The following is a 131408-nucleotide window of genomic DNA, read 5'->3' on the forward strand; positions in this document are numbered from 1 at the left end:
TTATAAAATATTATAAAATAATTTTCTAATTTCTTTTATATAATAATTTTATAATTATGATAATAATTCTAACATATTAATTTAAAATTAATATTATACAAATAAAAATTCTAAATTTACTTTATATTCTTAAAATTTAATTCAAATTTTATGGTTTTATATTTATATAAAATCAAGAAATATAATATCCATTTTTGTAATATTCATTACATTTTGTAATATTCATTACTTTAAAAAAAAAATAAAAATGTGTTGAATTACATCTGTATACGCGCATGTACTTATACACCAAGATTAAAGATAGACAAGGAAAGCAAATAGTGGGAAAAAGACAGAAATAGAGTAAAAATTCAGCAATCAGCGCCATCTTCAGAGTGCCGCAAATGAAACACATAAAAAAGGATAACAAATAATGAGACAAGGATAGACAGAGAGTCGGAATTGACAACTAACGCCATCTCTCGACAAAAAATATTTTTTCAAAGAATAATCTTTCCGAATATATGCAAAAGATGGCGCTGTTCTTTAATTCTTAATCTACTTTATCCTGCTTTTGAAGAAATACCTTTAATATTCAAAAGATGGCGTTAATAGTTAATTCTTGCTCTATCTCTATCTTTTTCTTATTGTTTACTATCCTTTTTTATGTGTTTCATTTGCGGCACTCTAGAGATGGCGCTGATTCTCCAATTTTTATTCTATCTCTATCCTTCTTCCACTATTTGCTCTCTTTGTCTATACTTGTTCTGCAAAATTAATGCGTTTAAGAAACAGCTTCGATATTTGATCAAATTTTTATTGTCTCTTTGCTTAACTTATTAATTAAAAATCATAACACAGTCTATACGATTCAATTTTTATATGTCGTAAGTATATATACTTTATCTACGTTTATTTTTTTATATTTATATTTATATATTTATATGGTTATATATACGTATATTATTATATCTAATGATTATTCGTAAACGATATTTTATAATTATATATTTTTTTTTATATGTTGCAGAAGATGTATATATTTTATATATGTTATTTTATATACATTTATATATTTTTTATATACATACTAAATTCATATTAATTTTAAATTTTGCAATAAATCTATATATTTTCATATATGTATATTTTATATATTAAACAGAATTCATTGCAGTAATATATTGTAATACTAAAAAAAATTTTTATATGAATATTTCAAAAATTAAGATTTGTTTATTATATATAAACGAAAAAAATTGTTGAAAATATTTAAAATTGCTTAAAATTCCTTCAATATGTTTAAGAATCATCGAAATCAATGAGAGCACACTTTTTGTAAATTATTCGTAAAAATTATTTTAATTTAAATCTCTCGAATATGAAAAAAAAGCTGAAAAATACAAAAACAACATTCTAACTCTTTTTTTAATAAAAACGCTTTATTTGCTCACTTATTCTTCGCTTGCTTATCAATGATACTTCCACATCACATTCGTTTAATTCTCCTTTTCATTTAATTATCTCACTCATAATCTTTTAACATATGATGTTATGTATTCGAAATTTTCATGTGTATTTTTAGAATCGCTTCTTAATTGAATCGATAATTATAATAATTTATCATATTCATTTCATTTGATTCGCACACAAATGTCAATCACGTTTTTATTAACACAAAGGACGTATTTCTATTAGAAGAAATTTTACAATTTATTTTTAATTATTATAGATTCATTTTTTTTTTTCTTGAGACAAATTTCTTCAAAAAACTTAAAATCTTGCTTCTTTCAATTCGGAATCCTGAATCATGACATGTGCACACCAATCAAATATTTATTTTACAATTGACTAATGATTAAATAAAACATTTAAAAAAAAATATGTGTCACTGATTGATTGCCTCTAAATTTCTTTAAATTTTATAATTCTTAATATTATTTATTTATTTTGTTAATTTAATATGTAATATAATATATAATTTTAATATATAAAATTATTTTTTATTATTATATAATAATATATTATTATTTATTAATTTAATATAATTATATAATATTTTATTAATTTAGTATAATTATTTTCAAATATATCAAGTATATTTTTACATTTTTTCAATATATCAAATATATTATATTTATTATTTTTAAAAATGATTATTGTTCTAATAAATATATTTTTAATTCTGAAGCTTTTAATTATAAGCTTTAATTATAAATTAATGTTACTCTTCTATAACTACAATTGTTATTCACTTTCTATAATATAATTGAAAAAATCGAATAGATTAAAATTTAAAATATTATATATAATATTATATATAAATTATGAAATACTTTTTAATAGAGCAAATATTTAAATTATTTCAATAAATTTTATATAATTATATGTTATAAATTTTCGTTTGTACTTTAAATCGTATTTTCCAATATAATATATATTTGCATCTTTTAAATACTTTTTACAATAAATTAAAATTCTTGAATTTACTTTAAAATATAAAAAAAAATACTTAATATTGAAAAAATTTTAAATTACAAAATATTTAGAAATACAATGATGATTTAATTATTAATAAATAAAGAATATTTATTAAATACATAAATTAATCAATCAATTAATAAATGAATGTATAAATAAACGAATAAAAATTATTACAATAATATAATTTATGATAAATTTTTTAAGAATAAATAATTAAATTTTTTTCTCTATATTATTAGAGAATAATTAATTAATGTAACATTTTATTATAATATTATAGTTCCAATTTATTTACTACGAAAAGTTTAATAAGAAATAACCTCCATTCGAAATCTATCCTATATAAAAACATTAAAGTTCATTACTATTGCGAAGTTTGGCGAAAATGCACGATCTTTACCGATGGTATAAAAAAATTTTCGAATATAATAATAAAAATTCAAGAATTTTTAGATTTTTTACTCTTTTATGATTCTAATCATTTATTACAATATATTTTTATAAATTAAAATTAAATGTAAATTTTTACGATGTTAATTTACAACTCATAACTGCCTTCAAATAAATGACATTTAATGAGAAGAATATGTAGTATATATATATGTGTAAGTAGATATAAAATAATCACATGTTAAAATGATCATTTTCATAATTATCAAAAATAATTATATATATAAATTATAAAATAATTATAATAATTATATATATGAAATAAAAGTTTTTTAATTTATGTTAATAATTTTAATTTATGCTAAATTAAAAACACATAAGATCAGAAAAAATTCCAGTATTATTTCAATTTACATATTTTATAGATTTATATGATATCTTATTATAAATTAAAAATTTCTATTTTTCATAATATTTTATAATAATTAATTTTTATAACTCTAAAAGTTATTTCATACGTATTATTCTAATAAAAACATTGTGATTTTTTCCAAATTTTTATTCTTATAATAGAATTCCTAATTTAAATTAATATTTCATACAAATTTAAATAATAAAATATTATATAAAATTATAATATAAAATTAATACAAAAATAATATTAAATACTCTGTCATATATGACCATTTTATTTTTATTTTTTATTAATGATTTCATTAAGATTTAATTTGAATTTCAATTTTATTATGCTGAATCGATAATGTTGAAAATTAGGTCTATGAAAATAACATTAAAATAGTAAGGGAGCTCTGAAGCCCCTAAGACATAGAACAAGAAAATGCGTTGAATGTTAAATCTATTCTTTATTTTATCTGTGGTTGTAGCTTTCCTTATTTTGTAAAGCTATTCTTAAAGTTCACTATTAATGAAGATGTTATTATTCGAATTGGGTATTCAAAAATTAAACAAAAATATATCTTAAAAAGAACTACATTTCTTTTATTATACAAAAAATCAATAATTTGTACAAAAAGGTGTACTTATGTTCTAAACTGTTTGTAATAATACGAACATTTATAAACAATCATTCTCTACAACTCAATAAGCAAATATCGAATTCGTAACTTTAATCGAAACACGAAATTTGTTACGAATTTCAAACATACTGCATTCATAACGTACACCAACCAGTACTTAATTCTTTTCTAATCACACACATCGTTCGCAAAACTATAATAATTATAAACACACATTCCTTTATAATCCATACGTTACGTACAGAATCTATATAACAATTATATATTATGCATATCATTATTTTATTATTTAAAAACTAAGAATCATAAAGTGGCACATCTCCTGAGATACAAATGATCACAAAAATATTCGAACTCTTGATTTCTATGCTCTATATCTAAAATAAATGTAAATAAACCAGCAATGTTTTGCAGTTTATATAGCATAATATGTAGATATTAGAACATAAAATATTTTTGTCTTAATACAATTGTTATTTAAAAAAATTATATGAATTTTTATATTGCAAAAATATTTGGACACTTACAAAATTAAGTTAAAATAACTAAAATATTTGATTATCTATAAAATAACATTATAAAAGAATTATAATACTACATATAATATTATAATAAAGTATATAAATACAGAAAACAAAAGTTTGGTAATTTATTTTGTACAAAAAAAGAAAAAATTTATTAGTTTATTGTTTGAATACTACTAAGATAAATCAAAGTCTATTTTTATTAATTTATGAAAATATTTGAATATATTGCAAATTATATGACAATTCTGTAAGAAATTAGATCATAAATAAAGATAAGAATAAGAAAATAAATAAAGTGAATACACAGTCGAGAAAAATGATAAATTCTAAAATAGGAATAAGATATAAAATATATTATTAACAAAAAATAATTTTTAACACATTAAACTGATTAAAATGTGTCATAAAATCAAAAGGATATCAAATCCAATATTTAACTTCTATAAAAAATTGTTATTTTATTTATTTTAACTTTGTTAAATATTCGATTATTTCTATATTCGAAAATTCATTTTAAATATCTAGTAACAATTTGTACTAATAGAAAATTTTTATATTCTACCATAATCTATACTATGCTTCAATATATTACAAAACATTTTTCTTTACTTTAAGCATATTTATTCCAAATGTAGAGCATATGAATTAAAGTTATAGCGTCCAAATATTTTTATGATAAACTTTATATCCTCAAGATAATTGGCAAAAGTAGGAAAATACGATCAATTAAAAAAATTAATATAGATTTCGATGTGTTCGATTTCAACGAACTGGAATAAGAAAAACGTAGTTCCTTCTTAGCTCGACATAGCAAGATAACACTTTTTTTAATTATTCTTGTGTCAAATTCAAATCCCACCACCATTTGTACTTGTACTTTCTTTTAATTTCATAATTTATGAAAATCGTTTCAAAGTAAATGGAAAAATTAGAGATTCTCTCAATTAACATTCCGAGTAATAAGAAGGAAGAACATTAAACTAATAACTAAAATAAGTATATATAGAATTTGCTAAATTGGTTTAGGATTACGATGATTGAGCTGCCAGCATTTCTTCTTGCTGTATTTTTCTGCGGTAGTTGTCCAAAGTAACTTGTATAGTCTTCTCAGAATATCGGCAGTTTTCGGCTCCACAGGTACATGTGAATGACTTGCATTTTATTATCCAGAATTTCTCTCCATAATCGAAGCTGAAGGCAAACAATTCCGTATTGATCTTCAGTGATAAATATATTATATTAATAAAAATCGATGTTCAAAAATGATAAGGAGAAATAAGTATATTTCTTGTAGCCTTCAAGTTCTTAGTTCTTATAATTAATAATAAATATATAGTAAACTAATCTTCTTTATAAAAATAATACGAAAACTTACCATCTTCAAAATCAGTGAGAGAAAAGGAAAATAAAGTAATAAATATCATACTCGATATGTCAATTTATCTATTTTAAGATATGGAAACAACATTAAGCTCACATATTTAGAAAGAGGGAAGCAGAATTTTAAGAAAGAATGAGGCGAAGAAACTAAAATTACCAGCGATATCGATTAGCCAACCAAAACCAAACCAGAAATGGTTTATTAATCAAAAGAAATAGCATGAAACGTCGTTTACTAATATATACATGTGTTGCAATTTCCACGTGCCAATCGTTTTTTTTTAACATACCCGAGCTCTTCATCTGCCTCGATGTCGCGATTCGCAAAAAATGCTATCCTAGGAAAATGCAAATCCTGATGCTCAACAAATACTCGCACGGGCAAGAGATTGGGTGCACATGAATGATTTATAAAACGAGCAATGTTTCCATACCGTCTGGCATCAATACAATATGTTTCTCCATCCTATACCCATATAAAATTTGATCTTTAATCATTCAATCTTGTATATTTTCCAATATTGGATACTCACTCTATTATCTAAATCAAACAAATAAGAATCATCTTCTCGATGATCTGCTTCAGAATCCGAAATAATTTCGCCAACGTATTCACATACATAGGAACCTTTCGGAATGTGCCGTAGCGTTCTAAGTCCCCATCCTTTACCTTTGGTTCGAAATAATTGAAATCTTTGTGTCAGACCATGTTGAATAACACGATTATTACATGTTATACGATTACAGTCACATGCTGGATTGCATTCAAATAACATTGGAGGATCTAAATAAAAAATAAAAGATCTAGATAAAAGATATTTTTTATATACTTTAAAAAAATATGATATCCAAGTAACATATTACCTGTATAATTAAATTCTGGAATCAATTTTCCTTCTTCATCATACCAACATCTTAAACTTATGTTTCCACATAAACATTTTTCTGAACTACAATTATCTTCACATCGACAAGATTGTAAAGATGTTATCGTACGATCAACATTTATATTACTAGTAAAACAATTTTCAGTTACATAAAGAAAATCTGTTGGCTTATCTTCTGAATCATAGCCATTAACACATTGTATTGGATTAGTTTCTTTACCACGTGAGATATCACTGCAAAAATAAAGTAATAAATATTTCACTACTATTATTTTATTGAAAATAAAAACATTAAATTTTGTAATTACTTAGTTAATATTTTGATTGTTTTTTCCCACATATGTTCAGAAAGTTCATTGACTTTGGCATTTAATCTTAAAGCAGACATAGTATCACCATCATTTGTACAGCAATTTACTGCTGTTTCACCTGCAGCATTAACTTCTCCTATTTTAGCACCACGAGCTAATAAAAGAACACTAACTGCATATTGATCTTGTCTTGCTGCTATATGCCTATAATGTCATTAAATATTATATATGAAAATTTATCATTTTAGACATATTAAAAACAAATATAACTATTTAAAAACTTACAAAGGTGTGTCACCATGAACATTAACAGCATTTACATCACAACCTTCATTAAGTAGCATTTCTGTAATTTCTGAACTTCCGCTAAAAGCACTCCAATGCAATGCTATGTTTTGTTCTGCATCTCGAATTAAAGGATCGCATTTTCTATCTAATAAGAATCGTGCGACGTCAGTATGACAAAACTCACATGCCCAAATTAAACTAGTCCATCCACCATCATCAACTGAATCTAATGGAATATAATAATTATTATTACATGTAATATAAAAACAATTCATATAACACAATATAGTATATCACTTTAATAAAAACTTAATTACCTACTAATGTTCTCGGTGCTTTGCATTCTGTCAAAATTATCCTACACACTTCTAAATGACCAGATTTAGCAGCCATATGTAAAGCAGTCATACCATCTTCTCCTTTCAATGTAACATCAGCACCTATCCTTATTAAATACTTTACTACATCAGCTTTACCCTTACTAGCAGCTAACATCAAAGGTGTTAATTGATTTCTATCCATCACATCTAATTGAGCGCCAGCTTGAACTAGTACATGTACACAAGACAAATGACCTTTATCTGCAGCTATATGAAGTCCAGTCCGATGAGCATAATCTCGGAATGTATGATTTGCATTATATCCACATGCTAAAATATTAAGATATTTATAAATGATTTTTTATAACTGAAAAGTATATACAATAACGTACCTAAAACATTAACTAGTTTTTCCAAATCCCCATTTTTTACAGATGTATACAGGCTCATAATAGTATAACGTTCAGGTCTTTCAGAATTAACAGATGGTTCAGGTATTTTAATAATATCTGGTTGAATCAAAGGACTAGGAGGACGTTCTGCCAATTTTGTATTGTCACCCTTTCCTGGTAAACTCATTTTTGCAGAAGGAAGCTTTGAAAATTTTTTTCGAGTTGGAATGAATACAGGTTTTCTTAATCCACTCATAGTGACCATTACATCATATGCTGTAGTTTCGTTTCCACAATGTGGACATACGCCTTTTTTATTTGGATAAATTTCACATTCACGATGATATTGATGACCATTAATACATTGTATAAATCTTCCTTGTGAACAAAACAATCCACAAGAAGGGCAGCAATTATGTCTTAAAAGCCTTTCTTTATGCATTCGACATAAAATAATAAAAGGAACACGTGTACTCGGTCTTCTCATTGCCACATCATTGCTATCAACTTCATTACAACATCCTACCAATCTATTATCAATAGAATCTATTGCAGTACAATATAATGGTGCTCCAGAACCAGTTATTGTTACATAGAGTTGAGACCTTACTTGACATAAACATAACATTGATTGACTATATGTCTGAAAAATATAAAAAATATAAAAAATATAAAAGATATGAAATATATGAAATATATAAATGAAATTTAAAATATATTAAATAAATAATAAATATATATAATACTTTTCATTCATTCTACTAACTTCACTCATAATTGCTGTTGATTCTGGCTTTGAGGCTTGTCCTTCTGCAGGGCTTGGACTTGGAGCCATACTTCTTCTTGTTCTTTTTATAGGTACAATGCTTTCTATAATCATAAAAATAATATAAATTAACATAATCATTCTTTGTAATAATTATGAATATTAAAAAATTTTGAAATATTACCTTCAGGATAATCATTGTTTTTGCCTGTTTCTGCAATTGATACAGAGCCATCTAAAAATATATAAGTCAAAAATTTAAAACAAAATAAATTGAGGTGAAAAATCTATTTTATATTGTATAAAATATACGTCTCATACCTTCAAATGAATCTGCTTTTGCTATTTTTCTTGCAGCTTGACTTCCTCTAGGTCTTCCTCTTTCTCGTTTAGGTCTGCCAGCAGCAGGTTTTAAAAATGGTTTTTCAATATCTGCTAAAGATATGTCATCGCTTGCGGAACTACCAATTGAGTTATTCAATTTTGTTTGAGATTCTGAACTTTTTATCATAGGAGATAATTTTGGCATACCATCAAAATCAGATGAAAAATTTTGTGATTCATCCAGAATTGTCTCATTTGCATTATTTTCTGATATAGAATTTCTAGAATATTCTAATGTTGAATTTACCTCAGAAATAGTGATATTTCCATCTGAAATGGAAGATTCTATTTCCTGACGTATGTCAGGAGGTTTAGTTTGCAATTGTTTATTTTGATCCTTTCCTTGTATCACCTTTTTAGGTCTTCCTGGTTTATTATATTTCCGCTGTTTTTTAAATTGTAAATTTTCTTCTGTATAATTAGATTTTTCTTTCCTTGCCATTGCATTTTCTAATACAGTACTCTTTAATGTTTCTTTACATAGTCTCCTTGCAGAACGTTTAGGACCTGGAGATTCTTCAGTGTGATCACTAAAAATGTCATGAAATGTTTACAAATATCATGCATAATATTTTATATATTTGAAATGAAAGAAAATAAAAAACCTAAGTGCTCTTAATCTAGGTCGTCCTGTTCTTCTTTTCCTAGTAACTGGAACTATGCTGTCTGCTTGATCCACCTGTTCTGTAGGTTCTATTGAAGTATCTGCTTCATCAGTCTTTGTTTTTTCATTAGAAATAGTAGTTTTATCTTCTGTTACTACCCTCATATCTTCTTTTGGTAATTTTGATTCTTCTATCTTTTCCTCTGATTCTTTATTTTTGGATTCTATGGCTATTTCTTCTGGTCTACCTTCTTCTGAATCTGATTTTTCAACATTATCGGAGTTTTCATCTGAATTTTCAATCTTAACAGAAACACCGCCAATTTGATCACAATTTACCAATTCATCAGGAACTAAAGTAAGGTTGGAGGAACAACTTGATATCTTTGTTTTTTTACCATCATCGGTATTTTCGTCGATTGTTCTGAAAGTAAGAACGATACGCGGAATTCCATTATCTTTTTTCAAAATTTCTTGTTTTCCAGTATCTTCTTTATGATCTTCTTTATGATTTTCATCTGTTGACATTGATTCTGTGGTCTTTTGCTTTGTTGAAATATCTTCTATATCCTTATCTCCAGCAAGGTCTTTTTCAATTGCTGATTTATCAAAATTTATCTCCGATTTTTCGATCTCCTCGTGATCCAATTTTTCTGATCGATTAATTTCTGTACTTTTGACGGGACTTACACTTTTGTTAAATTCATTAGTCATACCCTCGAGAATCTGTTGGATACTGACCTTATCTTCGACCCTTTCGGCAGCCATACCTTCTTCTTCGCCCCCTTCTTGACAACCCTCCATCGTGGCATCTTCTTTGCTCTTATTTTCAGACATAATATTAGATTTTAATAACTGGAAACTATGAATCTTTACACTTAAATTGCCACCTCATTGTAAGATTTAGCGATCAATAAATTAATTGTTAAATGCTGAACGACTACTGAATCGTACTGTAACGTTGACGATGTCTTCCGCAAAGTACAAGTAGTAGTTACAACGGCAGTGGAATGCCTTCTAAATTTGTTCCTGACTGAATACTATCACTGATATTTTATAAAATACCACGAAAATATCTTTCCATACACTCTTTAACAGCTTGACTAATTATATTATCACAGAAACTGTTTGTTCTACAGATTTTTGAAGAAATATCTACACTACGTTAGCGTGCCCCGCGTAGACCTGGAGGCCATATTGATTACTCAGGGACGGGCCGATTCGAGTGAAGAATTTATTTTTAAAATGATCTTCGACCAAGCCCTTTTCATATAAAATTATATACTCTCTTTTAATTTTAAAAAGTTATACAATGCTTTTAATGTATTATATTGTTTATAAATAATATTAATAAACATGAATTACACAAAAAATGTACAATATGCATATCTATATAATATACGACCATAAGTCTATGCACTTACACATTGAGAACAAAAAAGATAATGAATTCGTTACTATTTCATTACTTTCAATTTAACTAGATTAAAAGAATGTTTTGTAATAATTTAATTTTTTATTCAAACTAATCTTTCTTATAACTGAAATCATATAAAAAAATTAGAAATTAATGTAATATTTATGTGATTTTATGTAAGATTTTAGTTTAATAATTATAGAAAAATTCATTATTCTCGATTTCATATATTCATCTATATAAAAGAAGCAATATCAATATAAATATTAATAATGTCGTTTTATTAAAGACAATAAATTCAGATTTCTAACATACAATTATTCTTTCGAGTAAAAATATTATTATTTTATAAATCTACTAATATTTATAATAAAATAAAAAATTGTTATAATATAATTATTGCAACTAAATGAAACCATTACGAAGCAATAATAGCATCGCGCATGAGCGCCTAACAAAAAGAAATTGCTTAGCATTACGTGGCAGTACACGATAAAAATACATTAATAAATGGCTGCGCCAATGAGCAATAATCATAAATATTAATGAATATAATTTTTATTCTGAAATTCTTAATGCAAATAATGAAATAAATGAAATAAGTCAATGGTATCGTATAAATATAAGTTTATTTACATTGCAACAGATCCATTTGTCAAATAAGCGACAAAGGTGATTACGAGTGTAGACTGAACAAAGTTAATGAATAAATGTTAATTAAAAATAATAATTACAACGTACTAGCCCAAACACGCCTCTTATTTAAATAATATACATTTGTTGAAACTCGTAGAATCTAGGAGACGTGAATATTGTGCTTTCTTTACGGAAACGTCGTTTTAATATTTTTTACGATTTGGTTTTCACTCAATTAATTCAGTGATCGCTGTATGCGTTTGATATTATTTTACAAACGATAATGAAATGTGAAAAATCATCATATCTAAGTCAAATTGCAGAGATACTGCAAGGCCGCCCGAGGACGAGAAAACTACTTTACAAGTTTGGTTTCACATACTCTCACTTGTCTCTCGATAAGAAAAGAAGCGTAAACGAAGAATGATAGGAACGGTTTACGCGTTCAGTACGATGCCGCATCCCTTAATAACGATTTCCTTTTCTCTTTTAGTCTTTTTTTGTTCTTTTTTCTAATTCTTTTTATTTTTTATTTTTTATTAATTTTTTTTTAAAAAAACGTCGAACATACTACATTCATTTATATCTTTACAAGCAATATAAAAAGTTGAGCATCGTATTGCATCAGTGATTGCATTCTATATAAATACACGTCGATAAGAGAATTATTGACAAAGTAGTTCAACGCGGTACGTTACAGCCACGGAAATCGTGCAAAAATGAATCCCAAAGACCGTCCTCTCGAATTTAGGAGTCTACCTTTCTTTTTATACTTGCGAACAATTTCAATGTTCAATAATAACATTATACATAGTACGTATTTAAGTCCATGATTCAAACACGTACATTAGAATTCACAATATCACCGAGTATTACAAACAACTATTTTTTGGTTTAGAATTGTTTTCAAGTATATTGTGCACAGATCACTTGTATGCACAACCATTGTTGATTATAACACGGTTCTACGTGATACATGTAATTAATTCAATTACTTTTATCGCATATGGCACCAACAAAGAATATGATTTAATCGTAACGGTGGGTTATGGAGGCGGAGGTCTCCTCTGCGGTTCAGGAGTGTAACGTAATCGAGCTCGTACATGTTGAGGGCTACCAGGTACGGAATTACTTTCCGATAACCTTCTTGGTGGTGGTTGAGGCGGAGAAGATGAAACATACCTTGGAATGAATAATTAGATTAAAAAATTGTTTACATTTTAAAACCAATAAAATAAAAATACCTTCGTGCGAAAGAAGGAGAGGCTTGATCCATTAAATTCCTTCTAAGGGCAAGAGGAGATTCACCACGACTTAATCTTGGTGGAGGTTCTGGCGAAGGAGCACGTTCACTTCCAAGTCTAAGACGAACATAAGAAGCAAATCGCTTCTTGGCAGATTCTTTAGATCCACCCTGAACAGGTGGCATAGCAGATGAAGGTTCTTGTTTTAATTGATGAGCAAAACGAGAAATTAATAATTCAGGGCTAGTAGAACCATGAGATCCTTGTGGAGGAGGCTCAGAAGGAAACCTATATTAAGAAAAATTAACATATAAAAAAAAAAATACGTAATAATCATTATTATTAAAAATTATTAATCATATTATAGTACATACTATAATATACTATAATAATACATTATTTACCTTTTACGACTAATCATAGGACTACCATAAATATCTTGTGTTTGTGGATGAGTTTGAGGCACAGATGGAGTTTGTCCTAATCTTTGTTGAAGAAATGGAGAATAACGTCCACTTTCAGTTGATTGTATTACATTTGGAGGATCAACATTTTCTCTCCTCCATGGTGAATAATCTCGAGCAAATGGACTTAAAGATCTAGAGACACCTTGCCATCTTTCCTTACTGGTATCTCGATCTTCCGTAAAGCGTCCATGATATGGTGAATAAAGTCTATTTCCTTCTATTGTACTAGAATCTTGTCGATATGGAGAGAACGGTCTTCCTTCTTGTCTACCTTGTCCATTAATAGAACAATGATTCGAAGAATAATCCCTATTTTGATCGACATGTTGTTTATAAGGTGAATATGGTCGTTGAAAATTCGTTTCTGATATATCCGCCTCATTCGACGAAGGAGGAGAAAATGGCCTGGAAATTTCCTTTCGTCTAAGAGCGTATGGACTATAAGATACATAGTTCGCACCATTCTCACTATTTGATCGTTGATGAAATGGCAAAAAGCTGGAGTTTTGTGAGTCTTTGGTGACATTGCTTCGTAGGAAAGCTGGTACTTCAGATTGAGCCCTGAGATGAGCTGTTTGTTTTAGAGATACATGACCCGTGATTCGCTGCTGCCACCCTGGCAATCTGAAACTAAATCCAATAATGTTAAACAATAATTAATATATTATCAAAAATAAATTACTATATCCCCAAAATTAGCATAATTCATTTAAAAATGTCACTGGTACCAAGATAATCGTATCATGATGATTCTGTAAAAAAATTTGAGTTTACAGAGGGTTAATAGAAGTTAGAACGTTAATCATAGAATCATGCAACACAAACAAGGATAGAGGAATTTTTACCAAGGTAACAGATCATAAAAAATATCTATATTCAAAAATAAAAAATTCGAAATATTGCATGCTAAAAACATAAGAAATTTTAACTGATATTATCCTAATATTTAAAATAAGAATAAAAATATAATAAAAAATAATAATATAACTGAAAAAATAATTTTATTTTATAATGAATGGAGTGTGCACAGGAAAAAATTATTTGTGCCACTGGCAGATCGCTACATAAGATAAAGACAAATAAATGAATATTCAAATAAATAAAAACAATGCTTACCATGAATGAGGGTTGAAGGGTGGGGTGTGTAACAGGCGCGTGCACAAACCAAACAACTCGAAATGAAAATCGGGCAGATTTTTGGATAATTGTGAGGTGTATTTTTTTTAAGTTTTTTGGAATTTATGGATAAATTTTTAAGGAAAATGGAAAAAGGGGCAGGGGCGAGGGAGAGAGGATGCTATGCTGCGCTGCCTCCCTCAAGCTCAACGCTGCAACACAATTTAATACGCACGCAAACTTTTAATCGAAATGTATGGATAGGTTCGTAAATGTCGTTTGGTAATGAATAAAAAGAGATAAATATATAAAAACTAGTATCCAACAAAAACCCAACTTTAAAATTCAGCGTAATTTTTCGAGCTGTTTTTTAATACCTACCCATTAACCATGAATGCTGAAGTGTGTTAAAATTTTTAAAACTAATATAAAAAACAATACCCGGTTATTTTCAAACCAAACCAAATCATTATGATATTAGTTGGGAATTTCATGCCATGTTTAAAACTCTATTCGTTTTTTATAGAACGAATTTTTCTAATAGCATATCTCGTTTTTTTTTATCACGTATATCTTTTTTAATCAAAAATATTCTATATAACAGCTAAAAACTATATTTTAGTATTTTTAACTAACAATTATTGACAATTTACCTTGGTTCCAATTGTTGCATAACTCTGCCAAACCATTGGCAACTAGAATTTAGAACTGAAGAGTTTGTTTCTTCATCTTGTGGTACATCATATTTTCGAATAAAAGGATGTTCCATGAGTTTATGATATTTTGGACGATGTTTATAATTTTTTGTAAGGCAACAACTCACAAAATTTCTAAATTCCTTAGAAAACGATGCATCTGATGGAAGGGAAGGAGGATCATCTTGTACTACTCTGCTCAATACCTATAAATTTATATAAATACAATAACTAAAACACATTTAATAACATGTAATATATATTTTTTACATATATTACTCATTTTACCTCAAAATCAGTCTTACAATCTCTGTAAGGAAATACTCCTGTAGCTAATTCAACTAAAGTGATACCCAAACTCCAAACATCTGCTCTTATATCATAATCTGGTTTAGTTGGATCAGGAGGATCAATTCTTTCAGGCTGTAAAATTATAACAATATTTCATAAAATAATTTCAAAATATAGATATAACAAGAAATAATATTAAATATACTTACAGCCATATAAGCAGCACATCCTGCACTTCTAGTTTTTGCTTTACTATCAACTAGTCTACCAGATATACCAAAATCACATAATTTAACTCCTCCCCTTTCATCAAGAAGTATGTTACTAGGTTTTACATCTCTGTGAATTACACCATGCTTTTCTTTCAAATATGATAATGCTTTTACTGTCTATAAAAATATTTTTAATATAAATAATTCAAAATGATATTAGAGTAAATAATAAATAATAAAATTTATGATATCACTTACTGCTACTGTAACTTTTCCTAAAAATTCTTCTGGCATTGCTTGTCTCGTTTTTTTTAATAATTTATCTAAACAAGTTGCCATTAATTCCATACAAATCCATACATCAGATTCAGTAATAAAACAACCCAAACATTGCACAATATATGGACAATCATGTGATTTTAAAACAACATCAAGATCCATAATTATCCTTTTATTTTCTTCTGCATTACCAGAACGTCTCATTTGCTTGACAGCAATGAGTACACCACTAGGTTTATGCCTCATCTTTACAACATGACCACAGGTACCATTTCCCAATTCACCTAGGTGCTCTAAGTCTTTCATTTCAGTTTGGTACCTTTGACCATTAATATTTAAAATACCATTCATTTTCATAATTTCTTGTAGTTTTGATTCAAATTCACTATCTTGTTTCTTTGGAGGTATTTGTGAGACTTTCAATGTTGGTATTGGAGCTGTATTAGAAATAAAAGTCAATCATATTTAAGACATAAAAAGAAATAATATATTTCACATTTTAAGAACATGAAAAAAAAAATGATAGTAGATTTTTATTATTAAATTGTGTATATTTATATAAATTAATATTTTACAAATATAATTTAAAAAAATAAATGTTAAATAGAGATTTATTTTATTTTTTAAATATTAAAATAAATATTTTATATATTTTTACATGTAACATATGTATGTATATTTTTACATTTTTAATTTTCTTATAAATACATAAACATTCATAGTTTCATTTAAATCATTTTATTAATAATATATTTGACTATTAATAGATAAATATTAAATCATTTAAAGATAAATAATTCAAAATTAGATAAAAGAGAATATTTATTTTTATCATTACAAAGATAATTTTACTCAAAAAAAAAAGTATTGTTTTTATTTATGATTCATTTAAACATTTTTCTATTTATATCAAAACTCGATTTATATGTTAAAATAAAAAAACATTTAAGTGTATAATTCAAATAAAAATTACTAAAAACTTGAATGAAATAAACTACGCGTTAAATAGAAAGATTGAAAAAGTATCGTATATAGAATCAACAGAATAAATTGTGATGATCAACATAACCTGTACGACAAGTAATAAAACTAAAATTTTATTCAAAATTTTTGGAAAAAAAAATCAAGAAAAAATTTTATCATAATCACAAAGATGTTTAAATTAAACTCACGACGTGAAGCAGAACTTGAGACAGATCCCGAAGATGACGATTGAAGGCTCGTTCCTGGTCCAACCTCGCTGTTCTGTCTATCTCTATCTCTTGATTCATTTTCTGCTCTAAGACGTTCTTGCAAATTTAAGATCTTATTCTCCAGAGTACTGGACATTGCGACGTTTTTTTGCGACACTATCAAATTCACCGCAAGACACCACCTCGCACAAAATATTTGACAATTTTCACATCACTCGTCTACCCCTTTTGGCAGCGAACATTGCGCCGCCGGTTATACGCATTTCAGTAGAACCAACTCTTTTCAGATTTCTTAGAAATTACTAGAAGCGTTTATGATAAGAAAGTTTTTTAAAACAAGATTTTCAAGGAAAATTATTACGTCTTCTAAACACAATATTATATATATATTCTCATTTTAATACAAAATTCATATATGTACAAATTGTTTAAGTAGAGATCAACATATAAATCATTTCTATTTTTTTTCTTCAAACATGAAGCAAATTTTTATAATACAACTACACAATTATGTGTAGAATTTAATAATACACATGTATATAAATATTTCTTCGAAGACTTGATTAATATATCTATTGAAATTGATTATAACTGTCAGATATGGAAAATTGAAAGAATTAGAATATTTTAATTTTATAAATAATAAAATTTATATATTAAAAACAGTAATGTCTTTCAACTTTTCATATTCATGACAATTATAGTTCATATTAAAATTTATAATTTTATTACAATTTGACAATATTTTAATTGTCAACTATCAAACATGATGTAAAATCTGAAGCAAAATTCAAATAACATTTCGCATTTACAACATTGATAGTCATATTTTAAATCTGATAGTAAAAACCTCATGATATTACAGAAAAAAAGCTAATATGGAGAAAGCAATGATATATTTAAGGAATATTCATTTAAAAGGATTAATTTTATGAACCATTAAAAATTATTATCGCTCTACAAAGAGAAAGTATTCATTGCAAAACAGCAGCATTTGCAGCTATACTTGGATTATTAACAACTTCTCCTAAACTTTCCAACAATTCTTTTCTATAATCATCGAAATCTCCATCAATTTCATTAATTTGTTGGTTTTCAATTACATATAAGCAACATTCTGTGTCTCTAATTAAACGTTCATCATGAGAGACAATAATAACTCCTCCTTTATATTCATTGATAGCATCAGCCAATGCATCAATAGATTCTATGTCTAAATTATTTGTTGGTTCATCTAAAATTACAACATCAGGAGCATTTAAACATAATTCAGCTAATGCAACTCGTGCTTTTTGACCTCCTGACAAATCTTTCATTTTAATTGTATGAGCATGAGAACTAAGTCCAAATGTCCCTAATTGCTTTCTAGCTTTTTCATATGGTAAATCAAATAAACGCATCAAATATTCCACTGGTGATTCTTCAGCAGTTAGATGTTCACCCGAATGTTGATCAAATTTTCCTATTCTCTAAAAATCATAAAATATAATTTAGATATATAATTTTGTTATTTAAATAATAAAATATATTTTTATTACTTACTAATCGATGATTTTTTATGGATTCTCCTTTTATTGGTTGTAAATCACCTGTTAATAATTTCAAGAATGTAGATTTGCCAACACCATTAGGTCCTACTATAGCTATTCTAGAACTTAAATCTATGCCAAAATCAACATCAATAAACAATGGTTTTTGTCCTTCATAAGCAAAAATTACATCTAAAATAAAATATTTATTTTTAAATTATTTTTCTTAAAATATAAAAAAAAAATTAAATATTGACATTAACATACTATGAAGACCAAGGATTGGTGGTTGCAATGGAGGTGGATCAGGAAAACTAAATTTTACTATATATTCTCTAGGTTTTTGTAATAATTCAGTAGGTGCACTGTCCTCTTCTTGCTTTTGCATCTTTGTTCTATTTTTTTCTTGTTTTCTAGTCAAGGCTTCTTTTTGTTTCTTTTCAGCTTGTTTTTTACTTTGACCTGAAGCTTTCATATCTTTAAGTCGTTTTTCTTGTTTCTCATATGCTTTAATCATTTCTTTTTTCTTTTGCTCATACATTTTCTTAAACATACTGTAATTTCCCTTGTAATAAAACAACTTTTGTTGATCTAAATGAATTATATCTGTACATACATTATCTAGAAAACTTTGGTCATGAGAAACAATAAGTAAAGTTTTTTTCCAGGCTTGAAGATAATTGTCTAACCAAATAACAGCATTTAAATCTAAATGATTTGTTGGTTCATCAAGTAATAATAATGTTGGTTCTAAGAAAAGAGCTCTAGCAAGAGAAACACGCATACGCCAACCACCAGAAAAATTTTTTGTTGCTCGATCTTGCATAGCACGATTAAATCCTAGACCAGCAAGAATTCTTCTTGCACGTGGTTCTGCAGAATCTGCACCAATTATCTTTAATTCTTCATAAACCTATAAAAAAAATATATTACTATAATATAATTATTAAGATATATTTAGTAAATTACCTCTTGCAATCTATTTTGAACAGAATTATCTCCTTGTTCTACAAATTCTTCTAATTTTTTACATTCTGTCATTAAATCTTTACATTTTACATCTGCATTAAGTACTACTTCTACAGCAGGAGTATCATCAGCAATAACTTCTTGTTCACAATATAAAACATCAATATTAGGTGGAATAGCAAAAGCTCGTTTTGCAATATGACGAAGTAAAGTAGTTTTTCCATGACTGAAATAAAAATTGAAATTATATACTATTAATTAAATTAATATCGAAATTATATTTTATTAATTACAAATTCGAAAAATATATACCCATTTGGTCCTACTAATCCATAACGTCTACCTTGTGCAATCAATAAGCTAGCATTGGTAAACAATTCTTTTCCCTTAGCAGCAATACTAAAATTTTCTACTTTAATATCAACAGCATTTTCTAATTGTTGATTACTTCGTTGTTGACTTTGAGTCTGAGAAACAGTGAAATTTGTTTCAAGTTCGCTATGACCCTGACCACCAGTTTTCGTTAACATTTCCATCGTTTTCTCATATTCTTGCTGTTTTTTTAATTTTTTCTTTTCCTTGTGTGTTAATTTTTTCCCCGTTTCCTCCATTTCTATATCAGATATTTTTTTCGTAACATCTAATATTTTTTTATCGGTTGACATACTAAAACGTGTACTTAGTTTCCTAACCTCAATATTTCACACCCGATATCTACTACCATAAAAAACGAAAGCACGTGGCGCCATCCAATTTTCCGCATACCATAGCATATTGCAGTAATTTATAATTATAAATAAGATATTTATTATCTATTAAGAATATAAATAAAAAAAGAATTAATAGTAAAACTAACATTTTGTGAAAAAAAACCTTTACAAAAAAAGAATTTGAACAATATATGGATATTATATTATTTTTAAATATACATAAAATAGATAAAAACAAAAAATAATACATGGTACAGTTATAATACAAATAAAACAATTGAAATAAATGCGATACAGTAATTAGATACGATAAAAATAAATTATGATTTTTAAAATGAAATAAAAGTAAACAAAAATATATTTTTTAAATGTGAATATTTTAAAATGAAAAATGTCGAGATTACAGGAAACAGAGAAAAAAATGCATACTATGTATGCAAATTTTATGTCGTATATGGAGAAACATCGTCTATATGAATTATTTTATGTAAATAATTTGTATTTTATAAATATTATCTTTAATTTACTTTCATTTTATTTCACATAAAAAAAAGAAATATATACAGGAAATAGCAACTCAATTATTGATTCAAAAACCCGAAGACCATCTTGTATTTATGAAACAATATCTTCATCTTGCTGCAAAAAAACTCGATATATCCAATATTATTTTAATTGCACCTGAAAGTTTTGGTAGGTTTCGAATTTCTATATATAAGTTATTTAAAATTAAATTGTATTTTTTGAGAGTAAAAAAAAAAAATTTTATATATACAGATAGAAAGGCATTAGCCAAAATTCTTCAGAAAGAATTAGGTGTATATCCTTTGAGCTTGAAAGATCTTCGTAAAGTTTATTCTCAGCAGAATGTAAGAAGAATTCAAATTTTTGTTATCATTTTTTCAAGAAATAAATTTTTTTTATTAGGATACTTGTTATTGCGAGGAATCAGAAGATCTTGCACATGCAATGAGAAAAGTATTAGAAAGCGGAGCTTTTCATGAAAGTGGATGGTTGTTATTTGGTAACAATATAAAAATATATGTGCAAATATAGAAACATAATAAAAAAAGAATTGCATATTGTAAAAGCTTCTTTTTACCTTTGATTTATAATATAGATTTGCCAAGAACGAAAAAAGAAGCACGAATATTTCAGCGTATGGGTATAATACCGACGCATGTGATACAACTCAAAGTTTCAAATGAATATGGTAAAATTATAAAGAAACATATTTAAATTTGTAATAAATTTACATGATTTTCTTTTATAGAAAAATGGAATGATATTTATACAAACAATGCTCATTCAACTTTCATAAAATCTAAAAAATCACAAAATCAATATTTAAAAAATTTACGAGAATTACGAGAAGTATATGCACACTATTTAATAGTTGGTTAAGTTTTATATTTCTAATTTTTAAAATTTATACTTCTAATTAAATAGAATAACAAATATAATAATAAAGAAAAGCAATATTCTTAATAAAATTAAAAAATATTTCATTTCTAGGAAATCGAAGTAGGTATCAGATCCATTGAAGAACTTGGAAAAGATTGTGCAAAATTAGCAAAAATAAAGAAACATTGTGGAACACCATCGCTTTTTCGTATTGTATTAATTGGCTCTAGGGGATCTGGCTGCACTACTATAGCAAAATACTTAGCTGAACGATTCAATCTTGTTTATAGTAATTTTCATCTATTTATTATTAGTTTCTTATTTTTAGATAATATAACAAAACTATATAACAAAAATTACTATTTATTTCAGTCGATTATGATTATATTGCAGAACAAGCGCGTTTACAACAAAATTCTTTAGGAAAAATTCTTCGATTATTTGAAGAACAATGGGGTGAAAGACCCAAACCTGAAATTAGAATTCAAATTGTTGAAGTATAATAAAATTAATGAATAGAATTTTTACTTCAATGATAATGATATAACATTATTTTTAGAAACAAATATCTGAGTATGAGTGTTTGAAAAGAGGTTGGGTCTTAACGGGTTATCCAAAAACTGTAGAAGATTTTAAATTATTTGATTTGAGTCCTACCCCTCCAAACAGGTAAGAAAAAAAAAAAAGAAAGAAAGCAAATATCTAAAATTTAAATGCGAAAATTTTTTTTAAAATTTTTTGTTCAGTATGTTAAATATTTTAGAGTAATATTTATGGAAGTAAGTAGTGATATCTGCAGAGAAAGACTACTCAATCGTCGATACAATATTGTCACAGGAAGCAAACACAATTTGTCTACAACAATCATCGGTAACGATGATCTTAAATTAGGTGTTCATCCTAAAGATTTCAGATTGAATGTCGAACGAGATGTAAAAATATAAATCAAATTTAGTTTCAAAATCGATAAATTTATGCATCATTATAACTATAATAATATTGTTAAAGTTACAAGAATATGAAGAAAATGTGATTGACATGATGGAATATGCAGGCGAATCTGCAATAAAAATTGATGGAAACGATGAAGAAAGAATAGTTCGAGAAAAAGTAGAAGCAAGTATAATGCGTCCAATTTTATCTTGGCAATCAAGAATACCAAGACCTCCACCTAAGATTGATCCAATGAGCATTGAATTTGATCCTGATGATGAACCTGATTCCAGCGTATTCGATAAAATACGTGCCCCTGAACCGAAGTATACTTTTATCTAACTTACAATTAGTCAGCTATCGAAAATATTTCATTTTCAGCAAGGATAGAAACTGGGATACTCCTAGTATATTCTGTTATCCTAACGCGCAGAGCATCTTATTTTCACAATATTACAGCATTTATATGATGTCATATACAAATTTTCTAAAACACTTAACGTTTAAATCTTTTTTTATAATTTAACTTTCATAGTATTTAATATTTATAATTTAAATACTACTACATTGAAAAAAATGAATCATAAAAATAAATTTTGATTAAAAATTTAAAAAATGAATATTTATATCTTAGCAATAATTTTTTAAAATTTTATGTTATTAATTATTGATATTTTTTAAAAAGAAATATAAAAGAACAATTTAATGAAAGAAATAGAATTATGATAACAGTATTTCAATCTTATTTTCTTAAAAATTTCAAGTGTGGCTAATATATATAATATATTGCTGCAAAAGTGAACAGTATCTCAAAGAAAAGATACAATTAAATTAAGGATATCACACGCCTACATTAATGAGGATAATTGCCTCAAACGCGAAGCATATTTCAGGATCAAGGACATATAGAGTAAAATAGGTCGCACACGATTGCAGAACTTGCTACGAAGGATGAAATCCTGCTTATTTTGCCTAGTAGTTAGTGAGACTTTTGCCTTTTTGAGAAATTTATCAATTGAGTGTTCTTCTTCCTTCACATTAAGAGAAATTCGTAAATGAATTATTATATATGTTATTATCATATGAAAATTAATTACAAAGAACAAACATTAATATTTCATTACGTTATTAAAAGTTTATCCAATCAAAAGTTTAATATTTTATAATTTATAAAATATAATTTTAAAAGATATAATCTGTAACTTGTTTATTTTTATATAAAAATAAAATCTACTGCTGCAATAATAAAATTCATATAAAAAATAAAAGTTTTCAAATCAGCTATCGGAATTCATTTCCGCAAAACTACATAGACACCGGAAGAAAAGAGGAAATTTAGGTTAAGGAAAGTAGAATTGAATGGAAGTAGAATGCAAGATAATATCTATATAAATAATAAAAAAAATATTCGATTAAACATGATAAAAAAATAATTCCTAAATTCCTAAAACATTTGTTAAAATAATGTGTTACAATAATCTTAGGAGAAAAATTTGTTATTAATATTTAAAAATTAAATCATTTATCATTATCTTATAAATAGAGAAAATAGAGTATTAGAATAATTTTACACGATAGAAAATCATATATTCATATGATTTTGAAATTTTATTTGTTAGAAATAATTAATTTTTACTTTCTATTTCATTAATGACATAATCGTAAATTTATCTTTTGTTAACTAAAGCTTTGAAGTTTTAGTTATTTAAAAAAATTTGATTAAAATATTAATTATAATACGTATTTCGTTTATATAATTAACTGAAAAAAATAACTCAGTTATGTTTTATATTTATTACATATCAATAATCTTCGAACTTAATAAAAAACATTTTTTTCATTAGTAAAAGGAGTATTTAAAGAATAACACTATGTATCGATTTAATAAAAGGACTTCAAAAGACAAAATAAGCTCAAGTATCAGGATAAAAGAAAATAACTGAGGCGACAGGATAACATCGATCCTCGATATTATCCTCCTACTATAATATCTGCAATCCTATCCTTTATGGATGTTCCGAGTATGCATTGAAAATGAAGTTCGTGTTACATCACATACGCAGAAACTTTTTTTTTATTGATGTCATAGATGCATTAGGCTTGTATAACTTTGCAGAAATCTATTCAATTAGACTAAACAAATCGATCAAAATTGTTCCTAATTTTATAAAAAAATTTCGAAAGCTAAAACTTATTGATTTATTTTCGAAAGATATTAGATTCATTTTAACATTTAATCTTATAAATTATTTATAGAATATTAATTATTATTGGTTCTATTATTTTTTGACATATTTGTTTTAAACAATAATAGAATTCTAAAATTTACTCCTCTTTGTTATTAATCAGATAAATAAATATATATATTGTATTCAACAAAAATATGCGCTTATATCTTACAAATCCAATCACACTAGGATATCATGCGAACAGGTCGAATGAATTCACTTTTAAGATTGAATCGAATGTCAAGCTTCCGCAAGCTTTCAAACAGTAAATATTTCGTCGATCAGGATGCCATGTAAGGCATAACTTTTTCTTAATCGACCAAACGGAAGAATCCTTTCTCAGAAGAAGTGTAACATCCCTTGAGATTCGTCAATGTCCTGTCACTCATCAACCGCGTGGCGCCAGAAGCATTCGCACCACCAGGATTTCATAACTTTGGAAGAGTGTTCGTACGGGTCTTCACGTTCCAGGACTTTGAATTTGTGAATGACTGCTTGTTCCGTATCTCTTAGAATAACAGGATATCATGTTAATAACGATTTACCAACGTGGATATTATTCTTGCGTTTTCCGTAGTTTCTGGAAGATCAATGAAATAAAACTTTAAGAAAGCATCAAGGAAAATACATTTGAAACAGAAGAAAATTTAAATTGGCTAATAGATTTAAATAGTTGTAATTCTACATAAAATGAGTTATGAATTAAAAGTCGAAAAAAAAAAAAAGACGAAAAAAGGCAGAAGATATCACATTTCTTTCTTGTCACAATTTGTTATTTTTCATCAAACGTATTTCGTCTTCTGTACATCTTAATTTCAGTCGTGTATCACAGGCGATCATAAAACGAGTTGTGCATGCCACCGAAAAAAATTCCAGATATTCGGATGGATTTCCGATAACAGACAACACAGCTATACGTACACAGTGTATATAGGACGCTACTCTGTGGCTGTTCTCGAATGAAAACAAATATTGATTCGCTTCAATCGGCGGGTCGCAAAATTGCCTACTTTTCGTGCCATTAATGAAACGAGTATCTAGAATTAAGTAAGTAAATTATAGTCAAAATCAATTCAAAATCAATTAAGTAATCAATTCAATGTTTATTATATTAGAAAGATATTTCGTAAATTATAAGCGGATTTAAAAATAATTTTATTGGATCAAAACATTTGTTAAAATTCCATGCAGCAAACTTAATTCTCGTAATAGCTGGATCAACTTTGATCCAAATCGACTTAACGATTAACGATAATGCTAATTAAATAACAAAAATTAAATAACTTTAGATCTATCACTTTTGATCCAATTACTATACTCGTACTTTGAGAGTTGATGTTACAGTATATACCAAATTGTATACCAGGATATCAGCCAAGGAATAAAGGTATGCCTTTCTATTATTCTTACTTAAAATAGATCTAAGATCATCATTTTTTTTACTTAATCTATTAGTTCTATTCAAAATTTCTAATGAAATAATGAAATACTGTAATTGAATTTATTTTTAATTAAGATATAAATAAGTAAAAAGCTTAAATCATAATAATGAATCGTTCTATGTTTTTTAATTATTTCAATGAACTTATAAAATATGAGTAATTAAAAAATAAATATAAAAAATAAGTAATAAAATATTAATTAATTAAAAATAAAGTAATTACCAAACAAATAAAATAAACAAATAAAATTAAAAAAAAATACAAAATGTCAATATAATTTCAGATTAATATAATTTTATAATACATAATGTTATTTTAATTATAGAATAATATTTTCAATTAATAACATTAACATATTAAAAATAATAATTGTATTCATTTTCATATTTACAGTAAAAAATGAGACAAAATGTAAGATTCTATTAAAATATTTAACAAATACAAATATTTCTAATTATAATAATATAATTTATTCGTCATAATTGTTATATTATATAGCAAAATATTTAAAAAATATGTCATAAAAAATACTTAAAAATTCTTTCATTTAAAATCACTTGAAAATTATTCGATCTTCAGTATACGATATTTATTAAAAAATAATCAAAAATATTCAATTTTTGTAAAATGAAATTTTTCTAAAATGCACGATCAAAATCATATAAGAAATTATTTTTCAATAAGGGTCTAATATCAATTATTTTATCTATTCTAACCGAACAAGTTTTATAAGTTTTAGTTTTATGTTGGTGACATGTGTTAATTTAAAAAAAAATATGTTGACATCAATTAAAAAGAAAAGTTTTAATAACATTAACGATGACTTATTCGTAGAGAGTGTAACAGTATCATACCCTCAAGCGTGCCTAGTAATTATCCACCAAAGAAGTTGGTGCACGATGTTTCACGATATAGCTAAAAGTATCACCGAGTTATCGCTCAAAAGAAACAATGTTCGTTACCTCTTAAAACCCGGCAGCCTCTGGGCGTTTAAGTCCTCAAACCATTCTAATTGAGGTTCCTCCTCGTTACCGCGAAAGAGTTACCGGAAACAATAGCTGGAACAAGTAGATGACAATTGTACATAGCAAGCAAGCATCCTCGCTAACAAAAGCGTGCCTACCAGTCCTCGTTTTGGCTATCTCTCTCCGTCTCCTTCTTATTTCTCGTCTCGCTATTGTTCTCTTGCTACTGCAACGAGCGTCAGCATCAGGTAACGAGTAACGAAGCGTCCTTCGTACCTCTCGAGGTATCGAGACAGCTAGCCCGAAACGTTCCCTGGAATACCGAATAAGAGTAAACTTCTAAGAAACAATCGTAAGAAATCCACTGAAAATTAAGCCGCTGGAAAATTACGCAAATACTTTCCAATGTGAAACAATTATATGTACGATATATTTATTGAATTTTATCGAAGCTTAATATATAATATGTTCAATTTACTCGTGTTATTATTTTGTGAATTATTAAGAAAAAACAATTATATTATTGATAAAAAATAATTATACCTACATATCGTTGAATTTGTTTTAAAAAGCATAGCTGGCAATAATAATAAATAATAATTATATATAATTATTATTTATTTAGAAAGAAATAATTATTATTCTTTGAAATATTTATTACTTTTCTATGTCCATTTTTCTGATAATTTTAAAATCACCTGAAAAAAATTTATTAAAATTTTGAATAAATGATAATTGTGTGAAATCAGACCAGATACATAATCTTCATGAGAGAATAAGAAATAGATGATTTTTTTATAGTTAAAAATTTAATCTAATTAAACTAAAAATCTAATTAAAATATGTAATCAGAAAACATTCTTTTTCTTTTAAATTCATTACTTTTGCAAATCAATATTACTTATAGCAATTTGCATCGAGATGAAATTGAAGCTTATATTAAACATACTACTGTCTTTCTAATGAACAGAACAATCATTTTAAAATTATGAAATTGAAAAAAACAAAAATTTTTATATTTGTATTATTTAGTTATTATGTTTATATAAATATAAATTTTAGTTTATGTTTATATAAATTATCCGACCAATAAATTCCAATAAAAATATAATGATATTATGTTTATATAAATACAACTTAACATGAATCAAACATTTTTAAATCTCTTTTTATTTATTATATAAATTTTAGCATTCAATAACTGTTTCCGTGAGTTATCATCACTGACAACATCGTGACAACTTATAGACAATATTTATAACGCGAAAGCAACCAAGTATCCGTGCAATTACAGACGAACATCTGTAATTATTTTAATGATCGCCACGAATCGATAGCATCGAAAGTCTGGCCGACGAGTTTCGCTTTACGAAACTAATTTAATTAGTACTTTAAGCATGATGCACACGGTTGCGGATAATAGATGGAAAAGGGTGCGATGACAGAAGTGTTGGAGACATAGAGGTCAGATTATCAGAAGAATCCTTTCACGATAAGGCCATTAGTGGTATAATTAGCCACACGTTGGAATTTTTAAAAAAGGAAAAGAGAGAGAGAGAGAAAGAGAGAGAAATGAATCCTCCATGAAAGGATTTCTACCTAATTTTGCGAGAAAAGGTGAAAGAACGAAGGAAACGAAATATCCTCGGGTCGAACATAGTAGAGACAGAGAAAATTCGCAGAGTTGCTTCGAAGAAAGGAAAAAAAACGAACCGAAGCCGACTTCGCGGAGAGTTACTCGCCTCTCATTTTGCTCGAGTGCTCTCACGAATGAGGAAACATTTCAATTAATTACTGCGTAATTAAAATATGAAAAAGTAGTCATTATCCCACGTTTCCACGTCGGTTACTTGGACAACTTTCCTGCTCGTCACTCCCCTTTCCCTAGTCCGATCTTTCCTTTCGTTCTCCTCGGCATCCATTCGGCAAGAATCGCTTCATCTTCCTTCCAACGCGTTTGTTCCTCTCTCATCTTTTATCACTTCTTTTTTTTTCCTCCCTTTCGCGATCCTGAGTTTCGCATAACTCATTCTCCTGCTTTTTTTTGCCGACACAGATAATCCACGAGCGTGCGCGCGCGAGTGTCGCGCCTCGTCATCACGGGCATTAATTATACACGTGTCAGGTAACTCCGAGTGGTTATCAGGTAAGCAGCTTGCTAGATGCACACTATGTACATCGTATACTTGCAAAAATAAACATTTTTCCGGGACGTACTCACGCTTGACCCGTCACCGACGAACATTTTGCCAGCAATTCTGAGACGATCTCACCATGTTATCTTGTCTATAAAATTGTCATAAAAAAAATCCGAAGTAAAATATAGCTATCAAACGTTTTTTTCTTTTTTTTTTTTTTTGAATCAATTAGGCAAAATTTTTAAAAAACTGCTTCATGGATTATATGAATTGCAATGGAATTTTTTAAAGCATTTTTTTGTTATATGAATATAATGAAAATGAGCAGTTAGATTCAAATAATTTTGAAAGAAATAATCGTTTCATAAATTTAAACGGGATTTTTTTTAAGCAATTTATTATGGATATATCTATAAAGAACAGAAAAAATAATTAAATAAGTTAGTTACAGTCTTAATGATTTTGGAATGAAATAAAAGAAAATTACCGCAAAATTATGTTTCATAAATGGAATATGAATATAGATCTATCCTCAATTCATCCTCAATCAAAAAAAAGTCAAAGATTATATCGACTAAATATAAATGTGAAAGATTATACTAGCATTATCGTATTCGCGTACAATTTCGAGATATGAATCTCGTATCGCGAAGAGCGCATTTGCATGATATCCTGTTGTAACATAATAGCATCGAGTAAAGGGGTCGAGCTGTTACAAACGTGAAAATAAGCCTTAATCCGTTGTGTTAGCCCTGCCGCGAGTAGATCGCTCGTTCTGGAGAAACAGGAGTGGCTCCGTCGACGAGCCCCCGCCCGTTGCACGGTGCTAACTTTTCAATCTCGGTCGAATAATCCGTCGGAAAGCCCCGCGGTTACCTCGGCAACGATCTGGCCTCTCATTGGCCCGTCAATGTTCTACCAACTCTCTTCCCTCCTCACCTCTTTGCCCATAACGCTATCTTCTTCCAGGCCACCCTGCTGTTATCCATCTTTCGTTCCATCACCCTCTTCTAGCGATGGGACTAATTTCATTAGCGTTTCAAAGGTTATTATTTCAAAGCTCATCAATAGAATGGTCATAGTGATCTATATTAGAAATTAGTTTTACAGGTTATTAAAGAAGGAACTTTTTTACTAAATCTTTAAAAAAACAGAAACATTAAAGAACATACCATTAAATATTTTGACATCAATATATATATAGACAATTTTTATAAATATCATTTATTAAATATATGGATATCACGATTATGTCGCATTCATCACTATCTGTTTTCTCTCTTGATCTATTTCATTTTACATTTTCTTTTTTTATCTCTTTTCAACTCGTTGTATTTTATCTATCTTTCCTTTCCTCGTTGCTTCATCTCTGTTTCTTATTCGTTATGCTAGTATCCATCTGTCTCCGTTTGAATTTTCTCTCTCAGTTTCTCACGGAGTTTCACCGATTCTCTCTACAAACTGCAAAGCTATCCCCTCCGTCGGTATACATATACCTAACCTTTAGTCACTAGTTCTCCTTGCTCCTACCGACCGGCACTCCCCAGCGCACTTAGCCCCGTGGTTAACTTCAATGAGCGGATAACAAGCCACCCCTCGACTTTGCCCTGTAATATTCACTCGTATAAATGGACCCACGGCTTTGTCAAATCAACTGTCGCTTGTAAACAAGCAACCCTCTCATGGCATCGATGCTTGCCGCGCGAATCTACACCATCTTTGTGGTATCTTTGCGACACCCTGCTGAAGACTTTACTGTCTACCTCCCAAGAACAATTTGTGGTTTTGAAACCATTCTGCATTTGACTAGAAAGTCATCCAACTCTCGTTATTTCTTCTTCCCTTCTTTCTCTCTCATTTTAAATTCATTGTTTCGAGACACTGAAAATAGATCGTATGAATCGAACGAATAATGAAAAATATTGAATGAAAAGGATTTACCTTAATACGTTTGAATATAATTCGAACACGGAGAAAGAACGATTATTAGACGATTCAAGCTATTTCTCTATCTTTTGATACGCGAAATTAACGAAAGATTTGAGGACCTTTACAAGAATTCACGGATTATTAATTTAAAGAGGAGATTTTTCTTCTCTTGATACGATGGTTTCCTTAATGATGAATTATTATTCATATTCACTACTGTCTCACGAGAACATTCTCGTTTAATTCTTTAATGAGAACATGGATGTTTCGGTGAAATCTCGTTACCACGAGAAACGAGCTCGGTATCGAGAGACGTTCCACCGAGCTTCGAGCATTACCGTAACGTAAACGAGCCAATCAGCCGTCTTTGTGTCAGCAATCATCCTTTGATTACACGGCACTTAGCTCGAAAACAGGGCCGTGATACTATCGAGCAATCATTCTCGATTTTGACAAAATAGAAGGATAAATCAAATAAATCGTCTAAACACAATCTATCCTTGGAAGAATTTATGCATAAACTTAACTGATTTTTAGCTTTTAAAAACAAAAGTTGTTTACATTCATCACAAAGGATCACTCATTTCATTCTTTATTATATTGATAGAAAGAATTAACAAAAAAAACAACTTAAGAACTTTTTATATAACACTAATTGTATTGTTTGAAATAGTTTTATTTATTAATTAGATAAACACTTCACTTGTTACAAAATTAAAGTTTTATCGCACGAGTCTTTGAGCACGCGTCTTATCGTTCGGCCATATTTATTTAACTAAGATTTTTGTATAAGAAGGTTAGGTAGAAAACGACAATAACAAAACGCGGGTTATTTGAAAATATCTTAATGCAAAACGGAAGGAGAATAGAAAAAAACTCTCGGTGAAATAATAATCGTTGCCGTAGACTGGAAAAAGGAGAATTTTTGTGCTTGGTGGAATCGCGGTGTTCGTCATGGAAACACACGCGTCGAAACTCGAAAGTGGCCATGGGGTAAGAGTGCCTTGTACAAGGTACTGAAGAGTCCGCAGTTATAGGAAGCGAACAAACAGGGCCGCCTTTCAATCGTAATTGGAACCGCGGGAGCCTGACCAACGTCCGTGTTCAAGCACTCTTTTTCCCATAACCATCATTCTTCGAGAGTGTCTCCTACTCTGCGCGAAAGAAGAAACACAATAGGCTGTATATCCGGGCACGAAATTTTACCGAATTTTTTTACGTATCCTCGTACAAACCTTCTGATTGTTTCTATTTAGCGAATCAACACAATATTCTTCCACTTATAGAATTATTGACCTTAAACGATATGAAAAGAGATAAAAATTTGATCGGATTATGATTCAGGTTTAAGAAACTAAAAGTACTTGAAACAACAATTTATTCTTTAGTGAAAAAATATTATATTTTATATTCATATTCACGTTTAATGTAGAGAATTGCGGATAAATTGTCGAGTTTTTGATTCTTCTTTTTGTCTCCGGGATAATGCGCCTCGATGTCTTGAAAACGTTGTTAGCGAAATATGTATAGAAACGATAAAAAGCAACTGAAAGGAAGAATATAAATAAATGCTGGTACATTCGAGGAGAAACAAGAACATATTCACCGATGGTTTGCTGTGTTTAACTCATGATCTCGTAGAAATGGACTGAGCAAATACAACTTCGCGTCTTTCATCTTTTCTTTTATTCGCGTAGGATATTTTTTTCTCAAGAGGAAAATATTGCGCGAATCAGTCTTTGTTCCATTTGTTTGAACACGATTTAAGAATCGAGCGTTTCCACGATCTAAAAAATGCTGGGGAAAAAAGAATTCAATGTAAAATATACCAAAAGAGGAGATATCACGTATTCGATATTCGAAACATCAAGCGAAGAATTGTTAGTCGTTGTAAACAGAATCGTTCGTTTCAATCGCACCTTTTTTTTTCCTGAATGGAAAACGAGCTGGCTTCCCTCTCGTTTTTCGCGAATACGGCACTGGACGGTGCTGCTCCGTGCAGAATATTCAGATCGACAGTTATATTCACACGCGTGGTCGCATCTCAATGGATTTTGCTTTTGCCGCGATTGTTAACGATTTCGAAGCCCTCGCGGCATCGTGGTTTTGATCCATCACCCCCTTACCTCATCCCCTGCTACTCGCTCTTCGATTCTCACTGTTCTAAATCGCTTCACCGTGATCCTCTTCTTTGTTTTTTTTATCCGTATTTACCAATTCGTCTCGACTCGATCGACAATCGTGACTCCGTTATTGATAATCATTCAGACTCGGTAACTTTCGTCGGATCAAGCTTCGCTTCTCGTGGATTTGATTTACATTCACGCCCTTTCACGGAAAAAAAACCTTTTCTCGAATAATTACAATGCTTTGTTCTCTCCAACGCATCTGAGATCGCACTTAAAAAAATAATCGATGCCTTAGTTAATAAAATAAAAAAAAAAAACGTTTTCTATTTATATTAGATTTTTTATTTATATTTTATTTTATATATTATTTTTTATTATATTTACATTAAATTTTAAGAAGAAAGACATTTCTAGAATGAGTTTAATCAAATTTTTACCAAATTTGAAGCAACATGTTGATATCAGAGATCATTGAATCATATGCCACTAGATGGCGTAAACCTTTACCTTGAAATTGTTTCTCGCAAGTGGTCGATCTTATGATAGTTCATATATATACCAGGTCGTTTGTAATCCAGATGTACTTGCTTCGGCAGTACATATACTAAAATTGGAACGATACAGAGAAGATTAGCATGGCCCCTGCGCAAGGATGACACGCAAAATCGTGAAGCGTTCCACATTTTTTGCAATTTCATTCATTATTTTTTAAAAATTGTTAAGGGTACATCATATATATTTTATTCAATTAAAACTATGTACATTATTAATTTTCATAAATCATTATTATTATTTTAGTCTCATTTTTTACGAACATGTTATTTATGAATACATCATCTGGTTATTAATATGCATTTACTTTTTTTACATTTTATTTTAATTTTAATTTTTTCAAAAATTGTTATAAACATCATATTTTATCAGTAAAAATAATTTTTATATATCAATAAATTATTATTCATTATTTATTATTTAAGTAATGTATTTATGTATTATGTTATGTATTATGTAATTATTTTATTAATGTATTTATTATGTATTTATTATGTAAATTACATTTATTATTTATAGATTATTATCGAGCGTAATAATTACGTATGACATTAAACGAAATCAAAACGTATTATTTGCATAGCAATTATGTATATCATTCATTAGGTAATCTCGATACTCAGCGGGAAGAAATAATTGGACGTATTCTGCCTCTAATCTGTGATCGTTCCCCTCCACAAGATCGGAAAGAGATATTCACCCTGAATTGAATCCCATTTATCCAACATGACCAGAGGTGGCTGCATCCAGATGAAATTTCGTGTCCCACAGGGGAACAAATATTGCAAATTACCGACAACAATCAGTCGACAAGGGATGGTGATTCCGAAGCAATTCGAATCAAACCCTCCGCTCTAATTTCCATTGATTTCGTTTTCTAAATCGCGACAGATGCGATCAACCATGCTAGTCTTAGAGTGCAAGAAATTATTCGACAATTTACAATGTTTTTGTCAACTTGTCAACATATTTGAATCATATAGATATAATATAATATCAAAGAACACTATTTTAAATTTAATAATTAATATTTTTGAGAAATATTAAAAATATTCCATTGGAATAAATCTGAACAATAAATCTATTCATATTTTTTTTTCCTAACCTAAAAATATTATATAAAAATATTATCCATCTATTTAATAAATTAGTTATAATAAATAGAGATGTATAAAAGAAAAGAATATTAGAATCTTAGAGAGATAATATCTCTGATGAGATATTAATTTTAAAATTAAAATAAAAATCAGAAATACATGTATAAATAGAAAAAATAAATAGATCAGATAAATTAAAACAAAAATTATAACTCGCTTTCAATTTATGATGAAACTTTATATATTTGAATTTACTTATATATAAATTATCACTTTTAATAATCTAGAAATATAATAATGAAATAAAAAAATTAAGAAACTATTAATAGAAATAATTTCTATTAATCAATAATATATTTATATTTTAGTATCGTAAATTGCCTGATACTCTTGCCTGATAATTTGATCACAGAGAAGAAATTGACATAGCGTTAAAAATTATCCCACAAAGGGCCGATGATCAAAATTATTAGGAGCATCTTTATTTTCGCAGCTCGACGCCGCTCAATTTATCCCATCTTTATGCATTTATTCCATCGTTTCCACCGTTTCCGCCGTTCCGAGGCCCTTTTCCAGCACGAAGAAGACGGCCAGCCGCTTTGCTGCCCCTTGAATTAATTCCCTGCATACGTTAATCTTAATGAATTCACAAACGCGCCCCGTCGTGTCCGACTCCTGGGGTATATCGGCGAGGGTTCCGCTTACAGGTGCCAGTACGCAAACTCGAGGCCACGAGGCAAACCATTAAAATATACCACTCTGTGCATATGTATACACATCGAAGCTCCTTCTTCTTTCTTCACGTCGCATTTATGCGACGCCACGCGACCTCGAGTTGCCGAAAATTGCACGAGTACAATACCTTTTTCTTTCTCGTTTCATCAATGGATTAAATATTTAATTATTTATTTCGATATTGCATTTTTCATATTTATATATATATATTTATACGTGCTAAATAAATGATAAGATGATAAAAGATTTGTCATTTTATCATAAAGATTGATTATACTATGAAATCAAACATATTTCGTCATAGGATTGTTGATGTAGTATAGAATATATATATATATTAATTTGTATAATGAATTGTATGCAAATTCTCCTTTGAAGGATTGAATACACGATAATTGTTTGAAATGTTATGTGTTTAAACTGATAATCACTTAAAAATCACTGGAATTAATTCACAAGTTAAATTTCATTTTAACATAAAAAACCAAGAAATTACATCCAATTCTTTTCAAAAACAAATCCAATCAATCTATATTATAAATAAACTATAACGCGAAGCTTAAAAATTAATTTTTTCCAATCTAAATCCTGAAGAAACTATTATTGTTTTATCGTATTCTCGATAAGATATTTCACAAACACGTTACAAACATATACTTGAACAAAACAATATCGTACAACCTTAAGCAACATTTTCTACGTTTTAACCGCATCGAAATCCGCAGTCCGCGCGATAATATTATCAGTATTCAAAAGATCTGCCGCAACGTTGCTGCAACAGAAATTACGAAGACGCGAGCGTGCCCTCGTATAAAAGCGAACAGAGATCGAAGAGTAATTCATGAAATTCGTTAATTAAGCAACGCTTTAAGGAAATAGGAAATAGCCTGGCGCGATCTGTTTCCGATCTAAAAGGGCCTTTCCCCCGCGTAAGTGCGTTGGATTCGTCCTGTCCCCCTTTTTTTTTTTTTTTTTTTTTTTTAATTCCAGATCGAGGAGAATTCAACGGATATGACATACCATATATTTGTATACAGAACGTGAAATGTTTAGAATATAGAAAGTACGTGGAATAGAGAGAGAGAGAGAGAGAGAGAGAGAGAGAGAGAGCACGGCGGGGCCGTATAGAGTCGCGCGAATGACCCCCCAGGAAAGATAAGTAGCGACGTGGTGAATAGACTAACGGGGCGCTGCGAGAGCTGGGGAGGGTTGAAAGGCGGTGTCGAGGATTGGTGGTTTTATGCATCATGCATATTTACGCTCACATACTAGCCGCGGAAGATGACGAAGCGGAGGGTTGTGCAAATTGCGGAGGACCGTATTTATGCAAATGCATCCCCGCATTCGCGTTGCACCTTGCGCCACTTTCCTCGAACCCGATGGTTTCGCCCAGCAAATTGACTTCGTTAGCTGTATCCTCCCGATCCCGAGAGGGGGAGAGGAGCGGAAAAACGGGGAATCGAGGTGGAAAACGGGGAGAGGAGAGGAGAGGAAAGATGGCGCGGCAAGAAGAAGGATACACGCGATACCGTGTTCATAGATATCCCTCCTTTGCAAAAGTCGGAAAAGCGGGGAAAACAGTGGCGGTTAAGCCTTCTGTTCTTCTTCTCGGGAGGGGGGAGGGAGAGAACAATCTCGATATCGCGACGCGATTTCTCTTACATAGCACGGCATAGAACGTTTCACATCCAATTTGTTCCTCTCGTTTCGCGGTAATCGCTCGCCAATGACTTTCTCCCACTCGTTTCTCGGGGGTTCGATGCGCTTCTCCGCGAGAAGCGTGCGCCAAATATCCCGTCGATCTTGCTCTCGTCGTCTCCTGCCCTTGCCGTTCGGACAAGAGTCGGCACGCAGGGTTCAACCCCCTTTTTCCATCGACCAATCGTCGCGTGGCGGTGGCTGCCTCCACCCCTCGGCGGCGAGTTAGCTCGACCAATGGGCGGAGCGGAGCGGCGGTGAAACGGGGGTGGCATGGCGCCACCACCCCCAAAATGGCTGCGAAATCGCGCGAGCATTAGGCAGTCCGTTCAAAATAAACGGGCGGATTAATTGGAGCGGGGTGGCGCGGGGTTACTCTTCCTCCTCCACCCCCACCTCGCGTATCGAGCAACGTGCGCTTGTCGAAGAGGATGGCGAGGTGGATACCGGGCATTTTGGACGGGCACATCCGGTCATCCGTCGTCGACGACGATCCCCAGAACGACGCCGAGCGTCCACACGTTAGCATGAGACTCGAGCCGCACGCGATCGAGGTGTTCTCGCGCCATCGACGACCGATTTATTCAACTCAGCTGATTCGCGCCGATCTGTAATCGTTCGTTTCCACTCGTTCGTTCCTTTTTTTTTTTTTTTTTTTTAAGTTCGACGAGGTGTAACGATGCAGGAGCACAAGTCGTTTCTCATAAGGGATCTTCTGGGGGATGTTTTGTCCGAGCGGGTGCACGGTGAGTTTGAGAAAATGGAATAATTTTGTACAGTAGTCGTAGCGTTTAGATTGGATGTACGAGGATCGGCTGAATTTTTTCTGCGATAAATGTGCTCCGACTTTGTGAACGGTATCGTTTTTTCGAGGAAACGGATGGCAGGTTTCCCGCTTCCTTCTCTCAAAGAATCGAAGAGAAACGTTGACGGATGAAACAATCACGAACGCTATTCGAAAGAAAGAAAATACGCTATTTTCGTATACGAAAATTATTTTTCAGCCGACTCTCGTGCACCAATATCAACTGAACAATCCTATCTTATCTTAGTTTTATTCATTTTAAAAAAATTCAACTCAACCAAGCTTCTCGAGAGAACGATTCCAAAATCCTTGAATCATATATAATTCGCGTGCGAATCCCAGACACACGAATAATTAAAAAATCAAGATTTTCGTTGCACATGACGAAAGGTCGCGTGGCCTATCGCCAGGCTCCTCGTTACGCGATGCCCCGCAGAGCGGCTCCATTATTTTTAGCCAAGATTCGCAGCCCCGAGGGTGTCCAGAGCCCCGGCAGGGTGGCGCCCCATTAATCGAAACGATCCTACAGATGGCTGCGGAAGGATTCGTTAGCTCTCGTTAGTCCGAATTTTCATCGGCCTGCTGCGCCTCGTCGCGCCTTTATTGGCCAACCGAGATCGAGACACCGATCGTTCCCCTAATTGAGATCGTTTAAGCCAAAAAGCGATGAAAACCGATCAGTCGCGTTTCCTACCATTGTTCGGCTAATTGAATCCGTTTATGGGGGCACGAAATTTTCGGATTCCCCTTGAATTTTCTTTCGTCCAGACAACTGTCGAGGCAACTGATATATACCGTTTCCAGAAGATTCCGAGGACGATTCGGCCGTCCATTCAGACTCCGAGGACACGATCGACCCTGGAAGCAGCCCGTGCACCAGATTGGAGAGCCCTCCGCCGGCTCTCTCGCCGTCTCCGGCACCGGCCACGTCTGGCAAGTCCTGCGGAACGAGCAGCGGCCCTCCCAGCGGCAGGAAGCCCAGAAGAAGGCGAACCGCGTTCACCCATGCCCAACTCGCCTACCTGGAGCGAAAGTTTCGCTGCCAGAAATATTTGAGCGTGGCGGATCGAAGCGACGTGGCCGACGCCTTGTCCCTCTCCGAGACCCAAGTCAAAACGTGGTACCAGAACAGAAGGTAAATTTGAGAGAATATCCGTCTCGATTAAACAATTCATCCCGACAAACGAAATAATCGATACTGTTCTACTGTATCGTGAAAATCAGGCTCGGTGATTTTTCCAGCCGATCTTTCACCGCCTTTTATTAAAATGTCGCTTTGTTAAATCAACCGGAAACGGGTGTGTTTCTCGGCGCAGAACGAAATGGAAGCGGCAGAACCAGCTGCGGCTGGAGCAGCTCCGGCACCAGGCGACGGTCGAGAAGGAGTTGCTGGTGCGAGGCGTGGGCCTTCACCACGGCAGCATAGACGCCTACTGTCCACCGTACAACGCTCAAACCCAGACCCAAAGCCATCCGCCCCCGCCGCCCCCGCCGCCGGCGCCCTCCACCGCCTCCACGGCCGCCTTCCTCTCCACGGCCGCAGCCCTCTTCCGGAACGTCACTTACGTCCACGGATGCCCCCTCTAACCCGGCGTGAGGCCACGGTCCCAGGATCGTTTCTGCTTCGGGGCCCACCTCTCCTCCGTGGATCGAACGAAGCACACCGAATTCTCCAGATTCTCGAATTCGCCACCGAGTTGTTCGCGGCAGTTGTTGTTGGTCGAATCGATGATCTGCGGATGATCGTGCAGGAGAAGAATTCGGTTTCGTTCTGGGAATAGAACGAAGGAAGGATCTCGGCAGACAGTGAAGTGCGTGGAGAGATATGTACGAGGAGTTTGGAGATGGTTTCACGGGGCTGGGCGTGAGGGGTGGTGACGGAGTTGTATTTCTCCAGTGTATTTATCTCTGCATGCGAGACAGTGTACATATGTAATTAACGAACGGAGTTGGTAGTCGTAGTTTTCTTCCTTTGTTTTTTCACCAGGGGATTGGAGATTAATTATTTCATCGCCCGTGAATTTTCGCTTGTTATTTATATATATATACTGTAATTTTAGGCAAGGAGGAAGAAAGTTGGGAAACGTGTTGCACGAGGGTCTAGTTGTGAGTCTGATAGCGAGTAGACGTGTCATAGACTCCTCTTAGGGTAATTGTAAAGAGTTGAAGAAGGAGGGAGAATTACTTGAGATTACGTGTGCAATGACGAACGGGGGGATGAACCGCGTTTTTTTTTAGAGATATAGTTTGCTAACGCTGGTAACCGATTTTAACTTTCTCCAGTTAGTCGACGAGTTTAGTCGTCAACTCGAACGATTCTTGTAGATAAAATAAATTATTATATCAGAACAGAAAACACTTGTGATTAATCCTCTTCGATCTGTACATCCAAAATTTTTCTCCAAACTTTCTTTTATTCTTCGTTTATTTTCATTACCTTTTTCCGCGCGTGAAAAATGGATCAAACGAGATCGATTTCCTGTCTCTGGCGAGTACGATGCGACGAGTAGTAGCGCACACGTATCGGCTAACCGCAAATCTATCTTTTTCTCTTCTTTTTTATTTAGAAAATGAAAAAAAAGAAAGAAAGAAACGGGAACGGTAACGAGCCCGTATCGAGGAAGACCAATTCGCGCGTGACAATGGGCACGTGGCCAAAAACAGCCGATTCGCAACAACCCCGGCGGAAAGTAATTGGCTGAAACCGATACAAGTCGAGTACCCGGTGCCACTCGTGGCTGGAATTGGCTGACGGATTTAATTGAACGGAATCGACGAGAAAGAGCGAGACGAGAAGTAACGTGTCGAGAATTGCGTGCGAGAGAAGGAGGAGAGATACACGCTGGCAATTGTCACGATGATTTTTTTTTTTTTTTTTCTTCCGCTCCTGGACTCCGGTCGTTTGTTAATTGGTGAAGAAAAGAGAGGAATAAAAGAAATCGGGAGGAGAAAGGTGTACGATCTCTTTACACGGGTGATTAGACTGCATTAAGCGAATTTCGAATGAATCTCGCGTTAATCACTTTTCTTTCTTCTTCCTTTTTTTTTTTTTTTTTTTTTCGATAAAAAACCACTCCACGTAAAATTGTGTTTCCTCCTCTGAAACGCAGATCCCCTTCGAGATCGATTTCCCGCTGCTGCGTTCCAGAAAAATGAATGGGGGTCGTAAATGGGGGAAAAGGCGCGTGGAAAGTTAAAAGGATTCGTGGAGGACGCCGTCCGCCTCTCCCCCCCCCTCTCCCCTCCGTTTGATAAGAAGAAATTGTCGCGCGATGGCGACGAGAAGTCGACACGCGAGTCGTCGACTTCCTATCCAAGTCGTCGGGGGAACGAAATGGGAGGAAGAATGGGGGAGGGGAGAGAACACGGGGAGGAAAACACTTCTTTCGAATTCATTCGGGAATGAAGTAAACCGGGAAACTACTCTTCCTCTGTGTCTGTATCCTCGAATGATAATAAAAAAAAAAAAAAGAAGAAGAAACAGAGATACAAGTTGCCGAGCGTGAAATCACGCGAGTGAAGGAAGAATTCTTGCGATTCTCACTCGTCCCTCCCCCTTTTCATCTCCTTTCAAATTCTTTACGAAGAGAGAAGTCAATCCCCCACGCGTAATTACTTCGCTATGATGAATCGCATATTATTCGTAATAATTTTCTCGTCGCACGTATTGTCCCTCGTTTCCTCGCGAGCTTCTAATTTTAGTCTTTTAACGTGACTTCTCGAGCTCGTTCTTCTCGAGTAGAGCGGAGTGCTGGTTCCGCGGGGAAAAAATAATTTTTTGAAAAATTACGAAACAAATTTTTGAGAATCGTTGACGAGTTTCGAGGGAAACGATGTATCATATATCGATATCAATTGAGTTAATTGTTACATACAATAATTATAATGTGAAGAGAGAATATATGAAATATAGAAAAGGAAAAATTTAAGCAATTCTCAGATTTGGTATGTAATTTATATTTACCTATCTCATAATTGACGGATAATTAACATATCAATATTCTTTTACTACATTCTTACAATAAAATAATAGGAAATGCAATAAATATCAATTTCTATTTACATATTTTACTTATGTAATTTTTATATCGTATATCAATATGACAAATCTTAAACCGTTAACTGCTTTACGTATTAAAAATATTTTTACATCATTTTATTGAAAGATATTTAAAGATTAATAAAAATTATTTTTATTGCTTTAAAGTAAATTATTTAGATGCTCTAAAGATTTGATCACCAAAACTATCCTCGATGCTGCGAAGATCAAAATATTCCCTCGCTTTACAATTAATGATCGAATAAACTGAAAAATTGACTCGACAAAGTCGATAAAATTACCGCATTATACATAGAATAAACAGGTTATAGACAGATACCTCATATCACACATTCGAGTGCGTTTCAATCGTGTAAACGGCTGTAATTTACCAATCGATAAATGATTCAAATCGTATATGCATGCTATACGTATTGAAACGATCAAGGATCCCTGATAAATCCGAAGAATCGCTCAGGAAAATACTCGAACGAGATATCCTGGGATAGAAGAGAAGTGGCGTCGCGTGCACTCGGCCACGTGCGTATTGTCATTGAGCGAATAACCGTGGACGCGCGTGCATACGTGCGTAAGTCGTGTTGGCACTTGGACACGCGCTTCTTATCCCTCTTCAGTTTATGATGCGCGTCTCCCTCTTACCCGACCGAGAACAGCATCGTTAAATACTTCACGGGGGGGCATCCCCTCGAAATCGTTCCTATATTTTTCAAAGACCCACGCCCTGGGATTCTCTTTACAAACGGATCGTTTTCACACATGTACTCGCCGCATGGTTTCCACGCGTTTCTCGATCGGTAATTAACAATTCCGTTGTTACCGTTCAAGAACTCGGGTGGCAAGAAAGGAAAAATTTTTAGAGAAAAGATTCATTTCTTTTTTTTTTTTTTTAAACACTTATAGGATATCTTTTACACGATGTTACTCGATAAGTTAAAATCAAAATCGTCGAGAACGGAGAAAAGATCCGTTTGAAACTCTCGTGTTAAAATTCGAAAGTAAGGGGTAGGCGCGGATACCGATAATCAAGGACGGGCAAAGGGGCGAGGCGAACGCCCAAAGGAGGAGCGAAAGAAGGAAGAAAGCTTGGTGAGCCTGGGCATTTCTAATTCTTTAGGAAAAAAGCGGCGGAGTAATTGCTGTAGAAACCGGTGGAGAGAGGGGGAGAAGTGGAAGAAAGTGAGGGAAGCCAGGATGGCTGACTGCACAGCAGTAGCGAAAAGGGATCGCGGCTCCGTTGGTGGAAGGCAAAAAGCAGAAGTAAAAGGAGTCGGGTGTGACGAGGTTGGCTGCGGGGGAGGTAAAGATGGATCTCGCGAGAAGGAAGGATGAGCGGGGAGGAAGAGAGAGGGTTAGAGAAAGGGAAAGAGAAAGGCTGTACTAGCGGGTAGAAGGTGCAGGGTGCAGGGTGTAGAGTGCACGCGGGCAGAGCCGAGTGTAACGAAGCTCCGACTTTTTAATTGGAATATATTCAGAAAGCGGAACGCCTTTTCATCGCGGGGCTCGATGCACTGAATACAGCCTGAATCAACGCGGAATCAACCGCGCTTGCAACGAGCCTGCTGTGCAACTGCAAATCGGGCCGCGTCTCTGCATTTATACGTAACGGATGCATAGCGGTTGCATAAAATAACCCGCGAAAACGCGAATCCGCCCTCTCTTCGCCGGCCAACCTTTTCCCTTTTCTTCCACGATTCGGCTTCCCCGATATCCACGGGCGTATAATCACCCTGAAAATACGATAAGTGCGACCAGATCAAAAAATCACGCGGAGATTCGTTCTACGTCTACATTCCTCTCTTTATATATTTTCTATCGATTTTTTTCCTTTCTTGAACATTGAAAATTCTTTTTTTTTTTTTTAAGTGAATCTATAATCTATGATCGCTCGTATCCTCATCGTTGAATATCATTCAATGATATGATTTATAGTTTTATATCGTATTATTAATTTCTTCTGCAACTTTTCTTGTATTAAAAATAAGCGAACGATGAGATAATTCTCGTTTAAATTAATTTAGATACGACGAGAAAAAACCGATAAACAATGGATCGATTTCATTATCTTTGAATCATATTTCAATAGATATAATCACATCACGACATTGATATTCAATGGCGATATCGTGCAAAAAATGCACGATATACTATTAAATTCGTTTTTAAAGAAATTTATATTCAAAAATTTTAAAAAAAGGAAAACGATATTGCTTAAATGTCGTACGTAGAAACGATGATCAAAAATTATTAAAATATGGTATGGTAACGTGTTTGAAAATATTATCAATTTAATATATCGACACCTTTTCTTTGTATAAGACAAATATACAACTATAGTAGTTGGATATGATGGAAATGAACGTCGCTTTCGGTAGATTTATTCCAGCGAAGGGGTCGCAACACCTATTCACCGTCTAAAGGTAGAGGCTATGGCAACTTCAGCTTAATGGGCTGTTTGCTTGCAAATTGTGGTATCGCTAAAGGGCAACAAACAATTCACAACTCGTTTTAACTACCACATTTCAATTCCAAGAAGCCTCGAATCCCTCTGGCGAGTGTTACATTTACATAATTGTCTTTTGCTCCGTTTCTCGTTTATAAAACTGTACGTTTCTGTCTTTTTCAACGCTTATTTCTTATCTTGATTTCTTATATTTACCATCTATCTTTTCAATTTTTTAATATATAACGTTATATATAAATATACGTAACTAAAATCATCGTATTTTTTTATATTTTTAAAAATATAAATTAGATATATAATCGATATCGAAAACAATCAAAATCATATATAACTTTTCTTTATTTCAAAATATAATATCTTTATACGTTGGTAAAAAAAATGATTGAAAGTGAAATAATATTTTTTATATAATTTGAAAAAAAATTCTTGCCCCGGGTGAGGATCGAACTCACGACCTTAAGATTATGAGACTTACGCGCTGCCTACTGCGCTACCGAGGCGATGTTGAGTAATTTCTTTTTTACGTATTTAACTCAATTTTTTTTCAATATTAAATTAAAATTATATAAGATATATTATTACTTATTATAAATTTATATAAACAAATTCTTAACATTATAAATTTAAAATTTTTGAAAACGAAAAAATTTTTTTCTATTGATTGCTAATATATATCTCAAATATAATTCGTGATGATTTTGCTCAGATGTCGCCACGTAATGGACATGAACATTTAGGGTATTCAAATCAGATTCTTTTGATATTGGTATAAATGCTCTGCTACGATCGTTAAATTATACAGGATAGAAAGGACCCGAATGTAAACTGTCAAAACTGTTTTTTGTGAATTCTCAAATTTACGAATTTCTAAATCAATACAGGGTAAGACAATATGACAGATAATATGACAGACGCTGAAAGCTTAAGAGAAGCAATCGCGCAATATGAACAACAGGTATGAATTATCAATTTCATCGATGTTTTACGAGAAAATAGTATAACCTTCTATATAAATTCTATAATTAATTTTTATAATTTAATTTAAATATTTTTATAATTAATCTTTTAATTATTTAAAATTTTTTTGATATCTGTATTCTAAATATTTTTTAACCACATTAGTTAGCTCAAGTTCAAGCAACCTTGTCCGTAACTACGCAAGAAGCGGATAGGGAAAATTTATTAAGTTTACAATCGGACATACAAGAACTCATTACTTTAACAAAAGAAAGCTTACAAGGTGTGGAAACATCCAGTGAAGATTTAGATGATGATGATGATGATGATGATGATGTCGACGGCGATGATATGGACGATCCATTGGCAAAAGAATATGCCTTGTTTAAGGTGATTTTTCCAAAACTTTTCTAAATTTCATTTCATTTCAAAAAAAGGGAAATAGGAAGAGGATACAAGGGACCTAAGAAAATAATTCTATATCATTTCTTTTGATGTAAATTCATTAGGCAGAACTGGAGAAAACTTCAAATGATTCTGAGAATAAAGAACAGGATAAACAAGATGATGGAGCTTCAAATAATATAGAAGTCAGTATGCAAGTATTCTATATGGCATAGAAATGACACAATTATACGGTGCAAGTTCATCTTGTAGGATGAGTTGAGGCAGCTTGAAGGCATGAAATGTAGAGCTCCCCATGGTAGCAGTTGGGGTGGCATTGGTTATCATAATGCTATGATATGCTCTGTTTATCAAAATGATAGGACAAAAATAAAAAATATGCAAGATATAAAGGTAATACAAGAATTAGTTGTAATTAGATTTAAATTAATACTAATTTGAATATTCTTTTAAAAAATAACAGGAAACTTTCTTTATTTACATTTATTACATAGTTCTAAGGATTTAAGTATAAATTATTATCTAGGTCAGAGTACTTTTTCTAAATCCAACACATAAAGAAATGCTTCCATGTCCATATTATTTGGATGGAAAATGTAAATTTTCTGATGAAGATTGCAGATTTTCACATGGAGAATTAGTATCATTATCTAGCATACAAGAATATAGGTAAATAGATCTTTTGATATTTAATAGTGAAAATACAAACAAAAATCAAAAACAAAATCTTTATTTATAGAGAGCCTGATTTTCAAAGTATAAAAATGGGTAGTAGAGTATTAGCAAAGCAAAAAAATCAGTTATGGCATAGATGTATTGTATTAAAAATGCCTGAAAAAGAAGGAGATGTCTTCAGAATTAAATTTGAAGCAAGTGGTAATATCACGGAAGTTTTCCTCCAAGATCTTTTACCACTTGGTATGTATTTTATTAATTAAAGTTATATATTCAAATTTAATTTTTTCATATTTATTTCATTTAATTATTTCACATTATTATATAGATGATGCAGATTTGGAGATGTCAGATACATCTGAAGATAGTGATGGTGAAAGTGATTCAACAGAATATTCTAAAGAAGAAGTTGTTCATAAATCTCTTTTGACAGTAGAAAGTAATGCACCATTAGGAAATTGGGAAAAATATACACGCGGTATAGGTAGCAAGTTAATGGCTCAAATGGGATATGTAGCAGGTACTGGACTTGGAAAACATTCAGATGGAAGAGTAGAACCAGTTGAAGCAACAGTATTACCAGCTGGTAAATCTTTAGGTATATATTATGATTTGTTTATTATTATATTGTTTATAAATATGTATATATTATTTAATTAAAAACATTTATTTTTAGATCATTGTATGGAATTGCGAGAAAATGCTGGTGGAGATAAAAATTTATTTTCTGTGGAACGTAAAATGCGAAAACAACAACAAAAATTGGAACAACAAAGAGAGAAACAATATCAAAGAGAAAAAGAACGAGAAGAAAATAATATCTTTAATTTTATAAATGCAACTTTAGGTGATAAACGTATGTTTAAGAAAAATTGTCCTATATTTTTTAAATTATATTCTAATTATTTTATTAAATTTCTAAATAATTATTTCCATTTGCAGCTAAAAACGAAATACAAAAAAATATTCCAAAAGGTAAAAATAATCTCAAGACAGAATCCAATCGACAATTAAATGTAGCAAGTTTACAAATTGGAGAAACTATTTTAAGATTAGAAAGAGAATCGACGAAATTAAAAGAATCATTGACAAGACATGCGAAAGGAAGTGTTCATTATAACAACATTATAATGAAATATAATGAGAAGCAAAAAGAACTTGTTAGTTTAAGAGCATCTGAAAAAAGTATTGCTGTTGAACAAGATCAACGAAAAAATAGAGCTAAATTATCAATATTTTGATGTATATATGCAATTTTAATTTACTATAAGAAATTAGCTTATATATATTATCTATTAATATGTATAAAAAATATAAATAAATAAACCTTATAATATAACAATATTTATTTTGTTAATAATCCTATTTTTATATATTACATATAATTAATGATTTTAAATATTAGTAAAATAGTATTACATGATTTATATATAACTGTAAATGATTTACAAGACAATATTCAATATGGCCACGTCTAATGTCAAGTATGATATTTTTAAAATTACGATATTATTATTCAATTAAAATAATATTAATTATATTTTAATTTCTTCAACTTATGAATGTATATTAAAATTGATGTATTATTATTTATAGGATTGAAGATTGTGAAGTATGCGGTGAAAATAAAGCAAAATATACATGTCCAAAATGTGAGGTTAGGACTTGTTGTCTTCAATGTATAAATATTCATAAAAAAGAATTAGAATGTGATGGTATTCGAGATAGAACAAAATTTATACCATTAAAATCATTTACGGATTTAGATATTTTGAGCGGTAAGTTGAATTTTATAAATCATTAACAAATTTTTTAAATATTTATCATTTTATAGATTATAGGCTTCTTGAAGAAGTAGGTAGAACAGTTGATCAATTGAAAAGAGATCCATTTAAAAAGTGTACACGTCGAATCAATTTACCAGTGGTTTGTTAAAATATTTATTTCTTTTATATATGTATTTTTTATATATATATGGAAGATTTATGTTATAAATATTATTATTATAGCATTTGAATAAATTAAGAATAGCTGCAATCAAAAGGAATATTACTTTACAATTTATGCCACAACATTTTAGTAGGCATAAAAATAATACAACATATTTAAATTGGAAAAGTAACGAATTATATTGGAGAATAGAATGGATTTTCCCTCAAGCAGAATGCACGAAATGGATTACAGAAAGGTAAAATTTCTTTTCATATTTATATAATATGATTCATATATATATATATATTATGATTCATTATCATAATAAATATTGCAATTATTACAGAGCTTTAGAATCCATAAGATTATCATCACTTTTAGAAGAGATTTTATATCCTATTAAATCAGTAAAAAATAAAAGTGATATAGAGGAATTAAATCTAAGAATATCTTTAAATGAAAAATTACAATTTTATCAAGCAGCTGGTTTATATGGAATAAAAGTTCTTTTGAAAGCAGAAAAAGTTGTAAAATCAAATTTAAAGTAAGTATATTTAATCTCTATAATCTTTTAAATAAAATGACTAAATTATTAATGATTAGGTTTTATGAATTGGACATCACACTTTCATTAAAGGAAAACTTAGAAAATAAAATTATAATTGAATTTCCAATAATATATGTAATTTTGAAAGATCATTCATATATGTATGAAATAATAGATACGGGTATGTTTTTCATATATAATTATTATCTTTTAAAATTATAATTTTTTTTATAATATAATTCATTTTATAATATATGAATTAATCTTTTATATAGATGATGAAGATGAAAATATTTCAAAAACTACTACTATTCACAATAATATATTAAAAAAAAATAAAGAAACACATAATCAAACAAATATAAAAGAAAAAAATTCAACTGTGAATTATTTTTTTAATTCTGATTTTTCCGATTCTGAAGAGGAAAAACTAAATGATGATCGAAACAATGAATGTTTATCAAATTTTAATATTCCCAATTATGATGAATTAATTAAAATGGGACAATAAAATATCTTTTTATTATACATTGTAAAATTTTATAGATAAATCGATTTTTTTTCCTTTTTAATTCGAATTAATATACAAATTCAATTTTTTTTTATTATATAAATACAACATTTCAATTGATTAATACAACTGAATTATATATAAATAGAATAATATTAATGAGTCATTGATTCCACATCCAAAAATGTAAATACATAAACGCATATATTTAATATTTTTAGATTTCAGAGAATAATAAAATCACAGGAATAAATTTGTTTTATTTTACTGTTTTTTAAACAGTAAATTATTAAGAATTTTATAAATTATGTAAAATCATATATATATATACTATTCATATATCATATATATATATATATATATATGTATATATATGATAAAATGTCTTAATCTTGAATGTAATATTTTTTTAGCTTATAAATAAAATAAAAAAATAACGTAATTTTTAATATAACAATAACAATGATTGTATATATTGTCTATTTTTTATGGAATACTTAATATTATTTTTTACTAAATTAAACCAAATAATGTATTAATTTTGTAAAGAACTGTTATATTTACTGCATGATAATATATGAAAGTCATATCTTGAATGATATCAATATCATTATATTCCTGGCGACTAGTTTTTCTCTGAATACAATATATGTACATTGTTTTTAATTTTAAATAGACTTAACATTTAAATATATTATATGAAAAAGTAAATTCGCAGAAAAAAAATATTTGCTACACCCAAAAAAAAAAAAACAATATGGGGAATAATAATGATAAAAACCAAATTTTAGATAATAATTAATATATCAAATAAATTGAAGAACTAAAGAATAAAAAAATATAACAGGAAGACTAAAAATGCAACGAGTCCAGCCACAGCCTTTACATACATAGACTTACTATTTAAGTAAGTTGCATCCTTTTTATATTTTTGTGATAACATAGACAAATTTTGTGTCTTTGTATCTAGTTCTGTAAAATGATTCAGTAAAAAATATTTAATTTGATTATTAATGAAATTAAATAAGATTAATTTTATATATAAAATATATATATATTATATTATTACCTGAAAGAACTGTACCCCTCTGCAAAACATCATCTATATTTTGAACCATAATTCTTTGCACATCTTGTAGTTGGCTGTTGAGTGCATTCATATTTCTTCTTGACCTACCATCTAAAAAAACTTTCTTTGCTTTTTGAATATATGTATCTGAAAAAATAAAAAAAATTTCTTAAATATAGAACAAAAATTAAATTATAAAATATAAAATATAAAATAGAATAAGAAAAGTGATACATACTGAATTCAATAAAACTATAGGGCCTAGTAACTGAATTAACACGTCTACCATATAATGAATGAAATTCTTGTGCTATGTCTTCAAGATAACTATATGCAATCCGTTTACTATAGTTCTTTTCACATAATACTAAATAGCATACATCATTTTCAATTAAATAACTGTAAATTAAAACAACTGATAATTTATTATTATATAATTTATAGGTTGTAACATAAAGAAACTTACTGGAATAAATATGGACCTGTTTCTATAGTACATCTAGTTGGAGATTGAGGTCCCAATCTTCTAAATAACATTTTTGCTTGATTCTGATATTCCAAAATACTTCTTCCTGTCTAAAAAGAATTAAAAAATAATTAATAAATAAAAACGTTTTTACTTATTTAATAAACATATGACATTAATTAAAAATATTAATATTATTTAAGTTTATATGAAAAATATTTGATACAAATCTGAAAATAAGCATATTAAAAAATCAATAAAAATAATAAAAAATAATAATTTTTAATTGATTAAAAATCTTATAGTTGCATATTTTATTTTAATAAAAAATATTAATATATTATTTTAATTAATAATTTATAAATAAATTATAATTATATAATTATATTTGAAAAATCACATAAAATGATTTGTTATATAAATAAATAAAAATCAAAAAATTTTTTAAATTCAAGAATAAATTGACGTTTCATCATAACAGATTTCTAACCTGTTCATCTTCTTGCATAGTTGCTGCTAATGGTAAACCATCTATTATCCTTGCAATCATCGTTAACAACACCATTTTAGTAGAGTTTAATTAATTCTTTCACCAAATATGTAGAAAAAAAATATTAAAATCTTTGTGAAATAATCAATTCTTCACCACCTGCAATCCATTTACGTAGAACTGGCCACGGTGTGACCGCTTCGTTTAATCCACGATCCACTCTTAACATACCACGTCAGTCACTGTGGAATATTTTAAAGCTTCCATTGAATACATTATAACTATGTTTTTCATATCAATCGTTTTTATATTCTATGATTAATTTAATTATAAATATTCGAAATAATATAATATTATTCATTAATAATTTAGATTACTAATTGCAATAAAATGAGCAAAAATAAATAACTAATTATAAGATTTATAATTATTTATTTCATATCAGATAAATAATATCTTATTAAATATTAATAATATTTTGACATTTTTTTATAAATTTATAAAAATCATTATTTTATTTTTATTAACAAGTTATTAATTAAAAATTTGATTAATTAATTAAATATTTTTGTACTTTATAAAATATTTTAAATTATATTTTTATTTTATAAAATATTTTAAATTATATTACAATGCCATCTAACGAGATTTTATTAGAGATCTTTTTGACGTTTGAGATCAACGCGTCCGCGCTGTGCGCGTCTATGGTTCTGCTCGCGTGGAAAGTCAACGAGAAAAATTCGTGACGTGCTTAACCCACATCTTCCTTATAGTATTCATAAAATGTCTACATATTTGTGATTTTTTCATTTTGTTTCGTAAAAATTTGATTTACGTCGATAAACGATTGATTTTATTAAAGTAACAATTCGAATGTTTTGTGAGAAAAAATAATGCTTATTCTCGCGTATGGACACCAGTGCCAGACACGATAGTTAGGTGAGTGAACGTACGAGAGGTCCCTGAACGCTAAGTTGGATATCACAGCTGGTATCCCAACTTTCGATACGATGTTTTCAATTTTTCATTTTTTAGTTTTTTTTTTATTTATCAGTTATATTATTTGCATACAATAACTGCTCTCTCATGATTTTCGTTATATAATTATAGTAATTTTAAACTTTTAGTACGAAAGTTTTAAGGAATTTTGTTTTTCAAAATAAACTATTATTAATGTTGATGTAAAAATCTTAATTAATTTTTTGATTTATTTTTACTTTGCAAAATGTCATTTTTTCAATATGTTCAACAGAAATGTTATTAAAACTATGAAAAATAAATATTTAATGACATCTTCATATATATTTTCTGTGCTATATAAAAATTTTATATATATTTTATTAATATAATATTTTTTAAAATTATGTTTTGAATTTTTTCAAAAACATTCATAAATATTTAAATGTATAATATATACTATAAATGTATAACTAATATATAATATAATATATAATATAATAGTTTTGTAAAAAAATAATAAAATTCTCATAACTGATTGTTTAAAACTTTTATTTATAATAATATAAATGAATATTATATATAAATTATTTATTGTTTTATAGATTTTGTGTAAATAAGAAACAATCTTTGCTATCATAAAGGCAATATGAGTGTAAGTAAAATTTAAAATATAATATTATAAAAAAATTAAATTTGATTTTTACTTATTAACATCTTATAAAACATACTTATAGAATCCTTATAGAGCTAGACCATCTAGGTCTAGAGTAGATCACAGTTTAGGATATGGAACTCATAATCAGAATGTATGGAATCCAATGTCTAGAGTACCATCACAAGTATCATCAAATGATTCCATTCAACATCAACCATCTCTTCTGAATCAACCAAAACAATCAAATGATCCTTGGAATAATTCATGGAACTGGGATTTTGATAAACAAACAGATAATCAACAACAACAATCATCACAACAAGAACGACAACAACAACATTATATACCTTCATATAATCAAGGACAATTGATATCTAATTCTGTTCAGGACCACTATTATCAAAATATTAATGGTAAAAAATCTGATTTGCTTAATCAGAATTCAATGCCAGATAGAAACACATCAGGAAATGTTGCTAGTAGACCTCTAGTTCCTAATCATACAGATTCTTTTACACCTTATTCAAATTATAATCAATATCAGCAGTATGCACCACCACCTCGAACAAATTCTATGAAATCTGGTTCTATGAATTTTGATCAGCTTCAATGGACAAGTGATCAGTCTCAAAATGTTTCATATTCGCAACAAAAATCAAGTATACAAAATCAAAAACATCAAACATCACGTCCTGTTTTAGTTAGTAGCAATTACAATTGGATTAAACCTGATCAGACAAATTTAATAGCCCCACAAAATTGGCAAAATCAGAGTAATGTATCAGGACATTGGCAAGATCAAAAAATGGATAAAGAAGCACAAAATTTTGATAATATAAGTAATCAATATACATCACAAATGCAACAAACAAGATCAATTCAACACCTTCCATCTTCTACAGACAATAAAGAACATTCTATAAATGATGCAAATGATGAAAATTGGTCCAATCAAATTAATATGTCATCTTCTCAATGGAATACTCAAAATCAAGAATCTACATTGTTAAATCAAAGTCAACAAATATCACAAAGTTATAATGCTAATGATGAATTCAATACTTGGTCACAAGCAACAAATACTGAAATTTCACAGTCATGGAAAGAAATGAATGATAATAATGCATCTCAATGGCAACAAGAAAATAATAATGTAGTAGAAGAAAATGTTAAAAAAGAAATTACTGGTGTAGTTGCTACAAATGATCGACAACAAAATCATACAATTCCACCCCATCATATTCAACCTAATGCTACAGCAACAGATCCAAATATAGAACTTAAAGAAGAAAGAAAAAAATCTATACCTTCATTAATTCCAAATTCTATAAATTCTAAAGATTCTAATATACATATAAAAACAAATATTGCTAAATCACATTTTTCTGATTCCCGACTTAATATGTCTGCTACTCCTGAAACTGTATCAACTGTTGCAAGTTCTGAAAATATTTCTATTCAAGAGAATAATGATTTTAATTTAGCAAATGATTCAATAGAATGGGGTAAAAGTAATTCAACAGAAGAGTTGCCTACAAAATTAGAACAGTTAAGTCTTGGTAATAAGTTAAATAAAAATTTAGAAAATCAAAATGATTCCAAAGAAGTACAACCTATTACATGTGATGATGGATGGGGTCAAAATATGGCTTCTAATAATAGTACTACATCTGATAATATATCTGGATTGCCTTTAGATTGTGCTACACTTGGTACAGAAAATATTCATTCTAATGATAATCAAAAAGTTATTAGTCAAGAACATTCAGTACTTAATGCATATCAAATAACGAACATTAAACCTGTAGATAATGTAGCACAAAGTGGATATGATCAATGGTATAGTCAGGATACTTTACAGCATGTCTCAGAAAATACATGGTATTCAAAAGATAATGTTTGTTCATCAAAAGAATGGGGTATAGAACAAAATGTAGAAAACTATGAAAATATTCAACAGCCTTCAGAATTTGTAAATTTAGAAGTAGTTACGCCATCATTACAAGAACGCGATATATATGGTTCAAGAGATTCCATAAATAAGGAAACTTTAGATAATGATCCTAAACCAATTCTGAATTCTACCAAGGAAATAGTTAATATGCGTGATTTTAGGCAAGAAATAAATAATATTGAAGTACCTTCCGCGCAACAGTCTGCGCGATCTCATTCACTTCTTCAATCTGAACAGGTATATAAAAATAATAAAATAATTTTTTTTTATAGAATAAAAAATAAAACAAAATTTTTTACAGGTGCCAGATAATTATGAATTTGCATCAAATGATAGAAATACTTTTTTGGAAACTGGAGAATTAACTGATTCTCATCAAGAACATGAACCAACTCCACCAAGTCAAGATGACGAAAATGACGAAGTGCCTAATGACATTCCATTTTTACGTGAAGTACCAGGACAATCAAGCTCTATAGATCCTCGTAGAAATGACCCAACAGGACAGGAACAATATATTCAATCCGGTCAAAGATTATCTGATCCAAGAAGAAATGATCCTTCTGGTCAAGAGCAAAGTCTTCAGATAAGAAACATATCTGAAAGATCAGAACGACGCGATGTTCCACCTGGACAAGAAAGAAATGTTACTTTACTCTCACGAGCAGATTCTGATACGATGGAACGTCGAAATGATCCATCTGGTAGAGAACGATCTCTACCTCCACAACAATCACGAAATGATCCATCAGGAGAAGAAAGATATCAGTCTCAATCACAAATTATGTTAGAACCAAGTGAAACCCGAGAAGTGCCTGGAAGAGGTAATGAATCTGAAGATCCTGTCCAACAAACAGATGAAAATCTTAGACAAATACCGGGCGGTGCATTTCCAAATGAAGTTGCTCAATCTTCAGATGATAGAACTAATGGAAGAGTAGTTACAGGTTCTCAAGAAGTTCCTTCAATAAACTGTAAGAAAAAATTTTATATTATTATTATTATTACTTAAATTTTATTTAAGTAATAATAATAATAAGTATTTTTAAGTAAATTTAATATCTTTATATTTATTAAATTTTTGTATCTGATTTTAGCTACGATACAAGATCAAACTAGTGATTCAAGAAATAAACGCGAGGAAGCTGTTGGTGCATCAATGCGCGAGAGTCAAGGAATTTCTAGTGCATCGAATCGTAGAGATTCCTATGAAGATGAAGATGATGAGGTTTCTGGAAATAGTAGAGATGATAGTAGAGAAAGACGACGTGATAGCAGTTCGGAACGTCGAAGATATGAATACGAACGAAAAAGTGCATAGTTAGTAGATAATTAACTTCTAAATTAAAAATTATAAAAGTTATTTGATAATGTAATATTTTATATCAAATTATTTGCAGTTATGATCGTGAACGAGAATATGATGATGATTATTATTATGATCGTCGTCGTGGAGGAGAAAATGATCGAACATACAATACTCGCGATGAATTTGATCGTCGAGAAATTCCTTATCGAGAAGATGATCGTAAACATCATAGTCGAGACGATCTTGATAGACATGCAAGAGAAGAAATAGATAGAAGAAACAGAGTTAAAGAAGATATAGATGATAGAGATATTAGAAGAAGACCAGACGACCGTAGAAAAGATAGAATTGATGATGGGATACGACGTAGAGAAATTAGAGACTATGATTTACGATATCCTAGAGATCGTGATTATCTTGATCGTGATAGAAGAAGAGACGATAGACGACCAAGGCGATACGATGATTATGATATAAGAGATCCATATAGAAGAGAATATTATGATGATCCTTATAGTAGAGGGTATATATTTTTTTATTATATGAAGCATATAATATATATATATATAAATTTAATATTTTAATATGTAGTGTTCTATACATTTTATACATTCTTTTTTTGTTTTTTTTAGATCTAGACCATCCAGTAGATCCTCTTATAACGATAGAGATCGAGAATATTATATGCGAACAAGAGATCCTTATTACCCTTATAATGGTAAATATATTTATTGTAAAATTGGTTAAATTTTTATTTTAGAAAATATTTTAAATTGTTTCGTGTTATAGGATATCCTGGATATGATTATGGTGTTCATTATGCCAATAATTATTATGCATATATTGAAAATTTACGACGTACAAATCCTGCTCTCTATTCAGAATGGTATCATAAATATTACGCTAACCAACATCAGCAACAACACATTTCTCGTGGTGTTGGTAATTATCCAGAAGACAGAGCAAGTGTTCATTCTGGGCGTAGTTCTTGCGACGAAAGGTAAGCATTAAAAAAATTAAAACAGGGTTTAAATCAGAAAATTTTAGTTCTATTTTCGTATAGATTTTATAATATTAATTATGTGTTAGATTTTTTACAAATTCAAGTGCATGCTTCTACTCGCCAAACAAAGCATTATATGTTCCGTATTTCGGATATCCTGAATGGACTAGGAGTCCGCAACGAAGACAGAATTCAAGTTATCAAAATTTAAATAGGTGAGACCGAGAGAATTCTCTCGGTTCGACACTTGTTCAAAATGTTGAAAATATCAATCTTCTATTGTTGAAAGTAATTTAGTTAATATATTTTCATGATGTATTTTAAAAAATTTTCTTTAGGTAGATGTTAGAATTCTTTACTATAGCTAGTGTTTATTAAAAATTGATACATTAAAATATTTATATATCTGTAAATCTTATTATGTAGAAACAAGCTAATTTTTTTTTCTAATTGTAATTGCCCTCATTATATTATTACTAGTTTTAATTTAATTATTTAACAATAAAAATCATATTTTTCAGAGCAACTGACAAACGAACTTTAGGCGATATGTCTATGCTTGAAGATTCGGCAGCTACATCTGCACGCATGACACCAACTAAGTTTTCTATTTCACATGCATATGGTATGATTTCAAATTGATTAAATATAATTTATTAAATATTATATTAAATATAATTTATTTAAGAAAATTCATTGTATAAAATTTTATAAATTTTACGTTTAGGATGTTTTTCTATTGGATCTTTGATACATGTATATCCAGCTTATCCATCTGATGGTGAAAGAGCCAAAGTAGACATTTTTAAGTTGGAAAATCTACTTTCGCATGATCCTCTAGCACGTGATTTACGAGCTTATCCTGGTCCTTTAATTAAGCAAGTGTAATTCAGTATCTACTATCCTAAGCATGTGTATTATCATTAATTTTTGAAACATTTTTCATTTAATTTTTTAATTTAATAATTTTTTTCATAAATTTTATTATATTGTAATATCATATATATTTTTTAGGGGTGTTACTCATAAAAAAACTATTATCGAATATTGTGAGAATAAAATTAAAAAAGCAGCATCAAACGAAGAAATGGTCGATCGTGCCTCATATATACTTTTATATGAATTAATGATTATGTTGATTCAACAAAATGGAGTAAGATATATTCTATTAAAATAAATTATAATTATTACAATTTATTGTTAAAATAGTTATAATTATATAACTAATAAATTATTAGTTATATATATATCTATATCTATGTTTTTTTAGAATGTTGTTGGTGTTGATATAGCAGCATTGTTACTCAGAAACAAAGATGCATATCCTTACGAAACGAATAAGCAAAAATTACAAGATTCGGGAAGAAGAGAATCAGTAATATCTCAAAGATCAGGAATATCAATTGGAGATAGTGTTCAAGGTAATCAAGATAGTGTAATAGCATCCGAAAAAATCGAAAATAAGCCACGAAAAAGCACTGAACAAATAACAGATGAGTTTAGAAACACATTGCTTTATGGATTAGTTCAAGAAGCATTAGGTAAATATAAATTTATAATTTTTATATTGTTCAACGAATGAATTTAAATATTTAGATGTTATAAATTTTATTACATTTAATATGCAGAATATGCAATGAATGAAGGTCTTTGGGGACATGCACTCTTCTTAGCTAGTAAATTGGATAAACGTACACATGCATCTGTAATGACACGTTTTGCTAATAGTTTACCATTCCACGATCCATTACAAACTTTATATCAACTTCATTCTGGTCGTGTACCAGCTGTTGTTACTGGTATATCGGATCCACGATGGGATGATTGGAGACCTCATTTAGCTATGATTATATCGAACACATCTGCTAATCCAGAAATTAATCGTCGCTCAATTACAACTCTTGGAGATACACTTTCTACGCGAGGAGATATTTACGCAGCTCATTTCTGTTACATACTTGCACAAGTTGATTTTGGTACTTATGGAGCAAGTAATGTAAAGCTTGTATTAATTGGCACAAACCATCATAAACCCTATAATGCATTTTTCACAACGGAAGCTGTTATGCTTACGGAAATATATGAATATGCTAGAAACCTCAGTGAACCAGGTTTTACATTAATAGATCTTCAAACTTTTAAATTTGATTTGGCAATAAAAATGGTAGATCATGGATTAATAGAAAAAGCCTTACTGTACATAGAACAAATTGCAGTAAATATTTTCAATGAACCATCAAAGTATAAAAAATCATTTATCAATGCAGTTTACAATTTAGGAGACAGGATTAGATATCATGATCCAGTCTATAAAGAATCTGTTGATGAAACTACAACTTTAACTTGGTTCAATAATCTATCTGAAATTATTGGTAAATGCCATGTAAGTTTAAAAATATAAATTTTAATAATATAATATTTTAATAATATAGAAATATTAAAAAAGAAAAAAATATTATTTTATTACAGATGGGAGAAATTATCGAGAATGAAATTTATACTTCCCAAACAAAACAAGAATCATATAACAATATACAAAATCAAGAAGTCCATGAGATAAAGCAACAACAACAATGGAATACAATTCAATCCGAATACAGAGAAGGTCCAACATCAATGATGGAAGTAACCACGACTGATACACAATCAGAATGGCAACCATTATCTCTACCATCGAATATACCAGACACATATGATCAAAGTATGCAATATACAAAAAATAATGAAGAATCTTATCAGCAATCACAACAACAAGAATATTGGAATCAAGATTCTTATTATCAAAATAATTATGGAAGAAATGATAGTACCATTTCGAATTGGCAACAACAATCAACTCATTCATCATATCCTCCTGAACAAGGTGATATTGATGATTCTCAACAACAGGAAAAATGGAACTATGAGGTAAATCTACTGTTCCAATTTATAACATATATAAGATTTTAAATATTACATTCATTTAGTCTATATCATTTCATACATATTTAAATATTTTATGTTTGACTTTTTTATAGAATAACATCTTAAAATTTTGTGACAAATCATACATACATATAGAAATAACATTTTTTCACCTTTTTTTTAATGCTTACACATGGACAGACGGAAAAAGAAGAAAAAACATCTACTCTTGAAGTAAGTAATTATATGCTTACTGCGGATAGTAATCTCGATCCTGAATGGTTATTGGATGACACCAATATTAGTTCATTACGACGACGCAATGTATTAACAAATTCAGATCGATGCGTCACTTCTTATTCTTCTGATTCGAGTATTAATATTTCTACGAGTATATCATCAACTTCTAATCCTTTTAGATCAACAAATTTCGATGAAAATTTTATGAAATCGCGAAAAATAATAACATATCCAAAAATAGCAACAACTTACCCAAAAATTTTATCAAATAATACAATATATCTAAAAGATATAAATAGAAAAAAGAAATTAGATTATAGATATGTAAAACCACCTTCTTCACAACAACCCATATTTCTAAAATGTAAAGTTAAAAAAAAAATTAAAAATAATGAAAATAAAAATTCTGACAATGTAGATGAAAATAGTTTAACTTTATCAGCAACTACTGATTTAGATATTCAATTTAGCAAAGTAAATTTTGAATCCTTTTCTAGACTTGATTTAAATTTAGGAAGCAAAACATCTATAGTTTCTGAAAATATGAGTCAATCATTAACACAATATTGTAATTTTGAAGATAAAAAAGTTATGAGAATAGCTCCACATATTCGAAGAAAAGATGTTATTTGCGATACAGTAGATGCATGGTCTTATTCAAATTCTTCACAGAGTTCCACTGAATTATGTCGATATAAACCACTTATATTTGGTGGAACATATCCAATAGATTTACCAGTTAAACTTACAAATGATTTTTGTTTAATGGAATTAAAAAATGTTCCCATGGAAAAATCTATTACTAAAACTTATGATATTGATGTTCCCACAAATTGTGAGTAGATGATATTAGGTTTTTCAATTTTTAAAATTTCAATGTTATTTCATATATATATGTGTAGTTGTACCTGCAAAAATTAATTTTGTAAGTCAATTTTTCTGCTTATAAAATAAATTTTATGTTATTAAAAGGCATGAATAAATACATAGATTTTTGATAACTTATAAATAATTTGATTAATAACATGGTTATAAAATTTGTTCTTGTTTTAGATATCATTTATGTACATAAATTTGTTAATATTAAATATATAATAAAATTTCTCATGTTATTCATTTTTCTGAATTTTTAAGAGATATGCCTCTTTCTTCGCCTCTTCGTTTTAAATTTTATTTTATATTAATTATAAATTATGAATATGCAAGCAAAGTTATTTACTATTTACTGTGGTAGTAAAATATTTTTTGAAAATAATTATTTAAAAAGAATATTAAATGTATTATAAATAGAATAAATAAAAATAGATATTTTCACTATTGCAGTAAACAGTGATTAACTTTGCTGGAACAACTTTGCGATGATGAATTGTATATTTTATTTCAGTCATCACAACCGGCAATTTCAATGACACCATCAACGAGAAAACAATATGATCCATTAGAAGAACTGGATGCACTCGAGACTCCAAAACCAGCTTTGAAATCTGCAGCTTCAGTTAAGAAAACTTCAGAAAAATCAAATGAAAAGAAATCGTCTAATAGCGGAAGTTCTTGGTTCGGTGGTCTATTTAGCAAATTGGCTCCAAAACCAAGAAATCAGATGATATTACCAGATGACAATAATCCAACGGTAAATTTTTAAAACATATTATATATCTTACATTATTATTTTAAAAATTACGATAGATATTTTATGTTTTTTTGTCGCTTAAGGGCTTATGGTAAATATGACAACTTTAATGATGGAAGAGGAAAAGGCCAGTATAATTCAATGTTCGGTTATTCAATTAACATCTAACGAATTATTGATATATTCTGGCTTAACATTCCAACTTTTGTTTCTAACAAAATTAAACAATAAAATTACTCGAGCCCTATAGTTCATATTTATTTTTAACACAAAATTTGTATTATTTTTTTTTATAGTTAATAATAAATAAGATAATATTTATATTCTATTTTATTACTAATAGATCGTTTGGGATCCTGTTGCTAAAAAATGGATGAACAAAGACGAAGATGGAGATAATAGTTCTGCTACGGTAGCTCCTCCTCCGAAAGCTTCCGATATGGGATTTAGAACACCTATTCCGTCGGAACAAATTTCATCTCAACCATCACAATCATCTCAATCATCTCAACCACCTTTGCAAACTGATGAATCTACTGTGAATAAATTTAAATTACCTAGAGGTAGAAGTATGCGTGCCAATTATATAGATGTAATGAATCCAAGTGGTTCAAAAAATAGTGGAGCACCTTCAAGTATACCAACTCCAGTAACATCCCCAATGGTACCTATGGCAACTTCATCACCTCAATTATTTATTCCCGCTCCAGGTAATTTTTTAATAGATTCTAAGATTCCTTAAGGTTTTCTTTGATTAATTGCATTAACATTTTTTTTATAGTTAATGATCCAAGTGCCCCTGTAGACTTCTTAACTCCAACAGCAACGTCAATCGTACCTACAAATGCTTCTGAAAATGTATCTCAAGGGGTAAGTTTTTTTTTTATTATGAACAATAATTTTTACAAACATTTCTATGCACATACAACTATTTCTATACATTGTCACGAACATATATATAACATTAACAATACAGTTTCATATTTATATTTACAATTTCATTATATTTAAAAATCATTATACACAACTCCTTTATTATCTTTATGTTATGGCTGCAGTATGCTGGTATGCAGCTTCATTATATCTTAAACCTGTTTCTGGAACTGTAATGTTAAAATATTATCTTTTTTTGCAAAATTCCCTTATAGCTATATTTGTAATAACGATTTGTACGTATCGTAATTTCCCCCTAGTTCTGTGCATTGTCTATTTATCTAATATCTCTTGTTTTTTAAAATAAAATTATATTTTTATATGTGCAATATACTAAAAGTATATAATTATACATATTTTTGGTTGTTTGAATTATTCTATGGTAAATAATATAAAGTTATGAAATAGATCTTCTTTTCTTAAAAACTAAGTATTAAAAAATTCAATTTATTATTTTGTTCCTACATAACTGAAAATCATATATGCTTTTTATGTTATAATGTTCATTATCTTAAGTAGATTTTCCAAGATCATAATAGATATTTTCTTTGTTGCAAATCTGTGTTTAATCTACCTTTCTTTTATGTTTTCTTTGCAAGCAGTCGGGGAGGCAGAATGATGTAGCCAAATAATAATTGTTGCTGATAGTAAGAACTATTTTATTAATTTTACACATTGTTGTTTACTATTTTGTACATGCATGGGTTTGTAATATTTGTAGCATGAATGATAATGCATATATTGTATGTGTATTCAACAAGTTCTAATTATTTGAACAGTAGAAGAACATTACATTTGAACAAAGTGAATTACAGTAAGGATAAAAATGATACTAAGGTAGAAAATAGTCAAAGCTACTTTCTAATAATTGCTTGTCTATCATTTTCTTTTATTTTTTATTAATATTATTAAATTATTTTTTTAGGATCTTTTTCTTTTGCATGTATACAATTTTTTGATGATATATGAAAAAAGATAATTTAAATTCACAAACTAACATATGGTACAAGGTATTAGAATAATGCACTGTTGTATATACATTATAATTTTCAGCATGACTTATATTTTTGTTCTTAAAAGGAATATTTATCATAAAGAATCATCATATTTTTATGACAATATTAGAGATTTGCAATACCAACTATTCCTATTTTTAATATTATATAATTTTCTGTATTACAATCATTTTATTAAAAAGAAACAATATGTATTTTGTGATAAAGAAAGTCGGTATTGCATCCTCAGAAACTTTTATAACTATAGAATGAGTATTTGGTTAGTGAGAAAAGATTGTTGTGTTTATTATATGGCACACAGTTCTCTCGATGGAGCTCAACCAGCTCGTTATCGCGAGAGGTGCAGAGCTACACTATGAGGGATCCGCGTTTCCTCCCACAAAACAAGGTAATCCAGTGGCATTAGACATTTCATATTCTAAAGGTGATATCATTTAAATATATAAATACTCAACAATACATTAAAAATTCTAATTTATTTATTATAGTATCATATTTTATAATAAATTTGTAATTGTAGATTATATTTTATTTGATTATTTTTGTAAGTGAAATGATTTCTGATATGAGTGATTTTTTTCAGTATTTCTGAATAAATTTTTAATAATTCTTATAATTATTAGTTTAAATATTTTTTTTATAATATATAAAACTAATTTTAAAAATTTAAATTTTTAAAAACTAAATTTAAAAATTAAAATATATTCTACATTTGCAATAGATTTAAGATAAAATTTCTTTTTATATTCCACAATCATATAGCTTTTGCCTTTACATCAAGCTTAAATTTATTATGTTAAGCACTTTTCAAATTTATATAGCAAAACTAAGGGAAAGCTTGGTGATGGATGTATTTATGGTATTGGTTTTATAATGTATGCATTACATGTTGAAGCTTATATTTTATGCTTTGTATCACAATCAGTAAATTTCAAACTATTAATTTGAATATATTAAAAAAATAGAATTAATAATTTTAATTGAATTACAAAACATTATATATTATATGTCTTTTTTTTCTTTAAAATATATAACAATATTGTAATTTTTGTTATAATTTTTTGTTGTAGGCAAAATTGTACAAAAATAAGTATAATAATTTTACAAGTAATTATGAAATTGATAATATTTTTGTATATAATTAAAATCTAATCTATTGTATTACATTTTTCAATAAAAATGATAATCTTTAGGGACCAATGATGTACAACCCAAGCGACATGAAGAATCGTTCAGCGAAAAACTTACATCAGAGCGGGTATCCTCCACGATAAAATTCACAATTTTGAACAACATATGCTGAGTAACCAGAAGATTTTTTTATTCTATCAGGATCACACATTATTTAGATGAATCGAAATTTTCATAACTTAAACAGGCAAATATACCTCAAATTACGTAAGTGAATAATAGATGCGTTATAAGTTTAGTCAACTATACGTGAATTTCCTATGTTTCAATTTTACAAAAATCAATTTCATTTTTCTAGAAATAAGATTTCTAGAGAATATATATGTATATATGTATTCTAAGCGTATAATTGCTTTTAAATAGTACCATAAACATTTGGAATCTTACAATTTACAATAGAAAAATATTTAACAAATCGTTAATATTAATAGGATTTACTTTTTGGATTTTTTTAGTTTTTATTTTGGAGAATACGTGCTCCATACGTTGCTGAATTTCGTTAAATATACACAGGGTACTTGTTTTCTAAAAATTTTTTTTTGAATGGAATGTTCTTTGATTTAATTCGTGCGAATCGTAGATATTTTTATCTTTCAATATATATACATAATAATACTTTTCCACGATGTAAATTACTAAACGGAGAAACATGTATTACTGGCATTGAAAAGAATGGATGAAACGTTTCAATCGCGGTCTTTTGATATGAGTTGATTGAATAGGATAAAATCGAGAATTCTAATAATAAAAAAATTTAATGTGTGTTATGTTGAGTGAGATCGCGAATAAGAAGAATGTTAAGTTTGCGCTCGTAACAGAATTCAGATTTAAGTTTTACGCGAATGCTTTACCCGAAACATTTTGCGTGTTGTAATGTTAATTATAGCGAGAATAATGTTGACCGTATCATATACATTATGAAAAAATTCGTTATAAATAATCTAGTAACATTAATACACGGTCATATCTGATTTTATATACTGGCGAAGAACAGTTGCATAAAAAATGAAGCAGATATCAATAATGTAAGAAATGTTAGAAATCTGAAAATTTTATGAATCCTATTGTTAGGCAATATATCATGCAAATATTGTTATTAATCATCAGACTAGTATATCATACCAACGTTATATCAATAAGAAGCGTAACTGCCATTTATCTATTTGAATTTGGGATAATTGGTAAAATGTCAATATTTATGTTAAATTTTTCTTTGCTTCGTAATCATTCATATATTTCGTCTAAAAATATTTTCTCCAATATTGTTTCTATCAATTAATTGGGTGCCTAGTATTTTATAAATATATATTTCCTTTACAAATAATCTTCTTTTTGCAATATGTTTTATATTTTATGTTTTATGTTCATTGTTATAAATGAAACTGTACGTTTCGAATTTTGCCTTTTCTCATTATACAGTATAACAATATTTATCACTTAAAAAAAATAATCGCAAGTTGCATTATTATTCTTCAACTTGCTTATGCTTGTAGATATATGCTGACTTGTAGATCGCAGCGTCCATACGAACCATAAGCTTTTTCTCTTTAAAGAAAATGCATAGTTCGTTTTTCCCTCAAGAACGTTGGTGCTGTCAGAATGTTTCAATCTCTAATTATCAAATTGTATGCCATAAAAAGTTTAATGTGCTCAAGTGGAAGAGAAAATATTTTGCAAACGAGCAAATACGCTTCTATATAAAGATGTTATTTCGCGTTTTTCTTTTTACGAGCGTAATACGATTATTCCGATAATCTATGTTCCTCTCGGTGATCGCTTTTGATGATACATATTCCATATTATATTTTTCACTATCTATTACCGAGGGAAATTCTTAGATACGAGCCAAGAGATACTGGCAAATATGGCAACTTGAACGAAGAATAACATTCACGCAATGTACAAACGTAGAGTAAGCCTTATAGATTGGTTTTTCATTATTTATCGTCCAGCGTTTTGTGATAAAAAAATGATCGAAAGCAAGAAGACAGTAGCGGATATAATTAAACGAATGTATTCAAAATATGTATAACACGCATCCGTTCGCGAAGAAAGAAAAGGAAAAGACTTTATTCTGTTAGTGTCCGTAATTTCCATAAAACGAACAATCTTGAAATTGTTCGAAGGAAAATAATTCTATTATATTTGTGTGAGATAATGTTCTTTTCCGCCATTAATCACAATTGGAGTAAAGCTGGTTTTGTCGAGTCTTGTAAAATATATTAGATTATCCGATTTTATATTCATGACAAATATACTCTCAAGACATATATATTATGCATAAATTGTAGCATATTATTATTGAATCGCATCTTTGTGTATGTTATATGTATATACATATATATAGATATATATTGAAATTTATGATTTGTAAATATATAAGCATAAGTCTCTTCGAAAAATATAACAAATTTGCATATTAATACATATTTTAAATAGAACTATTTGTCAAATTATCTTTTTTATGTAGATGCCATTAAACAAAATTGAAGAAATTCATGATTATATTCTAGTTTAAAAGGCAATATCAAAATCAGAATAATTCTTTTTGTGAAAAATGGCATTAAGATACAAAATATGTGTTGTGGTTACGTTATTGTTAAAAAATTATCTTCTATTCAAATTTAATCTTGAATTGCTTTTAACTTAACTATCTTGATTTCGTTGAGCAGGGTTATCTATTTTTGTTATGATTATTACAATACATTTTGCGAAATTAATAAGACTTTAATTTATCTAAATTTGGTTGATCTTAAGATTTTAGATAATATTTAAATTTAATCGATCTAAAATTTCAAATAGTATCTAAATTCAATCGATTTTTATTTATTTATCGTAAGTTTCAATAATGATATTTTATTAATAGATTATCAATAGATAATAATCAAAAATTGATTTTTTATTTCATTATTTAATTCGATCTGCTCAAATGCTCCCTACGTGATATACTCGCAGTAAAATAAATGTCAAAATAAAATTTTAATATAAAAACGTTAAAGTTGAACAGAAGTATTAAATGAATTGTGCGTAATGTATGTATAGAATGGTTTATAAATGATGCGATTCTGGCTTAATGTAACATATTATGATATCTTTAATGCACTTTACAATTCAAATGTCGATGTATGTTTATGGGAAATACGGATAATGAAAAATGTATACTGTATATTACTATTACTATTATCTCTATTATTATTGCTATTATAATAAAGAATAATACAACTTATGAATCTTAATCTTTGTTTTTCTTATCGTGAAATATATATTCATTTTCATTAAAATTATTTTATTTTTAATTTTTATTATTTATTGTTTATTTTTTTTAAATAATTTTTATTACGCTTATACATTTATATGTTTTTTAAAATTTTTTTTTCTTAATATTCTTGACAACAGATCAATTAGGATTGGATTGTATATTGAATAGACATAATAAAATAAGCATACACATAGTTATTATATGTATAGTTATTTATTTTAATAAAATTTTAACTTATTATAAGTTAATTTATAAGTTTATAATATTATTTTATAGTATTAAAATATTGTTTTAATCAATATTAACGACTTATAAAACCTAAGAGAATCACCTATAAGAAATAATTTTGAAAGTAAAAAATGAGTTTAAATTCGTCAAATAAGTTTTTTTTGTAATGTAATGAAAATAATTTAGATAATAATTGATAATAATTTACAAAGATAACGATCATATTCATAATCCATCCGCGGTTTTCAACCTGACACGACAAGGCGAACTTGCCAGAAGAGACTTTAATAAAAAATTAATGTTCATACCATAATATCTATAAATAAATAAACTTCATATTAGTACATACAAGTATAGTAACATAATAATATAAATTCAATGAAGTAATGTTTATTTTTATTTTATTTATGCGAAATGGCTTTTCATCACTAGCTGCAACGAAAATCAAATATCGAACCAGGTTAATAATCGAAAAAGAGTTACGAGTGATACTCTTCACATTATTTAAGATTGATAAACTTTATGCCAATAAACATTAAATTTTGATACATTAGATGTAGTTTAATTAGTAATTTAATATAAAAATAAATATGCATATTCATATTACAGTAAAACCATATTATTATTCTTAATTATAGTTTTCAGTATTTTTTGTAATAAAGTTATTATTATTATTATTATTATTATTATTATTATTATTATTATTATTATTTAAAACGTGACTATATTATTATATCTATTGAAAGATAGAGAGCACGGAAAAAAAATTTTTTTTAGAAAGGTGTAGTAACATAAAGGTTGGAAACCACTGTAATACATATAAGATAATTGATCATATTTTATTTCATTTTGATAATTATATGTACATGTATGAAGGAAATATTAAATATAATGCTTATATTTTTAATAATTAAATAAAAAATTTTATTAAAATTTTTTTAAAAAATGTCAATAAAACGTGATATTTTAGTAGTTTTAGAAAGATGTGATAAAACAGGAAAATCTACTATATGATGTACGAATGTATACGAATGTATACGAAGGGAATACTTAATGCTTATATTTTTAATTATTAAATAAAAGATTTTGTTAAAATTTTTTTAAAAAATGTCAATAAGACGTGGTGCTTTAATAGTTTTAGAAGGATGTGATAGAGCAGGAAAATCTACTCAGGCAAAAATGTTAATAACTGCTTTAAATAATCGTAATATTCCTGTTGAATTATATAGCTTTCCTAGTAAATATAAATTTTTTTAATAATTTTTAAAATATAAATATAATATAATATATTAGTAATTGTTGAAATGTTAATTTTTGTTTATTATATATAATCTTGAATGAAATGATAATTGATAAAATTAATCATTATTCAATTTAATGTTGTTTATAGATAGAACAACTGCAATTGGAGAAATAATAAATAATTTTTTGACTAAAAAAATAGAACTTCCTTCTGAAACAATACATTTGTTGTTTTCTGCAAATCGATGGGAATGCAAAGATGAAATTTTGAAAACTTTACAAAAAGGAACTACTCTTATTATTGATAGGCAAGTAATTAACGAATCTTGTGTCATAATCTTTTTACAAAAAAATATTAAAATATTAAAGTTTTAAATCTAATATAGATATGCTGCTTCTGGTGCTGCTTATACAGCAGCTACAACTGGCAAAAATTTAAATTGGTGCAGAGAACCTGATAGTGGATTGCCTTCTCCAGATCTAGTTATTTATCTTTCAATTTCCAAAAAATCTCAAAGTTTACGTAGTAATTGGGGAGATGAACGTTTTGAAAATGTTGAATTTCAAGAACTTGTTGCTTCTAATTATGAAAAATTAATAGACAAAACATGGTATGTAATTAATGCAGATGATGATAAATCACTAATACATTCTCAAATATTAGAAAAGGTAATAGATATTATAAAAAATATTAAACATTTGCCTATAGGAAAACTATATGAATCTGAAATTAATATATAATATTAATAAATTAATTAATATTAATAATAACTTTCAGATAATAGAATCAAATATGAGATAAGTCTATATATATCTTTATATTTTAAATTAATTATCTTATCATATTTAGCAACTATGATAAAATGATTGCTAAATATATTTTCATATAATAATTTTGTTATTATCACACAAATATAGTTTTTCTAAAAAAATATATTTTTTTTAAATATAATGTTTCATAAAAATATAAATATCTATATCTTGAGAATGAAATATTCAATGAAAATGTATTAAATGTTTGAATTTCAACTTCGAAATAATTTGAAATTTTCAAGAAGCTTAAAATCTCAAAGATTTTCAGATTTCCAAAAGATCTAGATTTTTAATTATATTCAAAATGATTTAAAACCTATTATTAGATATATTGCTTAATATTACAAAATATTTTATAGTGATTAGATTGGGATTTAGAATTTTATATACAAAATTTATTAAAAGTATAAAACAGAAATCTATATAAATAAAAATACATATATAGAAAAAAAATTAATATGTTTATATTAATAAATAATTTTTCAATTTATGATTATTAGAACTTTTTTTTCATTTAATGAAGTGGTTTATTTTTATTTATTTTTAAAATTTTTTTATTTCATCATTTTATATATGTCTGTAAGCACGAATTTTGTTCCATTATATTATATAAGTATATATAATTTTTTTAGATTTACTATATTAATATATAATAAATTTAATTTAATAAAATGTAATTATTAAAGAATAAATTGTTTTATTTATTTCTTTTATCATGTTTTAATATAGAATTCATCAAGTTTTAATATAGAAAATTTATTGTTTAACATAAAATATAGTAATATATTAGAGTATTCTTAGTATTGTAATTAATTAATAAATAATTAATAAATAATTAATAAATAATTGATCATGTATATTATTTGTTTTAATCAAGCATATGTAAAAAGAATAAATCACTAACTGAATTTTTAAAAAAAATCTTTGAAATAACACATATAGAATAAACTTTATTCTTGTTTTATTATTTTTCAATAGTTAATGGTTTTTGTATCAGTATTCATTAACATAATATTAATATTTTTAAAAATTGAAACAACGATTTTTCTAATTTGTAATACAGAGAGATCTAATATATATATTAGAAATTATGTATGTATATATTAGAATATATATATTAGAAATTATGCATGTATTATAAATGTATTGCAATTAAAATATATATTGTAAAATAAGTTTCTTAAATATTATTTAATACAATATAAACAGATATAGACATAACTGATTTTTCAAGACAATATATAATTTAGTGAAACGAATTTTGTTTCACTATGATATAATTGAACAATACCTGATATCTTTTGATTTAGAAGTTTATATTGATATAACTAATTATAATTTATTATTAGAATGAGATATATGATTATTACTATTTATTTGTACAGAAATATTAATTAATTTGAAGTGAAAAAAATTGTTTTTTTTTATATATATTAGATAACTTTGTATCAGCTTTGATATTTCATTTTTGTAATAGCAATATTGATAAGAATTATTGATATAATATAAATTTCATTTTATTATTAGATATCATATCAAATATTGACAAAATTATATTTTTATAAATAATAATATTTCAAACATATTTTTCTTTTTGAAAGTAATTTTTATTTATGATTAGATCAATTTTTTACAATATTGCTTTTTTAAATATTTTATTTTTTTACTATTAATTAGTATAAAAAATAATGAAATGGAATTTACAAAATTTATGATTTAAGAGAATATGAATATGAATAATTTTAATCTTTCGGAGAAACAGACGGTTTTATACTAAAAATACATGATTCAATGATATCTTTTTTATTTCGTTGCATGCCTGGATAATTTATATTTGGAGAACCAAAGACAAAAGTAGTTTCGAATTGTTTGTACCAGTTGTAATCTGTTCTCGATTTCTTTGTTCTTGGTTCATCTGTTTCAGAATCTACAGGATTATTTAGATCCAAAGAATTTTGTTGTTTCTTTGTAGAGAAATTCATAATTTTCAAAGCACTGTTATTTATGGGTAAATTCAAATTTTGGCTTTTATCATGATTTTCTTTCTGTGATTCAGATGCATTAACAAATGATATTTCGAAAACTTGTTTTTTATTGTTAATTATTTCATTAGAAGCAATTTCTTCAGCGATTTCTTGAGATAAAAGGTTCCAATTATTCGTTGATGTTGATGGTTGATTAAAATTGTTTAAAAAATTATTGGAAAAATTTGTAATTATTTTATTCGCACATTCCGATTCTGTATTATTTTGTTTATTATTCAAAAATTGAAATTGTGATAAATTGTTATTGCTCTTTATAGTTTCTTCATCAGTATTATTATTAATACTATCAATTAGATTTAAATAATTAACTTTTTTAGTTGACAATAAAGTCAAAGCTTTGTCTATAACTTTTTGATGAGATTCTTGGATCTCATTCACTTCTGGCTTTTGTCTTTGAGTTATTTCCTTTTGGAATTTCTTTCTTCTCAACATTGAAGAAGCAATGTTGGAATCTTTCGGTACAAAGTTATTTTTAATATTTTCCTGTCGGATCGCATATCGATTTCTATTCCGTTCCTTCTTAACAAATTGAGCCTCGTCGTAAGTTCTCTTTCGAGATTTTCTCTGTTTAATATTCATATCGATTAGATTTTTTTTTAATTTTTTACTTTTTATATGATCATTCCATTCTTTTTCATGATTCGTCATTACAGGACAGTTTTTTTGATCCGTATAATTTCTTACCTCTGAAGGCATTGATTGATATTTTTTGATGATTTTATTTGATAGTTTTTGAATCATCGTATTTTCATCATTTTTTGTAATCTTCAAAATAGAACTTGAGTTATTTTTGTTAATTTCTATTATGTTTTTACGATTACGAAGATTATAATTGTTTTTTTCGTGTGATATTTCTTCGTCCAAAAGATTGTCATCGAATATCACAAATTTTTTAAATGATATGCCCATTTTCAAATTATCCCAACAATCACAATTAATTTGTAGAAAGCAATCATCAGTTCTAAAACGTGTTCTTTGAAAGCTAAAGATGATAAACTCTCGTGGTATCGTTTCCCATGCTTCGATCAAAGACGTCAAAATATCATGAAGATTCCATTCCGTATATTCCTTCAATCGTTCTGCATATCTTTAACAAACATTTTACAAATATTATTACAAATATTACAAATATAAACAATTATATTACTAATATAAACAAAGAAGAAATTTAAGATAAATATATGTCATTAAAAAAGAAATCATTTAAATTAATTAAAATTTATGAAAAAAAATTTTGAAAAAAAAATTATAATTATATTTATTCACATCAGTTTATCATATTGTTTCAGAATTTTACCACTTGAATTCAAAAAATAGAAGAATTATTTATATAATCTATTTTAATTATATAAATACAAGTTATAAGATCTTTTAAATTAGATTTTTCTAAACTGATTTTTCAGCATAAATAATTTAATATTTTTTTTTGTAGAAAATAAAGAGCTATATTGATTATAGTGCAATGTTAATTATATGCAATGTTATAGCATGTGATTCTATGTGAAATTAACATGTCATATTTCTACCTTTAAATACGTATTTCCATCGAATATTAAAAAATTTTTCCAAAATCGCACATAGAAATATTTGGAGAATCTCTTTCGGAATTTTCAAAAAGACTTTCCTCTTAAGACTTACCTTCGCCTGAAAACCATTTTGACGTAATGAAAAACGTCTCTCCGCAATGGTCGTAAAAACGACGGGAAATTTTCAGGAAAGTAAACGAGCTGTACATTGCTCGCCACAAAATCCTTGAGCGCACGCATCCTGTTTCGTTGTAGAAATAGCAAAATCTTTCGATTACACTTTATCATATAATCATTCACATTCGACAACCAATTTCTGAACAATTCGTTTCCAATATGAGAATTTTTGTTGTGACAGTAAACGTGCTCTTTTATTGTTACTTTGGATGGATACGGTCCACAGATCAAGAGTGGCAATTTCATCGTCCCCGTTGAGTTACAACTCATTAAAATAATAATTTTATTTCTCGGCGTATTGTCCGAGTTTGGATTTTTAGCGTCGTTATAAATTTCCGAAGGAAATACATCCGAATACATGGTCAATTCATCCGCATGAAAAAAATCCTTGTGTCTGTACTTGATTATCGTCGATCTCATTAGATCGATCCATTTGCGATAATCGGCAAATATTACATTCGTCAAATCGATAGAAAAACCATGATCGTTTAAAAAATTATTTAACCATTTATCCGAGCATCTGAAACCTATACGTATATTATACAGTAATATAAATATAATATAAATTATAAACAGGATAAACAAAATAATTTAATTATATCTGGTAATATTTGGATTATATATTTCATATGTTTTTGACAATATTGAAGAATATTTTATATTATAAATATATAAGTTGTTTTACATAGAATTGAACTATTTATGTGGAAAAAACATTAGTTTAAAAAATATTTTGAGTTGAATTTTATAAAATTTATAAATTAATTTTTTCTCTAAATTAATGATTTTTTTTATATAAATAATTTAATATTCTTTTGTAACAAATATTTTTGTAAACAAATAAACAAGTTGCATCGGTTAGTGCATTAAAAATTGTATGATTTCATTTTAAAAAGTATCAGTGAAATATAACCTTTTTATATAACCTATGCGTATTAGTCAATAGAAAAAATGATAAAACTAGAAATATGCACCTCTCGAAATTATTTAAGGCATTTTTTAGTATTATTAAAAATAAGCGAGATATTTCACATAATTAAGTTATTTTGTTTGAATATATGTATACAAGATATTAATATATTCGTAAAACATTTTTAAAAAATTTTAGACGAAAAACATAAAAATTAGTATAGAAATTAATGAAAGCTTATTAAATTATAAGTTTGAAGTTTATGCAAAATAGAAATAGAATGAAACAACTTTTTCTCTTCATCTCATTTTATTTAATGCAAATTTAAATTGCTTATAACTTAACAATTAAGGATTTTGTATACTAATTTTTGTATTTGTTCTTTAGAATTTATCCTTTAAAAAATAAATTCTAATTCATAAATATATCATTATACATTATCATTATAATGTATCATATATATTGTATACAATAAATATTGAATATAAAATAATAAAGATTTGGATTTTATCTTTTTCAATTTAGCTATATTTGCATATATATAGTGAGATCAAAAATAATAGGAATGAAAATAATACGTTAAGTAATTCAAATTAAACAATTAATAATAATTTAAAATAAACATGATAAACAATGCATATCATAGTTATTATTGTATATGAATGTATGTATATATATATATATATATATATATATATATATATGAATGTATAATAACAAGCATAATTGAAATATATATCTACATATCAAAAGCACAGTTGAATGCTAAAAAAAATTTATTACCTAAAATTTTAAATAAACTATTTATCATTCAAATCATTAATCGTTAAATATATCTAATTGCAATTAATCGAGATTATTCGATTTAGTTATAAATAAAATTTTTTGAATAAAAGTTACTAAATTGATTACTAATACTAAAATGATACCAATAGTCAAAAATATTATATACGTATAACTTCACATTATTGTATGGTAGAGTAGAATGTTTCCTTTTTAGGTTAATACACATTGTTATAGAAGTCATTTATTATTATATTCTATTTCTGCATAGCTTTACCTGATTTTGATTTCTGATCATTATAACAGTTATTATTCAATAATCTTAAATAATTATATAAAATTATTATGTAAGAATTTTTTCGTAAACGTAAATATATAATAGTAAATACATAATTTCCAAATTAATAAATTTCTAAATTATTATATTTATAAAATGAAATTTTTATCTTCTATATATATGAATTAATTATTACTTTTTTATGTATAAAATAAAATATTATCAAAAGAATAAAGTACCATTGACACCATATTTTTTTGTCAGTTCGAGAGCCTTTTCTCGTAGCAGATGCTTGTCGAAACAATTATTCATTGCGTGTTCTCTACAAGCCCATTCAAATAATTTCTCTTTTATTATCTTCATAGTCATTTTCGAGCTTATTTTGTTTGTGACATTTAAAAACATCGATGATAATTAATGATTTTACATAAAAAGACTAACATTATTTTTTAATTGGACATAGTTGCTGGATTCACTGTCAATTTTCGATTATCGAACGCATATCGTTTCTCGATTATGCGATTACTTGGAACTATTTTCAGAGTAGTCCACCGATTGGAAACTTAAAGCATCGTTTTTAATTATTAATTCCTTATTTCTTGCGCAATTTTCTAAAAGAAAAGTTATTACTTTATAAAGTCGGCAATAATTACAGATTCGATGAAGAAAGTTAGAATAATTTGAAATAAGAATTTGTGTATTAGATTCTTCTATAATATTTATTTATATCAAGAACTTGATACACTAGAAACATTCTAAAAATCATCAAAATTTTATTACGAAAAGTCTTTATCAAAAAATTTTGTTCAAATTATATTTATTTCTACATTCCTCTTGGTAAGTAATAATATTTATAAAAATTGCATTGTTTTATTAATTGATTCTTAACGAATTAAATAAATTATAATAATTATATATTTATAATAAATTATAAAATGTAAAAAATATAGAAAAAAAAATGGATAAGAATGAGTTTGGAAATCATTACAAAGATCGAAATATGAACAATTTATTCGAACTCTTGTAATAGGAATTCTCTTAAAAAAATTTAATCTTTCATTCTGATTCATTTTTCTTTCTCATATACATTTTTTTAGAATTTGAATTCAGATTTGATATTGAGTTTAAGATTTATTTATTTGAAACTTTTATGTTAATACGATATGTAATATTAAAAATATTTTTGCTGAATATTCGAAAATTAGAATCAAATGGTAGTAATATAATAATATACAAACAATTTAAATTTGCATTAAATAAAATAAAATCTCGTTTTCAAAGCAATCAAAATCAAGAAGTGATTCTCATTCTAAATATTTATCAAAGTCAGCTTCAATGACGAATGATCAAAGTGTGACATTTATGCAAAAAATTTAGCTCATAGCTTCATGTGAAAGCAATTTTCCAGGAAAATGGGATACAAAGAGCTTTTATTTTCCTGGATATGCATAGTCAGGCTTGTGCATTGACCGCTCGATGAATATCATTCATTTTGTACACCGAGTTAAATTGCATTTCTCCGGGGCGTCGTCCCGACGAGACACTTTATATCGTAAATTTTCATCTAGTACTCCGCTTTCTCATATTTTTCGTTCTTTATCGTTCTCGGCATTTCTTCTTCACCTTCTGCTCCGCTTTTCGCGATCGATTGTATTATCTTTAAAGAGTCGAATGCGATTTATCGTTACAATTTAGATGCACCTGCGCTTTTACTAGCGACCAGAATACATAGATCATTACGTTCAATTAATCAGTTTACCATTAATTTTAAGCGAATTTGTTGTATATTTAGAGCTAAAATCTATTTCACGCATGGCTAACTCATGAGATAATGCGATTAGAGAAAGCAGACACGTTACAATACGTGTGAAAGCTTCATCAGTCGATGGAGAAAATCTGATTAATGGATTTCGTATTCTCACGCCATTAGCAACATTCGGACAGGACAGATTCCACTAATGATCGAGCATCATCGTTCAAAATGAATCAGAATAGATAGATTTTTGTGGAAAAGTGAATTCTTCATAAATTGATTTGATTGTCGCATTTTTAACTCGATCAGAAGGTAACGAAAAGGTAAATAAAGTCGTTAACTCGTTGACAAATATTATCATAACGAACGATTATTTTTTCATAGTATGAAATAAACGACAAAAGATATTCACGAATGCACAGTTAATTGTTTAGAATTCTAGACGTTTAGAATAGAGACGCGTATCGTTTAACTTATATTTTGGATTTCGATGACGCAAGTGATATTGCATTATCATTTCTCGGCCCACAATGTGATAGATTGCTAATCCTATTGAATAAAATTTGAAGAATTAGATTATTATTTATCATTTAATCTATCATTTAAATCAAATAAGAATAATATTAATATTCTTATTTAATTACATGAAATTAATATATTTTTTTTTTATAAAAATAATATATAAAGTAGTCCATTTAATTTTTATTTATTATTTGGAATAGCTTGTTTGTTTTTGATGATATTAAAAAATGTTTCGAATAAAACATAAATGTTTTTGAAGAAAAAATATTTTGAATATTTTATACAATTAATTTTTTAAGTCGATATAGAAATCATATAAAGATCACTGATGCTTTTTAAGAACTTTTAAGGTTTATTTTTATGAAATATTTATGTCGAAAAATCATTAGTTTGCAAGATATTTTATCTTGAATTTTATAAAATTTATTATACGAAAAATAAGGAAAATGCGAAACGATGCTCATCAATTCATATTTTTCTTGTTTTTCGTACATAAAGTTTTATAAAATTCAAGTTAAAATATGCTTTAAATTATTTTTCGACTAAAAACTTAATATTTTTTTAAAATAAAAAATAACGAGCCATATTTATTAATGTATTAAATATATAATTAAATATATAATTTCATTTAGAAATAAATGATCACTTTTATATGATATTTATGAAAAAATTAATTACATCAGGATTATATTTATCTTGAAATCATTCAAGATCACTTTTATCTAAAATATTTTTTAATATTATTAAGAATAAATACATGTTCTAAACAAAGTTTAGTGGACCATCATACAATTATTTTGTACATCCAATACAATTCTGTATACAAGATATATTATTTTAATCTTTTTCAAAAATATAAAAGTTAGATGAACTATCTGTTATATATAACTATATATTAGAAAGTGTTCTTCTTTTAATATTTCAAAACAATGGAAAGTATGAAAAAATATTTCAAAATTATACGATATTAAGAATGATAAATGTTAGATACTTAGATTTTGTGATAACCTTGAACTTGTAAAAATTAATCACATATATCTTTTAAATATAAGTTATTATCAAGATATGAACTCTCAAAGTTTGACATACTGAAAACTAAAATTCGCTTTTAAATCTTTTGTATGGAATTATTAAAAAAATAACATTTTCTAGGTCGAGCTAACAATGTTTGAAGATATGAAGATTTGACGAAAACGAATATCACAAATTCATGGAACGGACAATTTTGGAGGAATCATAAGTATCATAGATCAAAGATTCATTAGATGGAAAATAATAGATATTTATATAAAAACTCTTAAATATATTATACCAAAGTGTTAGTAATATAACAAGAATAAAATATAACAAATGCAATAAATAAAGATATAAATAACGATAAATATTGTTAAAAAATTTGTGCCATTTTATGGAACACATTTCATCATTGATGAAGCATTAATAAATTTTAATAAACATTTTCCATCGTATTAAATTTTTTATATAATAACTCATCACAATAATCATGAAAATAGATTTTTGTCAAACTAAATTGATGATCCATCATACTCTAATAGCCATTATATGAACGAGAAATCAATAAAAGTTCGTGATTTACAGGAATTTCCTGAAAAAAAAAAATAACAAATGCATCAGTATTGTTCGATAAGAAGGTAAATCCGCTTTATGCGTTTTGTTATTCTACTTTGGCCGTTCAATTATTCATAATTCAACGATGATTGGAAGGAGGACGCTTCCTGATCGCACAGTCAGCTGCAAATCTACGTTCATATATGACTGTTTGGACAAACGGCATTAATTCTTGTTTTATCACGGCCGATAGGAAACTCTGTTTTCCCTGTTATTTATACGGTTGCTCGGAAACGTTCGACCGTTTATCGGCTCACTGAGAATGATCGTGCACCGCAATTCCTCTTCAAAGTTTAAGTGGATCCTCGTCAAGGAATAGTTAAATTCCGAAGAGCCAGCTTTGCGTTATCAGGTAGTCCAAATGATTTTGCATCCATCGAATTTTTCACGATAATACGAATAATTTATTTGTATTCGTAAATTATGAATTTGACGATTTATTTCCTTGTCTTACGTTGCTAAAATATTTGTTTTAATTTATGGATGTTTTTATCGTAATTATTTATCGCTATTCGTTCAAAGAACTGTGTAAAATCTGGAAATTTTTTAAAAAGAAATTGAAAAAGTTTCGTTTGAATTAAACATTTTTTTTATAAATACTGTAATATGAGATTCTTGGAAATAATAAATATAATTTATATAAGGAAATTGTGATGATATGAATTTATTTTTATTCAATGAATTTTTATTTAACAGTCTAATTAAAACATAAAAATAGAACTTTTAGAATTCCAAGAATTTGTGTATCAGTTAAAAATTTCCCCTTTTTGTTATATTAGTTTATAATTTTGCTGATCTTTTGAATCAATATTATCTGATTCTTGAAAAACAATGAACAATAGTTGGCTAAAACAAAACTAATTCATTTTATATCTGTGATTTATCGATGGTTCAATAAGATTGAAATGAACTTTCAATTCTGTAGTAATTGATACATGTATTAAATTATTCTTTTTCCTTTTTCTTACTATTTATATTTTTGTTATTTTCAGAATGATCGAGTTGATCGTGCACACTTGTACTTCAGTTACATAATTTTAAAAGTTACAAAAAGTCTTCTAACGTTAAAATTCTAACTTTTCAAAACTACTCTAACTTATTTACAAAATAATATCGTAAGAATCGAATTTCTTACGTATTCAATCATCTGATCATTATTTTATTCGAAATATAATTATAAAAAATTCTTAATTTAACTTTCTAAATTCATCTAACTTTCTCAAAAGAGTCAGAATAAAGATTCACAAAGAACACAATGTTTTAAAATTTTACCTATTTCAAACTCCAATTCTTCTCTGTCCATTTTTATTGTCCACTCGATCAAAAAATTTCGTTCCAGCCACATCGTACAAACGATAAAAAGCAACATCTCCGAACAACATTTCCTCCAAAATTTTCTCCCGAAACTTATCTCTTTTTCCTTTTTACAGATGAATATTTCCGCGGCACGACCTATTAACAAAAAATGATGAAATCCATCCGAAAAGAATTGGCGCGTTACCCGGGTAAAAAGGTTCTTCCATTAACAGAGCCGCGGTTGAAACCGTTCGACGTTGAAGCCACTTTCGCGGAAGTAGCACTGGCGAGAAAAGAGCACACGAGAAAATATCACGGCCCCGACTCGCTCTTGTACTCGGCTATTTACCCCGTGGTGTGCATAATGAAAGTGTTCGGTTTGGCGCCCTACGATTTCACAGGTGACGAGATAACACCCTCGAACGCCTGCCTCCTATTCTCGTTCGCCTTTATTGGTGTTTATTGCCACATCATATACATCGTGTACAAAAGATTCCTCGGCATAAGGAGGGACAAAGCGATTCTCAGCGTGGTGGAAACGACCAAGGTAAGGCTCTTAAGGCAATTTATCGTTTCCACGGTGTTAACGTTACGTTACCGTAGGTAACCGTCAATTACCTGGTGGCTATGTACGATATAATTTCCACTATATTCACGAGGAAAAGGTTCAGCCGAATTTGGAACGCCCAGCAAGATTTCGACGAGAGGCTGAGCCAATTAGGGTATCCGCGAAAAGAGACCAAGGTCAAGATCGCGATTTGGATACTTTTGGCGAGTCAGATCGTTACTTGGACGGCCGTTAATCAGAGTGGGATGTTTGCTTTCGAAGAGACGTGGACGTTCAACGTGAGTTACATGTGTCCTTACATCGGCACTGCGACAGCTGTGTACAAATTTTTCGGAATGGTGAGCTTTCTCGGCCTCCGTTTCCATCAGCTCAATCAAATCGCGAAAGAGAATTTACCCCCCAAAGTTGGATATAAAAGTAGCAACATCAGCAGACAGGTAGCGTATTTATATGTAGTTAATTTAAATTGTGTTTAGCCTTCTATCATATATTGATGGGATCAATCGCGGATTTGAACATGGATAGAGTAAATTTTTAAAATATTTTATAGGTATTTATGGGAAGAAAGAAGTCATACTTTTAAATTCGAAAACGATAGATTTAAAGAATTTTAAAAATTAAATATTGATCAAGTAGGTTCGAAATTTGAATGAATATCTTAAAAATTCTTCATATTTCTTAGTTATTCTTTAGATTTAATTGTATTTTTATTATAAATTATTACATATACTCTGCTAATAGCATTTGAATTTTATTAAAAAATAAATTTTTCGACAGATTGAACTTGATCCCATCCATATTGTAAAAAAAAACGAAACAACTAATAAAAATATTCTTGTTTATTCGAGCAAGACAATCCAAGATTTACACAACGATTTGATGCTATCTAGCGAGACACTAGGGTCTCTTTACTCGTGGTCGCTATTGTTCTGGCTTGGAAATTTGAGTATACACAGCGTCAGCAATTTGTACTTCATCATCGATTGGGTCATCTTGACACCCTGGACCAACATTGCTTGGCCTCTCATATTCAACATGTGGTGTTGGCTGATCGGATTTATAACCCAGCTTTTGGCCCTTCATATCGCTTGCGATTATACGATAAACGAGGTAATATTGATTTCTTTTAAACATACAACATAATTCTATGAAACATACACCATTCTTCTAAAATCCAATTGAAATATTTCGAGAAAAGAATTAAGAATAACTTTCAAATTAATGTAACGTATTATTAATAAGATCATTGTAAGTAATATTACAAGTTATTTTTCTATAAATAAATATATCTATCATGTAATTTTCCTTACAACTCGATTGAATTATATTAAAAATTAGGCAAACTTTGAATCATCGTAACTTCGAAGATAATAATTTTCGGTCAACGAACGAAAGATCATTAGAAACGTGAAACCTTACTCTTTAAAGTGCTTCTTGATTTATCTCGATACGATTTCCGGTTTCCGAGATATCGTCGTGTAAAGGAAAAGATAATTTTTAGTCATTTCTTATTTTCGTCTTTGTCGTACACTCGGATCTCTCGCTCGCACGTCGCCTCACTGACCTATCCCAACCTCCAGGCAAGTGCAGACACGATTCCTGGAAGAAATTCCTGTATTTCCAAGAAATAAATGTAGGTCATGGGTCTCACAGGCCCGTTCATAAACTCTGCATTGTTTTAAGCACTATGGATGCTTCAAGTCCTTATATCTCCGCAACGGATTGAGATATTGAGATGAAACAAAAAGTAGTAACTTGAATAGCATGGTTTCTTCTACTTTCTGAATGGGTTTTGATAATACGCAAAGTGATTTATACAAATATTATTTTAATATTTTGTATTCTAATATTTATTTTATTTTTTATGTACATATTTATTTATTTAAGCTTAACATATTTAAAATAATTTCATTTTCTTTTAGTTAATATGAATAATAATCAAATCTTTTAAAATTGCAAAAATTCTGTCAATTTTACCTAAAGTATTTGTTTCATTCTTTTTCATCATAACTTCTTCTATTTGTGAATATAAAGAATTAAAATAAATTAATTATTGCAACATAGATAACTTCAGAAATTACGCGTATCCTATATTTTTTTTTTCATCATTATCAAAGATTTTTGATCGCAAAATCTCTAATTCCAGGCTAACTTTATGAGCGCCATTCTCATCGAATGGGAAGCAAGAACACTACAAAAATTTCCATACGAAGCAAGTATCTAAGCAAAACATTATTTCGTGTGATGAAAAATTATATTAATTATTATATCTTACGCAGGATAGTTTTCGTACTTCGTTGTACTCGTTGAACAGACGTCTTTGTTTCTCCGCTGCTGGTCTTTTCGATATCAAATTGTCATTGCTCTGCTCGGTAAGTTCATTTTCTATCTTTTCCGCAAAAAGATAAGCTCTTAATTGAAAACGATACTCCACTCTACTCACAACTCGAAGAAAATCCATATTTATTTCTCGGTCGTTCCAATTTCGCGTCTTTGTCCACTATTAATCCCAAGATTAATTGAGCTTAATAACCATGGCTTTCAAATGTTAAAGTATCGTAAATTGCATCACGAAAGTACCTTGAAAACGATACCACAAATTATTCCACCATTTCCCGTTCGATTATCGAAACGAATTTCTAATGAGTCCGTTGATAATCTAATTTCCAGATAACATTTTCGTAGATAATTTAAATCAATAATTGTGATTTAATTTATTTCAAATAGAGAGTAAAGTCAGTTTTACTTTATTTTAACAAAATATCCGAAAAAGGATTAATTATTCAAAAAGAATATTGTTTTACAGATAGTCAAAGTGATGTCAAATTATTTGATAATCCTTTTACAATTTCCTTCAAGTTGAACGTTTCAAGATAAGATTAATTAAATCTATCGTCTTGGATAAATATTATTCCTCGAATATTTTTCTCCTGTATTTGCATCTAGACGATCAAGCATACTTGAAACTACTTTCTGGTAAGTAGTGCATGCAAATATGTTGAATGAGCACTAGGGAATATACAGAGTGTTCCATAATTGTGAGGTGCAATGGGACAAGAAATGATTCTTGATTTGTTGATATGAATATTTATATTGTTGATTTTTTGATATTTTTAAGTTTATTCAAGATTAAATGAATGACAGCAGGATCAAACTATCTTTGTCTCAAGCATTTTTTTTTTTTTTATATTTTTAATATCATTATATTTATATATTTGCAAAAGAGATTAAAATAAGATTTCTATATTCTTGAATTTATTTCATTATTATACTAATTTTAGATTTTTATTTTGATTAAAATTTTATATAACATTCAAATCATATTCATAAATATTCGGATACGTTCTATGATAAATATTTTTTAAAATACTTTTATAATTGCGAAAAGATTGTTTTTAAATTTTAAGAGAATCGATTTTTTCGTGAAATTTATACTCGGATTGGATAGGAATTTGTTAACTACAGTGAGCAGGTGTGACAATTTTCTCTTTGTTACGCTTTTATCCAATAAGTAAAAGGTAATCTAAGTACTGGAATATTTGAAAAATTCGATGATATATAGAATGAAAATGCAAAAATTGATGCATTCTCAAAAATATTCTTGTATCAATTTACTTATAATAATCAATAATAATATTTGAAATAAGATAAAATGTTTACATACAAACATACATTATATCTCTAACTGTGTTGGATTAACTGGAATTCTATATTAATTGTAAATAAAATAATATTTGAAATATTATTTGATTTTTTAATCATTAATTTAGTCAAATAAATTTATTTGTGAATTGCAAATTATTTGATTTTAACAAACAATATTAATTTGTAAATAATACGTGTATATTTGAAGAACTGGAATATTATCTAAATCCTAAGGGAAACATAATAAATAAATAATGATAGTGGATAACTTATTATGGATGATGGATTTAATAAATATATAATAACAATTTTATTGTACAATATTAATATAAATTTAAAATAACTGAAATATATCTACAATTAAATATTTCAAAATTTTCATATAATCCTGTCAATCAAATCATTAATCACACATATTTTAAAATTCGTGTTTACATTTATATCAAATTAATATTCATCTAATTTTATTGATTTATCAAAAAATTTAAAAAGTCTATCCTTCAAATAAAGATATATTTTTTCTAATGTAATTTCTTATTTATTCTTTTTTATTAAATAATATTCATAAAAATAAAAAACTTAATCCAAATTTATGTAAAATTTCAAACAATTATTTCTTCAATAAATATTTTTTAAAAAATTATTATCACAATTAATAGCACAATTTATAACAATATACAAACAAACATAAACATTTTATTCATCACTACTTAAAATTCAGAAAGAAATATTTAAATTTATTTATCAATATAATTTCAATAATCATTCATAATACTTTTAATTTGAAATATACTCAACGATGTTTCTAATAAATAAACTTTAAAATATCATTTCAAAATGATAGCTGCCCATTATCTTCGTTGCTCTCATCGTTGAACTCATCGTTGCACCCATTTCCTTGTAAATAACTTTACGATTCTAAGGAAAATCACTAGACGTAGTTATTGGTTTCCGCAATAAATTTAAGTTTACGAGAGATGTGTCTTCGAATCACTCCCTTAAAGTTATGAATGAATTACAAATTATACGTTTATATACAAAATCCATACAAACTCGTAAAATGTCTCAGAGAAAGGCGAATAAAAAAGATAGAAAATAAAATTTTTTAATGGCTTAAATTCTTAATGGGCGAAATTTGAAGAAAAACCTTTTTGTCTCATCATCAAGGGACGAAGAAAAAAATAAAAAAGATCATTGAGTACCACTGGACACAGATACGTAACAGCAATTTTCTAGGCCATCAACCTGGAAAATTGCTTCTTCCCTTGTTTTGTCGACCTTTTCCTCTTCTTTGCTGTACGCAACCATCGTCGTTGCATGCCAATTCTTCCCTGTAACTTTATTAAGCTCATTGTGGAATTCATGCCTCATTCTATTAAAATATCAATGCTAACTTTAACTGTTCCCCTGCTTCCTTGAATTTTATTGTTAACAACACTACGTTTGTTTTTCGGATTAATTTTAGAAAAATTTAAGAAGGGTTGAAAACATTTTCACAAAAGAATATTGATTGTTTTTCTATTATACGAATATATATATATATGTATATATGTGTAATTTTCTTTTAAAATTTGATGTTTAACTACCTTTAAATAATATATGTCATCTTTATATGACGTTTATGAATCTATCCAAAGAAAAATTAATTATACTATTTAATATCTGTCTGAAATCATTCAGAATTTTTGTTCAAACTATTTTTTTTATTTAGTGGATTAGAAAAATTATATAATATGAATTAATATAAAAGAAAAAGAATTTGAAATTTTGAATGTTACATAGTGAAAACTTTTTTATTGTGAATTCACAAAGAAAAAAGAGATTATTCCTTTCATTGTAATTGCACCAAAAAGACATACAAGATTCTCATATATTGACACACGTATACACCATTACATTTTATATCTCAAAAATTACTTCTAATAAATTTCCTTCAATGTCGCATTTGGCCAAAAGCTTTTTACCAATAACACCTGATTATTTTAAATACAACAGGCTATTTCAATTAAATTTTAACCCTTTCACTTCAATAAGTCGTAACTAACAAAAGTCCCATTCACTTTCTCAAAACTTCACGAGTCGAAACGAAGGATTATGAATATAGAAGAAGAAAGCAAGAGAATTTAATCCCCAAGTTTTCTAAAGGCCAAACTTGTACACCGAATCTAGGATTTAAATTGTTCTCGCGTCATCGTGGGGACAGGTTTGCTCTTTCCCATGGAAACAAAGGTTAAACCGATGAAGGAGTTGGCTGGATTTCGATGTACGTTTCCTAGGCGTTTCATAAATCTTAATCTTCCAGGGATTTGCCTCTCCTCGAGAGCAATTCCCTCCCTTGCAGAAAATTATTATTCGAAATCCTTAAATATTTACAAATCTACAGTTTTAACTTTCTTTTTTATCCAAACTCAATATATAATATATAAATAAATTTTCATCAATTTATTACGTCAATTCTAAGTTTGATTTCACTCTAAAATGAACAACGATTGCAACGATTAAAATCTTCACAAAACTCTCGACCATATTTCAAAAAATCATCGAGATATTTTTTAATAATATACCGATCGATTTCACGATTTATGAATCAATGTGAATTAATATCGATCCAAGGAAAAAAAATTGGAGATTGGACAAATTGGAAAGGGATGTATCGCTTTAATTAACTCGTGATCGAGTCGATACGAACGGATGAACGGCCGTCAAATTATGCTTGTATTTCGTGGGCATAAACAGGAGATATGATAAAGGTAAATTGTCGATCAGCAGCAGTTTCGTGGTGGTGTATCTTCTGCCCGGGAACAATCGACATGAATCGACTGCCCTTTGAAAACGTCGCTCGATAATTAATTGGTAATCCAATTGCCGCGCGATGCAATGCAAACGATCCGATTCATTCGATTTTATCGGCTGCCAAAAGCAGATGTAATTCGTATTTCATATCGATATTTACGGTGGATGATCACCATTAATGATCACAATTTTCGCCAACTCGGCTTGATTTTATTGTTTATTGATCGAGCGAACGAAGAAAGATCGAGAGCAGTTCTCGAGAATTTCACTTGTAAATGGACAAAGCACGTTTACAATTTAATTAATAGTTCGCGACGGGGTTCGTTAAGGTGCAACTTGTAATTGAAAAGGTTGGAAACTTTTCTCTCGAGAGACAGGGAATTTTAATAAAGAGCCGATACTCTTTTCTTGAGGGGAAGAAAGTAAATTTTCCCCTGAATGTTATATTTAGAATTGTTGCAAATCGAATATTCTATCGGACGGATTAGAAGATGAAAGTATTCTTCTTCGTTTCTTGCTGCGAAAAATTATTAAAAGATTATTTTAAATTATTATAATGGTGTAAGAATTTCAGATCAAAATAATAACAAAATCCACTTGTAAAAGTGTATCAATGAAAACTGTTATTAAGGGACAAGTGATTTTTTCCTCTACCAATAACTCAAAAATTATTAATATTGAATCGTATTATTGTTGCAACGATGTAATGTAAAGTCTAAAATATTGAATATTAAATATTTATTTATTTAGAATCTGTAATGTTATATTATATTTCATTGTTTCGTGTGGGACACGTGTAATTAGCGACTAATTACGGCATTATCATTGAGATATCTAGACGCATGCTCCAAATACAAGCTCGTGAATCTACATTTACTACGTGTGAATTTGTCCACGTATTATGGTTACACGAACTGTATAAACTGTGAATGCATCGTGACAAAATTTAGATTGTTTTCGATCGATGTGTTAACTTTTACTTTACATTAGATATTTTCGATAATTATACGGCAAAAAGATAATACAAATATGTTTTTTTAGAAGAAATATAATTAAAAGTATTTCAAATTATTTCTTCCAAGTCTTTGAGATAGATATGGAATAAATTTAAAAGAGTCAAGTTAAAGTGGATAAATAAATGGAAAATAATTAAATTGCAAATTGAAATTTGATATAATTATTTGCGAGTGATTAATTTCTCGAAATATACTTTGATTATTCAGGATCGATACTTTAGTATTATTATTCATTATTAAATACTATTTTAATTTCAAAAGTATAATTTAAATTATTCTTAGGATAGATTCGAATCTATGAATCTACATGTTTGCATTCTATATATTATACACCTCTTTTCGACCTAATTGTTTATTTTTTTTTTTTTTAACTTTTTAACAAATCGAATGATTGACGTTTCATTTTGTTATTTCGCGCACAATTCAATACCGTTGCATCGTTATGACGCATGAATTTTCGCATCGACTGAAATTCTAAATAAAATTCGAAATTCCGTATTGGTATCACAGGTATAAAACAGCGATGGTTTCGAGATTTGCCAACCTTGACACGTATTGACCAATCCAATTCCAATTGCGTTTCATAGTTTTGATGGGATGTTAATGGCTGCCATCATCCACCCACGCTTATCACCCACGTCACACAATAAATGCATACTACGTCACTACTTCTCCACCAAGATTTTATCGTTATGGCGTTACGAGCCTCGAGCCATTCACTCCTACTATAACCGCGATCTCTTTACTGCAGCAGAATTACGAACGTTCATCATACGAAACGATCCATATTGTCACAATGTTATTCGATCGTTCCCTCATCTCGTTTTGACGAAGTTGTGAAACACCATCGTTCGTTCGACTAACAGTCGCTCGAAGAGGCGAAGTTAATCTTTTTGTATTGATATAAATTGCCACCATGTTGTTTGAAGTTTATTTATAAATTGTTTATAATTTAATAAACAAGCTCTAATCTAAAATAATAATTCCAAAATAATAGTAATCAAATTTTCAAAAAAATGTTTTAATACAAATATATTAAATTATATTCCATAGATTTCTTCAATTAGTATTTTATTTCATTTTTTTTTTAATATTAAGTGAAAGCAATAATTTGTAAGTACTTTGTTTTTTAATTTTCTTAAAATTGTTACAAATGGCTTTATCCTTTCTTTTAATTGATTTTGTAATTCAAACAGTTAAGTAATCAAACATTTGATTATCGTTGAAAATTGGAACTTATTGAAATATGAAGTACTTTAAAGACACTTTAATGGATATCTGTTCTCTGGAAACGGATAATTGCTTTGATAAATTGACATTGGTGCAATATATAACTATTTTATCAAGAAATCAAATATAGATATAGATGTATTAAGAACAAAGATAAGTATTATAAATGAATCTATCTTATCATTATTCTCTGCTTCTGAAAATTTTATCGAGATAAGTAAATATTAAGATAATATATTATTCAAGTAACACTTTTTTCAATTTTAATTTTATAAAATTAATCTTAACATTTCTTAAATTAACGCTTCTTGACACGTGGCACACTTTGTGAATAATTTATACATTATTTACTTATATTCAAAAGAAAAAAAAAACGGATTTAAAACATTGCAAGAATCTTTATTGAAAAAAAGGAATATACTACAATACAAGTGCTCTACATACGTATATCGTAAATTGCACTATAAACAAATTTGTACAATTTATCGAAATCTCGGTCTACGTATATTACTTTCTCACCTATAATTATTTTATGACATAAATACAATACTGGTAAATACTAGCATCACAAAATATAGCATTAATACTGAATTCCAGTCCTTTGTAAATATTTCTTAACAGAAATACGAGACCATGTATTTTCCTTCTCCTTCTTTAAATGTTCCACGCGAATTATTCTAAGCTTTAACATTTTCAGTCGAAAAAAGAACAAGGGAAAAAGTTTAAAACATTGAGCAAAATGTAAGTCATTACAGAAACGTTTCGTCATTAGAAACGACAAGATTGTTGTACATTTTTTACAATTCCATCCAATTTACACTTCCTAGTATCGATCCTATTATCGCATTTAAGAATTATCAATTTAAAATTGAAATCGAATAATTCGCATTTGTAAAAATAGATTTTTAAAATATTAAAATATCCTACGATATCTGTGATTTCGAATTAAAATTAGTTTATAATATCGTGACATATTTCTCATGAGATGTACCAACAAATTTTATCGGATAAATAGATTTAACTAATTTTAGAATTATTTAAAAAAAATCATTCTGATTCAGAGAGCATCTCAAATATTCGCTTATTTCAAACCAAAAATTTTGAAGTAATCGCAAGCTAACAATTTTGATTATTTGTACAATCAATTTCCACATTTTACGAGTCATTTCTAGATGTGCTCATACACATCGATCTCATTAAAAAACAAACAAACAAAAAAAAAAAAAGAAAATAACCAAGCATTAAAAGATCCGAAGCAATAATTCAGATAATTCTCTAAATGTCAATACTGTTAGAATTATAACACACAATTATACGTAGTCATTGAGGATTTAATTACGCGTCGATCAATAAAAAAAAAAAAAAAGAAAAAGATCGAACAGTTAAAATTTAAAAGTAATTCGTATCGGAGCACTCGAACAATTAATATTGCTAAAAGTATAATATACACAACTAATGCAATGCCCTGAATACCTCTTAAGTAACCAATAATTAATTAAATAAACAATTAAAATTTACATTTTCACGAATTGTCTCCAATTCGAAATTTCTCAATAATCAAATCAAGTGATAAAATATATGATCGAACAATGATATTTAAAAATCTAAAGATAATTCAGAGGTTTGAACGCAATTATAATATGAACAACTATGCATCTCTTCCTCCAACTTATCCTAAAAATCAATATCACCTAAAAGATATACACCTCTGATAAATATATATATATATATATATAAAACCATAAAGAAAATCAAAATTAAAATTACACGGAATTCTCCTTTAAACGCATGTCGCATCGCGTCTCATCGTTCGGACAACTCTTAGCATTGTCGACAATCGCATAATGCGCGTCCTCCGCGACAGCGTTCCTCCTTTTCGATGAGAGAACGTCCTCGTAATCGCTCGATCTGGATCTCTCGATATTTTGCAACTTTGGGACGTCGTAAATCGGCTCCTCCCTTTTCGAGCATTGACACTTGGCCCAGATCTCGGTCTCGGACTTGGACAAGAATTTTCTCGGCACGTCGTAGTGGGTTGCCGCGGACGAGGAGCTGTGGCGCGACGAATTGGCGGAGGGATCGATGTCCTCGGAGTTTCTGCGTATCTCCACCTCGTACATGTCGTTCTTAATAATTACGGAGGACGAGTGTTGCCCGCTTCGATACACGTAAGAGCTGCAAAATTCCTGGCTGTTGTCCATCTTTGTCAACGAAACGAACGGGTGTTTCCGTATCTTGGAGAGGTGCGGATGCTTGGGCAGTCTGGTTAGGGTCCCTTTCACGAGGGACGGGCTGGACGGGCTGGAACTCGTTGTTTTGGGTTTCAACGTCATTTGGGTTATCAGGCTTAGAGGGGGATAGGACGGGCCCAGATCTAGTTTCAAGCTCTCGCGGGACACCTCGGTTAAAATTAGCCTTTTTTTGTTTTCCTCCCTGCAAATTTCAATGATTATTTTAATGATTATTGCACACTTTATGATTTTTTTTTTTTTTTGCTCTCTTCAGAGAATGTTCTATTGAAATGTGAATTTCGATGTCTCGAAAAATGAAGAAATATTTCATGTAGAATATTTTTAACCAAGATATTGCGAACATAGAATAATAAAGTAAAATCATTTTGTCCAACACAAATTTTAATCGATTATAACTTAATGAATAAATCTTAATCGGCCTTTGTTTTCTTACACGTTAAAATAAATGCTAAAGTAAGTCTTCGTATCGAGTCGCGTGATTGATAGTGTTTTCTACTAGTTTTCGAAAGAGTCAAATCAAATTGAAAGAAAATACATTTCATTTTTGAAAACGCCAAGTTTAAAAATTATCTTTATCAACAACAATATCGATCAACTCACCCTTGGAAACGACAGGAGTTGCAGAACGTTCCACCCTCGTCCTCTTCCTTCCCCTCCAAGTTCTTCGATTTGAACGTTTTGAATGTGATCTTCCTGTCCAGCCAACTGTCCTCTCGCTGAGCCTTGCTCAACACGTCCGTGATGGAGGCCAAAGAAGTGAGAGAGGAAGAGGAGCAAGACCTCTCGTCGTATCCGGAATCTTGATACTCCCCCTCGTTCAAGTTCCTCTCGGACGAGAACAACTTTCGTTTCTTCTCGAGCCTCTTACCTGTCAACGAATAGAGCAGTTTCTTCAACGATTTCTTCCTCGGCAATTTCTTCCCCGTGATAGGTATCCAATCGATGGAAGTATCCTCGACTTCGATCGGCCTCTTCAAGAACGCCCCCACTATCTTAGGGGTCTTGTCGTTGCGCGAGACTTGCCTGCCGTCCTCCTCCTCCTCCTCCTTTTTCGAAAACTCTTTGTTGCTCGTTTCGGGGAATTCGGTTAGGGAGAAAGTGGCCTGTGGATTGGGCAGGGTGAGGTCGAGCTCGTCCTCCACGATCACCGTGTCGTCGAGAGACTCGACGGCCGCGTTCGATCTTCTTCGATCTTCGAGGGATGATTCTTCCTCGTCGAATTTGAGAAACACGCTCGAGCAATCCGAGATCGAGTCCTTGGAGCCCCGCCGCTCCAGATTCAACGAGCTCAGATATATATCCGACGAATTTTCACTCGCCTCGTTCTTCAGATCTTTGCTCGACCCGGTCGAGAACGTTGCCGATCTCCTCGATTCACGATTCTCCTTCGTACCTGCCCCATCTTCCTCCTCGCTCCCCGATCGATCTTCGAATTCGTCGTTCATAACCGAGTGCAATTTTTCAGAGGCCGAGGACCTCGCCGCCCCTCCGCAGCTGGTGTCCGGGCTGCTTGCGGCCCCCTCCTCGTTACACGCCTTGTATTTCACCTCGAACGCCGCCACGATCTTCTTCACGAAGTTGCTCTGTTTTCCCGTTTCCGTCGCTCGTGCCTCGTGCTTGGACGGGGAGAGGAAACCCTTCTCGAACTCTCGTATAATGCTTTCCAAATCGGGCATCTCGAGAGTTTTCGATGATCCAGTAATTCTCCGCGGGCTCCTAGGGGAAAAAACATTGTAGGGGTTGGTCTGCCCGCTTTTGCCCGCGGCATTCATCGCGCTCGTCCTTATACGGCCGTTTGTCGGACTTTCCCGACAATTGCCGCGCCTTCTAATCCAACTTCCCCCCGCTATCCCCGAGTAATTTCTTACTCTTTCGCTCCTCTGTTCCTCCCTCTCCGCGCTCCCGTCCTCCGCGTTCAGCTACGGCAGAAATCAAAATTTTCTTCCGTTTGTTGGGAGTTTTATTTTTTTTTTTTTTTTTTTTTTCGCGCATTTATGTCGAAAAGTGATTTTTTTGTTGGGTCCCCTCCCCTCCCTCCCTCTCCTAGGCGAAAAATTTCGACTCCACTTCGAAATTTGGAGTTATTTTTAGGTTTTATTTTTGAAATTGAAGTAAATAAGAATTGGTAAAGTTGGGTAAATTATATTCGATATTGGTAATTGAAAGAGGTATGTATATGAAGAAAAAAAAAAAATGATAAATTAGAAATGATAATAAAGTTGGATGGTAATGTTATTATTTTTATGAGGATTAAGATATTTTATATACGCGAGGCACAGAGAGTAAGATTTTTTTATAAGAGAAAAAGATATAGAAGAACTAACCTCTCCTTTGTTCTCCTTCTTCAGTATACGCTGAAGAATGGTTTTCTTCATTTTATTCGTCACTCGTGTTCAAAATTCAAACTTTCGATGAATAAAATAGTCTAACTAAATATTTCCTATTGGTCTAATTAACACTTACATGTTCCTCCCCTTTATTTTACATCATATAACTATATTTCTATATACACTTTACACATTTCACCAAATATACGTACATTTTAAATATATCACTCCCATATTTGAAAATTAAATCTTATTCTAGTTGATATAATATTTTCAAACTGGAATAGCGTTAGATGTTCACGCGTTGAAAATCAAATGTTAAATGAGGCCTAAGCAGGTAACACTGTCTATTTGTACCTGAAATGTTGGGGGAAGGTGCTGACAAATCGGCGTCGTACCTCGCAAATTTTCACGGAAAGGAAGGGAGTAAATAGCATGTTTGCGGATTACTCGGTGACCACTTGGAAATGTTCGAATAATTTGAATAATGTTATTCTTTAATTTTTTTATTTTTATATTAGGATAAGATTTATAAAGAGATAATTACTTTTTCAAACTGGACAAATTGTTGAAAAATGAAAGAAATAATGATTGAATATATATATATATATAATAAAATTAAATTTTTATTTAACTTCATAATTTTTTAGAAACTTAATTAACATTTAACATTTGTTTTATATGATGCAATGCAATGAATCTGTATTTTAATCTCTTAATTATTTATTCTTTTAATTAATTATCTAATTTTAATTTTAATGAAAACAAATTGTTTTCCGGAATAATTATTTGATACTTGGAAGAAAAATCATTGTGATGATTTATAGAGATAAAATATTAAATTATCGGCAATTTTTTTTGTCTAGCTTTTAAAAAAATTAATTTTTCAAAAAATTGAAGAAAATATAAAACGATAATTTAATCATAAATCGTTTTATACAAAAATTGACACAAGTTTTATCAATCAATTAATATTGTTATATAACTTATTCGAAATTTAATTCCGTAATTGTTTCATTTTTAAATTTATTAATAAAAATTTATCTTCGGACAGTTCGAAATTGATATTCGTAAATTGTGTATCGCGTGTCATAAATGAAAAAATTCCAACTTTTCTTTATTAGTTTTTGTAATCTCATCGTTATATATTTTGGTTAGAAATTGAATTAAAACCTAAATGTAAATTAAAACAGATGAAAATGTATGCAAAAAGCGCGCGTAAATAGGAAAGCAGAATAATTATACTTGTAATTGTTTTTAATGTTTAAAAGTTTTTTATGCAGATTGAGGAAAAAGCGAAATGAATGGAAATGAAAATTACATTGAAGAATAAGTTCGTTCATTGTTCTCTTATTAGAAGAATATTATGAAAATCTCGCTTATTAATATTATTAAAAAAAATATATTACGAGTTGAAAATTTAATATTAGCAAGTGAAATAAAACTTGTAAGTAAATAATAATGAAACTTTTTACTGTTTGCCACAATAAATTATATATATTCATGATTTCACAGAAATAATTATTATTTGCTGGAAAAAATGTTTATTAAACTTTATTTAATGAGATTTTCTGAGAATTTTTGTTTTTCATGTACAAAGATTTTTTCTTTTTAAAGACAAAAGTATGATTTTTCAAAGAAATATGATAAGCAAAGGTTAACAGACAATTGAAACAAAAGTATATATATATAAAAGGTGAGATTAAAATCAAAAAGATCAATGTGAATTAATTTTTTGAATTATTAACAATTATACTAATGATTACTAATGAATTATTTCTCATATACAGATTTAAAATTCAATATAAAATTGTTAATAAAATTGTTAATAAAATTTTTTACAAGAAAAGATCACATAAAAGGAAAATATTAAAAAACAATATTTAAATTTAATTTTGTGCTAGATAAAGTAAGTAAGAAAAATATTTGATTTAATAATTTTTTTATAATACATTGTAGGTAAAATTAGAATTGATAATACAAATATTAAGAATCAGACTTAATCAGTATTAAAAATTCAAGAAACTCAAGTTTTCATTTTATTTTCGACTGTGTATTCAATGTTCAAATAATTTGGCAAACGAATTATACAAGTTTTCAAGGATGATCATAAAGATAATACCTCAACCAATTGTCCTTACAGTCGACTGAATTTTTCCAATTTTCGAGAATAATAGTATCTTTATTTTCTTACTACTTGCTGCACGATATAAATCAATCTTCAAAAAAAAAAAAAAAAAAAGAAGAAGAAGAAAAAGAACAAAATAAAAATAAAGGTTTTAAAATGAATTTTAAACTTGTTGTCGTACAAAGTTTATCAATATTTTAAAATATTGACTATTCTTCATCGAGTATCAGCTAATTTATTGCTCTTTACTGTACCTCCTCTGAAAAGCCAGAGAAAGTATTCCTCTTCAAGTATTCAATATCTATGATCATACCTGCCTCGAGGATTCCCTTCTGCAATAAGAAAGAAGAAATAAAACTAATACTTATCCGTATTCTGGCTGCTTCCACCAGAATATTGTATTGTATTTCTTTCCAGGAAATATGCATGGACCTACCTGCATACCTGCTATGTCGAAATCGATCGACACTTCACCAATTCCCTGTGCACGTATCGATGTTTAATGCGCAACAGGGAATAGAATGAATCGGAAATAAGTCTGCAGTTTAGTAACGTTTTCCACTTTTAACCATTTCGAATTAGATAGATTTCCTTTCTTTCTTTCTTTTTTTTTAACCAAATTTTATTTTATCGCCAAAAAAGGAATTTCTTGTGCATAAGAATCTTGGTAAAATTTCTCTAACTCTTTTACATCTTAATTGTAGGATACATCCCATTGTTAATAACGAAAGCTTCATTTTATAAAAATACATGGACAAAGCAGGAGAGGACAAATTAGTGGAGGACGTAATTTTGCTTTTACATCAAAGGAGAGCGTGGTAAAATTATTTATTTTTAACCCGGGAAAAAATTTGAAATAACACAACGATTTTGCTTGCTGGAGAAAATTATAGAGAAAGAGAGGCTGTCTCTGGTCACTCTCCAAGTGTCATAATTCTCTCAACCAGTATATATAATACTGGTTATTTAGCGTTTACCTGTACGGTGGATAATTATGGACAATATAACAAGGATTAGTAAGGTCTAAAGTCTCAAATCCGCTAGTTTCGTTGAGACGTAGCTTTACGAGCTTTTGTCTGAGAACAAGCTTTAGCGTCTATTTAAACAGCACAGAGACGCGAAAATATCGTATAATTTAAAGTGAAAATTGAACGACATGGAGGAAGGGATAATTTGAAATTGTTAATAATTATTTTGTAGAACATTTTCATTAATTTTTAAAAATTATAAGTGGCTATGAGTTTTGTATGCCCATCTAATTATACCAGAATATCCAGAAACTCTAAACTATTTTTCATACGTTGTTTACGAATTGTATACGAAGTGGTTAATAAAAAAAAATTCATCCGAATTAAAAAATTTTGAAATTACGATTTACGTACGCGTTTAGAAAAGAATTTGAATTTCGATATATAAGTCGATGTGCGAAAACTTTTATTTCCCTTTAATTGTACACGGGGAAGAACAATGCAAATCTATCTTCCCTAAAAGATAATAAATCTTTTAATAATATTTTTCCAAATTATCCCCCATTGATTTGTCAGCAATAACAAAGTAAAGTATCTTTAAACTTCCAAAATATTTAAATTAGATAAATCGTCAAACAAGAATACAGAACGAGGAAATTTCGAGAGAGGAGAAAGGTTCGTTATTAAAAATTATTCTCCGTAGATCTGCTCAGCAGACCGCAGAAATTCGAGAGTTTCGTGAGGAAGAATGTCGCAAGGAAACGACCGCAATTAGAACCAATTTCCTGCCCTTTTAAACCCTCGAAAATCTCCACCAACGTGTCGTGATACTTAATTGGAATTAAACTCATATATCCCTCTACAATCGATACCTATCTATTTTGAAGATTAATCGAATTCGCGAAATATTAATTGCGTTCTGGAAAACGCATGGCTGCGCAGTGATGCGAGTAAACGCAAGGCCCGGCCTCGATAATAAAGGAGAGCATCGCTAGAATTTCACGGGCGCGCTTTAACTATCCGATTGGAGTGAAATTTAATTTAACTTTTAACTTTTCAATTTGTACTATACTAAAGAAAACACGTTATGTTGTTCTAAACTTTCTTTAATCTATATATTGATCATCATCTTTTTTTAATATTGTAGAATATTAAGAAGTATCTTATTTTTTTATCGTTTTAATAAAAAATATTAAAATATAAAAATTTAATGTAATTTTTTTTCACTGTTTTTTTGTAAATGTCATGAAGTCTTTAAAGATTTGAATTTGATGTTTGTAAAATTTAACGTATGCACAATGTTCAAGAAAAGTGTTTTAAACAATTTTATTTCCTAGAAATTATTTAAACGCAGAACTTGTCTCTAAAATTTATATTTTTCTTCGTAAATCTTGATAAACAATGATTCTATATATATATATATATATATTAAATTAGAGGAAATACAAATATTATATTGCAATATTAAATTAATCAAATAACAATTACAATCGTGCAAACGATCGATATCGCGCAATTAATTTAAATTTCGAAATTAACTTGATTCAACATACAATTATCTCGAAAAGAAAAGTTTACTCCTTTAACGAAAAATTTCGTAAAAAGAGAGAGAGAGAAAAAATTAATTCGCGGATTTCGATATCGGAGAAAAATATCCAATGGATCCGCGAACGAGTTTCTTTTCGATTTCTCCTCCTCCAATAAAAGAAATTATCGAAGCTTGTATCGTTTATATATATATATATCGATATAAATCGATATATAAAAATCTGTCCCATCTTCGACGAAAAAATTGTTGCGTGCAATTTAGCTTGAATGGAAAAATTGAATTTTGCGATGGATTAAATATCAATGGGAGGAGAAAAAAAAAAAGAAGGGGAAAATAGGATTGCTGGCCACGACGAAGATTACGGTATTTCCTCCATTTTAGCTGGTTACGGATATCGATGCAATCTCGCTCGTACCTAACCTTTTTTCCTCGATTCTACAATTCGTATTGAATATCACTAATCATTAAGTTAAAGTGAAACAAACGAATTAGGCGGGATCGAAACAGATATTGGATTCTTTATAGAGGAATTAAAGTGATTAAAGTGATTTTAATTTCCACGTTTCTTTGAGTTCCACTACAAATTATTGCAAAATGACTTCTTCACAAGTTGTATCATAGTTGAGATAATAAGTGTTTCGTGAAAATTGATAGCGTTATAATTAAATAGTTTGTTCTTGTATTATATTGAATGTTTTAAGTTCTCTGAAGAAGTAGTATTAAATTACATTATCTTGAAATTATCTTTCAAAGATATCGTTGCACATGAAATATAATTTGTATTTGCAAATGTTTTGTAAAATATTTCATAAGCAAAAGAAAACTTAACATTTGATAAATTAATTTATTTGTTTTTTTAAAAAGATTTTATTACATATTATCATTATTATTCTTATAACCATTGAGTTTGAAAAATAATAAAAATCAAATTTCTACCAAATCAATAATACATATGCGACATTTTAAAGGCTGAAACAATTTAAGTACTATTTCTCCATTCATAAAAAAGGACAGTAGAAAAGTTTTTGCTACTCAAGTGTATGCACCTTGTAAATGCTCGTAAAGAGAACAATTACTATTGAAGAACTCTCCTTCACAGATCTTTGCTTGTGAAATACAATTAGTATCACCGGATCAGGTAAATGGCAAAATATGTCCCGTTAATCTACTTTTATTATTATTTATTACTTTTATTGTCAGGTATCCTGGCTCGAAGGCTACTTCTATTGATTCAAATGATTCCTCTTCGTTTGCTGGAATCATGGTGCACAACGATTCCAAAGAATTACATTTTTGTTTCGTTCGAATTTATAATACAAAGCGCAAAAACCGAGAAATGAAGAATTTTTTCTCTTATTTTTAATCTGAATATATTCTTGTACGAAGCAGAAATAGCAATGGAAACGATAAAGAAAACAGGATCAAAGAGAGAGATCGATGAAGAAGAAAGATTTCTTATGGTAAAAAAATATCTAATAATAAAAATACGATTATTGGTCGGATAATTATTATTAGACGAGTTTAATTGTTTTACTGAGCATGGATTGGATATTTTTTTTATTTATATAATAGTAATAAATAAAGAATGTTTGAATAAAATAAAAAATTGGTTTGGAATGAAGACGTTCGATTATTTCAAATGATAAAAGATAATATAAGAATCATAGATTCTTCAAGAAGTGAATGAAAGAGAGAAAAGGAAGATATTGTAGACAGAAGAAAATTGATGATTTGAAGAAAAAGAGTAAAAAAAAAAAAAATTACTTCGTTGCGAAAAACATTGCGTTCATATTTTCGAAATGAAAAATATACTTAGATATTAAATAAAACAATTCATTTTATCAAATGTATTATTATTTACAATAAGATTATCACAAAACAACAAAGCAACGTAGCAAATGAAAAATTCAAATAAAACATTGATGTTTCATATTTTCCATGTTAATTTTGATATTATTTTTAATTATCGTAAGAATTTATAATATAAATATGACTCGATTCTGTTTATTAATTTCCTTCACTCGTTCGACCTGATTTATGTTATTAATTTACTTTCACATAAATATGCATTACTGAAATATCCAAGCTGAGACATATAGTACAAAATAAAAAAAGAATTATAAATTGACATTTAAAAGAAAAAATTATCTTTTCCCATATACTTCTTTATTCTCTGGTTATTATCTTGGTTTATTGGCTTTGTATTTTATATCGTTCAGATTTACACCTTCTTTTTGATCCTCAACCTTTTCTATAATGATATAACTGGAGCACGATGAATTTCCATTGCGATTATTTGTATCAATCAAAGCCAATTATTAACGTCAATCAGAAATATCAGAAACTGTTATTATCATTGCTTGAGAGGATATCTTTTATAAATAAACGATATTTTAAACGATATTTTAATGTATCTTTTTCCTTACAAATTTTTATTATTTACAAATTATAAAAATATTATTATTGTTTAAAATGTATCATACGATTTTTTTTAATAGATGTCAAATTGAATTATAAATGATCAAACTTGAACTCCTCTCCAATGAATATTTTAAAAAGTTATCAGTTTTTTTCATTGGAAATTGTAAAAGGAAGAAATTGAAATCGAAATTATGAAAAGAAGAGAATATTTTCAAATTTTATTAATAAATTTTTAATAATAAAAATTACACGCAAATAAAAGTAAGACGCATACTATTTAAATCTACCTTTCATTAAAGAAACACTTTGCATCTTTTAAACGATGCTTTATCCTCTTAAAAAAACTTGTCTTCTCTCAAATTTTTTTAATCAACTCTAATCCGACTTGTGCCATTTTCTTTTTCTCACTTTCGATTATTTCACTCAGAATCGAATTATACCCTCGTTTTCCCAAGACATTTCAGGAACAATGAGAAACGTAACGATCGTTGACAAGGGTTAAGCTGAAAGTTTCTTTCGAGGAAAAATTAATGAGACAATGTACAATTTTAATCGTTAGTTCTACTAGCGCGATTCTATAAAATCTGTATTGTCGTTTCAATGCGAGAATCTTTAATCAAAATATTAAAAAAAAAAAAGATATTTCTATTTAATAACGTGGCCTATATATATATATATATATAATAAATGGAGCATAAAATAAACGATATTCATTTGCACGTGCATTTTAAGTTTTAATTCGTATTTAAATTGCGAATAACATATTTACGAATAAATTTACTATTTTTATTTAATTTAAGATATGATTAAACATTGTTATTAAGACGATTTTTGCTCGTTTTGAATTATGAAAAATAGTAAATTGATTAACATTAATCACGATTTTTGCAAAAGATTTCCAATCGAACGATAATACGACATTTATTAATTTATTTATTATTCTTAATACGACATTATTATTTGTTATTGCTGCAATTATCGAGATATAAATTATATGTTATGGCAGAAATATCAGACGCGTGGAAATATTGAATTAATGTTTAATATGAAATAAATATGACGTGAATATAATTTAAATTTCTTTTTTTTTTTTTTTTTTTGAGAACAAAAGTAATGAAAAAACGAAACTTTAGTTTAATATACTCTGAATAATTCAATGCAAATATAAGAACAATTATTGTGGAAATATCACAAACTATTAAATATTTTAAAAAATAATTTAAAATTATACAAATATTTTAATCATTTTTTTCTTTCGCATTGAACTGATTTCCCTGATATATATACAGCATATAACACAGTATCTTATACTTTAAAAATGACATATAATAATTTCAATTGTTTCGATAGGAAATACAGATGTCAATTGATTCTTTAGAAAAAAATAATGAAAAGTAATAATATTTCTTTATAAAATATAAATCGATTATTTGAAATTTACTTTTCCAATATCTATTCAAAATTTGTTTCTGAAATAACAAACAAACGAACAATCAACAAAAATATATAAATGATAAAAATTTTTTTCCATTAAATATTTATACCAAAAAGCATTGGCTGCAAAACTCGGTGAAGAAAATTTTTCGTCGAGATTAGTAAATGCCTTTTTTGTAATCCTTGTTTATAATCGTGGCTGAAGGTATAGGTATAATATTTTACCTGAGAGGTTGAAATTAATTACACTCGACAAGTGCAGCAGGATAATAAGATTATAGGAACAACTCGATCCCTTGTCTGAATTGTATTTGTATCCTATAAACAGGACGCATTCAACTGAAAATGTAGACCGTTGTCTACATATTTATTACTATGCAGTTAGATACCATTGTTGAAAATTTATTCTTATCCTTTCCTCCATTTTTATTAACAACTTTCCCATTTTCCGATATTTTTGCAAAATATTTTCATACATTACAATTATAACAGAGATCGTAATTATAAATTTATTTCGTGAGAAAATATTTGAGAAAAGAATTTTTTCATTCGTATATTTTTTTTCTAATTTTAGTATTAAGTCGTTGCTTCAAATTGGGATTATAATATGTTGGAAATAATTTCTACGAGTAATTTTGCAATTTAAAATTCAATATATGAAATTGTATTTCATAATTCCATTACTCGGACGCTTTTAATTATATTTAATCACGATCGTTAATTGATTGAATCGAGAATTTTCTGGTACGGTAAAAAAAAAAATAATATTTCGAACGATACTCTCTAATATTAATCGAGGTAAACGAGGTAAACTAAATACTCGATCTACGCGAATTAAACATATGGATTTTCTTTTAATTCTTCTTCTATTTCTTGAATAATTAAACAACTCTAATACTCGTCTTCGTTTAAACGAAACATTCAATTTCCAAATATACTTGATTTACGATATTAACGTGGATATAATAAAATTAAGAAGCGTTTCGAAATTGTAAATTGACTTAAGCATGAAATATTTCCACAAATCCTAATTAGCCACCAAGAGGATAACAACTCGAAACAGGTCAAAACCGAAGCCTTACCCTTTTCTAATATCCTCGATTAGAAATACCTGCCAGCCATAAATCTGAATGGCAAGCTTGTCGAAATATGATTGCAAAGTGGCAAAATTCCCAGAAAATTCAACGTAACCACGATCTTTGACCCATTTCCGCGTGTTCCAAGCGCCGAGGAAGCGCTTGCTTGCGTGGGTGGAATGAAAATAAAGTAATCTCGCGTAGAGGAAGCCGGCCGTCTTGGCGCCAAACGCATTGATTTCCTGAAAATTCCATCCTGCTACTCGTTTAAACGGATGTGCACCACGCTTCCGGTCCTTCCTCCGATCGATCTTCCTTTTCTTTCACGAATAATCCACACGGATCGACAGCCCATTCGTCATCTTGCAATTAAAATATAATCTTTTCATCTTAACAATAGACGATATAAAAATAATATTTTAAGTTCGAGACAAGATATCAATATTATTGATTGATTAAATTTTGCCTTGTTGTTTTTTATCTATGTAATTTTCTTTTCTTTTTTTTTTTTTTTAGGAGAATAGTTCGTTCAGTCGAAGATCATAAATCATATTTGTTTATTCGATTCTCGAATTTCGTATTTTTTCGTTGCGTCAAACTTGCGCGATTTACTGGCGAGAACGATACAAATTTCTTTCTCCACCCACACGAAATATACGGTGGTTCATACTTGACTCGAAAATTGTGTATTATCTTGCGAGAAAAACTTTATCAAGATTTTTAGATGCGAAAGTTCAACTCCATTCCTCTCCTTTTTAAATCAAATCGAAACGAAAAAGTGATTCTTCGTTCCCCGAAGAAAGATATCGGTTTAAATTGCGAGTTTACAATTCTCAAAATTACCCGACATTATAAAAATAATGTATTTCCGTTTATCGTCTTTCAAAAAAAAAAAAAAAAAAGAAACGTATTTTACCCGACTCTCGTTAACATCATAATATTTATTTATTTATTCCCCGAAGCTATTGTGTTGTTCAATGATCTACACAAAAACACACAAAATCGCCGTATCGACCATGATTTAGTTTAAAAGTGTTAACAGCGAGGAGTGGATGGGGGAGGGGAGGGCACGCGTGTTTACGTGTCACATATACACCGTGCTCTGAAAATATGAAACGTATAAAATCTTTTACCAAAAAATGGTAAAACGGATTGGAAAATCCTCCCTTCCCGTTCTAATATCGTTTCTTACCTGCACTTATAATAACGGGCCGTGGAGAAATTGGGCACCGTGTCGTCACGTGGGGCCCTTAAGCCCCACCCCTTTGCCCACGTTTCCTTTAAATAAGCGCTCGACTCGAGCATCCGTCAAACGTTGCAATTACCCGGCCATTAGAACATCGTTTGCTTCGTTTCGTTTGCTCTCTTCTTCCTTCCGTTACCCTGTTCTTCTCGGAAGAGGAAAAAAAAAAAAAAAACGAGCCAACATGTTCCGATACTGGTTCACGTTGCCGAACTTATCGAGGAAAGTGAGGCCGGAGAGAAAGGGATATTATCACGTGAACGAGAAGAAGAAGTTGTCGCTCTCGTACTCGTCCACCTACAACTTCGAGTCGTCCACGGATTTCGAGCTGAAGAATTCTTTGTCGAGTATTGGGACGTCGAGCGGTAAAAAGTCGGGGAAGAAAGGGAAGAAGGGTATATTCTCGTTCTTCAGAAGGAGGTCGAAGGCTGAGGTGATAGAGAGGAGGAAGAAGAAATACCAGATAACCGACAGCATCATGGAGAAGATAATGGACGACGTGATGAGGTCCGAGTCGGAGGAGTCCGTGTTCTGTTTCGTGAGCAAGAAGCAGCACGGGGGGGCGGAGGGGAGGAGGGACAACGGAGGAGGAATCGAGGGACCGGTGGATCCGGACGGCCGTCTGGACGAGTTGAAGAGGGCCGTGTGCCGCGAGGAGGGATCGAGCGGGTCGACGAAGAAACGGAAACGCAGGTACAAGTCGAGGAGGGAGCTCGACAACCGCGCGGGAAGAAAATTCCAGGCGTCCCGCGCCCTCGAATGGGACACGCAATCCTCGTCGTCCTCGTCCAACGAGGAGGAAACCTTCGCCACCTCCTCGCCCAACATCAAGCCCGCCATAAAGAAACCGCGGGGCCGCTCGTTCAGGGAGAGGAGCAAGAAGAGAGTGTCGTTCGCCGACGAGGACAGGAAACGGTGCTCGTGGAAAATGTCGAAATACGACCAGGAGATCGAGGATGTGGTCGCCGACAGATCGAGCTCCGCCGATTCCTTGGATTCCTACATTTTCGACAGCGACGACACCGAGGATGAGCTCGTGATCGATCAAAACAAGAACGTGCAAATGTTCGACACGGAGAACTTGGATTACCTCGACTCGATTGCTCGAGCCTCGGCCAGGGAGAGGGACGAGTTGAGCTACGATAAAACTTACGAGTACGTTACGGAGGGGGGGCAGGGGGGGGAGGGGGGAGGGCCGAGCGTGTCCCGCGACAAATCATTGCATCGCGCGATGTTCGACGAGGACGAGGACGACGAGGGGGAGGAGAAGGAGGAGGAAATGATGCTCGATCTCGGCGAGTGTGACGACGAGCGTTCGGCGAGAGATCCGAGCGGAACCGTCCTCGACGAGTCGAAGGAGTTTAAATATGTCTGTCGCGAGGAGGAGTCGACGTATTACACGCCTAATTACGCCACGTCCACGTTCGAGGAGGACGAGGGGGATCCTTGGGCGAGGAGCGTTTATCGCGAGGGCGAGTCCACGTATTTCACGCCGAGTTGCGCCACGTTCGACGAGGAGGGGGAGAAGCGGGAGGGGGAGGGGGAGGAGGAGGAGGAGGATCCTTGGGGGAGAACCCAAGTTTATGGCGAGGAATCGGCGGAGGAATCGGACGAGGACGATGTGATAAAGAAAGTGAGGCAGATCGTTTCCGACAAATTGTCGGAATGGGACGAGCCGATTGTGACTGGTTTCGAGAATACGCCATGCACGTTGTCGAGCGAGGAATTGAACAGCGACGACAGCTTCGTCACTCGCAAACGGATAATAAAATACACGAGCATGGAGAATTTATCGATCGAGTTCAGCACCCAACGTATCAAGGATGACCGTTACAAGTACTCGTTGAAGAACGAGTCGAGGGTGTATCCCGCCGACAATCGACGATATTCCTCCTCCGACACGGATTGCAAGAACTGAAACAACGAACGTAAGTTTGTGATATTTTTCTAATATAAATATAAATATAAATATAATATAAAATATATATATATATATCAATTTTTGTTCGTTTTGTCTTATCTCATTCTTAAAAAGTATATAATTTTCTTTGGTCGCGTTATTCGATTGAAACAATATTGAAATTTTTGAAAGGAGGCAATTAATTAATTATTCCTATTTTTCTATTAAAATCACACAGTGTTGAACAGCAATTTTCTGTTTATTTCATTCCACGATGAATAATTTAGAAAATTTTCCTTTCAGAATTTCACGTGCCATATCGAGAGGATATTGCACGCCTAGCAGGGGGAGAACTGTGCAGAGTGGTCGGGTCAAAAGCGTGTCCCATATTGGTAAATCCAATCTAATTTACGTTAATTACTATCGTCAACCGTTGAATGTGATCGAGAATGATCCGATTAATCACGTTTAATGTGTATTGTGTTTGACGCATGTATTTTATTACAATTTTTTAACATGATATTTGTAATATATAAACGATAAGTGTAAAAATTTGCATTAATATTTGCACGCGGGACATATATTTATTTATTTATGATTGTTCATTATAAATAATCACAAGTTTCGTAGCGAACGAGTTTATATATAAAGCATTATATATTATGCGATAGATGATTATTAGAATTAATAAAATATAATAAATAGATTCGAATCGAAATAGAATTAGTTTTCCTATATTATGTTTATAATGTTAAATCAAATGATACAAACAATCTTATGATTTATCATTGGTAAGGTTATATCGGTAAGGTTTATTATTACTTATATATTTATTTCTTATTCGTTTATTTATATTTATTTATTTATTATTGTGTGAATAACGTTGTTATTTCGATAGGTTTGAATTTTTTTCGCGTACTACTACAGTACCAGTTTTTATAAATAAATTATCGATCATTGTTTTTTAATTATTTACATATACACGTTTGATGATCTTCATTTTTTATAATATATGATAGTCCTTTTGTTAAATTTATTGCGTATAAGCTTATAATATATCGTGCAAATATAAAATATCGTAAAGAAATTTAATTACGATAGTGTATTTTGTATATAATATAAAATGTAAATACAAGAATTTTTTTTATAAAATTACGTGTACATAACATTTGAAATTTATCGTTCAATTTAATATATATCGGTTGTTATGCAAAAAATTACAGGCATTAAATAAAACAAACAATTGATATTTTTACTAATTAAGACGAGTATCTATTTTAATACACTAAGAATTAATCTAATGATATTGTAAATAGACAAATACACATAATCGTAATAATCTTTGTGAATATTAATGCAAATTTCTCGAGATATTAGGGGAGAAGAACATTCGAAGGCGTGAAATACTTGAGAATATCTTTTTATCTCATATATACATCGTGTTCATCGTGACAAATGTAAATTGATCACTAATCGATTATGTTTCACGTCTTGTTTACCGACCGAGTTTTAACGCGCGATCGATCAACGAGTCAATTTTCACGAATCAAACATTTAGGGACGCGAGAAAAATGATGAATTTCGCCGTTACGAGAGGAGAAACCAGCTCGTAAAAACATTCGAAGGATTTAAAAATGATCGAAAAAAAAAAAAAAAAAGAATTACTTTTTTACTCGTTAAGCGAAACGATATCCGCTTTTATCGATGCGTTTACTAAAGAAAATGAAATTCGATTTGAAACGCGAAATTTGATTGGCTTACGATCAATCGATTTCGAAACGTGCGTTCGAAATGTAATCGAATTAATTCTAACGTTTCGAGTTATTCTCAAATTATTTTTCCGATCGAATCATCTATTTAATGAAACGATTAATTGTGAGAAAAATTCGTATCTTTGCAAAAAAAAAAAAAAAAAGAAGAAAATATTAAAGTTCGTAATACGATGTTTCGTATAAGTGAACTCGTGGGTTTGTTCAAGTTGGTTCATTCAAGTTTCAAGAATTATTATATTAGGAATGATATATATCATATTACGAAAGTTCAATTTTAATCATTAATTTTTTAAATTTTAATAATCTGATTTAATAGTCTATCATTGTCTACTTTATGATCAAATGATACGAAATTTCAATAAATCTTGAAAATTATATAAAAATTCTTACTTTTATCATAAAAATCCTAATCCCAATCCCTCCAATCCGATGATTACACGTACTCTACGAATCATCTCGCAAATCTTTGAAAATAAACGAATTAATTAATAGAAAATCTTGCACGATATTTTATTTTCGAGCAAGTGAAATTTTTTGAAAAGGAGACAAAAGATTTATTTGATAATTTAAGAAATTGAAGATGACCTATATTTTCATTGAATTCTTGGACGTTATTCATATTGAAAAAAAAATAAACGTTGCATATTAAAAAACCAATTATTTTCGATTATAATCAAATAACTATATTAAATATCTTATTAATTTAAGAAAAGTTAGTTTGTGTTGAAATAAAAGAGTCTGAAATAATTTCATTTTAATTGAAAAATTATATATTTCCCGATTTATTTTCAAGCTGAATCGAATATTCGTAATGAAATTTTCGCGAATTCCATGTAAATCGTTGTGAACGAGTGACCTCACAACTTTAAAACTTGATCCTTAAACCGCACCTTTGTTCGCCCTGCGTTTATAAAGTTATACAAAGTAAAAAAAAAGACATGCAACTTTGAAACGTTATTCCATCCGCCATGTTAAAGCGACTGTCACGAAAGTTAAATTAGCTGGCGTAACGAACGATCACGTAAATCGATACACGACGACTTAATTCAAAATATTCAATTAACTTGACCAACTTTCAATTAATTCTCGCGTTCCTCGCGAAAAGGAAAGGTATTTTATTTATTTTTGTGATATACGAAATAATTAACAATTGTAATTAAGATACAACAGGAACTGGATTAAAATCGTTAAATCGAATAAACTCCGTTAATTTTATTATTTTATTCATTATGGAAATACAAAAAAAAAAAAAGAAAGAATATTTAAACGATTAATAAACACTGATTAAACGTGAAATTCGAAACGATTAATTTTTACAGTTATTTGTTCATGTAAAAATTCTATTATCGCGAAATGAGATACATGTACGTTTCCCTCTAAATAACGCGAAAAGCATCTACGATGGTTTGCATGCGAAGCCACCGATGAATTATTCCGAACATTTTCCGAAAAAAAATACGTATACAAACTTTATACCACACATTTTCGTATTATCGTGTATATTCAATCATTATTTGTTGAACAAATACCAATTAAAAAGAGATATTTCCATTTATTTCTTCACATTCGATATATAAATCGCTCATCTATAAATTTAATTTTTAATCGTATCACTTTCTCTACGAGTTCAAAAATTGCAATTTGGTATTCGGAATGACTCGAGTATTGATTTTCAATAGGTAGGGAGAAAATATTTGGTAAAAATATGCAAGATAGAAATTCAAAACAGCTCGGATGCGCACGATAAGTTTGAACGCGTGTATGGAGAATTTATTTTTCACGTTCCTTGTGGCGGAAGTTTATACGAAGCGGCATAAAGTATGAAAATTTGTGTCGAATACGAGTTACTTAATGGAAAAACATTAATCGAAATTATATTATTATTGAAAAATTTTAAAACATTTTGTTGCTTAACGCGCTTCGATCGTCGCGAGGCCTGATCAATTTGCTCCAACACGTATAACAAAAGAATTGTTCGTGAAAACTCGTTCGAAGCAAATTAAACGCTCAATCTTCGTTTAATCTTAATTAAATAACGTACTTGATAGAATTTTTGAATATAAGTACGAATTATCTCCGTTATTATATCTTTCTTGCTCTGGCTTTTCAACAAGATGAAGCAATCTTACAACAATATATTTAAATATTTATTTAACGAGCGACAAGTAACACAATTCGTACGAAAAAATGATTTATTTAAATATCATATTGTACCATATCTCATAAACGTAGAATACCAATTTAATAACTTTAATAATTAATTCCCACCCAAATTTTACACACCCCCGACAGATAATGACATATCTTCTCATCAACAGAACCACATTTTCAGGCAATCCCTGACATCACCCAAGCGACAGAGGATACACTTATGCTCGATCCCTGCGTGGGAGGAGTCCGTATACATTGCGAATGAAATCTCCTTTTCAGATGAGAGATCTCTTTCCATCTTCGTCCACATCCCCTCCCTCGCCAAAAGGGACGTAGTCGCGCGTGCAATTTGCATGATTACACCCTCGGATCACGCGTCGATTCCCCCGATAAATGGACAAGCAGCAATCTCTCGATCGAACAGTTTCTCCCTATGCGAACAACGTTTCGTGATAATAACGCTTCCCGATTTTCTCTACCTGCCACGCTCGATCGCACAGTTACGAGTATCGTCCCTCTCTCAATTTCGTTTCCCATTCCCTCCCTTATATATCGTTTGTATCATATCCGACCTATTTCGATCTTCGATTCGTGCGTGTCGTGGCGCTGTTAAAGAGATGACGTAACAGGATGGGAGGGCAGGTGCGAAAAAAACTTTTTCGATGCGTTTGAAAGATCGTTCTTTTGTATTATTCGAGTATAATTAAGTAAAATAAGAAAGAAATTATTATCTTATTATTTATCGTGGACAAGAAATATAAATAATTTATATTGTAATATTGGAATTAATTATATAATATTTCTAATTGTTATTTCAATTTAAAACTTTACTCGTGTATACAGTTTCAGTTAGGCTATTTATCCGAGGAAAAGCATTTTGAAAGATCTTCTCACAAAATTAATTGCAAAAGTAATCTCTATTGAAGTATTTTCATAAAAACTTAAGTATATCTTAAAATAGATACAAGTAGCAATAAAAACAAATAAGTCTTATTGAAAAATTATATCGAAGCCTATTTCAACTATACAGTGTTACTGATATTTTGAATAAGAAAAAATTATAATTTCAATTATTTTATTTCGTTATCATCATTTTGGCTATATTGTCGATCGAAATTCGAAAGTTCGTTTAATTAATATAAAACACGAAACATTAAGAATACGAATTTTTTGAAAAAAGAAAAATAACCGCGCAAATAATGAAAACGATTAATTAAATATCTAAATACGATATTCCAAAAAAGAAAAAAGTTTTATTCGAGAAACGAAAAGAACGAGTATAAATCTTTATTCCACACTTCATTAATTTTAGGTTGTTGAGAATTCCTATTCTTCTCGCCCAACAAGCAACAGACAACAAGTGTTAGCCAAACCTGTTTCCTCGTTCAAACAGAACACTTTCCCTCCGCTGGAGGGTTCGTTAAAACGGGTTTCGGGGCGAAATAAATTCTTTCTCGCCCCTTCGAGCAAAGGGAGCGCATACAGACGAGAAATTTTCGGGACTATGACACGGAAACAACACGGAATAAACGTACCTGAATTTACGAAAACGCCGTCCTGAATTGCATTAATTTTAACCACCCAATTTTTTTCTTTTTGATTTCTCGTCGATCAAATTTTTATTTCTTTGATACATATACTCCTTTTGGAGGAGAATCCAATCACGTAGAATTAATTTTAATCCGTTCTTTGTTTGGAAGATCAAGGAAAAAGATATTGCAATGGATAAAATTCGATCGTTTCGATGCCAAAGCAAAAGTTGTTAATTGTTACAACTTGATATGTATCAATTGAGATTTATTTATTGATATTACGTTCGATGAAGGGAGATGGGAATATTGGAACAAATTATTTATTTTATTCAAATCGAAAAGTTAGTCTAATCAATTTCTAGAATGCATGCTGTGGTAATTGCATTGTCCTCTGACGGTAACTCTTAATATTTGTGGATGTTGCAACATGTTTCATCGACACGCGAAACGAGGCAGAAGTAAACTTTCGAGGGTAATGGAACAATTATGTGTTGATAAATGTTTACTTTTGTGTGATAATTAATTTTAAAGCTTGGCTATTAATAATATTCTTTCCCCCATTTTTTATCTTTCCTTTCCTTGTCGACATCTCAAAGTCGAATCAGCTTTTTTTGACAACAAATTTTTTAATTTACATTTCAATCTATATCTTGCGACATATAAATTTCGATCTAATATAAAAGAATCCGTGAAATTGCATCATCAGTTGAATACTGTTTTTTTGTTTAATTTATCAATAAATAGATATTTAATCGAATTGTAGTAAAAATTGAAATTTTTTACTATACAATTTTGTAACGAATTAAAATTTCTATTAAAAATTTGATTAAATTCATTGAAACATATTTGAGACAAATTTAATCGTTGCTTTCGAAATAAAGCATTATAACAGCATTATAAACACAAAATTAGTTCACACGGTTATCACGTATATCGTTAGAATTTAGCATAAATTAAATTCAGATTGCAATAATAATTAATTCCATGTTATACCATAACAACTGTGGCGACTAGATAAAATTTAAGTAGTACAAACTTAAAAAGAATCGACCTTCTGAAACTTCTTTAATATCCTGCTTATATGCACAATGAACGTGTAATTGAATACTTTTTACAACAAAATAGAATAATAATCACCGTTTCATAGGGAACAAGTAGTAATAAAAATTAATTTTCTGATCTTTTTTCAATTGCATCTCCCTCAGAAATTTGACACCTATATTAAAGTAATATTAAAAAAAAAGGAAAGAAACACCAGCAACTCTACTAATCAAATTGGCAATAATCAAATCGATAAATATTCCATTTCACGAAGAGAAACATGATGATACAAAGTTCGAAAAGAAATTCTTATTGCTAACTTTTACACCGCTGTGCATAAAGAAGCTTCTGAAGTTTCTCTCCTCCCTCTGCCCATTCGTATCCAACCGTGTGTTATCGAAGATATCTGGGTTACTAGTTTGATTAGTCAAGCATACGTTCGACCGGAAGCGCTCAAGTATTTAACCGTTCCGTATCTGCTTGCATGTTAATTGCATATATCGATTGAATATATTTAGGAATCGTGGATTATTCGTGTCTACTATTCTTATTTGTGATATATTCGTTCGAAAATGGTGTGTATGCGAACGTTTAATTACGTTTATATATTGTTTTATCGTATTACGCGTGTAATGGATTAATTAAATTCTTTCTTTTTTTGCAACCAGAATCAAGCATTCTTTTAACATTTTCCCCTTTCTCGGTGTAAATATTTAAAATTATTTCGATCAGAACCTTTTCGTTTTTCTTTTTTTTTTTATCAGTTCTTGAACGAGAAATAAATTAATCGCTGCTAATAAAGGTTAAGATTGCGTCTATTTAAAAAATTTAGTTCTGGAAGGACCGATTTTCAAAAAAAAATGTTAATTAAATCGAGTTGATATTTTAATAACGATAGATTTCTATATTTTGTATCTATCATTATGTTTTCATCAATTTGGAAAATTTTGTATAGAGAAGTGAAAGGTAGGTGTTAAAAACCACGACAGTTATTTCTTCTATTTAGTTTGTCGATAATTCGATAAATCTCGAAACGTTACATACATTTCTCTGTACGATTCTCATAAGACGCTTTATCTTCGATTTGTTTCTGTCGATAAAGTAGGATAGATCAATTTCCTCCTCCTCCAGTTTTAGATGCCTTCAACGTTTTAGATAGAACGTTGCATCATTCAACTCTGGTATCATTTATAACAGTAGAATCACGAGACAAAAAAGAGTACGTCCTCTATTGTTGAATATCGTTCTGGCTTAATATTTTTGTTCGTCCTCCCGTTTCGTTCATCCGAACAATTAACGTTTTGTCGAGTTGTCGGCTATTCTTGGCTCGAATCACTATTAATAATAAACGTTCCTCGTGACGACGTTTGTAACTGGATTGTGGATCATTAAAACGTCCAATTAATGTAACAATATTCTGAAAATATTCTGGATAATAAATATATGTGCCAAAACGATCTGATGATTCTAATTTTAATAATAAGTTTTCTCTAATGATTTGATAAATAAAATACTTCTCCTCGTTGGATAGGAAAAATTGTTGAGCGAGCGAAATCAATTATCCTTTTGTCTTCTACGATGTATAAAATATAAAAATTCAAAATATTTTTCTTTCGAAAAATTTTTCCACGCCGTTTCAAAGTTGTATTAAAAAAAAAAAAAAAAAAATGAAGAAACGAAAGAAATTTTAGCACGTTTTAGAATAAATTCATTTGAAGGTTAATTTTCATTCAACAAAATATCTTCTTCAAGGAAATACAATAGCAACGCATCACAATGCATTTTTTTGCCTTGTAAATATTTTAAAAAGCTTTTACGGTGCTATTCAAAGATATTGGGGGGAGAAAAAAAATGTCGTCGGTGGAAAAAAGATATACGTGTAACTCAATGTACCCTGCATGAAAATTAGCATTACTATCTAAATGAATTTCCTTGTAACACAACATATGATTCCAATTTCGCGAATCGTTGTATTACACCTTGATCAAAGGATAATTCTCCTTTGATAAAAATAAGTAAATAAACAGACGGTCGTCTTTTAAAAATTAATAAATCTCATCTGGACACGTATCGAAAAAGGCATATCGATATTATCAAAGAATAATATATTCCTATTCGTGTTCTAAATTGTCCAATAACATCACGTCCATTAAACTGAACTGTTTTCGAATGATCATCGAATAAGAATAGCACGTCCATTAACGCCGTTTCCACGCGATCTACTATTCTTAGAAACTAATATCATTTGAATATAATTAAGGGTGCTAACGAACCTTTCCCTTCCCGAGATCACGAACAAGCGAAAGATGGTCCCTTCAACTCCGTTTACACGAGTCCAGCCATCTCTATGCGTGGGTGCAACTGACGTCACCGTACAACTCTGTGAAAATCGTTCGCAGTCTATGCAATATGCATGAACTGTTCGTTTACATCGTATTCGTACGTACGAGGGAAAATTTGGGAAATTGCACGAATCAACGCGCGAAATGATTCGACCAAAGGTGAAAGATTATCCAAAACCCGACATTACCATCGCTAATATTCGTGAAATTTACAAATGGTTGCTGATTTTTTACAATTAAATAAAATTATTCCTAATTCTTAATTTCAATTTTTAAATTAGATCGATCAGATGAAACAATTTATTATTTATTACTATAAATATTGATATTAACGATATTTTAAATTCAGAAGAGATCCTGTCTTTATCGATTGAGATCGAAAAAATATATAGTGTTTTTTCTGTCTTCCATTCTGTCTTCAATTCAATTTATTATTTCCAATTTTTAATTTCAATTTTTAAATCGATCATGCAACAGACGAAACAATTTATTATTTATTACCATAAATATTGATATTAACGATATTTTAAATTCAGAAGAGATCCTGTCTTTATCGATTGAGATCGAAAAAATATATAGTGTTTTTTCTGTCTTCCATTCTTCGTCAATTTGGTTTTCTTTTTACAATTATTTCCAATTCTTAATTTCAATTTTTAAATTAGATCGATCATGCGATGATCTAAGATGAAGCAATTTATTATTTATTACTATAAATATTGATATTAACGATATTTTAAATTCAGGAGAAATCCTGTTTTTATCGATTGAGGTCGAAAAAATATATAGTGTTTTTTCTGTCTTCGATTCTGTCTTCAATTCAATTTATTATTTCCAATTTTTAATTTCAATTTTTAAATCGATCATGCAACAGACGAAACAATTTATTATTTATTACCATAAATATTGATATTAACGATTATTTTAAATTCAGGAGAAATCCTGTCTTTACATATTTATCGATTGAGATCGAAATAGTGTTTTTTTTATCTTCCATTCTTCGTCAGTTTGGTTCTTTTTATTCTTTTTGAAGGTTTATATTTATTCATCCGAATAAATATTCCTTTGTCAATCGTGTATATCACAAATTTTTGTAATTGTATTTTTAATAGGATAAATATAGATATAATTGTTTTAAAATATCCGAATCTTTATTAATTGAATTTAAAATCAATTTATACGAGGCAATCGGAGCAAACGTATTTTTTTATACAATGAAATTAAAAAAGTTATAAAGCGAAAGTTATTCGATCAATCAATGAGAAAAATATTTTTGAAATAAATATTTCGATTGAGTGTCAGAAAAAAGTTGATTTATTCCATTTCGTGATCGAATTACGAATCTCATCCCATTTAAAGAAAATAAAACAGCACGCATAATCACGATGAATCTTCAATACGATTTACCATTAATAATATTTCCATTAGCTCTATATATATATATATATATCGATAAATAAACAAATTTGTGGAAAATTTTGTGTTATAAATTGGTACGAAATAATAGTTTCGAATAAAAATAATCCACAGGTTGAGAAACACTGTATATTACCATACCAGAGTCGAATACTATTTTTATCGTAATTTCCCCCTTTTTCTAAAATTTTTCCTCCAAGTTTTTCAAAGTAATTTGCATTCTCTCGTATATATATATATAGAGAGAGAGAGAGAGAGAGTTATCGTAATATCTAGAAAACCCGTCGTGCAGATCAACGATTCATCTCTTCACTTTATTCTTTTAAATCGATGAGGATCCATGCAACATAGTTTTCGAAGCTTGTGGTCGTGAAAGACAACTTTCCAACCTGTTCGGTTTCGGTTCACATTTGTCATCTGCTCCATCCATCCAACCCTTATGTGTCACTTGGTTGACCTGTTTTATATTCTAAACGTGCCATCCATGGAAACGATATTTAACTTCTTGCTCTCTCGACATTGAAGAGAATCCACGACATTTATATCCTTCTCTTCAGCAGTGGAAAACTTAAGGGTATGTAAAATCTTAATGCGTTTCGACTCGAAAGAAGTATCAAGGATTAGAGAGTGAAATTTCAAATATTTGCCAATTTTAAAGTTGATTAAATGATTAAGTAAGTTAAAAGCTTATTAATCTGTCCAATAATTATTAATTATTAATTTGTAAATTTGTTTCGTTACGATATCATAGTTATAAAAATAATGAAAATAATTTCGTCTGGAAATTCTTTTCGGAATGATAGAAGAGTTTAAATTTTGAATACTTTGAATAACTTAAAATTTTCCCTTCAACTTGTTATAAAATTACGTTTAAAAAATGGAAAACGCATTAAAACTTTGAATATTGATTTAATAGCTCCTTGAAATGACATTTCAATGGAAAACAAAAAAAAAAAAGAAAAAAAAATTACTTCGTGTATACATGTGTAACTCGTTATATTCCACACACTTATAAAAAGTTTCACAAAAAAGAAAAAAAAAAAAAAAAAGAAAAGAAAAGAAGAAAATTGTTCATTGATATTTTGATAAAAGTTACAGCAGCAATATACAAATGGTCCATCAAAATTCTCATGAAATATGAATTCACTGAAACGTTTTTCATCGTGTGAAACAATTTTTTTTAGAAATAAATTGTCATCGTGACATTTCTTTTTGATAAAAATTTACCATACCAATCGAATTTCTTCGATTTTCCACAATTTGAAAGTTTCTTCCGTCTATTTAAATAATATTTTTGAAATCAATGCGTTATACATATTTGATAAATGCGAAAGACGTGGTACGTTCTTCGAACCAACTCTCAACCAGCTGCATGAAATATTGGTTGCAATATGGCTGTTTGAAAATAAATAACAAATGATAGCATTATTGATATCAATTTTGATTTTCAATATTCCAGTGCAGTTTAGTTTTCGAATAAATCTGGCAATTTCATATATTTAACAGAAACTCTGAACATTTTTATTGAAAAGAATATGGCCATGTATATGAAGAAAGATATTTAAGAAAATTTTATATGAAATTTGAATGCGATTATATATTTCAAATGCGTGTTTATCTTCCACTTTTATTCGTGCATCAAAATCATTTTTTCTGATGTATCAAAATTTGCAATAAAACGAGATTACTTTTCGACATTGAACGAGTTTTTAAAATTTACTTAAAATTGTTGCTGAATTTTATAATTTTATTAAAAATGATATCGGGTACAGTTTAATTCGATACAACTCCGTCCATCGAATAACAAGATTGAATATTATATTTTCGATCAACGTTTCATAGTTGATATTGAAAATTTCATTTATAAATTAATCGTTCAAAAGGTCTATTTGATCGAAAAAAATTTTAAATCGATATAATAATTATTCTTTAAAATGGATTAATTAAGATAAGAAAACTATTCGAATTAAAGAATAATCGTTCAATAAATTATTTATTTAATTCCGAATGATTTTATTCATTCGTGAAATGGAATACTTCGCGCATACATATTATAACGGTCTAATATTAAAATCGATCGATCGAATAATAAGAGCAAACAGGAATGATTACTATCAGAAATTATGATGTAAATTTGCCGTTTCAATCGATTGAAGAAGAAAGAAGAAAGAGAAGGAAGGAGCAAACAGAGGGACTAATTTTTCTTCATTTTCTTTCCCCCGGAAAACGTGAAGTCATCGTAGATCAATCAGTCCACTACCAGCTGTGATCGTTCCTTGTTTTCGATAAATCGCATTCTTTACTCATTCATTTACTTTTCGTCTTCCACTTTTACAGGGTGTCGTTTCTAACAAAAATCGTGAAGATGGAAGAATAATGGAATAAAAAATTTTTTTGAAAATTTCAAAATTCGAGCGCACGCGATTTATTCTTCACAATTTTTCACCCTATTATACTTTCATTTTGTGGAACGTTTTGTGGTAATCTAGAATTCAGCCGATTTCATTCGTATTTTGGAAAACAAATTTTCCAATTTAATGAATGAACAAGAATAATAGGACACCCTGTATACACAACCAAAGGAAGCACGAACGTGATAAATCGCACGATAAATCATGCTTTCGCCTAGAATACACACCAATTTATTTTTCACTTACTAGACTAGATAAAAGTGGGAACACTGTCTATAAGGTATAACCTCCATTATCCGAGCTAATAGAAGATAAGAGCGAGGAAATTTTCGAAAAACACAGATATTTTTCAAGAAATATAATTTGTTCGTTTAAAAAAGTTTGAGCTAATTAATTGTAAAATTTCGAGCAATTTTATCCTTCTATTTTTTTTTTAACGACAAGCAATCGTGGATTTCCAAATATTTTCCCCAATTTCTTACCGTTTCCCGAACTTTGAAATTTAATTTTCAATATTGGTAACACTGAGAGCCACGCCAATCTCAAATTAAATTCTATTTCCATTGCACGGGCAAGAAAAGATGTCTGTTTATATTGTTGCGAGTGAAAACACAGTGAAAACTAAAGTAGAAGTTCAATTAATAGAACGTTCGGATAATGCAAAATTCAATGAAAAATTCTTTCGATCTATCTCGAGGAAGAAATTTGGAATTTAATTTTTTTCTATCTCGAATCATTCATTTCTTATTAGATTACCTATTTCTTTTTTTTTTTTTAAGACGAGAATAAAAAACTTAATTCTAGGAGGCAACCGTTTTAAATTTCATCCATAAGCCTTTTTGCCATCCCTCCTCACCCCGAATCGAGATCAATAAGCGATTTCACTCTAAGAATTACGGTATTACAAAATATAACGGATGAATTAAAAATAGTTTTATAAGAGAAAAACACTGTATAATCCGTCTTGTCAATAATCGTCAGAAGAAGAAACCCACTCTCAAAAATTTGATATAAAATCAATTCGATTATTTTGATCAATCGGATGATGAATCTCGAAAAGAAAAGGACAATTTTATCAAAAGATAAGAATCAACAATTGCGCAACAATTGTTTTCGCAGTCAACAACATCTTATTTACTTCTCTTGTATAAATAAACAACACCGCAAAAACCCAATTAACGATATAAACAAAGGAAGGAAAGAAAGATACCCGGAACCTACCTCGTTCAACTTACAACTCAGAGATTACCTTTAAGAGCGAAATTTCCCTAGGCGACACGGAAAGTTATGTGAAAATCGATGAAACCGAGAGGAAGAGCAAGAGGAGGAGGAGGAGGAGGAGGAGGAGGAGGAAGAAGTACGCCCGCACCACTGAGTTTCTATTCTTCTTCTTCTTCTTCTTCTTCTTCTTCTTTTTTTTTTTTGCGTGGGCTATCTCTACTTGAGAGAACAAAGTACTCTTTTAGTTAAGAATTAACCATCCGTCTGACAATCTTCTTTTCAAATCTTCTTTTGCCATGATATAGATAGGCTCGCAAGTGTTTGAAAGGTGGGCATTTCTTGTTTCGTGTATTGTTTCTTGGTTTTAGTTAGTATTTTTTTTGAACATTGTCACGTTGTTTCTGTTTTTTTTATTTTTTGAAACACGATAAAAATTTTCTCTTATGTTGTTACATTATTGAATATTAAAGAAAACATTAATAATTATTGCTGCGAAAAATTATTGTAATTGTTTTTAGTTAGTAAGTAAGTATTTGTTTTCCTTAAGTTTTTTTTTAAATCATTGTTAATTGATTTTATACGTGTCGCGCTTATCATATTCAAATTGGTTCGAATTTTCATTCCTATGGGAAAATTAATACCTCACCTCCGTTTAATCCGATATAAAATTTTCCCGTAGATTTTTTTTAAGTTGAGTTTTAAATTTTTGTTTAACAAGTATGGAAAAAGAAGTCTGGAGAAGAATGAACTTTTTATGACAAAAACTTTTAAAATGGCGGCCATTTTGGATGAGGATTCAAGAGACAAGAGATGATGAAATTCTAGAATGAAAATTACAAAGAATTTTTATTAATTAAGAGAATATATATTCATATATTTCATTTCACATTTCAATGCGATATCAAAGAAACACGATGTATATCGTGCTTTATTGAAATTTTTATATCTCTATTTGTTTTAGAGATATCATTCCCATCTATTTCAAAGAATGTATCGTTTCGAGATTAATTAATTTCTCCGGAAAATATCTTTTCTTTAATTAATCAAAATTCCTTATGCTTATTTTTTTTTATTTAAGAAAAGATTTGAATCAATTGAAGCACATTATTAATCGAACAATTCTAATAAATATACACGTATTCACAGAATTTATAGACTCAATTTCTTCGAACGAGATATAAAATTGCAGTTCAATAAATTTTATTCTCCTTCCTTATTTTTTGTTCGCGTGATATAATTTCAATACACGTTTAACTACTTTAATTCGATCACACAAAAGTGATAAATTTTACATTAATTTTAAAGGAATCAAAGAAAGAAAGCTATTGTGGAATAATTGCAGTTCAATTCCTATCTGCCTTCGATGTGAAAAATTTATTGTTAAATAGATTGCTTATCGATCAATTAAAATTTTAACCGCGATATAAATTGATACATTTCCAGATAATTATATCTCTCTAATAACAAATTTTACACACATTTAATCCTGTATCGATGTGAATTTTTCATAAAAAAAAAAAAAAAAAAAATAAACATATATCTTCTCTAAAAATAATGAAAATACATCGATCGAATTCAAAATATTCGCGCTCTTTTCTTTCGCCTATGTTCACTCGATCACGTGGTACCTCCATAGAAAAAATGGCGTCTCGAATGGATTTAAATCTTATTCCTCGATGGACATTCGATCGATATTATTTTTACAAATGTTAAAAAATTCTCAAATCTCTCGATTCTAATATTGAAAAAAAAAAAAAAAAAAAGAGAACGTTTCCTTTTTCCACTCGCCAATGAAGAAATCCCTTCGAAACGCGTTCTCACGTTTCTTTTCTCGCAAAGAAATTCATCAGAGGTAATTTTTCCCAAGGCGACTTTCACAATAGCGACTTTTAACCATCTGCTTCGGCCAACTTAATTAACCTCCACTTTTTAAGACAGAAAATCCTTTGATCTCCTCGCGCTTCGTAATTTTCTTTTTCTTTCCTCCTCCTTATGTATCTTCCCCTCTGCTTTCGAAATGGAGCCGAGAGTAAACTCCTTTGTCTCGTCTCGAAGAAGACAAAAATCTCTTTCGTTTCGCAAAGTTTGAGAGTCTCAGATTTGCGAATCGTGAACAATTCTACGGCGATTAGAGTTTGCTGGAATAACTCGTTTCTCTCGTGGAACACGCAAACGAGAACGAATAATGTCGATGTTAACGACTTGCTCTGATGCCGCCAACCTCGAAACCAAAGACTGTTCAGAAAGGGAAAAAATATTAATACCGTAATGGATTCGGTCGTTATCTACCATTGTCGTTGTTCTCCACATTGATCTTGATCAATATATCGCGTGAAATTCGCACATTTTTTTTCGTGGAAATTATTCGACACGGGCCAATCCTCTCGGTGGATTACAATTTTTCTGATTCCACTCACCAAAGATTTATTAATGGGGCACACAATGGGTATGTGGGAGATTATTCCAATTCCAATTTGAAAATTAGACTATTTTTAATTAATTCATCATTTTTATGTATTGATTGGTTATATTCGTGGAAATCTAGATCTAGAAAATAAATATTTAAAGTTGGTATACAAAAATATAATTTGATGTTTGGTTTATTTATTAAGTTTTAAAAACGTTGGATGAAACGAGGCAAGAATAGAGTGTGACAAAGATAGAAGATAGACGATTCTCACTTTGTCCAATGCAAATTGATTATAATTCAATAATTTGATCAACATTTTTGTACACTTTTGTATTTTTTTTTTTTTTTTTTTTCGATTATTTAAAGTTGATCCACGAATTGAAAATATGAAGTTAAGCCCAAAGGATTTCAATGGATATTTTGTAAATACGAAACGTTCGAAATTCAAATTTCGAGGATTGATTTCATCCTCTAATAAAAATATTCAATTAACCTGATGAATTATTTTTACATCCAATCTGCTAATTTATCAAAAATATATTCATTGCACCCGTGGAACAAATTACACGAATACACGTATCTCAGCGGTTCCCTTTTTTCGAAATTAAAACGATAATTTATGCCTCGAAGTGGAACAATTTTCGCGCTCACTTTAAAATCCAATCCAAAATTGAATCACAACTTGTTGTTTAAAGAAAAATCTCTTAAGATACACAACGAGATACTTTTTCTTTTCTTTTTTTAATCTCCTTCACTTTTAAAAGAATCGAGATTTTAAACGAAGGTTAAATTTTAATTAATCAAAATACCATCGACTCGCGTGCATCGAATTTTCCCTTCACTTCACTTCACCACGAGATCGCGTGCTTCTTACACGGTCAAAGTTTCTCGAGCCAATTCCCCTTAACAACTTTTCCAATAAAGAATTTCGCTTTTCCGAAATTGCACGCTAGATCCAAGTTTTCGGCCAGTTACTTTCGCGGAATTTAATTTTTTATATACCAGAAATGAAACGAATGGTTAACGAAGACGATTCAGCTTACAAACGGATGGATCTTTATCGCGTTGATGAGTTTAAAAAACAATAAATGATTCTCAATTTTCCTTTCCTTCGTCACTTTTAATAATTTAAAAATAAGATAACAATAAGATAAATTTTATTCGATCGTATCGATGTTACTATCTTTTCGAACGATCGAAAATGTGGAAAGAAAAATAAGTAATTTTCATTTCGAGAGTGGTTGAGAACCGCTGTTCTGTATTAATCGCAACAGCTCGATCGAAAAGTTTCGCAGGAACAATTTCATATATTTATCCAAAATTGTCGAGTGGTTCTGCTCGCTAAAAAAATTTTAAATTAAAGATTAAATTTTTCGTTCGTTTCTCGTTTATTGACGGACAAGAGAATAATTTTAAGCGTTTCCTATATGAAATATAATATCACCTTCGATTAATAGTTTATGCGAAAAAAAATTTTAAATATCCTCTCTCCTCTATGAATTTTTTATCCAAGTAAATAGGAACGAACAATCGTATACATTCCATTCTATTTACAATCCCACAATTAATCTACTCGAGTCACAAATTTTCACTAAAATAAAAATGCAGACAAATAAATATTTAAATATCGTAATATTAAAATAAACAGCATAAAAATTTAATTTTGGAAGATGCACATAACGATCTCCATTTCTCTTCATTCGAAATTCCCTGTTGTTTCTACTCGTACGTCATTTTCGAAAAGGAAATCCACGAGTTGGACAGTGTCGTCGTCAACCAACGCGATTTATCATGAGATGGGATTTCGCGAAGATAAATTGGCCATCCTCGACGACTCTCCTTCTTCCTCTCCTTCCTTGCCGTGGAAAAATATCGCATCGTTTAAAAAAAATTTTCGTTCGATGGAAATATGCCTGGAAGAGAAACGGTGAATTCGTAAAATTTTACGAGAGAGACGATCGCTTTGGCGTCGATGTTATTGAATAAGAATCGATTTATAAGTCACAAGTCTTAAGATTATTCCTCGAACGTAATAATTTTGCAAGAAAGAAAAGGAAATTAAAAATTTCATCTTATAAATAAAAAAGACTCGTTAATTTACGGATGCGATTGATGTTAGAACGATGATCGTATCGCGTGATATTTTATCGTGCATTCGTCAGATAAACATGGTGGAATCGTTGAAAGTTGAAAAAGCTTTTCGGAATAATATCCACTTTTGAATAGAAATGCGCGAATTATTCTTTCGTTTAAATACGAAAGCCATGAAAATGATAAAAAAAGAAGAAGAAGAAGAAGAAAAAAACAATTATAAAATGTAAATTCTAAATCTTTCCCCCGGCAAGGGATGTAAATTCAGAGAGCTGCCGATTTTTTTTTTAAAAAAAAAAAAGAAGAAAAGAGAGAAGGAGAAGAAGGAACGCATTAAGTATTTTTACAGGTGGAATTTACGAGGTGGTTTTTTCGCGAGTCTAGGATAGATAAACGGTTGAAATCTGGCCACGAGGGAACAATGAAAGAAACACCGCGGATGTGGAAGATAGTTCGACGTTCACTTTTGCACCACTGACTCGAGACAAGGGAAAAATAAAAAAGAAATTTCGTCGCGCCGAAGTTTTTTACGGATCAAATTTTCAAATTTGGAAGAGACGAGTCATGAACGAGATTAAAGTAAAATTTAAAGGTGAATTTTCGGCCATGAAATTTTTAAAGTTCGTTTTAATTAAACGAATTATCACGAAGTTTCTTCTATTTTTGTTTTTTTCAAATGATTATATGATAATGCAAAACGCTTGTTACACGTTTGTTACAAAAAATCAAATAATTGTTCCAAATTGTTGCTTTGACATAAAAAAACACGTTTGATTTTTAAAAAAAAAAAAAAAAAATTTAGGACAAAATTTCCATTAAAAAAGACTTATTTAATCGTTTGAGGAACGGGGACATGTTTGAAAGAAAAATATATTCAAAAAATGAAATTGCTGCGGGAGAGATAAGGGAATTTTAAAATTATCATTATCTTTTATGATAATACAAATTTATCGTTGTTTCTTTTTAATTTTATTCCATTTGCTCACAATTAAAATGCACAAACAATAATTTAACAATTAAAGTATCGTTAAAAATAGAAGAAAATTCCACTTAATACAAGATTGAGAAGAAAATATAATCGATTCGTTCATCAGCCGAGAACAGAGATAATATTTTACTGTACATGCTGAATATACAGTTCAATGGTAATAGAATCAGTACACACTAAAATGGATATAATTTTCACGTGATTCAATTCTACGATGATAAAGTTGAATTGTTGTTGCAAGAGAACAGAATTGGATATCTACAACAAAATATTATTTATGCAAATATTATTTTGCATTAATTCAAACTTGCATAGTAAATAGTACGTAATATGCTCGCAAAAGGCATAATCATCGCAATATTTGCTCGCGGATAACGCTTTCGATTAAACATTTATTCACATTAATCCTTGTTTTTTAATATCCATGTAAATAAGCAATAATTCTCATAAAGTAAAAAAAAAAAAAAAAAAAAGAATAGATTGTGAAAAGCATTATATTATTAAGCATTATATTATAAATTTTCACGCGTAAAATGATTTTATATATAAATCCATCTATTATGATTTGAATAATAATAATAATAATAATAATTAAACGTTCTAATAACTGGACAAAACTTGAATAATATTTTATCATTTTATTACAAGAAACGAAAAATTCAAAAAATTGCTGTTAAAAATTTAAATCGATCAGCGTAAACATTTACAAATTTTTATTTCGCAACAACAACTTTGATCTTCTTTTTTCGATATGCACATAATTTTATTACACGTCATTTATTAAATTTTCAAATAATAATAATATTTGAAAAATTCGAATAATAACTCTCTGACTAGTAAAATATAAAACTTAAAAACTCATTGTCGTGTCGGTGAAAAAAGCAAAAAAAAAAAAAAAAAAAAAGAAAAGAAACTTTCAAAAGCCGCGTTGTATATATCTCTTAAGTTATTTAGAGCTCGGCATCGATGAGGAAGGATGGTTTTAGTTTCGTTATTCGTATCGTGATGTTATTTTTTTTTTCTTTTTTTTTTCTTTAAAATAAAACAGAGAGAAGACACGAACACGATAGAAATGAATTAGTAACGAAACAGATAAGGACAACGACAGGAAGTATTCTCTCTTTACTGTGTCCCAGAATCCTGGTGTCCTGCTAACCTGAAACCCGCTCGACAACGTACTTTTTACAAGAAGTTCCTTCCTGTTTTATTTACAGATCCATTCAAATTCATATTCGCTGAAATAAGAAGAAAAAAAATTTGTTTCTAGTAATGAATTAAAAAAATAATTGTTTTAAATGACACGATTTATTTGATATATCCGACGATGTAATTTGATCATTTTTCAAGAAATTTGAGAGTAAGATGAGAATGATTTTGGGAAAATATAATTATTTCGAGGAAACAACGTTTATTCCTTGATTTAAAACTTGTTTTTGAACTAATTTTCAGAATATTGAATGCAATGGTAATCGTGTCGGTGAGCAATTGTTAGAAGCGATAATAATACGAGCATTTAACTTTGTTTATTAGGAAACTATTAAAGTTAAATAACAACAGTAAATAATTTATTTGGCAAAACGTTCGATGAATCGTTTAATTGCAAACTCATCCATCAAACAATTTCACGTATCCTAGATTGAGAGATGATTTAATTATAATATTTAATAATCTATATTTTATTTTGATTTTTTATAAAAAAAATACGATGATAAAAATGACAGAAGAAAATTTAATACATATTCGAATCTTAATTCTTATGCTGTGACAAATACTTCTTTTACTCGCTCATCCAATATTATTTTATATCAACAAAATTATCTTAATAATTGTTTTCAATACTTTTTCCTTTAAATATAGCACCGCAATATTCGTAATGATATTAACCAACAATAATTTTATCAAAGTTTATTTTTCGCTGAAATACGAGAGACTATTATTTATTTCCTTGCAAATATTCCTTGTTCTCGATACAATATCATTATAAAATTTTTAATTACAATCGGGACGAAAGTTCGCCTTTGCTCTCTGTGAAAAAAAACTCTGTTGAAGTACGATTACCAATTGCGACCCCAACTCTCATCGAATAAAATTGTAAAGCTCGAATTGATAAAATCCGAAGCACGTAAAACTGCTGAAACGTGTTCCTTCCGCCTCCTTTTTTTTTTTTTTTTTTTTTTTTTACATTCATAATGAATACGATATACGAGGCGTTGTATTTTTGGAAAGTCTCTACTCTACAGGCCAAGATAAGCACAAAACTTGGTGTACAAAATATCAATCGATGTTTATTTATTAAGTTTTATATATATACATATATGTATATATATTTGTGTGAAATTTATTGCGAAATTTGAGTTTGTTAGACCAAAGATAGAGACAGTTCTTCTCTGCCTCGCTTCATCTAAGGCAAACTTCAATTGGTAAACAAGTCTCGATATATATACTTTAAGATCCTCTTATTTATATCCTTTATTTTATTTTTTACAAGTCGATGTTATAGATTGATGTTAGGATTAAGAAAGATATGAAAGAGTCTAGCGAAATTTCAATATATAAATTATGCGTTTGAAAAATTTCGAAAAAAGGAAAATAAAAATATCTATCTATATATCTCGTTTGAAGAGTGTAGCCACATCACGTGCGATATTTTTGAACTTTTGTCAAGATAATTTTACAGGATTTGTTATTACGTTTATTATGGTGTAAAAATATTTGAAGAAACGGAACATAAACAAAGGTTAAAATTGAAATCGACGTTGAAATTTATTCGGAAGAAATAATAAATATGGGAGAGAAGCAAAAAAAAAAAAGAAAAAAAAACTTGGAATAAAAAAATGAATTTCTATATAAATTACTTACTTCTATTCTTTCTTATCGTTAAATTCGCAAAAACAATTTTTTTCCTTTTCTTTTCTATCTCTTTGCTCGACAATTCGATTGGAATTTTATCAACAAATCCGGATAAAAAAAATATATGTAGGTGAAGTGGTAGGGAATGATTAAGAAAAGTAAATGGGCTTTAAGGGATTAAGCAGATTTGTGTAGAAATGTTTAGATAATTTAAATAAATCTGTATACGAAGAATCTTCTGGGAAT

At 29.3% G+C, this 131408-nt stretch overlaps 14 protein-coding genes, 1 long non-coding RNA gene and 2 other non-coding genes across 36 annotated transcripts; 9 read left to right on the forward strand and 8 right to left on the reverse strand.

Annotated features, from left to right (window-relative positions):
- Positions 1-3827: 3827 nt before the first annotated feature.
- Positions 3828-11116, reverse strand: G9a (histone-lysine N-methyltransferase G9a). Of its 3 annotated transcripts, XM_003698555.4 has the most exons (12): positions 9751-11116; positions 9083-9675; positions 8946-8996; positions 8762-8865; positions 7996-8638; positions 7601-7933; positions 7281-7509; positions 6993-7199; positions 6662-6918; positions 6331-6581; positions 6088-6263; positions 3828-5608 (listed from the first exon to the last, which is right to left on the reverse strand). In XM_003698555.4, the coding sequence occupies exons 1-12, from the start codon at positions 10584-10586 to the stop codon at positions 5446-5448; spliced, it is 3843 nt and encodes a 1280-aa protein (XP_003698603.2). In that variant the 5' UTR covers positions 10587-11116; the 3' UTR covers positions 3828-5445. The 3 variants fall into 3 exon arrangements, with proteins under 3 accessions (XP_003698603.2, XP_086770084.1, XP_086770085.1); XM_086913958.1 differs by lacking the exon at positions 6088-6263; XM_086913959.1 differs by lacking the exon at positions 3828-5608 and having other exon boundaries at positions 6140-6285.
- Positions 11117-11776: 660 nt separating this feature from the next.
- LOC100872794 (uncharacterized) lies at positions 11777-17551 on the reverse strand. The gene is made up of 8 exons (XM_012493887.2): positions 17279-17551; positions 16086-16543; positions 15825-16004; positions 15613-15747; positions 15283-15530; positions 13451-14143; positions 13047-13334; positions 11777-12984 (listed from the first exon to the last, which is right to left on the reverse strand). Exons 1-8 carry the CDS (start codon positions 17433-17435, stop codon positions 12849-12851), a joined length of 2295 nt encoding a protein of 764 aa, XP_012349341.1. The 5' UTR covers positions 17436-17551; the 3' UTR covers positions 11777-12848.
- A 115-nt stretch (positions 17552-17666) lies between these two features.
- Positions 17667-20737, reverse strand: LOC100863242 (ATP-binding cassette sub-family F member 1). The gene is made up of 5 exons (XM_003698568.3): positions 20110-20737; positions 19798-20023; positions 19096-19741; positions 18842-19020; positions 17667-18768 (listed from the first exon to the last, which is right to left on the reverse strand). Exons 1-5 carry the CDS (start codon positions 20460-20462, stop codon positions 18274-18276), a joined length of 1899 nt encoding a protein of 632 aa, XP_003698616.1. The 5' UTR covers positions 20463-20737; the 3' UTR covers positions 17667-18273.
- On the forward strand, positions 20737-23460 carry LOC100864535 (adenylate kinase 8). The gene is made up of 11 exons (XM_086913960.1): positions 20737-20994; positions 21074-21200; positions 21285-21376; positions 21435-21531; positions 21628-21720; positions 21781-21902; positions 22023-22200; positions 22284-22408; positions 22471-22580; positions 22675-22843; positions 22920-23460. Exons 1-11 carry the CDS (start codon positions 20899-20901, stop codon positions 23184-23186), a joined length of 1476 nt encoding a protein of 491 aa, XP_086770086.1. The 5' UTR covers positions 20737-20898; the 3' UTR covers positions 23187-23460.
- Positions 23461-24726: 1266 nt separating this feature from the next.
- LOC116415308 (uncharacterized) lies at positions 24727-32323 on the reverse strand. Its single transcript, XR_004225903.2, has 7 exons — positions 31559-32323; positions 30790-31498; positions 30557-30703; positions 27638-27792; positions 27477-27572; positions 25994-26109; positions 24727-25652 (listed from the first exon to the last, which is right to left on the reverse strand). It is a non-coding gene; the product is annotated as an uncharacterized LOC116415308 (long non-coding RNA).
- Positions 32324-34255: 1932 nt separating this feature from the next.
- On the forward strand, positions 34256-34362 carry LOC116415367 (U6 spliceosomal RNA). Its single transcript, XR_004225987.1, has one exon. It is a non-coding gene; the product is annotated as a U6 spliceosomal RNA (small nuclear RNA).
- Positions 34363-38205: 3843 nt separating this feature from the next.
- On the forward strand, positions 38206-40918 carry LOC100864413 (uncharacterized). Its single transcript, XM_003698858.4, has 3 exons — positions 38206-38503; positions 39367-39697; positions 39879-40918. The coding sequence occupies exons 1-3, from the start codon at positions 38437-38439 to the stop codon at positions 40147-40149; spliced, it is 669 nt and encodes a 222-aa protein (XP_003698906.1). The 5' UTR covers positions 38206-38436; the 3' UTR covers positions 40150-40918.
- A 4592-nt stretch (positions 40919-45510) lies between these two features.
- On the reverse strand, positions 45511-45583 carry TRNAM-CAU (transfer RNA methionine (anticodon CAU)). The gene has a single exon. It is a non-coding gene; the product is annotated as a tRNA-Met (tRNA).
- Positions 45584-45783: 200 nt separating this feature from the next.
- Positions 45784-48464, forward strand: LOC100869724 (zinc finger CCCH-type with G patch domain-containing protein). The gene is made up of 9 exons (XM_003698540.4): positions 45784-46038; positions 46206-46430; positions 46550-46630; positions 46698-46838; positions 46972-47114; positions 47185-47363; positions 47449-47718; positions 47797-47976; positions 48063-48464. The coding sequence occupies exons 1-9, from the start codon at positions 45976-45978 to the stop codon at positions 48359-48361; spliced, it is 1581 nt and encodes a 526-aa protein (XP_003698588.1). The 5' UTR covers positions 45784-45975; the 3' UTR covers positions 48362-48464.
- An 84-nt stretch (positions 48465-48548) lies between these two features.
- LOC100864291 (box C/D snoRNA protein 1) lies at positions 48549-50137 on the forward strand. Its single transcript, XM_012493502.3, has 7 exons — positions 48549-48604; positions 48717-48898; positions 48955-49046; positions 49130-49308; positions 49399-49596; positions 49656-49780; positions 49875-50137. The coding sequence occupies exons 1-7, from the start codon at positions 48561-48563 to the stop codon at positions 50108-50110; spliced, it is 1056 nt and encodes a 351-aa protein (XP_012348956.1). The 5' UTR covers positions 48549-48560; the 3' UTR covers positions 50111-50137.
- Sec22 (vesicle-trafficking protein SEC22) lies at positions 50133-52444 on the reverse strand. Its single transcript, XM_003698522.3, has 5 exons — positions 52136-52444; positions 51646-51755; positions 51418-51578; positions 51180-51326; positions 50133-51082 (listed from the first exon to the last, which is right to left on the reverse strand). Exons 1-5 carry the CDS (start codon positions 52208-52210, stop codon positions 50934-50936), a joined length of 642 nt encoding a protein of 213 aa, XP_003698570.1. The 5' UTR covers positions 52211-52444; the 3' UTR covers positions 50133-50933.
- Positions 52445-52806: 362 nt separating this feature from the next.
- Positions 52807-67254, forward strand: Sec16 (endoplasmic reticulum export factor secretory 16). Of its 16 annotated transcripts, none has more exons than XR_015293961.1 (22): positions 52807-53074; positions 53698-53747; positions 53830-55941; positions 56006-56678; positions 56802-57024; positions 57105-57536; positions 57646-57731; positions 57803-58013; positions 58103-58231; positions 58538-58641; positions 58744-58900; positions 59031-59169; positions 59287-59557; positions 59645-60399; positions 60486-60923; positions 61122-61154; positions 62545-62790; positions 63134-63500; positions 63572-63660; positions 64326-64370; positions 65041-65127; positions 65933-66884. XR_015293961.1 is itself a non-coding variant. In XM_086913845.1 (22 exons), the coding sequence occupies exons 2-22, from the start codon at positions 53742-53744 to the stop codon at positions 66040-66042; spliced, it is 6705 nt and encodes a 2234-aa protein (XP_086769971.1). In that variant the 5' UTR covers positions 52807-53074; positions 53698-53741; the 3' UTR covers positions 66043-66186. The 16 variants fall into 16 exon arrangements, 14 of the variants coding, with proteins under 14 accessions (XP_086769971.1, XP_086769972.1, XP_086769974.1 ...); XR_015293962.1 differs by lacking the exon at positions 65041-65127 and adding an exon at positions 65810-65846 and having other exon boundaries at positions 65933-66030; XM_086913845.1 differs by lacking the exon at positions 64326-64370 and adding an exon at positions 65810-65846 and having other exon boundaries at positions 65933-66186.
- Positions 67255-69646: 2392 nt separating this feature from the next.
- On the forward strand, positions 69647-80934 carry LOC100864176 (thymidylate kinase). 3 transcript variants are annotated; one of them, XM_086913861.1, is made up of 4 exons: positions 70193-70654; positions 70808-70967; positions 71046-71270; positions 80618-80934. In XM_086913861.1, exons 1-4 carry the CDS (start codon positions 70525-70527, stop codon positions 80625-80627), a joined length of 525 nt encoding a protein of 174 aa, XP_086769987.1. In that variant the 5' UTR covers positions 70193-70524; the 3' UTR covers positions 80628-80934. The 3 variants fall into 3 exon arrangements, with proteins under 3 accessions (XP_003698904.1, XP_086769987.1, XP_086769986.1); XM_003698856.4 differs by lacking the exon at positions 80618-80934 and having other exon boundaries at positions 69647-70654; positions 71046-72164; XM_086913860.1 differs by lacking the exon at positions 80618-80934 and having other exon boundaries at positions 70206-70621; positions 71046-72164.
- LOC100864061 (uncharacterized) lies at positions 73058-77692 on the reverse strand. The gene is made up of 3 exons (XM_012493818.3): positions 77430-77692; positions 75156-75747; positions 73058-74604 (listed from the first exon to the last, which is right to left on the reverse strand). Exons 1-3 carry the CDS (start codon positions 77593-77595, stop codon positions 73215-73217), a joined length of 2148 nt encoding a protein of 715 aa, XP_012349272.2. The 5' UTR covers positions 77596-77692; the 3' UTR covers positions 73058-73214.
- On the forward strand, positions 80664-86703 carry LOC100863947 (uncharacterized). Its single transcript, XM_031920044.2, has 9 exons — positions 80664-80783; positions 81065-81117; positions 81191-81446; positions 82525-82937; positions 82994-83395; positions 83811-84068; positions 85105-85170; positions 85238-85330; positions 85765-86703. The coding sequence occupies exons 4-9, from the start codon at positions 82560-82562 to the stop codon at positions 85819-85821; spliced, it is 1254 nt and encodes a 417-aa protein (XP_031775904.1). The 5' UTR covers positions 80664-80783; positions 81065-81117; positions 81191-81446; positions 82525-82559; the 3' UTR covers positions 85822-86703.
- A 6351-nt stretch (positions 86704-93054) lies between these two features.
- Positions 93055-107109, reverse strand: LOC105736878 (uncharacterized). Its single transcript, XM_086913805.1, has 3 exons — positions 106990-107109; positions 94495-95610; positions 93055-94075 (listed from the first exon to the last, which is right to left on the reverse strand). The coding sequence occupies exons 1-3, from the start codon at positions 107100-107102 to the stop codon at positions 93406-93408; spliced, it is 1899 nt and encodes a 632-aa protein (XP_086769931.1). The 5' UTR covers positions 107103-107109; the 3' UTR covers positions 93055-93405.
- Positions 107110-107224: 115 nt separating this feature from the next.
- Positions 107225-108958, forward strand: LOC147656651 (uncharacterized). The gene is made up of 3 exons (XM_086913806.1): positions 107225-107602; positions 107678-108499; positions 108644-108958. Exons 1-3 carry the CDS (start codon positions 107225-107227, stop codon positions 108956-108958), a joined length of 1515 nt encoding a protein of 504 aa, XP_086769932.1.
- The last annotated feature ends 22450 nt before the right edge of the window (positions 108959-131408 follow it).

The sequence above is a fragment of the Apis florea genome, unplaced genomic scaffold (genome assembly GCF_048593485.1).
Source record: "Apis florea isolate Af1SG1 unplaced genomic scaffold, ASM4859348v1 contig_3517_pilon, whole genome shotgun sequence".
Classification (NCBI taxonomy): Eukaryota; Metazoa; Arthropoda; class Insecta; order Hymenoptera; family Apidae; genus Apis; species Apis florea.

Bases quoted from the DNA above. Each gene is read 5' to 3' on its own strand.
- LOC100863242 (XM_003698568.3), bottom strand. From the start codon at position 20,462: ATGTCAACCGATAAAAAAATATTAGATGTTACGAAAAAAATATCTGAT. The intron at 20,024-20,109 runs GTATATATTTTT...TTTTTATTTCAG, and splicing joins GGATTAGTAGGACCAAATGG to TCATGGAAAAACTACTTTAC. The intron at 19,742-19,797 runs GTAATTTACTAA...TTTTTTTTATAG, and splicing joins TTCAAAATAGATTGCAAGAG to GTTTATGAAGAATTAAAGAT.
- Sec16 (XM_086913845.1), top strand. The intron at 57,025-57,104 runs GTTAGTAGATAA...AATTATTTGCAG, and splicing joins TACGAACGAAAAAGTGCATA to TTATGATCGTGAACGAGAAT. The intron at 59,170-59,286 runs GTAAGATATATT...ATGTTTTTTTAG, and splicing joins TGTTGATTCAACAAAATGGA to AATGTTGTTGGTGTTGATAT.
- LOC100864176 (XM_003698856.4), top strand. From the start codon at position 70,525: ATGTCAATAAGACGTGGTGCTTTAATAGTTTTAGAAGGATGTGATAGA. The intron at 70,655-70,807 runs GTAAATATAAAT...TGTTGTTTATAG, and splicing joins TGAATTATATAGCTTTCCTA to ATAGAACAACTGCAATTGGA. The intron at 70,968-71,045 runs GCAAGTAATTAA...AATCTAATATAG, and splicing joins ACTACTCTTATTATTGATAG to ATATGCTGCTTCTGGTGCTG.
- LOC100863947 (XM_031920044.2), top strand. From the start codon at position 82,560: ATGATGAAATCCATCCGAAAAGAATTGGCGCGTTACCCGGGTAAAAAG. The intron at 82,938-82,993 runs GTAAGGCTCTTA...ACGTTACCGTAG, and splicing joins GCGTGGTGGAAACGACCAAG to GTAACCGTCAATTACCTGGT. The intron at 85,171-85,237 runs GCAAGTATCTAA...TATCTTACGCAG, and splicing joins TACAAAAATTTCCATACGAA to GATAGTTTTCGTACTTCGTT.
- G9a (XM_003698555.4), bottom strand. From the start codon at position 10,586: ATGTCTGAAAATAAGAGCAAAGAAGATGCCACGATGGAGGGTTGTCAA. The intron at 6,582-6,661 runs GTAATATGTTAC...TTTTTTATTTAG, and splicing joins TCCAGAATTTAATTATACAG to ATCCTCCAATGTTATTTGAA. The intron at 6,264-6,330 runs GTGAGTATCCAA...ATATGGGTATAG, and splicing joins TGTTTGATTTAGATAATAGA to GATGGAGAAACATATTGTAT.
- LOC100872794 (XM_012493887.2), bottom strand. From the start codon at position 17,435: ATGTCCAGTACTCTGGAGAATAAGATCTTAAATTTGCAAGAACGTCTT. The intron at 15,531-15,612 runs GTAAAATGAGTA...ATAAATTTATAG, and splicing joins ATTGTAAGACTGATTTTGAG to GTATTGAGCAGAGTAGTACA. The intron at 13,335-13,450 runs GTAAATAATGTA...TTCTTAATATAG, and splicing joins CCTATGATTAGTCGTAAAAG to GTTTCCTTCTGAGCCTCCTC.
- LOC100864061 (XM_012493818.3), bottom strand. From the start codon at position 77,595: ATGTTTTTAAATGTCACAAACAAAATAAGCTCGAAAATGACTATGAAG. The intron at 75,748-77,429 runs GTACTTTATTCT...ATATACGTATAG, and splicing joins AAAAAAATATGGTGTCAATG to GTTTCAGATGCTCGGATAAA. The intron at 74,605-75,155 runs GTAAGTCTTAAG...TGTTTGTTAAAG, and splicing joins AAAATGGTTTTCAGGCGAAG to ATATGCAGAACGATTGAAGG.
- Sec22 (XM_003698522.3), bottom strand. From the start codon at position 52,210: ATGGTGTTGTTAACGATGATTGCAAGGATAATAGATGGTTTACCATTA. The intron at 51,756-52,135 runs GTTAGAAATCTG...AATTCTTTTTAG, and splicing joins CTATGCAAGAAGATGAACAG to ACAGGAAGAAGTATTTTGGA. The intron at 51,083-51,179 runs GTAATAATATAA...ATCATTTTACAG, and splicing joins GAGGGGTACAGTTCTTTCAG to AACTAGATACAAAGACACAA.
- LOC100864291 (XM_012493502.3), top strand. From the start codon at position 48,561: ATGATTTACAAGACAATATTCAATATGGCCACGTCTAATGTCAA. The intron at 49,309-49,398 runs GTAAAATTTCTT...CAATTATTACAG, and splicing joins ACGAAATGGATTACAGAAAG to AGCTTTAGAATCCATAAGAT. The intron at 49,781-49,874 runs GTATGTTTTTCA...TCTTTTATATAG, and splicing joins GTATGAAATAATAGATACGG to ATGATGAAGATGAAAATATT.
- LOC105736878 (XM_086913805.1), bottom strand. From the start codon at position 107,102: ATGCTCGAGTCGAGCGCTTATTTAAAGGAAACGTGGGCAAAGGGGTGG. The intron at 95,611-106,989 runs GTAAGAAACGAT...TTTTTCCCCTAG, and splicing joins GCCCGTTATTATAAGTGCAG to GAGCCCGCGGAGAATTACTG. The intron at 94,076-94,494 runs GTGAGTTGATCG...TGAAATTTGCAG, and splicing joins AACTCCTGTCGTTTCCAAGG to GGAGGAAAACAAAAAAAGGC.
- LOC100864413 (XM_003698858.4), top strand. From the start codon at position 38,437: ATGCAGGAGCACAAGTCGTTTCTCATAAGGGATCTTCTGGGGGATGTT. The intron at 38,504-39,366 runs GTGAGTTTGAGA...TACCGTTTCCAG, and splicing joins TTTGTCCGAGCGGGTGCACG to AAGATTCCGAGGACGATTCG. The intron at 39,698-39,878 runs GTAAATTTGAGA...TTCTCGGCGCAG, and splicing joins ACGTGGTACCAGAACAGAAG to AACGAAATGGAAGCGGCAGA.
- LOC100869724 (XM_003698540.4), top strand. From the start codon at position 45,976: ATGACAGATAATATGACAGACGCTGAAAGCTTAAGAGAAGCAATCGCG. The intron at 47,719-47,796 runs GTATATATTATG...ATTTATTTTTAG, and splicing joins ACCAGCTGGTAAATCTTTAG to ATCATTGTATGGAATTGCGA. The intron at 47,977-48,062 runs GTATGTTTAAGA...TTCCATTTGCAG, and splicing joins TGCAACTTTAGGTGATAAAC to CTAAAAACGAAATACAAAAA.
- LOC100864535 (XM_086913960.1), top strand. From the start codon at position 20,899: ATGTCGAGATTACAGGAAACAGAGAAAAAAATGCATACTATGTATGCA. The intron at 20,995-21,073 runs GTAAATAATTTG...AAATATATACAG, and splicing joins GTCTATATGAATTATTTTAT to GAAATAGCAACTCAATTATT. The intron at 22,409-22,470 runs GTATAATAAAAT...CATTATTTTTAG, and splicing joins TTAGAATTCAAATTGTTGAA to AAACAAATATCTGAGTATGA.
- LOC147656651 (XM_086913806.1), top strand. From the start codon at position 107,225: ATGTTCCGATACTGGTTCACGTTGCCGAACTTATCGAGGAAAGTGAGG. The intron at 107,603-107,677 runs GCGGAGGGGAGG...GACGAGTTGAAG, and splicing joins GCAAGAAGCAGCACGGGGGG to AGGGCCGTGTGCCGCGAGGA. The intron at 108,500-108,643 runs GTTTATCGCGAG...GAATCGGCGGAG, and splicing joins GGGATCCTTGGGCGAGGAGC to GAATCGGACGAGGACGATGT.